The 144179-nt window shown below is 39.1% G+C and overlaps 3 protein-coding genes and 1 pseudogene across 6 annotated transcripts; 2 read left to right on the top strand and 2 right to left on the bottom strand.

Moving 5' to 3' along the window:
• Positions 1–28508: 28508 nt before the first annotated feature.
• Positions 28509–51497, bottom strand: DNAAF10 (dynein axonemal assembly factor 10). The gene is made up of 8 exons (XM_036119288.2): positions 51205–51497; positions 42534–42634; positions 40391–40521; positions 37465–37566; positions 35193–35308; positions 34349–34483; positions 31422–31519; positions 28509–29399 (listed from the first exon to the last, which is right to left on the bottom strand). Exons 1-8 carry the CDS (start codon positions 51385–51387, stop codon positions 29192–29194), a joined length of 1074 nt encoding a protein of 357 aa, XP_035975181.1. The 5' UTR covers positions 51388–51497; the 3' UTR covers positions 28509–29191.
• Positions 51498–51823: 326 nt separating this feature from the next.
• On the top strand, positions 51824–62201 carry PNO1 (partner of NOB1 homolog). Its single transcript, XM_036119289.2, has 7 exons — positions 51824–52110; positions 52350–52499; positions 54758–54841; positions 55086–55146; positions 55383–55500; positions 61103–61173; positions 62033–62201. The coding sequence occupies exons 1-7, from the start codon at positions 51904–51906 to the stop codon at positions 62098–62100; spliced, it is 759 nt and encodes a 252-aa protein (XP_035975182.1). The 5' UTR covers positions 51824–51903; the 3' UTR covers positions 62101–62201.
• PPP3R1 (protein phosphatase 3 regulatory subunit B, alpha) lies at positions 57596–135550 on the bottom strand. Of its 4 annotated transcripts, XM_036119293.2 has the most exons (7): positions 135096–135549; positions 102060–102099; positions 79429–79605; positions 77703–77762; positions 76597–76781; positions 63104–63211; positions 57596–59391 (listed from the first exon to the last, which is right to left on the bottom strand). In XM_036119293.2, the coding sequence occupies exons 1-7, from the start codon at positions 135096–135098 to the stop codon at positions 59266–59268; spliced, it is 699 nt and encodes a 232-aa protein (XP_035975186.1). In that variant the 5' UTR covers positions 135099–135549; the 3' UTR covers positions 57596–59265. The 4 variants fall into 4 exon arrangements, with proteins under 4 accessions (XP_035975186.1, XP_035975184.1, XP_077912587.1 ...); XM_036119291.2 differs by lacking the exon at positions 57596–59391 and having other exon boundaries at positions 62620–63211; positions 135096–135550; XM_036119294.2 differs by lacking the exons at positions 57596–59391; positions 63104–63211 and adding an exon at positions 63459–65572 and having other exon boundaries at positions 135096–135538.
• On the top strand, positions 129725–130129 carry LOC118552691 (small ribosomal subunit protein eS12 pseudogene; annotated as a pseudogene).
• Positions 135551–144179: the final 8629 nt, after the last annotated feature.

The following is a 144179-nucleotide window of genomic DNA, read 5'->3' as shown; positions in this document are numbered from 1 at the left end:
TAAAATTTTGTTATATTGCTCATCATGGATATTTTGCATTGATTTTGTTTTTTTTATATTATTTATCTTGATAATTGAGGTTTTTGGCACTTAAATTTTGCACCTTAAAGCAAATACTTCACTCACCTCACACTAGTCCTGGACCTGTAAACCCATTCCACTATTTATAAATTTCAGAATCAGAAATTTTTTCCTTATGTCTAAACTCAGGGTTTCCCAAGCTTGACACTATTAGACATTTTGGGGCCAGATAATTCTTTGTTGGGAGGGTTGTCCTATAAATTATAAGATGTTTAGCAGCATCCCTGGCTTCTACCTACTAGATGCCAGTAACACCCACCCTCTCCTTTCCACCAAAAATGTCTCCAAATTAATCCTGGTTTAGAACCATTAATCTTCCCAAAGTCTCTTATGCTACAAACCACCCCATTTCTTCCTGTTGTGTCCTTGGTAGAGACAGACAGCAGCTTTTCATCATCTTCTAAAGAACCCCATGAGATTCTTTGCTTTGTAGAGTATGTGTTTACTTTATAATCTGATTAGAGTGATGATAATTATGTTAGTATGTCTAGACTTACCAAGGTCAAAGCCCTGGCCTCTGTAAGGTTTATTCCTGTCTAATATCTGACATCTCAGTAGACCACTTGGCCATCCAAAGCAGTAGCTTCTTCCAGAAGTTCCAAGATGCCTTATAATTATAACCCCTTTGTCAAACTGCAAACTCAACTCCCTCATTGAATTAGGCCAGAGAGATTAGTTACACCCAACCACATTTCATTCTCTTCAAAGTGAATTTCATCTTGGAATTTATCAATAATCTTTATGTAAGCTATCATATCCTCTTCCACCTCAGAAACTAAGACTCTAATGAGTTAGATTATATCAAATAATTCAGCAATTCAACTTCCTCTGTGATCTTAGTTTTGTAAGTACTCCAGTTTTGGGAAGCCATTTTTCCTATAATGATCAGGAAAGATATTTAGTATTTTTTCTTATTATTCAAAAGCAAAATTCATTACAAAATGTTTAAAGCTCACAGTTAGGCCTGGAAATCAAATTACACTTGGAAGGTAAAAATCCATTTCTGGATTCTAATTTAGTAACAACATACTAAAAAGTCTCATATTTATCCATGCAAACTGCAATATGAATCATAAATAGGTAGTCAGATAAATGACCTAGAAATTCTTCCCAATGATACACAATCTGCCACCTTCATCCTCCACTCAGTTGAACTTTCATAAAATTCTGGATCCATATTTGGGTTGTTTTTTTTTTTTTCCAGGTAGGAATGGTGTATGTGGCAGTCAACTTATATTCAAGATAATGGGTTTGGATATTATACCAGCCAGAGGTCTTGGCTACAAGCAACAGAAACTAACTCTGGTTGATTAAGCAGGGGAAAAAAGAAGAAATATATATATATATATATATATATATATATTTTTTTTTTTTTTTTTTTTTTTTTTTTTTTGCCGAGTTATTAAATAGTTCAAGGAATTTCCAACATGACTGGAACCAGGGTAAAAAAGGAGACCAGACAAGGGAGCAAGGCAGCAAGAGGACCCCAGCCAAGAGCACACCACCCTACCCATCTAGGGAGGAAACCACCACTACCGCCCCTACCACTAAACAATGAATGCTGCAGGTTACCAGGCAGCCACAGACAGTGGACTTTGGATGGTGCTCCTTCTGCTACCACCACCTCGGTGCCTCTGAATTCTCCACTGTCTCTGCCTCTTTATGTTACCAGTTCCCAGTTCAAAGTCACTAGTAGGTGCATCTGTTTAGTTAAGCCTGGGTCAGATGCCTACATTCTAGCTACAATTGAAGCTGGGACAATGGTTGGACTTCTCAGCTTCTAAAGTGGAAGGCAGGGAGCCAAGAAAATGAGAGCTGTCCATTACAGGTATGATAAAGAGAGGTAACTAATAATAACAGATTAAATCTTGGGCTCTGGAGTCAGACTATCTGAATTTGAATTTATGCCTATTACTAGCTATGTGATCTTGAGCAAATTACTTAAATCCTTAATCATTTCTATTTCTTCACCTTTACAACAGACCCTTATGAGGATTAAATAAAAACATTCATGTAAGGGCGCCTGGGTGGCTCAGTTGGTTGAGCGACTGCCTTCGGCTCAGGTCATGATCCTAGAGTCCCGGGATCGAGTCCCACATCAGGCTCCCTGCTCAGCAGGGAGTCTGCTTCTCCCTCTGACCCTCCTCCCTCTCATGCTCTCTGTCTCTCATTGTCTCTCTCACAAATAAATAAAATCTTAAAAAAAAATTAAAAAAAAAAATTCATGTAAAATTGCCTAGCCTAGCACAGTATATGGTACATAGTAAGTATTTCTATATATTTATATTTGGGTGTCCGTACACACACACACACACACATACATATACATATATGAATATGTGTGTATGCCAGCATGCGACATTGATAACAGAGATAGAGCTTCTCTACCCCTATTCTCTTCCTCCTTTTATTAACACCTACCAAATACTGAGACAGTACTTGTGTATCTCAGACTTTTCATTTAATTTAATGCAGGACAAGGCAATGAAACTTAACTTTGGTCTCCCCCACCCCTCCACTTAAAGCATACATGATCCAGCAGAGCAAAACCAATAAAGAAATCATCATAATCCAACATATGCTAGAGTAGCATAAAAATGGAAATTCAAAGGATGGGATTAATTTTGTATGGGGATCTAGAAAATAATTATAGAAGGAACTTGACAGGGAACATGAAGAGCAGATAATGAACTTCTTTAGAGAGTAAAGAGAAAACTTCTGCCAGGCAGTGAGAACACTGTCAGCACAGCTTTGTAACTTCAGGGTCTGCCTGGGAATGGGGAAGGACAAGAGCAAGGGACTGATGGGAGGGTGGAAAAAGATGACCTGAGAAAGACAGACTGGAGCCATATTGTCAAAACCACACCAGGCCTGACCAAAGGCCCTGGCAATGTGTCACATCATTGGGGTCAATATTTTAGGGAATTATTTCGTCCTGGTAAGATTTTTGTTCATTATGCAGTTCAACCCCAGGGATTAAGGCTGGCTTAAGCAAAACAATAGAATAGGCAGAGTTTGTCCCAGACCTTCCTTTTGTTGAGTTTCCCTTTCCCTCCCAACCTCTATCCCAGGTCCCCAGGGCCATTTGGAAAGCCTCTGCCTGTACATTACAACCTATTCGATGCTGCCAGAGGTTTCAGGCCTTCATAGTCCTCCCAGCTCCACACCCTGCCATTCTTCTTCCTTCTCCGCACCTGTCAGAGCCCCAATTTCTGTTTAATTGACAAGACTGAGAGTGTGCTAAACAAATAAGGCAGTTTCAACTGCAGTCCTGGTCCACAGCTCTTCCTCATAACACATTGCTCTAATAATTGCAGTGGACTCCCCAGAAATAATGTGAGCAGTTCTCCAACCTCAATTTCTGTTAGCTCCTAGACCTACCTTTTCCCCAATCTCTTCACCCCCAACCCCAGGCACAGGTCGAGCATGTGCTCTAATAAGGACAGAAGAGCTTTTTTTATAGCCCACAAAATAAGAAAGCTCAAAACAGGATTGCTCTAGAAAGTCTGATGTGAGTGATTGATTCCTCATTTCTTCTCAGGAAATAGAAGTGGCTCTGCGCTAAGGACTAAATCTGCTCTCCCCTTCTGGACATAGAGTTTGGTCTCAACTTCTCCAGGGATCTGAGCCCAGTGGCTCCAGCATTCATGTGACTGGAAACAGAAGGGTTTGGCCTCTTGCTGTGGAGGGGTTTAGCATACTGGTTGCAGAGCTTAGTGGATTTCTTTTAGATTTTGTTTCAACTGCCAAGAGCCCAGGGACTCAAGCCTTGTGAGATGCTCAGGGAATGTCAGGGAATTGAGAAGGGACCCAGGGAACTGGTGTTCACCAAGCTATTGCTAGTGTGCGTGGGGTGGAGAGTGGGGAGGCCTAGAGATGCGGCCCTTCCTGAAAAGCTGTGGCTGAGAGGGCTTCATGCTGCAGGGCTAGCTTCTTTAGTAATCTACTCTGGTAAAACACAAGGGATGGATAAAAATGAGCAGTTATACCGGAGACGGATCCATTCCTTCAGTGGCAATATATTTTCCTCACATGCTTTTCTCTTCACAGCAAGCAAATGCATGTGGAGCCAGCGACTATGAAGTCGGTCATATTAAATTTATTCAGTTTTCTTCAAGTCTTAAAGCATGAAGCGTTACAAACCTCCATATGTACACTAGGGAAAGAAAGGAAGAAAAAAAAGGACTCCACGGCAAGGCCTAAGGAAAAGCCTGTGGAAAGAGAACGGCAAGATAAAGCAACACAATTTCAAATCTTAATCTCCTGAAATGGTGCCTTTAAAGCTGCACTTTCCACATTTCTGAGTGGGACCCGTCAAAACTCCGTGTCAAATCATGTTATAACCCTGCTTCTTATCTGTTTGTGATAGCTTTCAAGGCCAGTAATTCCCCCATATGTGGCAGAAAAGTTCATAGTAGAGATTTGCACACTTGAATAAGCTTCCTGCATTGCTTTTTGTGGAGTGCTGGTGAAGGAGAGAGATTTGTTCTCCCTTTCAGAACTAAACCGGGCAACTGCCAGCAACACAGTCTAGAAGCAAACCAGAATCACTCACTTGGTCAGATAATCTACAGAACGATGACTTAATATTATATACTCTCCACTTTTGTCCAATAAAACACATAGCCAGGTAGAATTCCCTGCCTTTTTTCAAGTACAAATTAACAGACAAGACCCCATCTATGAGGGAAGCCTTTTTTGGTGCCCTCTCCCCAGACACCCTCCTTTGGCACCCCTGTCCCATCACCGGAGGTGGCCTGGAGTTCTGGGTGCCGGCTGGCTGCTGGGGTGATGATAGTGCCCAGGGGCTCAGGAATAGAGAGTTGTGAAAACCATACAGCTGTGGAGAGAGGGTGTCATCTGCCTTGGGAAGGGTAGGGGACAACTCACTCTGTCTCCTCCTCTATCCACCTGGTGGCACTGACTGGCCTGAGGCTTAAACAGGAAGAGGCAGGTATGACCAGCTCTGAATGGCATCCTCAGGCCCAGGGGTCACAATCACAGGTATCAGCCAGGGCCAGGCAGGTAGTGCCAGTGAGTGAAATGGGCCAGGTATAGGCAATAAAGATGTTTGGGATCTAAGAAAAGAAAAAAAGACATAATCTATGTTATTTATTTGTTTTTTTTTTGGTTTTTAGTTGTTGTTGTTTTTAATAAAGACAGCTTTTTTTTTTAAAGATTTTATTTATTTATTTGACAGAGAGAGACACAGCGAGAGAAGGAACACAAGCAGGGTGAGTGGGAGAGGGAGAAGCAGGCTTCCCACAGAGCAGGGAGCCCGATGCGGGGCTCGATCCCAGGACCCCAGGATCATTACCTGAGCCAAAGGCAGATGCTTAACGACTGAGCCACCCAGGCGCCCCAACAGCTTTCTTTTTTTAAATAGACAACATTCTGAAACAAAAACAAAATTAGTTCCTCTTGGCAAACTAATATACTTTCTTGTATTAGGCATGACATATATTGTTCCCTTTTTCCCTTGACTGTCAAGAAGCTCAAAGCTATATGTTGTGCTTCCCTTTGATTTTTTTAAGGTTTTTTTTTTTTTAAATAAGCTCTACACCCAACTTGGGGCTTGAATTCACGACCCTGAGATCAAGAGTCGCGTGCTCTACCGAGCCAGCCAGGCGCCTCCCTTTGATTTTTTTTGAGACAGTGATCTCCCTCTCCTTCCCATCCCTTCCCTCTCCACACACACACACACACACACACACACACAGGGAAGCGCACACATACACAAACACACATACCTGGTGACCTATAAAGATATAACATAGATAACATAAGTGTAATACTGATTAAATATTTCAGAGTTCTTAATTTCTTAATATTAAGTATTAATATGTGCCACGGTCCTATTTTTCTTTTTCTTCTAAAACCTTCTATTATGGGGGTACCTGGGTGGCTCAGTTGTTAAGCATCTGCCTTCGGCTCAGGTCATGATCCCAGGGTCCTGGGATCGAGCCCTGCATCTGGCTCCCTGCTCAGCAGGAAGCCTGCTTCTCCCTCTCCCACTCCCCCTGCTTGTATTCCTTCTCTCGCTGTCTCTGTCTGTCAAATAAATATATAAAATCTTTAAAAAAAAATTTAAAAAAACCTTCTATTATGTATTTCATCTAAAGCCTTCTATTGAATGGCTGAACTCAGTAGAAAGAACCATTATATAAATTCTGAATTCTGGCTCTATCAATGAACTCTAAAGGTATCCTAATTCTAAAACATCTTGTTATTCTTATTTTATTTATTTTTATTTTTATTTGTTTTTTATTTTTAAAGATTTTATTTATTTGACAGAGAGAGACACAGCGAGAGAGGGAACACAAGCAGGGGGAGTGGGAGAGGAAGAAGCAGGCTTCCCAACGAGCAGAGAGCCTGATGCGGGGCTCGATCACGGGGTCCTGGGATCATGACCTGAACTGAAGGCAGAGGCTTAACAACTGAGCCACCCAGGCGCCCCTTGTTATTCTCATTTTAAAGACTTAAAGTATTTCCCTTTGGAAGTTTTTTGGTTTTGTTTATGGTTTTGTTTTTCCTTTTCTTTCTCTCTTTTTCTTTTTTCACTTACTACTATCTCTGTCTGCAAGCCAAAGTTATGAAAAGAGATGATATACTTTAGGAAGGGGCCATAGATCCAAAATTAATCTCTACCAAAGTTAATTCCTGCATAAATTAAGCTCAATATGTTTTCCAACACCATAAATCAAGTGTAATAGGTATAAATAAAACATGAACTCAGGTTTCCTTGTTTATAACCTCACATCTATGACACCTCAGTGTGTACAAGGGCAAAGTTGTTTTTGTTTTTTCTTCTCTTTTAGAGATGTTGGGTTAGTAGACATTGTAAAGTCAAATAGATTTCCTCTCTATGGCTGAAAAAGCTAATAATCAGAAGCCCACAGAAAAATTCCTTCTGCATACTTATACAAAACATCATGACTCTCCTCCTGGGACCAGCAAACCAGTAGAATTGCCAGGGAAGATTTGAGAATGGGGTGGAGAGGAACCAACAGCTCTGGGGATTAGGAAGTTTGTTCTGCTGCATGAAGCCATGGCCAGTTGTTAGTGTTAGGTTATTCTATGGCTACAGTTTAGTTCTTGGAAAATCCATGAGGAGTGATGAAAATAAGATGTCAGGATGTCCAGTTGAGAGCTAACCAATAGCAGGCATTGGGGTGTGCCTCATCCCCTTTACTTAGCCAGTACACCTACCCCTCAGCTGTGTGAATGTCCACTGTTAACAGCCTTGGCTAGGAAATTATGCCCCATCGGCCCTCCCACCAAGGCTGGGGCAGCCCACAACCAATGAGAGCACAAGGGGTCAGCCCCCTCCTCCCTGCTCTGTCTTGAGGCTTATACTACAAAACTACATTGTCTGACATGGTAGACATTAGCCATGTAAAACTCTTCAAATTTAAATTAAATTTAAAAATAAGTTTGTCAGTTATGCTAGCCATATTTCGTATACTCAATGGTCATATGTAGCTAGTGGTAATTATACTGGACAATGCCAATTACATAGAACATTTCCAACATTGTAGTAACTTCTCTTGGACAGACAGCTCCAGAGTCTACCCACTATGGATCAGGCTAAGGTTAGATTTCACCTAGGTGAAGTCCATGCTCAGCAATTTCCCCTTCCCTATCCTGCTTCCCTATCTTGCCTCCCTGCCTCCTATCCATCTATCTATCTATCTATCATTTATTTTTTCTGAAGAGTACTCCGTCAATAAATCATGTGTACCCAAGTCCCCGTGTCAAGCTCTGCTTCTAAGGAATTCTGTCCAAGACACCATCTATATTGATTTCAACTTTAGGCTCATTGTAAATCAACTAAACATTTATATATGGAAGGCTTAGATTTCCTTACCCTAAAAGATACTCATCCATGCTTGTTTTCTAAAGCATAAGCTCATAGAGTCCAAGGGCCAGGTTTTCATAAAAGGAAAAGGACTCTGGGAACAAAATGAAGTAGTCTTAAATCCCCCAAGATTGTGACTGAGGAGTGTGAGTCTTTGCAGGAGGCAGGCAATGCCCAGATTGGGGGCGGGGTGGGGCACTAGCTGAAGGGTTCTGGTAGAGCTGAATAGGAAGTGCCATGGGTGTGAAAGGAGAATACCTGTACCTGACTGAAGGTAGAAGACAAGCCATAGTCTCAAGTCAACTTCCTCATCCTTAACAAGAACTAAATGTTACATAGAGAAAATCAGTTCATCCCCTCCCTGTTATTTACGGAGAGCTTGCTCTGTATCACAGGTCATGCACCTTTGCCTCCACTTTCTTTAAGTCTTCCCTTTGAGTCTTCAAAGGAGTAGTTTCCTCTTCCTGAGTATTTCAGCACTGCTCTATATAATAGAAGTACAATGCAAGCCACATATGTAATTTAAATTTTTCTGGTAGTCACATTAAAAAAAACAAAAAACAGGTGAATTTAATTTTAATAATCGATTTTATTTAGCCCAATATATCCAAAATATTGTCATTTTAACATGCAATCAATATAAAAACTTATTAATGAGACATGTTCCATTCTTTTTTTTCCATATTAAGCCTTCAAGATCCAGTGTGTAGTTTACACTTACAATACATCTCATTTTAGACTGGCCATATTTCCATTGCCTTTAGATTTTGTGTATATGTTATTATCTATACAAAATTAAAACTAAATTATTGCTTTTTAAGTGAGATTAAGGACAAAATAATTTAGAACAAAAGTTTCCAAACAACCGAACACAATTGTCTGCCTTGCAGGTCAGTTGTAAGGATTAAATAAGATTATTCATGTTGATGCCCTGCACGGTCTAACACTTAGTAGGTATGAAATAAATCATAGATAGTCTTGAATTGAAATTACAGCTACCTTTAAGCTACTCTTAAGGTTTAAGAGACAATTTTAATAACTAATTGGTGTAAAATCTGTGATTTCCAACTGCAATGATACTTTTCTTTGGAAGGAGCATGATGGTAGGGAATGGGGAGCCGGTGGGAAGAGAAGGCTGGGCTAGAACTCTTGTCACAAACCCAACATCCAGCCTGGGGATTTTTTTCAAAACAGTATATTACATCTGTATGATAAAGGCTACATTTGTTAGTGGGAAGAAGGAAAAAATAGGTAAAGCAAGTTGGGTTAAACAAGCAAGAGGAACAGTATATAACCACCAATTATCTGGACAAAGAAATGAAAGGAGAAATGATATCTGGATAGGACATTAATGAAATCTCCTCCTACAGAAAGAGTAATTGAGAGGCTCTTAATTCTATTTTAACACAGTGAACAACACTTATCTTGTTGAAAATATCCCCACTGGGGTCCTCCCCCATCCATGTTACAATGGCCGGAGGTGTAGAGTACTTCACTCCTGTAGAGTGTGGTTCTTTCTGCCTGTAGACCGGACCATAGGGGCATGGAAATAAATACATTTTTCAAAAGATGTGGTCTGAGACCACATGAAATGCAATGTGTTCAAAAATTGGGAATGATAGGGGCGCCTGGGTGGCTCAGTCGGCTAAGCATCTGATCTCAGCTCAGGTCTTAATCTCATGGCTGTGAGTCCACGGATGGAGCCCAACACAGTGCTGGAATTGGTACATCCATCTCCTGTCCACTGACAATGACACTCCTGGCTCTCAGGCCTTCACGTTGGGACTGGAAGCTTTCATGGGCCTCCAGCTTGCCAACTGCAAATCACAGGACTTCTCATTCCCCATAATCATGTAAGCCAGTACCTCATACTAAATCTCTTTCTATATATCTTTATTATTTCCTATTGGTTCTGTTTCTCTAGAGACCCATACTAATACAGACTTCAACATATCTTAAGTCTGAGAAAGAATTGGAAGCTGGCAGGCATGGACAGAAGAACCACATTAGGCATCACGCCATGGATTGTATTTACTGAGAGTTAGGGGTTTGGAGGAGACTGAAGACAGCTAGATATGAGCTTCTCTTTCCATCTCTGTTTCCAGCCAAGGAAACCAGCTGCAGTTCTGGAGAACACAAAGAGAAGCACTCCAAAACATGTTGCAAAATGCCTAGTTCCTGAGCCAGATGCAAGCAGCCTGTGCTATATACTAGAGCTAAAAAAAGAAGAAAGTCGAGGGAAAGGGTGACTTTGTACTTATTTTTCTCCAGTCCCTGGGGCACAATAAAACAGACCCTTTCAGCTCAAGACTTTTGCTGCCAGGATTTTAGCAGGGTTTGTCAGACTGCGCTAACCAACTATGCATTCATTATTCCTCAGGAATCCCAGTTCTGGAAGCATTTTCCCCAACCCATTCAGACCATCAGCATCCAAATCTCCCTAAGGGGATGTCTTTTTATTTTATTTAGTCAGAGTTGAATGTCCTGGTTGCAACCCTAAGGATGCATCGCTTAGAAATTAGTCATTCAGAGTTGTATAAAGGGCCAAACAGTACCATCCAAACACATTCTAAAGCAAAAGCCACATCTGCTGGGCCTTAACACAAAGAATATTCTGTCCCTTTATGCTCAGGATTCCCTTCTTAGCATCCATATATGTGCTTTTAAATGCTCTGTCAGACAAGCCCTGGATGCTGCTCGTGCTCACATTTGTATGAGGGAGTGGAGAGAAAAGGGTAAGGATTTGGGCATAAAAGAGGAGATGTGTAAATGAGTGGATTATCACAGGCATAGCTTGATTGCACACAGTGACGAAAGGGAGGGTGAATCCCGAAATAAGAGTAATCACAATAATTGCTCCTTACATTTACTGAGCATTTAATAAATGCTCTACAAGTTTTATCTTATATAAGCCTCATAACAACTCTAAGAGGTGGGAACTATTATTGTCCTCATTTTAAGGGTGAGAATCCTGCAATTTAAGGGATTAGGGGATTTACCTAAAGTCATACAACCAGTTTAGTGGCAGCACCAGCACTGAAATCCAGGCAATCTGGCTTTGAGCCAGACCCTCATTATTTTTTTTATTTTATTATGTAATACTTGATGCATAAAACATATAAATAAGGCATATGTGTTATAATGTGTAATAATAACATAAGCCACCATGCAACTTTAAAGCTCCATCACTACCAATGTCTTTGAAGTGACCTGTTCGCTTCTACTCATTCCATCTCCAGCCTAACCACCGCAGAAACCACCATTATGTGGTTATCACCCTCTAGGTGTGTAAAATAGCCTTTACCACATAGGTAAATGTCCTTAAAGCTATAGTTTTAGTGTGGTTTTCGAGCTTTTAAAAAGTAGGGTCGTATTATACACAACCACTTGTTGACTTACATTTTTTATTTTATTTTTTATTTAAACTCTAATTAGCCAACATGTAGTACATCATTCATTTCAGATGTAGAGTTCAGTAATTCATCAGTTGCATAGAACATTCAGTGCTCATCGGGGAAGGGAGGGAAAATGAAATGGGAAGAAATTAGAGCTGGACTTACCTTTTTTTTTAAATTCAGCATTATGTTTCTAAATTTCATCCCTATTGTGTCGGTTGACTGTGCTATCAACATTGTCACTGCTGGGCTCCATGTGTATAAACAGACCACAATTTATCTATGCATTCTCCCATTGAGGGGCATTTGGGTTGTCCCAGTTTCTGCTGTTCCAGACAATGCTATTATGGACATTTTTGAACACGTCATCAAGTCCATATGTGCAAGAATTTCTCTAGGGTATTACAGGGTCAAATTATTTTCCAAAGTACACCAATTTATACTCTTCAGCTATGTGTAGGAGTCCTTGTTCCACATTCTCACCAACATGAGGTATTGTCAGGCTTCTTAGTGTTTGCTAAGATAGTGGGTGTGTAAAATGGTATCTCATTTGATGTCAACTTGTATTTGAATATTATATTATTATATTATATTTTATTATTATTCTTAATCATATCCGGATAATGTTTGTTCACATTTACCTCAGTTAAGCCTTTATGTTTACCAGGTATTTTTGCTCTTCATTCCTCCTTATATTTCTGACCTTCCTACTGGGATAATTTTTCTTCTTCCTGAATGATATCTTTTAGAAGTTCATTTAGTAAGAGCCATTGATTATAAATTCTCTCATTCTTTGCTACTCTGAAGATATCTTTATTTAGCCTTTGTTCTTTTTTTTTTTAAGATTTTATTTATTTATTTATTTGACAGAGAGAGAGAGAGACGGAGCACAAGTAGGAGGAGTGTGAGAGGGAGAAGCAGGCTTCCCGCTGAGCAGGGAGCCCAATGCAGGGCTCGATGCGGGGCTCGATCCCAGGACCCTGGGATCATGACCTGAGCTGAAGGCTTAACAACTGAGCCACCCAGGCACCCCTGTTTAGCTCTTGTTCTTAAAAAAATACCTTTCCTGGAGTACAATCTTATTTGGATATTATGTTAATGAGCTGGAAGATATATTCTTGTCTGTTTTCCCTTGCTGTTATTGAGAAGTCTACTGTCACCCCATTTGCCTTTCCTTTGTAGGTGATCCTTTTTCTCTATTTTTAAGATCTTTGGTATTTTGTGGAATCATACAAAAATGTGTCTAGGTGTAGAATTTTTTTTATTCTGTTTTATATGTGTTGGTCTTCCTATAGCTGTGGATTCATGGCTTTCATCATATTTCATCACTTCAGATACTGTCTCTCTTCTCTTGCTCCTTCTGTTTTCCATACTGTTTAACTCATCCTTCTCATCTCCCCATGTCTCTGTGCATTATTACTGATAATTTCCTCAGTTCTTTTCTACAGTTTGTCAGTTCTTTTCTCGGCCATTTCTAATCTGCTGTTTAACCCGCCTATTTGTTATTCATATCAAGATTATAATTTTTCATTTCTGAAATGGATTCCATTTTTTATTTCTAGGTCATTGTTGATAGTCTCCTCTACGCACATTTTTAAAGTGAATTTTTTAATCTTTAAATTATCTTAAACTTTCTTTAAAGTTTTCACTATCTGATCATTACAATATATGAATTCTTGGAGGAGCACTGTATCTGTTTTTTTTTCTTCTGTCTCTCACTCTTGATTAGTTTCCTATAACTGCTATAACAAATTATCGCAAAATTGAAATTGGTGATTTAAAACAACACAAGTTCATTCTATGACAGTTCTGGAAGCCAGAAGTCCAAAATCACTTGGTTAAAGTCAAAGTGTTGGAAGGGCTGCTCTTTCCAGATGTTGTAGGGCAGAATCGATTTCCTTCCCTTTTCCAGCTTCTCGAGGACACCCTCATTCCTTGGCTTGGGACCCCTTCCTTGCATAACTCTGGCCTCTTGCTTCCATCATGACATACCCTACTTCTGTAGTCTCCTTCTTTCCTCTTATAAGGATACTTGTGATTGCATCTAAGGTCCACTTGGGTTATCCAGGATAATTTCCCCATCTCAGCATCCTTAATCACAGCTGCAAAGTCCCTTTTTTCATGCAAGGTGATGTTCACAGGAGCCAGGGATTGGGACTGGGATATTGTGGGGGCTCATTATTCAGACTACCATACACTCATTGTGTCAGAGACTGCTAGTTGCCAATAAGTATTCATTCTACCATCCCTTCCTAGGAATGAAAATACTAATTTTTAGCCAGGCTTATTGTCAGCCAGTTAAAACTCCCTAGTTTTTTGTTTTTTGGTTTTTTCTTGTTTTGACATCCAGATGTGGTCACTGGAATTAAAATTTTGCCAGTAAATTATAAGTGGAGGAGCTATGTGCAACATCCAGAATATGTTTTTAAAGAGAATAGTCGTGCTCTTCTTGTCCTTCCCTCCATAATGGTCTGGAATGTGGATATCTGGAGCTCCAGCAGCCACCTCGGATCACAAGAACAATGATCATAACCAAGATCTCAGAGGATTTATGAACCATAAGAAAACAGGTCCCTGATGAATTTGTGATAAACCTGCCCTGGATACCTACTTCTTGGTTTGTTTTACATGAAAACAAATAAATGCATATTTCAGGCACCATTATTTGGTGGGTTTTTTGTTTTTGTTTATGTTCTTGTTTTTTGCCATCTGAGGTTAAATTTAGTCCTTAGTGATATAATCATTATGTCTTGTTTCCTTGTGTGTTTGATAATTTTTTATTGTGATCTTTTATTTGGTTTCACATAATCTGTGGAAATCCTGAAAACCTGAATTAATGACACCCTCCTCCAAAATGGAATTTGCATTGACTTATTCCTGGAGTCATGTATACCACCAACAGGAGATGGCTTTAACCTTCTTAATGAGGGAATGGGCTCCAGCAGCAGGCTGAGTTTAGCTTCCAGTCCCGGCGTTTGTGGCTGGCATTGTCATTTATCTTCCAAATTTGCAGTTTTCTTTCCTTTCTCAATCCTGGTTTTAGCTTACTTTGCATGTTTCTATGTTATTCTTTTGTTTTATTATCATTGGAAAGTTCCCTCTGTTTCTGGTATCAAATGTATTAAAAATCATGTCATCACTGGGATGCAATGCCATTGTAGTAGAGTATTACCTCAGGGTATCTTGTTCACCTTCCTGCCAGGAACCACCCCAGCTTCATCATTAAGATGTGCCACAAAGGCCTTACATCTGATTGGCCCACCCAATACTTTGGTGCAAATTTAGTACAAGCGGAACTCTTCTGGAAACCAGACTGGTAGCACTTTCTCCGACCATGGACTCCACTCATCTATTTGTTCTCAGGGGTTCATCGCAGTTATTAACTATGATTCTCTCTTTTAGAATTTCTGGCAGCTCTTTCAAATTACACAGTCTCCTTCATCTGTCCACAAAGAGTTTGATACAGGAATACATATAATAAAACTCTACTAATGGGATATTATACTTATAATATGTATAATATTCTGCAACTTGCTTTTTAATTTAGTAATGCCTCCTATCCATCTCAGTACTTCTAGTCTCCTCATTCTTCTTCCACAGCTGCATAGTATCCCATGGTGCATATAATAGCTTCTTGGACAATTTGACTGTTGATGGACATCTAGTTTGTTTCCAATTTTGTGATATTTAATAGTGCTATGCTGTGCTATAGTAAGCACTTATATACATATTTGTGTGTGCACATATGTGAGAGTAAATACATAGAAAGGATTTCTAAAAATTAGTTTTTTCTTTCAAAGACTGTGAATATTTAACATTTTGATGGATGTTGTCCATTTGTCTCCCTCATGCTAACGTAATGGTATTTTGTGACAAACTACTAATGCAAAATCAATGTTCATTTTCCCTAATTCCTGAGTAGGGATTCCCTGTTTTATTTCAGAGTGGTGGTATGCCTACCTAAAGACTACACTTCATAGCCTCGCTCTCAGTGAAGTGTGACCACATGACTGTCTCTGGCCCCTGAGCTGTGAGTGGCAGTGTTTGGAACATCTTGCAGTATTGCTCACTGAAAGTGATGCCACTTTCTGCCCTTCTGCCTTTACGCCCTCTTCCCACATATGTAGTGCTTTTATGGCTAACACTCCAGCAGCCAAGATCATTAGATGTGATCTTGGGATGGAAACTATCCATCAGGGATTCTAGAGAAGAAAGAAAGGAGGCTGAATCATGGAGAACTACCACACAACCTTAGACTCCCCACATCTTGACTTCCATTATATGAGAAAATAAACCCCTATATTCTGAGTCTTTGTTACATGCAGCTGAATTCCTTAATGACCCAGTTTTCCTTTCAACCATTTAACCAATAAGCCAGTCTTTGCTATGAACCTGCTCATGTGCTATGGATTGTCACCACAGTGTCCTTACCCGTGCCCAAAGTGGGCTGTCCTTGGAGAGGTCAGTATGACCAGATATGTGACCTTTTACACTGACTCCCATCTTTTCTTCCCCAAATGGTAATCTCAGTCCACAGAACTAATAAAGCAAACTTTAAATTCCTGTCTTTAGCTCAGATCACCTAAGGAAATCAGTCAAACACATGCACACACACACACACACACACACCAGTGCATACAAAAGCCAAATAACTTTTCACAGCATCCATAAAACTTTCTTACTTCAGTCTCAGGAATATTCCAGAATAACCCTTTGGCCCTCTTTAAGAGAAGGCCGATCTGATGAAAAATGTAATAGCTCTATGGAATAAAAAATTGCAGAATTAATAATTCAAAGGTACTATTAAATCAATGTACTTCCTGTTGGTTTGTCAATATGGACTTTTTCAATTAGACAATTTTATTACAGTGATGAATACCAATGGCACAATTTAGAGAGCACTGTTCTAAGTTATGGTCGGGTTAGCCTAACAATCCATATTTGCTATTGAATAAATGTGATGGCTGTAGCCTTCCGAAGATTAACGGGCCTTTATTGGCAGCTGAGCCTGCTCCTGTCCCTGGTGAGGATCAGGCAGGAGCGACTTTACTCATGTATCCCCAAAGGATCCTTCCTGACCATTGTAATGGCCCATCACCTGCCTCCCCATGGTCCTCTCCCTCCCCATATCAGGAACACTCACCCTGCAGGTGACAGGTGTCAAAGACAGTGACTGACAAGTGTCTGAGTCCCAAACCAAGTCCCACATTGCCTGGTAAAGACAGCAAATAAAATTACTTTTAGATTACACATTCGTGTAGATTAAAGCTCCTGTAGAACTTGTCAAATGGGAATCAAGTGTGGCAAAGGTTCATAGTCAATGCAGTTGAATCCAGAGAATCTCTGTTGTGAGTAATGTATGATTAGTGCCTGAGTTATTTAGCCTGCTGTCAGAGAAGGGACACCAGATGCAGAGCAGAACAGGGAAATCCTGGCTCTACTATATTCGAACAGTGTCACCTAAGCAATTCGCTCAACTGCTCTGAGCCTTGGCTTCCTCATGGGTAGAATGGGGATAATAATCTCTACTTTCTAGAGTGGGAATAATTACATAATAAAAGAGTGTAATTCCTCTGGCACATAGCAGATGCTCAAAAAAAGGCTGACTGACTCTGAATCTGTTCAATTTATTGACAGGACAGGCCCTGGGCCTCAAGGAAGGGGCAGGAGCTTCTACTTTTCCTTCTACGACAATGTTTAATTATTGCTTTTCCTCTTTATCTGATTGGGAGTACATGCTTTTTGGCCCATGAATGATCTGTGAACAATATTTGTTGCTTCCCCTCTGAATTTCCTGTAGGAACTTCTCTTGGCTTGCAAGTATTCCATATTTGATGGCAAAGATGGTGTCACCTGCCTTGAAGTGAATGGCAAGCCAGGCAGACAATCTTGCTTCTATTCTTGTTTTGAGGCCCCCAAAGCATGGGCAAGCAGAGTCCAAATTAGCTCTGTTGGCTCTTCCTCCCTTCACATAATGTTCATGCTCCTCCTGGTCAGTTCCTTAGAAGTCAGAGAACAATTCAGTCCTTGAAGGTGGGTAGGATGACTAACTCATCCTGGTCTACCTGGGACTTTTCTGGTTTTTGCACTAAAAGCCCAGCAGCATCCCAGCACAGGTGGTCACCCTCAGAGAGGAGCAGCCCTGGCATGTGGATTGGAATGGCTTGGTTAAGAGGCCTTCGCCTATTATATGCAGAGCGGGCCCCGTGGTCGCCTCTGGGTGCTTGACTCGCTGGATTTGCACTGCCTTGCATCTTGCTTCAGAGATTGCTTCTCCTTGGGGACAAGCACCAGGTCACCAGAGTGCTGCTCCTGCCTTGGGCCTCAGTGGGCCAGGTAAATAACAGCCCAGCCTGAGGGACCAGGCCCTCTTGGGTGTCCTTGCCCCATGGCAGGCAGGCACCCGACAGCTACGCTAATTAACAGATCCCATGTTTCTCCTTGCTTTCTGAGGCTGCTCCCAATAGAGTTATGAGGGCAGGAGGCCCTGGGGGCCCAGAACTGTAGCCAGGTCTTCCCCACTGGTTACTGATGAGAATGCCTGTGGGCTGAGGCCTGCAGCTCGCACTGTGTTGACTCTTTTGCAAGTTACTTATCCTTTAGTGATGTATGCTTTTGTATCAAACATCAAACAATTACTCAGCACCCATGCTTGTTCCCCTGCCTCAGGGACTTCTTGGTCTTTGTTTCTATACTCTCTTCGGGGTTCTGCCCACACCCATCCTGGTGACTCTGTTTCCCTTATTTGTGCTCTAGATGTCTTCTCTCTTGTCTGACCGTGCTGGTCTCCTCTTAACTTTTAGATATGTGGGAGGTTGTCTCAGTTTCCAGAGGGCTTGTGCATACCTTATCGCATTTGCTGGTTTTGCAGATACCAGCCTCAGGCTAGACCTGGAGCACGTGAAGAGCAGGACTGGGGCTGTGCCTCCCCAAAGCGTGCTGTTTGGGCCTGCGCAGCTGCCATTCCCCTGCATCTTGTAGCCATGGTAGCCTCACATTGCTGGAGGAAACCACCCAATCTTTTCAGCATTGTCTGGCCTTTTGTGGGCACAAGATTGGGCCTGAATAATGAGAGCACTCATTCTCCCTGACCAACACAAGTTAGCTCAGGGAGGTCTGGGACCAGCCCGGCCAATAAGCCTTGATCCCAAGACCTCCACTGGATCTGGTGAGGGAACATGCCCTCCACCCACAGGGGCTGCTCAGCTGAGCTGACATATACTCGGGCTCTTCGGCCACCATGTGGGGAGAGCCTGCCTGAGAATGCAGTCAGCCCAGAGGAAGGGGGGCCATGACTCCAAGACTCTGCCCTGGCAGCACTGCATGAGCTTTGCATCTTGGTTTAGCCATGCCAGTGGTAATTTATCCCTGGACTTCATAGTTTCACACCTTCCCATTTTTATTAACCCAGTGGGACCTGAGTTCCTATGTCTCGAACCCAGAAAGGCATGACTAACACTGCAGCTTTCTGATTCCGTCATCAGTGTTCTTTCTGTTCTACCATGACAGTCTTTCTCCCCAGTGTGCCACACCCGTGCCCATCATCAGCATCTTCATTCCAGACCACCTTCCCTGGCCTATGCCACCAGCCGTCAAGCCCAGGGCAAGACTTCCATCTCTTCTGCCAAGCCCTTCTGAACCTCAACTTCCTTTACCACTCTGCCCTTCTTCTCAATTCCTACCCAAGGGGGCACCACACAATTTAACAATGCCCAGGTCATTGGCTCTTGTTTCCATAGGATGATCTTATCTCTTCAGTTTTAAGTTCTTCAAGTTCAGAGATTATGCCTCCCGCCTGTACAAATACTGAATCAGTGTTAGGGAAAAATAATGACTAAATTTTATGAGTATATGCTGTGTGCCAGACACAAGTCTAAGCCCTTTACATGTACAAACTCATTAAACCCTCACAACAGACCTATAACTATTATTATTGTTTCTATTCTACAGAGGAGGAAAGCAAGGCACAGAAGGGTTAAGGAACTTGTCAAGGGTCAGCTGGCTAGGAAGTGGTAGAATTAGGATTTTCTCCAAGGCATTCTGGGCTCCAGGGTCCACCGGTTTGATCACTACACTACACGCCACTTTGGGAACCACTTTCTGCCACTTTGTGGTAAGTATCAATTGCTGGAACATAGGGAATTGCAGATTTTTACCAAACGTAAAGCAATAGCTGTTACCTTTTTGGGAGTCATGTACTCCTCTGAAAATCTGAAAGTTTTGTACCCTTCTAGAAAATACACACATCACACACACACGCACACACACACATGCACACCACACCTGAGAAAAAGAAGGGTTGCAACCCTGAGCCCGGATTGTGGAGTCATTCTGACATCTTCACTCTATCCTTCAGTCCTTTGTTATGGCTGGGTATTTGCAAGGGACACGACAGAGGAAGGGGAAGATGTCTCTGCTGTCCAAAATCTCAGCCGAAGCTGGATCTGGTGAGGGAACATGTCCTCTGAATAGAGGCTGACCTGACAGGAGAGAAGTTGGTTTCAGTGCCTCCTGCCTCCTGTTCTGCAGCATTCGGCAGGTGCAAGGGTAGCCACTGTGTCTGCCTTTCCAGCATGCACACCCTTATTTCTTGTAACAGCACTTTGATTTCCCTTTGGGGGACCACCACTCCCCCATTTCATGCACTGTTATTTGGACGGTCAACCGAGGAGTCTGCTCTTCTCTGGCCAAGGCATGAGCACAGGATCCCAGCAGCCGACCGGACTGTGTCCTGGGAATTTGAGCAGTACAAGGAGGGAGTGCACCTGGAGGTGACTCTGAGACTTGGAGAGAATCTGAGTGCCATCTGCCAGTTCCCCTGAGCTGCCTTGCTTTCCTTCCTGTCCATAGTCTGATTCTGCAGCTTTTCCTCTAATTCCCTAAGCTACCTGAGGTGGCTTTATATTATGCCAACCTGGCGAAGCTGAACTACACTTCCCAGAACTCCCCTTTCTATATGTTTTCACGTAGGATGGGCCAGGAGAGAGATTCTAGGGTGAGATTTGGAACGTGGAAGAGAAGCATCCGTTCTGTAGCCCACATTGTTGTCATTCACCTGCTGGCTCACCTCGTTAGCAAGAGGCGGTGGCCTTTCCCAGGATCCTCCTTCAGCTTTTCCAACTTACGGGCCAGGTGTGTGTGTGTGTTTCAAGAACTGTCATGAAGGGTCCCGATGTCTGCAGGATATCCCTGCCCCCGAGGTCAGAGGCATGGGTTGCAGTCCATCCTTGTGGTCCCCAGCTGGTGTGTGTGGGTTCCAGCTGTTCTTGCTCTCCCCTACTTTACATCCAGCTGCCTTTCCAGCTGTCTGCCCTCTGGACCGCATGCCCCAGCTTCAGAACTGAGGACAGTGGTCTTACTGCTTAACCAGCCCCCACCACAGTATGAGGTCAAATGTCTATAAAAAAAAATCCCTAGCGATTTTGCTTCTCTGAGTGAATGCTGACTGATACACCTCTCCAAATCCTCCTAAGAGAGTCCACTTTAGTGTAAGTTATCTAGAGTCTATTGCTGTTGCTTGCAGCCCCCAAATCCCAAACTATACACATTGCATAATGCATGAGGAAATGTTTTCAAATTACAGAGCACTAAATACGTGCATGCTCCTACTACTTTTACTAGTAGAGACTGTGCTGGAAAGGCAAACTCTGGGGTCAGATTTAAATCTAAATTCTGCCGAGTAATACTTGTATGACTTTGGGTAGAGTTATTTACTCTTTACTCTTTCTGACCTTGTTTCCCCCTTTGTAAAAAGAAGAAAAAACAATGTTAGTAGTTAGGACTAGGTATCCATGCATACAAAGAGAAAATCCCAAGTTATGAACTTAAACACAACACAAGTGCATTTGTCTGTCATGTGGAAGCAGTGGAGGTAAACAGCCTCGGGTTCTCCATCATCAGGCCCCCAGGCTCCTCACACCCTGTGTTCTGCTGTCGCTGGAGGGCAAGCCCATGCTCAGGGTCAGTGGTGGCCACACCTAGCTAAAAGGGAGGCTGGCAAATGTAATCTTTATTATGTGTGGCAATAAAAACAGGTTCCTGTCATTGAGGAAGGAGGAAAGAGTAGGCAGGGGAGGCCACTGCTGCTGCACAGTGGGAGACAACAGGGCTGTGCCCAGGGTGGGAAGGAAGCCAGAGCCCGCCATGGCAGAACCCAGCAAGGGTACATTTACCTCCCCCACTCCAGCCCCCCCACAACCACCAACCCTATCAGTGCTCCCTCAGTGCCTCCTGCTCTCATGAGAATCCATGCTATAGGCTCCATTCACCACGGTAACACTTTCTAACAGGACTTGTATCCTTAAAGTAGTGAAATAGATGGGAAAAAAATGTATCAAACAGCTTATGCCAATGTATGAAAAAGAAGAGGTTAAGAGTCTGGGTTCTAGAGATAGATAACTACATCTCTACTGCTGGATCTCCTGCTTCTTGGCTGTGGAATTTAGGGCAAGTCTCTTAATATCCTAAAGTCTTTTTTTAAAGGGGGGTGCGGGGCAGAGGGAGAGAGAGAATCTTGAGCAGGCTCCAGGCAGTTCCATCTCATGACTCTGAGATCACGACCTGAGCTGAAATCAAGAGTCAGACAACCTACTGAGCCACCCAGGTGCCCCTGAAGTCTATGTTTTAACTGCAAATTTCAACAATAATACCGACCTCCAAGTTTTGTAGTGAGGATTGAAGAATATAGTGCAGGAGAAACACTTAGTATAGTGCCAGGCACGTAGTAAGTGCTCTGTAAATATTAACTGTTATTATTGTCATTATTATTATCTTTATATACATTATCTTAGTCAAGTCTCTCTAGAGACACACTAATGGTTTTCTCTCTGGGTTCATTCTTCACTGCTTTCTTCGGCTTCAGTAATCTGAACAGTGAGAGAGAATGAGGCTTCTGACACTTCTGTCTAAGAAGCTTTACTGGACAGATTTGGAAAATCCATGGCATGCCCTAGTGGCCGTTCGTGGATGAGTAGAGATTGGGGCCACCAGGGCTCCCTGGCCGAGACTTTTGGCTCTGTCTTCTTTGGAATCTTTAGCCTGTGATCTCCCAGGAGTTCAGGGACCCCTGAATGGGTGGTAACAGTTTCCCCTAATCCATTGATCAGCTGGTGTGAGGACCAGGCCAGCACTCATAGGATTCCAAATGTTCTTGCTGCAAGCACAGACTCCCTCTGAGTGTGAATGTTGTTTCGCACCAGATAAGGAATGTGTTCAGCCCGGATCAAACACTTGTTTATCTTCAGAGTGCTGAGAGCCAAACCTCTGCTTCTGTTCCTCCCTGGTATTTATTTGCTTACCCTTATCGCCTCTGACCGTGGTGTTGTTTGCGCACCTGATCTCAGTTTCTGGCTTGGATACACTGAAAGGTGCCCTGCTTCTAGGGGGGAATAGCACACGGAGCAGCTTCCAGGTGGTGCAGGGCGAAGAGCATTGGACTAGGGGGTCAAGAGACATAGCCCCTGAGTCTGTCTCCAAATGGAAGGATTGGGCTTAGCAGACTTGAAGCCCTCTTCCAGGGCTGACATTCTGTTTTGCTATGAAAAGCCCAGTGTTGCCTGGGTGGCTCAGTCGTTGTCTGCCTTCGGCTCAGGTCATGATCCCAGGGTCCTGGAATCGAGCCCCACGTCGGGCTCCCTGCTCAGTGGAGAGTCTGCTTCTCCCTCTCCCACTCCCCCTGCTTGTGTTCCCTCTCTGTCTCTCTCTCTCTCTGTCAAAATAAATAAATAAAATCTTTAAAAAGAAAGAAAGAAAAGCCCAGTGTGAGCATTCTTAGGGGTAAAGAAGAAAAGTTGAAGATTTAAAATTAGGAGCAGGAAGTGTGTCTTCAGCCTCCTGTGTGAGGGAGAATTGTGAGTCTCTTTTGACCACATTATTTTGTGTTGCTTGTTTTAGCTGTGTGGTCACAGCGCCAAAAGTGAGCAGAAGGAGGGTTCCTGCTCATTGACTTGTTCGTGCAGAAATAGCTTGCAGAAACAGTGACTATATCCCATGAAAATATGGAGCAAGGGAGGTGGGGGGGAATTCTAGAATCTTTGCTGGAAGATAACATGGTATAAAGAGGTCCTTACTTTGAGAAATACTTCATATTACACTCAGAAGTTACAGAATGAATGGGTGGTGGGAGGTAGGGGCATAGATTATTTACTTTACAAGATAATGCCGCACTTTATAAAAACCCAAATGTTTCCTTTTGAAAGTCAGCTCTCATGGTGCACTAAAAATATGGTTGAATCTATAATAAAGCTAATTATACAACTTTTGGCAAATAAACACATTGTGTACAAGCTTAGCCATGCTATACAGTATTATCACATTCTTTTCATAAATACACTACCATTTTTGGAAGAAATTTCTCAAGATAATGTCTTTTTTGCGGTCCAGTTTGACTTGTGCGCCTACTGTGAACAATGACGATTTTTCCAGTTGCCTCTGAAGGGCAAACAAAATCCATTTTCTTTGGCAATAAATGATCTGCGACGCCCACACTTTCCCACAAGGGGGCAGCACACCACAGGGCCTTTAGGCACAACATCGGCTTGGGATTCAGAAAGCACAGCCAGCCCTAGGAGAGTGGCTCGTACCCAAGGGGAAGACAATTCACTAAAAGCTGTTAAGATGCAGATCCGATAGTGTCTCCGCATAATTGAAAGCCCTAAGTATGTGCCAGAAACTTTTTGGCTGTTCTCATGCAGAAAAAGGATGAAATCATTTTGTGATGGACAAATCAATATTTGTCTTCAATATTAACAGAAATTATTTTTTCTGTATCAGTACAAAATTTATCCACCTATATCACCAACAAAAGTAATTTTAGGCAAGGACTAATATACACTGAATCATAAATATACTGTTTCCCTTCAAGTTTCTTTTGTGAGTTTATGGAAATGCCTGAGGTCAAGTGTTGCATTCATGTTCTACTACTCATGTGTTTGCACTGCCCAGTGGATAGAAGCAGTGCTTAGGATTTGAAACAATTTATTATTAAGTAAACACAAACTTTCAAGGAAAGAAATTTAGGATAGAAGATCAGTTTGAGTTTTAGGGGGAGCTTCCCTTTCATATTTTTATACAGGGCTAGGCTTCCACTAAATGTATGTAAAGAACAGTAAAAGAAATTCAGCAGGTTAGGAAAACAAGTGATTCCTCTATGTCGTGTCTATAGTAGCTAATGGAGAAAATGCAATTGCCAAAAGTGTATTCTGGTTGCCAAGATCCAGATCCAGCCTGAGGAAATATGAATTGATCACTCCCTGGTTTTCGCCTCATGGGAAACCTTAGCCAGGGAGACTTTATGCTAGACTATTCTGTGACACTGTCGTTAAATCCATTATGTCTCCTAATATTCATTTCCCTGTCTTCCTCAGAACTTCTGGATGTGAGTTGAATATATCACTGCATGGAGTAAGTCTGTTTCTCAGCCTTACTATGGTAGGTGTGGCCACATGACCAAACCATGGCTAATGAAATGAAAGCAGACGTGGTGTTCTTTAAAATGGCAGGGTATCCTTTCTCTTACTTTTCCTACTTTTATTTCTTGATGGCTGGAATGTGGATGTGATGGTTGGAGCTGGAGCAGCCCCAATGATGATGAGGTAGAAGATACATAATGAAGATAGTAGAAAAACCTGATGATAGAATCAGGTCTTTTGTTATGAAGCCACCACAGTAGCCTAGACTGCCAACCTAGATTTTTGGAAGGGAGAGAAATAAAAATATTTTGGGTTTTTCTGCAGTGGAATCTAGTCCTAATCAGCAGAGATACCTTGAGAAAACAGGTCAGAAGATGGACTTTTTTTCTAATTATTTGTTTTGCCATGATTTCATAATTTTTACCACCAATCAACATATATTGAACATTGTGTGGAGGGCACTGCCGGATGATCTGGTTTTAAGTTGGCTTAAGGACAGAGTTGGATGAGACCACCATGAACAAAGTTCAGCTGTCAAAAAGTCCTTCATGAAAATTGCTTCAATGCTACTACATAAAGGCAGCTGTATTTGGTCACAGCCATAGCTGTTTCTTTTTTTTTTTTTTAAGATTTTATTTATTTGAGAGAGAGAATGAGAGAGAGAGGGCACATGAGAGGGGGGAGGGTCAGAGGGAGAAGCAGACTCCCCGCTGAGCAGGGAGCCCGATGCGGGACTCGATCCTGGGACTCCAGGATCATGACCTGAGCCGAAGGCAGTCACTTAACCAACTGAGCCACCCAGGCGCCCCGCCATAGCCGTTTCTGACATCTGTGTTTTCCCTGGCAGCAGAGGTTGTGTTTATCCTGAATCTCCCTTTTGACTTAAACACAGCCAGAATCCGTTTCTGCATTCAAACTTAATGTTTGGTGCAAAATATGCAAAACCTGTGGACATTAATGGCCATGGCATTGTGAGGCCAATTTGCATCTGCTCTCTCTGGGTTGTTCTAATTAAGAACCACCCACTTTTGTGGTTCGAGGTTGAGCACAGGCAGGTCTATTTCCCTCTAGATCCCAACACAATGATACCGATTCACGGGACCTGGATAAAACAGTTTTCATGCAGCGACTTGTCCACCCTCACCCTAACCAAAGAACTTCTCACCACTCCAGGCAGCATTCAGTGGTGTGGGTGGAGTGAGGTAGGGGGCAGTGTCCTAGCAGCCCTGAGTCCTCAGCTGACTGGATGAGGGACAGGACTTCCATCAGGTCTGAGAACAGCATGGGCTTAGTACCCCCTGGCTTATAGGGACTGTTGGGTATGGCCCAGCTCTAAGGGAGAGCTCTGTGCAAAATAAGAACCTGGCAGCCTAATCCCACCCAGAGTAATGAGGTGGGGCCGCACCAAACAAGGGTGGACATTTGGGGCTGAGGTCTTCCTGGGCAAAAATAATCAACCAGTCCTTTTTAAGTAACATAGCTAAAAGCCAACTGCCTGCTTATTTTCCAAACTAGCCAGAGCAACTGAATGCAGATTGAGATATTATACTCAGGTTGCACAAACCAGCCTTCTATCCAAAGCCTATTTGCTGCTTCACCTACTTTACAGGACAGTCTGGTGACCAAAGGAAAAACATGTCTTTACAAAGTAGCACTTGCCTGGAAGGGCCGAGATCCCAGAAAGTCATTCCAGGGAACTCTTTACCAAAATATTGGATAATTTACCACCATTCCTAGCCAAGTGCTACATGTTTGTGCTCCAGAAGGATGGAAACAAGTACACAAAAATGGACACAATATCCAAGGGCTTCACTGCCCAGAGTTGGGTTTTTAGGCTTCACCAAGGTCCAGATTAATTATTTCTAAATGTCATCTATGTCTGCTTCTACTTCGACCCTCACAGGAAGCCTTCAGAACAATGCAGCACATCGGGTAAGTTGACCCAGAGGGTATACCGGCTGGCAAACCTAAGCATTGTGGTAGCTAAGAGACTCACTTCTCATGGTATACAAACGAAGTGCCATTTCGTTTTTGCATGTTTGGTTTATATGGTCTAGTGCAGGACATTCTCATCATTGCTTGGCATACTGAAAAACAGCGCCAAGGATTGAGGGAGTCCACAGTGAAGTAATGCCTGGTCCAGGAGACTAGCTGAACTCCATTAGGGTATCGCCAACAGTTGGTAGTAGCTCCTAGTTGTATGATAAAGCTTGTGAGACTCAGACAAAATTAGTACCATGAGCGATTAGTAATGGCTGCAATAAGTTAGGGGCAGGGAGGGGTGTAAGCAGATGAGTGGGACAGGAGAGCTGCATTCCAAGTAACAAATTTCATCAATTCTAACCAGCCCATCACCCTCCTCCCCCATTTTTACATCTTTGAAATTGAGATTCATCCTGTAATCTCACCAAGCCAGATTGTATCTTCCAAAAGTGGACACAGTATTTTAAGTCTCACATACTCTTCCAGAACCTAGCCCAGCCCCCATCAAGAAGTGGAATTTATGTCCCCTCCCCTTGAACTGGGGAGGGACGGGGACTTTGTGACTCCCTCAACTAACAGAGTGTGGCAAAAGTGATGCTAAGTGAGTGATGAAGCTAGGCCATTAAGAAATGATATTGCTTCTACCTGGCCTTCTCTTTTGGGATGCTCATCCTTGGAACCCAGCCACCACTGCTCTGAGGAAGCACATGCCATGTGGAGAGGCCCCTGGTTCTCAGCCTGGCTGAGGTCCCAGCTGACAACTTGAATGCCACCTTGGAGACAGATCCTCAGGCTGCCTGACTGATGCTGCACGGAGCACAGATGCTAAGTTTTGTGATGATCTGTGACCCAGCAACAGACAACTGAAACGGTCCTTTGGTAAGCCAGGCAGCAATCATGACAGTTGTCACTGCCAGCACGTGTATACCAAAACTTGCAGAGTAAGTGTCAATTAACTGAAGACAACAGAGAAGCATGTTTCAAAGAAAGGCCGCGTCACCAACATTTTTTATGGTACAAAGGACAATACTGTAAGAAAAACATGGAAAGGCGATTTAGAAGGATCACACTCTGAATCAGAAATCTGAGGCTACCATACCAAATTTATTTTATATGTTTTCCTTTATAAGGATGCACAAGGAAAAACACGTATCTAAGTTTAAAAGAACATCCAATGAACATTAAAGAAATGCTGAGTCATAAAAAGTGTGTATGAGCTTCAGGGACAGCGTTTTCCTTTCTCAGTGGCTGAAGATCATCTTACAATCGATGACATCTTAGATTTAATGAAATGGAAGTATTTATTGTTCTTGACTTAAACCTCTCTAATTACACCACCAAATACAAGTTTTCTAAGAGAGAATTTCATAATTTTTTTTATTTTTCTTTGAAAATTGAAAAAAACAAACAACCAAATCCCAGCAGGTACAGGCTTTAAGTTCAATTTAATTATTACTTCCATAATTATGTACACAGCAAAAAACATCTTGGGGATTTTTTAAAAGGTTAATTTTCTGAATTTAATATTCCAAACTAGTGACTTTCCAAGAACCCATGAAGTCACTGGATTCTTACATATTACAAATGTTTTAGGTGGCTGACTCCTGAGCTGAGGAGTGAGGGAGGGTAGCTTAATGAAAGTGAATGCCTCTGAGCTGAGCAAAAGATCTGGTGAGCGTTAAAGAAAGTGAATGAAGAGGTACTTATTAAGCATTTATAAAGCAAAGATGTGACGGTGTTGGCTTTATTACTACTGTTAAATTAACAGAATCAAAGCTTCCACAGATTTCAAAAACAAATTTATTCATAAAATATATGAAAAGATTTGACAAAAAATAAGGCTAGAAAACCCCCATAATCTTATACATCTCAACATCACTTACCAGTCAATAACCAAAAGTCTTAATTTGACTCCTATTGTTTAAGTAAAAAGAGGTCATTGTAAATATTCACTTGGTAAGTAATATTTCACTTTTTGAGTTGTACAGCTGAAAACAGTTAAGTGTGACCATGCCATTTTGGGATTTTATAAAATAATATTCTTTACAGAAACTTACCAACACTGAAATCTCTCAAAGTATATTTATGAAGGTTAATTCACAGTACTTTTAGAACTATTTTAAACCAGGTATTATGGTAAGCTATGTAACTCTGGGGATGGAGAACAAATTTAAAATATGTTTTATTATAGACATGTAACAACTTCTTCTTAGAAATGGAGGGGAGATGAGCAGAGCTGGAGAGAGTGGTATTCCGCGCACTGCAGCAAACCAGGTCCGGGTCTGGTCACCGGAACACGCCGCTCGGTGTTTCACACCCAGAGAGAGCTAGTCTGGACGTATGCATCCGGGGCCTGTTTTCATCAGTCATATCCAGCTTTGTTCAGTGAGGGTCAGAGGATCCCAGCGCCTGTTCTAAATACTAGGAGCATTCCTCTGGCAGGTTTCAAGTCCTAAGTCTTCAGATCAAATTTTATGGAGTTTTGTAACAATCAGTACTCTTACCATTTGATCAAATGAACTACAGATGCAGAGACCCCTTTTATCTGGACTCCAGTCCAAACTGGAAATGGGCTGCGTAGACAAGGTGACATTCTGCAGAAGGCTGACCGAGCCTGCAACGCCCATCTCTACTCCCTCAGAATCTTTCTTTGACCGCTGAATAGGGTATTCGCTGCAAATAAGACCAGAGTGGTAAGGAGAGAAATCTTAGCATTCTCCACACTGTGTTTATATACATATAGTCCAGTAACTCTATTTTTACTTCTCTGTTGATTACTGCAACTGACAAATACTTAAATAATCTTTCTAATGTTGTGTTTTATACAAATAAAGAGACAACAATAAAGAGAATGTATGTGTGTGTGTGTTTCAAATACACACACAAAAAGTTAGCACGTTGGGGTCCATTCATTCAAAAAACAGTTTCTGAATTAACTAGATGAGATGTTCTAGGAACTCTCGTGTGCTCCGTAATATTTATAAATTAATTGCATTACTACCAAGGGAGACTGGCAAATGGAAATAAAGCTAAATATCATTTTACTTAAACCAAATCTCTTTTGCTGGTATAATATTCCAGCAGCAAATCTCCAAACCAATTTGAAGATTAGACTAGATATCTGTTCTGGTAAGGATTAAAGTTCATATTGAGATAAGCTTCAAATCTCTAATTACATACAAGACCCCACTTTATACAATCATCAAAAATGCTAGCTGCAAAAGTGTTTGCACATCACATGGAATACAACTCCATATGTGGATTACAAAGAAAACTGAAAGCAGCTCTTCAAGGAAGCAGCCCAAGGAGTTTGGTCACCAGGCAGAATAGTGACGTGCTGCTGCATGGCTTAACTAAGGAGATAGGCGAGCCTAACGGGGAGTGCACACTGGGCTGAAGAATCAGGGAAGGATGATGGGCAAGATACTAGGAAAAGAGAAGTTACCGAATAGTCTGTCTACCGGGCATTCTCCCAGAATTCTTACAACTTTTCCTCTGCTTTTTACTCACAGAAACAATACAGTCTTGATCTAACGCATTCACTCTCAGTTTTTGGTCAGCTGGATGCCTAAATACCTTAACACTTTTCAAATGTAGCCCTGTTTATCAGCCTCCCTGCTAGCTTCTAAAAGGAGCTAATAAATAGACACGTATTTTGCAAATGTGAAAGTCCCAGCCACGCTGAAGATGTTTTTCTTTTTACATCATTAATCAAACTTTATTTTTGAAATACCTTTCATTTGTGGGCTTGTGTTGTTAGACTTTTTTCCTTGAGTTATGAAGAAAGAAACACCATTCACTCTCAACTTTTATCGGGCCTCTTAAATGAGCAGCTGGCCTCGTATGTGCCACCTTAGGGCACGTGGGATTCCGGCACCACTATGGCCGTAGCCCAGCCTGCCCACAGCACACAGAAAGCAAACTCAATGACCAGGCTTTTCCTGGAGACCCATCGGCCTCAGTGCTCTTCAGGCTCTTTCATAACGATGGTATCTGAACTTGGACAAGTAAATTATCAGGATCTAAAATTAAGAATTCCAACCCTTTTCCTATTCTCTAGAGGTAGTGTTCTGTTGACCAGATGGTAATATTTCACAAAAGCCTTGGGTCACATTTTTCATATCAAAAACAAAACAAGGGCGCCTGGGTGGCTCAGTTGGTTGGGCGACTGCCTTCGGCTCAGGTCATGATCCTGGAGTCCCTGGATCGAGTCCCGCATCGGGCTCCCTGCTCTGCGGGGAGTCTGCTTCTCCCTCTGACCCTCCCCCCTCTCATGTGCTCTCTCTCATTCTCTCTCTCTCAAATAAATAAATAAAATCTTTAAAAAAAAAAAAACAAAACAAAACAAAAAAAAAAACAAAAACAAACAACATCAATAAAAAACAAGCAAAAACCATGATTTTCATCTATGAAAAGGACTATTCCTAAGCTACCCTGATAAATGGAAGACACAACTACAATGACAAATATATTTAGTGTGTCAAAAGAAGGTTAATATTTACTAAGTGTAAAATAAGTACATTAATTTTTTAAAAAGCTGACAAAAATAACACTTAGGTAATACCATTTAATTTAAAATCATATCAAAATGAACTGAGTCAAAGGAGGAAGAAAAAAACAACAAAGTTCAATCCAATCCTACTTTCCGCCCACCAGTAACTTAAAAAGGAGCAATGTTCACAGGCAGAGACTTACTACTTCCAGAGGTGCAGGCCGCCGGCGCCTCCCGCCGTCAGAAAGAGCTCTCGGTTCTGTGGCAGGTGTTGGACCTGCCACACAGTCGATTTATGAGCCTACAGAGGCGAGACGCACATAACTAGTTTTTACATTTATATGATAAACAAAGACTGCCCTAGAAGAGAAACTCTGTAAAAAAATTTTTTTACTACTATAATTTCAACTGTTATAGAAGTAATTAAAGTATTTCTGGCACATCTCTTTGTAAGGGCTACAGAGATTTATAGGAGTCCATCACAAATTAAGAAAAGCATCATTTTTCTTTATTGCTTTATGAAACAAAGTTCTAGTGGATTAAAAAAAATGTTATCAGATTAAAAGTCCATGTAAGTTTATAGTACCATATAAATTATGCAAATAGATTTTACACATTTAAGGATCTCTAGCTCACTCTGAGGGAGAAGAAAAACTCAAAATGCAAAAACATATACTTCATCCTAAGGGGAAAAAAGGATACTGAATTAAAAAAAAAAAAAACAGACTTTATTTTTTACAGGAGTTTCAGGTTCCCAGAAAACTGAGTGGGAACTACAAAAAGTTCCCATATACAGAATGAATTTTAACTTAAAGCCTTATCTTTAATTCATACCATTTGACTTGTCTAATCTTCAAAATAAGGACTATAAGGGCTTATAGATGGTGTTTAAGGTCATAATAAGCCAGGGTCTTTATCAGTCACATTAAACTAAAAGACAAAAATGGCAACTGGAGGCGCCTGGGTGGCTCAGTCGTTAAGCGTCTGCCTTCAGCTCAGGTCATGATCCCAGGGTCCTGGGATCGAGCCCCGCATCGGGCTCCCCGCTCTGCAGGAAGCCTGCTTCTCCCTCTCCCACTCCCCCTGCTTGTATTCCCTCTCTCGCTGTGTCTCTCTCTGTCAAATAAATAAAATCTTTAAAAAAAATAAAAAATAAAAATAAAAAATAAAAAGGCAACTGGAAGGTTAACAGCTTGTTAGCACCTCAACAACAGCTAGTAAATCAGTGTTAATGGTGTAATACTCACTGCAAGGAATTTGAGAGAGAGAGATGGAGAGAGGTGGGGAGAGGGAGAGGGGGGAAGGAGGGAGGAGAGAGAGATGGAAGGAAGGAGGAAAGATTCTGCTTTGCAGAAACACTGAGACCAACTAAATCTAAATCATTCTTAGACACTTCACATTTCAGTGAGCGATTAGTCTTGGCATTTGACTTAATAGTATTGTAAAAGGATTACCATTAGCAGATTAAAATCCCCGTATCTCAAAATACACCCTTTAAGTGTGTAAGAGTCCTCAAGTGAATGGGTTCAAGCTGTTAAAACCTATTTCAATTTGTTTCCTAGTTTAAACTTCTCTTTTGCTTCTGAAAGCTGATTAAAAAAAAAACACAAAAAGCAAGAGGGGACATGATCTCTTAAAATAACCTGGATGAGGGGCTCCTGGGTGGCTCAGTTGGTTAAGCGTCTGCCTTCGGCTTGGGTCATGATCCCAGGGTCCTGGGATCGATCCCCACGTTAGCCTCTCTGTTCAGCGGGAGCCTGCTTCTCCCTCTCCCTCTGCCTGCCACTCTGCCTACTTGTGCTCTCTCTCTCTCTGTCAAATACATCCTAAAATCTTAAAATATACATACTGGATGAGAAATGTGTTATAATTACATAAGGGAAAATTTAATAAAGTGCTTTAGGTTGTTGACAGATACTTAACTATATTCTGAGATAATGAAGGCAAACAATATTGCAATTTATAGCTACCTTAAGAATTTAGTTTATCAGGCAGTGACAGCAATTTATATGCAGTAATAAGAATAATTAACAGTAACAACAAAGTAAGACAAAATAGGAAGGTTTGAGAAGTACTACTGAATCCACAATGGAGGGAGAGAGAACAAGAGAGTAAATTTTTATTTCCTGAGCAACTTATATATTTTAATCTATGGAACTACAAATCTGTAACTGATCCTTTTTTTTTTTTTAAAGATTTTATTTATTTATTTGACAGAGAGAGAGAGTTAGCGAGAGCAGGAACACAAGCAGGGGGAGTGGGAGAGGGAGAAGCAGGCTTCCCGCCGAGCAGGGAGCCCGATGTGGGGCTCAATCCCAGGACCCTGGGATCATGACCTGAGCCGAAGGCAGACGCTTAATGACTGAGCCACCCAGGTGCCCCTGTAACTGATCTTTACTTTCACATTCAAGGAAGTCAGAGTCACATTCCCAGCCCATCTCTGGCCAATGACAGGGTGTTTCAGTTTAATCTTATGCAGTCCCCTTACTCCAGGTTTCATCATCTTGTTTTTTTTTTCTTTTTTTAACCAGTATTTTCCCTATGCTCTGCTTTCTTCATCTATTTTTGATGTTGTAACACTGTATGTTTCCTTCTAAGCCACCTCAAATACTTTTGGAACAAGGTAAAGTATGTATATATGTGTAAATGACTGACTAATTTTTTTGAACCTACTATGTGCCCATGATTGACGCTTTAAATAATTTCACTTAATATAGCAAACCAGAATATAAAATAAAATGTGATGAAATGACATAAGGTATATATGTTGATATGTTTTGAAAAGTATATAATTAGATATTAACACAAATATATTTATTAGAAAACACTAGGCTAGGTTTTGTCGATCCAATTCTTAGCATTAGCTAGTTGTCTTGTGATTGTTCCTAAACTACAAAATAAGATTCTTAGCCAACTGAGGCCTTTATTATAATCAATAAATCTAAAACTGATAAACTTTGGAAAAGTACTCTCTGCACAGAAAAACTTGTCAAGTTCCCACAAGAATATACTAAAAATAGCTCCCTTCATATAAAGACCTGGAAGGAACCTTGGTGACTAATTCTATTTATTAGTCTAAAACAAGCTAGGAACATTCCTCTTCATAGAAAGACATTTCCCTCATATTTACCTTTTCTGAAACAGAAGCAAAACCTTTCGTTGGATGCTGTGTTCTCATATCAAAAACATGAAACTTTCCTTCCAGTGATGTAGCTACCAACTTATTCATACTTATGTCTTTTCTGTCAAACTCCAAGCTACATACCTGAAATAGAAAATATTTATTATTGATGGCCTAATGATTACTATTCAGGAGGTTCTTTTAAACTAAGTAAAACAACTTTAAAATTATCAGCTCATGTGAAAGCATTTAATTAATCATTTTATGTTTTGAGAATTAATACATCAAATACTTTTAACTGAAAAAATTTCTTCTTGGTTCATAGGATCAACAAAACCATCTTGAGTTCCCCTGTCTGGCAGATTAATTTGGAAAGCCATATAATTTTTTTACTGTTATTACATAATTATTTTATATAGTACAATCAAAGCTGATTTTAGAAAACAGGAAGGAACCACATTCTTCACTAAAGGTATACAACTCAGGACCCAAAAATCTGAAAGTACTTGGGGAGGCTATTACTATTTCAAGCTTTCTAATATTAGCAGAAAAAAAAGGCCTCTTACTAGCTCATTTTAATATCACACTGCATAGCCCACAGGGGTCCACAGATAGGCCACAAGGGCTGGTGACTCACCAGGGATTGTCATACCACATCTAAGTATGTGTTCACTTTCTGAAGAGAGGATCCATGATTTTCATTAAGTTCTCAAAGGGCTGCACAGCCCCAAGAGTTAAAAACCACTGGCAGAAGAGCTGTACAAGACGAGTTATTAGAGGCACTCTCCTTTTGAAGGAGTTCAGAGGTGGACAAAAACATGCTCAAACTATAAAGAACCCAAATGTACATTACCCCATTTTTTATGTTTGTCTCCCACCGCAATGACATATTTCTGAGATCAAACAGTTTGATATCTCCATTGTCATAGCCAGCACAAACAACACGTTCCTCTTGATTATAAGCATTGCCTGGAAATCAAGATACGTCGCAGATCTTTTAAATGCTCATTTGAAGGCTGCTAAAATAATGTTATAAAACTACACATATAACTTGTACCAAATCACACCCCCCCAAAAAAAAAAAAATCACACTAGGCAGAATCTCGTTTTGCTAATCCTGACAGGACATCAAGATTATTAAGTTGGTTATCTAATATTGTTTTTTAAAGAAAAAGCTCATTTGCTGAGATTCTCTACTGAAGGGGTAAGTGAAAGTGCTCACTGGAGTCTAAGTTCAAAGCAAATGTTCTTTCTCTACCATATCCACAGACTAACAAGTCAATTACAGTTCAAACATAGCAGGTTTGGTAGAATAAATACAGCTATGCTTCAGTTGCTTTCTTTGGCAGTACTATATTTGAATGTGAATAGAAACTACTTTAAAACTCATTATTTTGCAAAATGTTGCCTGGTGTTATCTCATCTTTGCAAGGAAATCTGAAATAAGTTGTAACACACCGTGATATATTTTTAGTTGTATGAATGATCGCACCTGCAGTAAGTTTATAATCTATAGTTCGCCTCATCCTCCTTGGATCCAAGGATGTTTTCTGGAGTACCTCTGGCACTCATCTCTCCCGATTACACAGCACCAATCTGATCTTCTTAAAGCTCTAGTCACATCTCATCCTCACAAAAACCTCCAAAGATTTGCACAGCCTCCACACTATCTAAACACTTCTGACCTCTTTAAGGCTACCCCTACCACTATTTCCTTCAACATACTTTCTTGGGCACATTTCAGGCTACTCCTTATGCTTGACGACATTTCCTCCCAATTTCAGTGGTTCAAATCCTATATATACTTGGTCTGAGGTCAAAATATTCTTCCTCCATAGCCATCTCTCCCTCGAGATTCCTTCTATATTCATCCACACCTCTTATGACCTTTTATCACTCCTACCCTGTACTATAATTAGTGTAGATATCATGCCCTCTTTACTAAACTATAAGCTTCTTGAGGCGAGACTAGGAATCTCTCTCACCTTTGCATGTCCACAGTATTCTGGACATACTTGACATTCATAGAAGAGTCAAATCAATGGATTGGCTTTCAAACTCAATGTCCCAAATTTAAAACTGCACTTACGTCCCTTAGATCAAAGATGAAAGGCATTAATGGACCCACAGGTAATTACTTTTTAATTATTATATCAAATTTTAGATGATGATTCTAAATACAAATCCTGAAGTTTCTCCCCAAAGTGTACGTGTGCTTAGTTTAAATATTATTGCTCATAACATACAAACTCAGTAATTCCCATACAAGAACTTGTTTTTTTAAATTGGAAATCTAAAACTTTCCTCTGATTAAATAATAGTGCAATTTTCAAATAACATATGGAAGTTAAACAGTTCACATGTACTGTTAAATCACACTTTTAATGTCTGTTATCTACACAGGGTTATACTAAGAAAAAGAAGAAAGAACATACAAGTTTCAAACTAAGTATGACCCATATTCTTTAGTAGCAAAAATGATTTTAATTATGGCTTTCAGTAAGAGATACCAGGGCATACATCAATTAGTCCTATAAGGTCAATATTCATTTTAAGTATAGTAACAGAAAAACACAGTTATCAAATTATAACAAATAATTCTGTAATGGCATAACTATGTTCTAGAAAATAAACATCCTCTGTGTAGCATATAATGTAAGATTTGTTAGGTCACATTTGAGCATTTGAAACTCTGCTTAGCTCCATTAATGGCATTTGGCTCTAAACTAGGTCAACATTATCTAGTTAAACAGAGGTATATAATAGTAGCAAATATTTTTGAGCACTTAATAATTTAAGCACAATTCTAAGCACTTTACCTGTATTAATTCATTGAATCCTCATAATGCTATTAGGTAAATTCTATTATTAGTTCCACTTTATAAATGAAGAAACTAAGGAACAGAGAAGCTTGGTAAATTGCCCACTTCACTCAGCCAAGAAATAACAAAGGGAGGATTCATACCTAGGCCCTGGAGACTGACATTAACCACCATCTCTATTTGCCTCAATAAACTATCAGAATAATCCACAAAACAGAGTGTAATGAGACTATCGGGAATTTCTTAAAGCACTGTGCTTTTTACCATCTGATACCTCAAATGCAAGGTTCTTCAATAATTTACCAAATGCCACAGTCCAACAGTCTCTCTTGTTTTCTCCTTGTACAGGTTCCATATTAGCAACAGGATCATCTTTTTGTCTTGGGTCCCACACCTTCACAGTTCCTGTTGTGCATACAAGTGAGTTGGGAAAATTCAATAGTGATTGATGACATTTATTTTCTGCATTCTCTTCCTATGACTTCCTGTGTATATGGCCATATTATAGATAATACAACACTTGAAAAATATTCACATATTTCTGACTTCTACTTGGGCAAGTTGTATTTAATATCAGAGATATAACCCATATGTTACTGTCGGACTTGATTTCCAAGTTAATAGATACACAGAAAAGCCAACAACTGTTCTGAAGTTATCAACAAGGTATGACTGACAAGGGAAACACAAATGTTATTAATTCAGATCATGTCTTTCTTTGAGCCTAAACCTAATGTACTATTTATTTTGAATAATATCAGTGTCATTTTAATTTTTTTCCATACTACCCCTATAATCATTGCCATTTTTCTTCTACAGATGAACAAATTCTAATTTTTACATTTATGATTTCTTATATGGGGTTTTAGAATACTATCTCACATACAATTAAGTTTAATTTCCCTGTGGCAATAGAGATGAGGGAAATATTAAATAAAATTAACACATATTTCTTCTCAATGCTTCTCCTTTTAATGTAAATTGCAGGACTACTAACTAAACTCATCACTGCCTATGAGAAATACAAATGCATTTAATAAAATGGCTAAAAGGTAAGTACTTAAGAGAGAACAGGAAAAGGGCAAAAAATCCTTAAAAGAGATAATAAACTCAGGAAAAGGGGAGATATCCCACTAGATTTATCTCCAAGGATAAAATAAAGTCGGTCATTAAAAAGCCTACTTTAAGGAGAAAAAAAATTCTCACAAATGTGACAAGAGGTTATTATATTACTCTAGAGGGTTCGTACAAATTGATAAGATTCATATGAAATTTGCAATAGTTAAATGAGCAAAGAACATAAACAGACAATTCACAACGCAAAACTAACTGATAAACAAATATAGAAAGAAGTTAACACAAATTGGAATGGACTACTATTTTTATCTATAAAATTAGAGGAGGAAAGGAAAATCAATGCTGGTAGGGTAGACTGGAAATCCACCTCATCTACTGTAGCTCAGGATGTACATGGGTACTTTGGAAAGTCTGAAAATAAATTTTAAAAATCACAAAATATGCTTATTCTAAAAAGTTATATACATGATGATACTCATTCCTTCATTATTTTAAAGTCACTCTCCCAAAACAATAAACAAAAACTTAAAGCAAACTGAATGCTTAACAAAGACATGGTTAAGGACACCTGTGATACATCCATAGGATAGAACATTACATAGTCATTAGAATGGTAATGATGGAAACAGCAACATTTGCATATGACAAAACACAAAATAAAAAAAGACAAAAATCATATCCACACTGACAACTATACAAAATTGTATATAAGACTGGAAAGGAAAACAAATCTAAGGGTTATGCCACTGTGGTAGATTGAATGCTATTTTTCCTCACATTTTTCATAGTGCTTTAATGATTAAAAGGAATAACTGATTTCTAAAACACAGACACTCTTGAATAACTGTTAGAAAAATATATCTCACTTTTCTTTTAAAACAATTTCCTCATGGTCTTGAGCAGCCATTAAAAACTAGCCAAAAAAAAAAAAAGAAGAAGAAGAAGATAGCAGGAGGGGAAGAATGAAGAGGGGGAAATCGGAGGGGGAGATGAACCATGAGAGACGACGGACTCTGAGAAACAAACTGAGGGTTCTAGAGGGGAGGGGGTGGGGGGATGGGTTAGCCTGGTGATGGGTATTGAGGAGGGCACGTTCTGCATGGAGCACTGGGTGTTATACGCAAACAATGAATCATGGAACACTACATCAAAAACTAATGATGTATGGTGATTAACATAACATAAAAAAAAGAAAACTATCCAAACCCAAGAAGGTACCAAATTTTTTATGTACCCATCATGAAGCAACAAATTCTGACTCCTTTTACAGTCATTCAGAACATCTTTGAACACCAATAGACCTGTCCCTTGTTAGTCACCACAGTGTTGGTGCCCTTGGATCTTTCTACAATGCTCAGTGGAAGGATCACGGAACTTCGATGTTCAACCAGCTATCAACATGACAATTTTCACAAGTACTAATTCTGGTTTTTAAAAAAAGAAAGTGAGGGGTGCCTGGGTGGCTCACTCAGTTAAGCATCCGAGTCTTGATTTCGGCTCAGGTCATGATCTCAGAGTCATGAGATTGAGCCCTGTGTTGGGCTCTGCACTGGGCATGGAGCCTGCTTAGGATTCTTCCTCTCTTGGGGCGCCTGGATGGCCCAGTCAGTTAAACGTCTGCCTTTGGCTCAGGTCACGATCCCAGGGTCCTGGGACTGAGCCCCACATCGGGCTCCTTGCTCAGCGGGGAGCCTGCTTCTCCCTCTGCCTGCCGCTCCCCCTGCTTGTGCTCTCTCTCTCTCTGACAAATAAATAAATCTTAAAAAAAAAAAAAAAAAAAAAGATTCTCCCTCTCTTTCCCTCTGTCCCTCCCCCGCCAAAATGTGAAAAGCTGCCACCCACCTTATATTGTCAGCTGCCTCAAAAACCTGTAAAGAAATGTTAAATCTTTCAAAGTTCGTAAGAAACTATGGCTGTTAGTAGTTGAACTAGCTCAAAGCTGAAATAGTAAGTGCTATGCCTCTATCTCAAAACACCCACAAGGCTGAGGCAATTGAGGGATATGCAATTAAACTTGCCTATTAAAAAAGTACAGTCAGATTTAGGGAGTCATGGCTACCGAAGTGGATTTCCGTAAGAGAAGATACACTGTTGCATAAAGATTTATCTAAAGAAAAAAATTTTTTGAAATACATAGAATACTTTAACTTACCATCTCGGCTGCCAGTCACAATTTCCGGTGCGCCTTCCCCGATTCCCAGTCCACCTACACCATCTATGGTGTTTATAATTTCTTTATGGCCCTTTACGGAATATACTGGGATCTCTGGAGATTCCAAATTCCTAGACAAAAGAACACAGCTTCCTACTTACTCCATGGTCCCAAACATTTAGTTCACTACTGAAATTTAAGAATGCATACCATATTTAGAATTTTGTTTAAAAATAAGGGTTTTGCTGTGAAGGTAATTTATACATTTACTTCCAATATTTTCTCTCCACTTTAGCTTCTTTCGAGCCCTCAATGAGAACCGTCATCATTCAACTTGGAACTCTATGTCCTGAGCCCACTTAGTAATTCTCAGAGATAATCTAGGACCTCTGCACATGACTTACCAGGCAAGCTTGATAATAAATGCAGATTCCTGGGCTCCTCCCCAGATGTAATGGATGAGGAGCCCCAAATCTGCTGACCCTTTGGTTCATTGAAATCTAAGAATCACTACTTTAAACACAGAGTAAATTCAAAGTAATTCAGAATGTTTTTCCAAAATAGGCCTTGGTAGTCTGATCTTGAGATCTTTTGGAAGGATAAAATATGAGTAGTGTTTACTTTGTATACATTTCTTCCTTTATAATGTATTATTTTCTCACTAAATTCCATACTAGTTTCCTCTCGTTACATATTTTTCAGTGTATCATCATGCTGGTCACAACAAAGGTAAGTTTGTCTAAATCTAGGTTAGTTAAGAGAAAGGAATGCAGGAAAGTACCCGCTACTATGAGTGTCTGAGTATACCCAATATGGCAGGGGGATGAATGGCTCAAGTAGGTTATGTTAATATACCCCTTCTCCTGCCTCCCTTTTTTCTACTAGAGCTTCTAAACCACATTTCTCTTTAACAGGTCAGTTTTTGATAATCTACACTTTTAAAAAAAAATTAATGCAGCTATTCATGAAATGTAATCCCAACTTATTACTAGGCCAAGATTTATTAGTAAAATCTAAACAGGGCCGAGATTCTACTTAAAAGAACTTTTTCACTGCTTTTACAGACTTTAAAACACTGCTTTTTATAACATGAAACTGTAAGACTTAACAATGATAGTAAGTCAGTGATACCTGTAACTATACTAGGAAACTGTATTAGAAAGACAGTCAACAGTTGTATTTTTTGCATATTCTTATACTGAAATATGTTATTTTTAAAAATAACAATCAGACTGGTCTCTCCCGATTTCTTTTAAAGTATATGACATAGCATGTAAGAACCGATGTATTCTAATAGATGCGAACTTAAGTATTAAGCAGTTAAAGCAAAGGGAAGTTAAAATAGCTTCATTCTGTTTTATATTGTGATTCTAAGATAAATATGTCAGAGAAATTAAATTACAAAGCAGCAGATTCTAAGTGAGAATCAAGAAAGGTCACCTTAGAAAACATGAGACAGAGAAGATAGTTTCTTTCTAGAACATTACTATGTATACTTTAAACAGTTAAGAGATATTCTTGAAAAGTAATTAAGAAGAAATATCAGTCCCTGCAATTTAATTTAAATACGAGGAAATAACTCTAGGTAGAACATGAAAATTACAAACATTTGGCATAATTATGGTTTTGTTCATTAATAACAGGTTTATATTGATTTGCTCAACAGATGTGTTCCTAAAAAGTTGTGCTTAGATGTTAGCTAAAGTATTAAAAAAAAATTTTTTTTAATGAATTGAGTTACACATTAAAAAATTAAAACAAATAAAAATTCAGTATATCATTCTGTAATGCCAGTTGTCTTGTTGATATGTTAACAATACTGAACTTTTCTGTGTTACACATGTGTGGGGAAGAGCCCTTTATGTACACTTATAAAGTATTAAATGCTAGCACCAAACAGCAGGTATGGAAATAAATATTGGTAACATTATTCAAAATATCTAAAGAAAAACAGTATTTTTAAAGGGATTTTGAATATGAAATCTAGAAATGTGTATTAAAAGACAATTCTTGCATTTTTATAAATAGTTAAAATTGAACAAGAAACATTTTAAAATTAGAATTCTCCCTTTCAGAGGAAGAGCAACACGACTATCAAAGAAATGGCCTACCTCATGTCTTAATATTGATTAAATAATCTTACCATATATGAAGGTTTCCAGCAAAATCTCCAGTAGCTAAATATCTCTGCTGTAAAGATGTTGCACCAAATGTTCCACATTTAATGGGTTTGGCCTTTTCAATCTTGACAGAAGGGAGGGAGAGAGGATACATTATTTATGTAAGCAGCTATTTATAATTCATGATATTTATGGCTCTATTATGGGACTTAAATAAGACACATAATAAAAAAGCAATTAAAACATTTTCTGATCAAAATTATCATGCATTTCCTCTAGTCACTTTCCTATAGTTTAAAAGTATGTAACTGTCAAAGAGAATGAGTTTTAATTTTGCCTTTCCTCTCATCTTACTAATGAGACCTTCAAATGCTGACAAGTATACCATCTCCATTGGTTTGCAAATATGAAAATTTCAGCATTTAATGTGCTATTCTTAAGATCCTCAGTAGAAATGAGAACGTAATGAAGATATTATTCTTTCTAGATGGCTACAGGAACAAAAATGTTTATGTGTCTCTTAGAGTTTTCTCTGCAGAACCCTATAAACTGAGAATGTTTATGTCCCTATTCTCTCTGGGACCTTATCAATGCAGAGAGATTTGTATACACGTGAGTACCAATGGCACTGCTATTGGTATGGATTAGCCAACATTTTGACGTTTAAAAAGCAACTGCTCCCCGTATTGCATATAATCACATTAGTAAAACAACCACACACCGATGTACTATTTAAGAAATGCAGCTTATGGGGGTGCCTGGGTGGCTCAGTCATTAAGCATCTGCCTTCGGCTCAGGTCATGATCCCGGGGTCCTGGGATCGAGCCCCACGTCGCTGCTTCTCCCTCTCCCACTCCCCCTGCTTGTGTTCCCTCTCTCGCTGTGTCTCTCTCTGTCAAATAAATAAAATCTTTAAAAAAAAAAAAAAGAAAGAAAGAAATGCGGCTTATGGAAACCACATATAGACCATATCACCAAAAGGGTCCTTAGAAATGGTATCATATAATAACCCTCCTGCCACAGGCAAAGTGTTTGAAGCATACAGCTTTACACATTTGCCCAACTCAGGCATTTAGCATTTTTTTTTAATGAGTTCCTACTAAATGCAAATCAACGAACTAGGCAGAATAGGATACAAACATGAAGGAGACTGGCCATGCCCTCAAGGAGTTTACAATCAAAATATCAGTTCCTCTCTGACTCCTCCCACATATGTCCATGCCTTATGCTACTCTCACCTGCTCCCACACCTCTGTGGGGCCTCCACCAATCTCTTTTTACTTCCTGATGCTTCCCATTTCTCTGCTGCCCCCGCCCACCCTGACCCCACCTGCCCAGGCCACTGAAGTCCCTACTGGAGTCTGCTGCTGCCTTAAACCCTGGGAACTCTGGGCAACATGGAACCAGATGAGGCCACTACCTGAAGCCTGATGACATCATACTCTGGCCCTATATCCTCCCATTTACTGTTGGACTCAACAGGGCAAAACTATTCCTCTTTATTATTTATTTGACAGAGATAGCGAGAGCAGGAACACAAGCAGGGGGAGTGAGAGAGGGAGAAGCAGGCACCCCGCCAATCAGGGAGCCCCATGTGGGACTCGATCCCAGGACCCCGAATCATGACCCGAGCAGAAGGCAGACGCCCAACGACTGAGCCACCCAGGCGCCCGAAACTATTCCTCTTATTTAATCTCTTATAAACTGTAAATTTTGTGTGTACAAAAGTAATACGTGTTCCCTATAAAAATTCAAACAAAAAACTGAACATCAAAAAGTGAGTTTCCCTTTGATGCTCCCCAGTAGTAATCCCCATCCCTCTAGACCTTTTCCTACACATTTACAAGCATACATAGGTTTGCTTTAATATAAGGAGGACCATAATATATTTTCTTTTTTTTTTTTGACATAACAATATTCTGGATATACTTTTTTCTCTTTTTTCTCTCCACAGAGTTCTCCAGTTTCTAGATTTCTTCTTATAACCTTTCAGTTCCTGAGCCAATCTTCATCCCTCCTACTGGGTTTAGCCTGTTTCATATAATTTAAAAAATAATTTCCCTGACACTTCCAATGTTTGACTGGGCACTTACATATAGAGTATACATAGCAATTTTCAAAGGAAAAGAAAATAAAATTCACTTAACACAAACGGTAACTAAACTTTTCTTTCATGACTCAAAAGATATTATATGGTACAGGGCTTTGGAAATTCCCAGCCTGTTGAGCTTTCTCACTGTTTGGGATCTGGAGAAATTAGCAGTTACTATGTAGCCAGGTCTATAAGAAAGCATTCACAGCCTCCTTGGAATTGCCCAGTAATCAAATGCAGTCATCGATAATAACATGGTCATAAAAGACCACATTGATGAGAAGCACAAAATCACAGAATCATTATTTTTCTTTGTAATGCATATTGTGGTCCAAGATAGTTCAGTTATTCAGAAAGCTGATATTCATTTATTTCAAGTATTTTCCAATTTTATAAAAGAGTTATCTTATAACTCAGCAACACCAAGAATCAAAATTTTGTCAATTTAACAAAGTAGTTTCCAACAACAGATCACTTATGTGCTCCCCACCCTCCACTTCCCCCAAATAAAAGTAACTGAAATAATGTATCAATAGTGGTATAGCCCTTAATCACTATAAGGGCACAGTTTCTATGGTTAAAGTAATTCAGAGTTCCAACTTTATGAAACAGACACCAGCTCCTTCCTCCATTGGTCTCACACTGGGCCTGGGTGCGCCAAGCAAGAAGTCACCAGTCATAGCTCTCACAGTCGGAGGCACGGGGTGAAGATGGGCCTCTTGAGTAAGCAGCAGGATGGACAGGAAATGGTTCCAAGGACTCAGGGGATTAGGAGCTGTGGGGAGGTTGGTTGCATCATGTATTGATTTAACTCGCCAGGAAAATTCTTGTCAGAGACCTGGGAAAAGCGGTCTCCCGTTTTCTCCTCTTCTACCACCTAAAGCACTCTGCTTCCCACAATTCCACTATACCCTGGGGTCTCTGATGGGGTATCTCTTCTTCCTAAGCCACCGGAGAGTTTTACCGTAAAAGCTAACCTCTACTTTCAGTCCCTGTAGTACACACATAGTTCTTTGAAGATTTTACTCCTGGTAATAAAAACTTGGGAAGCAAAAACTTTCCCCCCATGTGATTTCTTTATCTGTCACCTTTTAACCCTTTGGAGCAGAGAATCTCAAACTGCTCCTGGAACACACTGATCTTCAGGTACCAACATAAATTTACACACACACACACACACACACAAGCTTAAAACAGCTAATGGATATGTTTTCCTCAAACTTAAGGTTTTTTTGGATATTTTTTTAGCTTGCCTGTTAGAAAATATTAACAAATGTACACCAGTAAGAAAATCTGGAAATGAAGATTTAAAAATTTATGTATGGTTACTTCATGTAATATAAAGACCACACTATGATAATATAGCCAGATTTTTCTACTGGAAAACCGCTTCTTTGTGCAGAATTGGAACTGACTATTCCAATGTTTTATGGAGTTCCAAAAACAGCACCACAATGTTCAGACATTCTGGCACCTGAACACATCTGAGAATCCCTACCTTAAAAGGAAAGAAACCAAACTGAGAACCACTCTATTACAACAGAGCCTATACTAGGTATTTCCACATTTGTCATTGCACAAATTCTGAAAGTCAGTCTTTATTGAAATATAATGGAATGAAATAAAATGCATCTACATTTAGAGGCACAGACTCGCAGGAGTGCCACCAACACCCGTGGTAGACAAAATGTACAAAGCTCTTTGGAATCTTGCCTTGATTCTCTGAACTTATGTCCTGCTTCTCTCCTCTCTACTACACTCCAGCCACATCTGCAGCTTTCTTTTTTGCTCTTCAGACACAACAAAGTCATTTCTACCTCAGGACATTTGCATTTACTATTACCACTGCCTGAACTGCTCTTCCCTCAGATCATCACGTCTTCCTTCTCCTAATCTAGATTTCAGTTTAAATGTCACCTCCTTTAAGAGGTTTTCCCTGCTCCTCCAATCTGAAGTGGAACCCCCAAATCACTATCACTCACCCTGTTTAACCTTCTTTATTGCACTTACCAATAAAATTATTTTATTTATTCAATTCTCTACCGCCATCCTTTCTAGAATGAGTATCATGAGAATGGGGCCTTGTCCCATCTGTTAAAAACCTTGTAGGTGCTCAACATTTGTTAAATCAAAGTATAAATGAATATCTTAATTATTAACCTCTCATTCCTAGTGCTGGGGAGAGAGAAACCATTGCTAGAGTCCATATTCTCATTTCTCCCATGTTTTCACATGACACACCAGTTTCTGGTGTCATTTATATGCGATGAAAACAGCATCCATATATTGAACACATAGATCAGATGTGTTCTAGATGTTCTTCTAGACTAGGACACAACTGCAAGCAAAGTATTTGGAACGCTCCTTTCCAGATGAGGAAACAGGTTCAGAGGACTGGGCTTGCTCATGGTCCCTAGAGCCAGGGAGACTCCAAGCTCTTTATACTAAACTAGGCTGCCCCCAGACCTACATGTAAATCAATTAAATAAAGTTTAGTATGTAGCCCCCATTCTATAAACCTGAGAGTCATTAGAAGTACCAAAGAAATGTTCCAACCTTGAAATGGACTGGTGAGGAAAATGGTATAGTCACAAACTGAACCTACTTTCAGATTTGTGTCGTTTGGTTTTTACCTTCATTCATATCTTTACAAGATGTTAATATGTGGTATTTATGCTTCCCTCATGTTCTTTTTTCTCCTTATACCAAAAAAAATAAATAGAGATTTATAGGTAGTAGTAGTCTGCTGTGCCAAGAGTCAAATTCAACTCAAAATATAAAAACATTAAAAAAATAACTCAAATATAGGGGCACCTGGGTGGCTCAGTCGGTTAAGCGGCTGCCTTCAGCTCAGGTCATGATCCCAGGGTCCTGGGATCGAGCCCTGCAGAGCCCCGCATTGGGCTCCCTGCTCAGTGGGAAGTCTGCTTCTCCCTCTCCCTCTGCTGCTCCCCCTCCTTGTACTCCCTCGCTCGTACTCTCTCTCAAATAAATAAATAAAATCTTAAAAAAAAAAAAAAACCTCAAACGTATAAACATCTTAACATCTGCATGACAGTGAGGATTGCAGTTTGCTGAGAAGCGCTGAGCTCTGCTGGCAAATGGACTTATAGAAGCAGGGGTGTTTTCACTAAGATATTCATGGAAATCATAATACCTTTAAGAAGGGGCACCGGAGTGAAGCCAATTTTTTAGAGTTAATAAAAAGGCTCCCTCCCTGCTTTGGTTAAATATTTTACCTTTGAAAAGAAAGATTTAAAAAATCCAGGGGTTACTTAAAGTTTTCTTGCTAGGAAAAAAAAAAAACTGGCTAAAAAGATTTTACAAAATGTGTTCCACAAAGAAAATTGGTATATATTAATAACTTTTGCTGTATGACACATCATAGATGGTCATTTTTGACCTAGCTGTTAGTTTTCTTTGCTACAATAAGTGAACATGATTAAGGAAGCCCATGATGGAAAATTCCCATGAGAGCTATTCTTGTTCTGTCTGTGGGTGGGTCTAGGACAGCTTGTCAGTATTTCCTCCTCCACATCCTGGCACTACTTTAATTAACATTAAAAGGGTTAGTCAACCAAATGGTAACAAGCAGTGAACTCAGTGGCACAGGAGCTAAAAAAGCAGAACTTTATTAGCTTATTATTAATTTTTACAGTATAAACGTCCACAACTATGATTCCATTTTTCAGGGCCACCCCTAGTCCTTTGTGCCAATTAGAGAAAAGCTGCTCTTTATAGAATGAGGAAGTCTCACACTTGCAGAGTTTGATGAGAAAGAAATAGATTTCAGCTTTCCCTCGAACCCTGCACCCTGTGTGTGATGGAGCAAACTACTCAACTGTACATGAAGGCCCTCACTCCCTGTCTTTAGTAACAAGAGAAGGCAGCCATCAACGAAGACCCATTTGCAACCTTCACACATTTTGACCTTGGATGCATGGGCTTTGGAACACATGACTTGAGGTGGTCCCACAATGAAGAATCAAGGATTTCAATAATTCATCTAGCCCAATGGTAGTCAACACTGGTGCCTGTTAGAATCACCTAATTGAAGTTTTAAAAATACTGATACCCAAGCCTCACTCTAGTGTAGATGCAAGAGTCCCACTGCATCAGAATTCCTTAAGGTGGGACCAAGGCATGAATATTTTAAAACACACATACACACAACAACAACAACAGCAGCAGCAGCAGCAGCAGCAGAACACACTCGGCTGATCCCGATGCACACACAGTAAGGGGGGCGCATCACTGAGCCTATGTCACACCCATAGCCTTTTCCATCGCACCATCTCAGCCACACTTGATCTAAGTTCTTAAAAGTGTTTTTGCATTAGTTTAACCCTCTCTTTAGACAGGAGGCTCCTTAGAAGAAGGGACTCATCTTTCAAGCATCTTTGGTCCTTCTTTCACATAGTTATCTTGAAATAGTAGGTTGCCAATAGACAGAGACAAAGGGCACTATTTCACTTTGTGGAACAAGTGTGTTCCTTAAATGTACACAAATTATATTTTATTTTTAAAAAGTCACAAAGTGGTAAACGCTCTCTGGTGAAATTTGATGGTATTTGGTATTTGTTCCTAATACTTTACCTGTAAGTTTCTGTCTGCTATTCCATTATCTCCCATTTGTTCAAACCCTGAGGCCAGCTGACTAATGATCAATAAATCAATATTTAAATTTCCCAAGTTACATCCTTTTACAGATATACATTCACTCATTCTTTTAACAAGTAATTTACTGAGTGGCTGAACCTTACAAACCACACTAATGATAGACACTATCCTTACTCTCCAAGAGCTTACAATCTAATTAGAGATAAATGGGACACAATTATTTATTTCTGGAGCAGATAATAATTACCAGAGGAATGCAGTGTAAAGAAGTTTGTGTGGGGATCAGGACGGGATTTCCTAAATCAAATAATCTGAACCGGACCCTAAAATAGCAACAGGTGCCTGTGGGCTAACTGGTGAGCAACAGAAGGCAAGATGGAAAAGAACAAGCCAAGTTTAGGAACTCTGAGTACCTGGCTTGAAAAGACAAACTGAACAAGAAAACTGGCACTCACAGAAATTTAAAGTGAGATGGGATCTTATATACCTTCTCATCCAAGCTTGCCTGTCCAAATTGTATTCATCCTTTATCTGCCAGTTTAATGCCTATCTCGTCCACACAGGCTCTCTCCATAGTTTTTAATCCCTGGAGCCTTCCCTGTAGTCTATTACAACCCTAACTACTTGATTATGGCTGATCACCCAAAATCAACGCATTTTAAAAACAAGTGTAAGAATGTTAGTTAACATCATTATTCTCTGGGGCACCTGGGTGGCTCAGTCCGTTAAGCCTCTGCCTTCGGCTCAGGTCGCGATCCCAGGGTTCTGGGGTCAAGCCCCACATCCGGCTCCTTGCTCAGCTGAGAGCCTGCTTCTCCCTCTCCCTCTGCTGCTCCCCCTGCTTGTGCTCTCTGTCTCTCTCCCTGTCAAATAAATAAATAAGATCTTTTAAAAAAATCATTATTCTAAGTCTTTCCCTAATGATCATCACAAAACTTGCAAACTTGATCTTGGCACACCCAGCTAAAAGTCCTTCAGTGATGTACCATTTAAAAAGGGGTACATCTTTTAAATGACCTACAAACCTTGCAAAGTCTGCTCCCCTTCCCAAGCTTCCACTGACGCTGTTTCCTCTGGAAACCTCCTCCTCCTCTACTCCTACTTTAGCCTAGTTAGCTTCTACTCATCCCAAATCTGTTTTTACTCTCACAGAACCGTGTAACTTTATATTAGGGAATTCATCTCGGTTTGTACGTAGGCATCGTCGGTTGATTATTTAACGGATTCTTTCTCCCACTAGAAAATAAACCCCATGAGACCGGAGACATTGTCATTCATATGCCTGGGAATACCAGGCAATCAACTGATAACTTATTGAAAGAATAAATGGTTAAGGGGCGCCTGGATGGCTCAATCCGTTAAGCGCCTGCCGTTGGCTCAGGTCGTGATCCCAGGGTCCTGGGATGGAGCCCCGCATCCGGCTCCCTGCTCCGCTGAGAGCCTGCTTCTTCCTCTGCCTCTACCTCTCCCTCTCTGTTTCTCATGAAAAAATAAAGAAAATATTAAAAAATAATAATGGTTAGGTTGTCTCCTCCAATTACAGTGCAGGCATACATGCAGTGCATGCCTGCCTTGTCTCTGCTTGTACGAAAGAGCATTTTACTAACACAGGCCTAATTAAAGCGACTCTCCACAAACAACTGCCCACTGCCTAGAAGCACCTCGAATTTAGACGAAGTCTTAATGTCACTTCCCAGAGACCTCACGCTGGAATGCAAGGGTGGCTGCAGGAAGGGGCCAGCAGGGAACAGATGAACTGGCCAGCCGAGAATTCAGGACTCGAAGCAAAGCGTTTTACGTCGGCAGTATTCCTCAATCTGCGATCACCTTCGCTGATTCCGCGCAGCTCGAGCTGTGCTTTTGGGGGACGCTGGACGAAGGCTGGGGCAAAAAGAAATGCAAACTCCCCCCACTCCCGAATCCTCACTCGCCCCCTCACCAACGGCAAATCCTGGAACTGGGCAGTCTCGCCCGGCACCCACCTCCCGAAGCAGCTTTAGGTCCCCGTGCTGGATCTCGTACAGTTGAATGACGCCGGTGCCCCGTGCGAAGTTGCCCATGGTCACAAACTTGGCGCTGCAGGGCACCCACTTACAGTCAAATACCGTGTAGTTGAGGCCCTTTTGGATATGGGCGATGATCTGAGGCTTCTCGAAGGCCGACATGGTCCAGCCGATCTCCCTCCACCAACCAGCACACCCAAAGCCTGACAAAACACTAACCGGGAAACCAAACTCCAAACATTAACGACAGTTTCCCCCTCCCACTTGCCGTAGTCGTCCCCTGTCGCCCTGGCGAGTTGGATTTAGTTGTCTCAGATAATGCCCGATGCGCTACTGAAGTCACGCCGGATTTTTCTTCACGGACAGCACAAACTTGCTTATCATCTTTACCTACTGCCTTTCGTACATACACATATTGGAGATGGCGATTGTTTCGGCTGTGAGTGGCGAAGCCAGAGGGGCACCATAGGAATCAGGCATATTTTAGGATGTCCTCCCCTACATCCCCAGCAAACGCACGAAACCCTGCTTCAGGTCCCCTGTGCGGGACTTCTTAGGAAACGGGGCGGAGCCCTGGGGCTGGTTGGCGGACGCTGGACCCCGCGAGGCGCGCCTGCGCCGTGCAGCGGCGAACGCGTTCGAGCCGGAAGCACATGTTGGAGCTGGAGATTCCTGGGGATGGAAACGGAGATGGAAGCGCAGAGCGCCGGGGCCGAAGACGGCTTCACCCAAGTCACCCGCAAGGGTGGGCGGCGGGCGAAGAAACGGCAGGCTGAGCAGCTGTCCGCGGCGGGGGACGGAGGGGAGGCGGGCCGCATGGACACGGAGGAGGCCCGGCCCGCGAAGAGGCCGGTTTTCCCGCCCCTCGCCGGGGATGGATTCCTGGTACTAGCGGGGACCGTGGGACAGGAACGGGGCCGGGGCCAAACGTGGGCCGAGTCGGTGGTCCCTGGGTGATGTTGAAAGGGCGGGGGCCGTTCTTTCGTGACGGCCTTCAAGAAGTGACTCTCCTGAACGAAGTTTAATTCGTTCGGTTAAAGAAAGCTTCTTGTGGAAGAGCTGTCATTTTACAGCTCCACCTCCATCCCAGTACATCTCCCGACTTGTGTGTTCTTCTCTTGTAGGGTGGGAAAGAAGAAACAAGGAAAATTCCAGTCCCAGCTAACAGATACACGCCATTAAAAGAGAACTGGATGAAGATATTTACTCCTATTGTAGAACATTTGGGACTTCAGATACGGTTTAACTTGAAATCGAGGAATGTAGAAATTAGGGTAAGGAGAAAACCATTTCCAAATATATTAGGGTTTCTCTTTCCTGCAGGGGTGAAAAGAAGTGAATAGACTTTCCTTAATGGGACTTGTTTTGTTAAATTGTCGTTATACAGTTTTCTAAAATAGTATAGTGAGTTCGAACTTTTTGAATGTCTTCAAATTCTGCATTCAACACAAATATTAGTTGAATTCATAAGGTGGACCTAAGGTCATACCAAAATACTGGTTATGCCTGTGCATGTATTTTATGATGTTCTGTGTTGAAATGAGACAAGGCTGAGTAAAGAGCTGGTCATAAACAGACATACGTAAATAGGGAATAAAAGTACTTGCTGTGCACACACATATATATTCATTTCATGGTGTCAGTTCAAAAGCTAGACAATGTTAATTGACTTTAGGCTTCCTTTTCTGGATGCCAGTTTTATATTAGAATCAATGACCAAAATTAATTATATCTTACATTTTGAGGGCTCTTATACCATCATCAGGACTGGTATAGACTCATCTCTGTTGAACTAGAATAATGAATAAAGCAGAGGGGCACTGCTTTAAATAGTTGGTAAAGTTTAAAATATAGAACTTGGCAGAACTCCTTTTTGTTCAGGTTCTTGTAGTTTTGTGCCAAAACGTCTTGTTTCCTTAGAGGTTTCCCTTGCTTCGTTGCTTTAAATCTCCTCTCACCAGTCGTTCCTCTGCCAGTGCCAGATTAAGTTTCCTGGACCACACTGCTTTCACTATGGCACTCTGGTATCTTCAAAATCTCTAAAGGGTAAGAGTTAAGTTTTTGACTGAACTTGCCCTTTTTCTTTTTTTTTATTAAAGATTTTTATTTACTTATTTATTTGAGAGAGAGTGAGAGCGAGAGGTCACGGGGAGAAGGAGAAACGGACTCCCTGCTATGGGGCTCGATCCCAGGACCCTGAGATCATGACCTGAGCCGAAGGCAGATGCTTAACCGCTTAACCGACTGAGCCACTCAGGCGCCCCTGAACTTGCCTTTTAAGTAGGAAGCTAAGTCCCAAGTTCATCTCATCAACTCTGACCTTTTTATGTCCATACCTGTGGGGGACTTTGCCATCTGAAGAAAGCCCTCTCCTCCATACTCTTTCTTTTCCGGCCTCAATTCCAGTCATCTCTCGGAGTCTAGCTCAAGTGCTTTCTCCTTTAGGATTGGTCTGTGTTTCAGTCATGTCTTCAGAGTCTACACTCTTACTGTGCTTGGCTGTCTTACTACGTGTTGCAGAGGCATCAGTTTGGATTCCACTCACACCCGTTGCTGCTTCTGGATGCCAGGCAGTGGTGCTTTGGCGTGCACTACATCATTTTAATCTTTAAGACAGGCCTGTGAAGTAGTTGTCATATCACCATCCCTTAGATGTGAGGAAACTGAGTCAAAGGAGTAGGTTAGAGTCATCAAAGTCATTCACTAACAAGTGAATCTTGTTAGTCCTGAAAGGACCCCACCCCCACCCCCGACTTTTTTATTTTACAAATGAGAAAACCTAAGACTTGGAGCATCTATGGGACTTGCCTAAAGTCACATACAGGATTGGAACTGGAATCTAGTTTTATATGTGCATTACACAACCTTGTGAAGTTTGAAATTTGTCAAATATGTGGTCTCCTCAACTAAATTTGAGTTTTTGTGCGAGAATGGAAATGACAATTTTGGAATCAGACCTGTGTCGGAATTCTGCCTTTTTCACTTTTCAGTACTTCAGTTTTCTCAAATATAAAAGTTTTTATATTACTTAATATTCAGGGTCGAGGGGCGCCTGGGTGGCTCAGTTGTTGAGCACCTGCCTTCGGCTCAGGTCGTGATCCCAGGGTCCTGGGATCGAGTGCCGCATCAGGCTCCCTGCTCCGTGGGAAGCTTGCTTCTCCCTCTCCCACTCCCCCTGCTTGTGTTCCCTCTCTCGCTGTCTCTCTGTCAAATAAATAAATAAAATCTTAAAAAAAAAAAATTCAGGGTCGACGTGAAGATTAGGGCGTGAAGATTGTGTGTAAAGCACCTTTGCGATACGTGTCACTTTTAGTGGTTGGGATTTTATGAATAGTAGCTATTTCTGCAATTATCTAGTAGAGCCTTTAAGGACAAGATCCCTGCTTAAACCATTCCTGGTAGTTAGTCCTGGAGTTAGTGCATTGGGAACCATCAGCATGTAATGACGAGTATATGCTGGCCATCAGTCCTCGTGTTGTATTAGAGTATTTTCATCTCCAGTCATAATATGTGCCCTTTTTTTTTTTAACAGACTTGTAAAGAAACCAAGGATGTTAGTGCCTTGACAAAAGCAGCTGATTTTGTGAAAGCCTTTATTCTTGGGTTTCAGGTGGAGGTAAGTGATTTCATGACATCTAAAATAGGTGCTTAAAAACACTTAATATGAGGGGCACCTGGGTGACTCAGTTGGTTAAGTGTTACCTTCGGCTCAGGTCATGATCCCAGGGTCCGTGAATGTTTCTGTGGATTTGGGCTTTTTAAAAAACTTTGAGTTTTCTAGGTCTGGTGAATTTTAACTTAGTAGTTATTCTCAGGTATCTAAACGTAAGGGCTTCACAGCATTTATTTTTATGTTGTAGGATGCACTTGCCCTCATTAGGTTGGATGACCTCTTCCTAGAGTCTTTTGAAATTACAGATGGTGAGTATAGGGTGGTCTTTTCCTATTAACTGTTGTACTTTTGTACTGCCGACTTTGTATTGTAAGTGACTTTTAGCTTTCTAATAGCATCAGTTGACCTGTATTATTAGCAGGTTTTAAAATATATATTTTTTGTATCTTTTAGTAGGGAAATTTAGTTAGTGATTAAACTTCATTATGGAGTAGGTGGTGTGCTGCAATTGCTTGCCTCCTGAGGCCTTGATTCTCTCATTTAGTAAAACCCCTAAAGGGAGACCACCTGTCAAGGGCAATAGGAAGAATCGCTGGCAAAGGAGGAAAAACCAAATTCACCATAGAGAATGTGACACGGACACGGATAGTTTTGGCTGATGTGTAAGTATCCGATCTTGAGAAAATTACTGTCATAATTTATATTTGACTTTTTGCTGGTTTCAAGAAGTCATAAAGATTGTATTTTATGCATAATGTTGCCACTGACTCTTTGTCAGTATATGGTTCTGGATGAAATACATAATTACTTTGAAAGCAGATTAAGTTAGTTGAGAAAATCTGAGGAATTCTAGCTTATTTTTTTTCTCAGTTAGCAATAAAGGACATGTTTAGGGGCGCCTGGGTGGCTCAGTCGGTTAAGCGTCTGCCTTTGGCTCAGGTCGTGGTCCCAGGGTCCTGGGATCGAGTCCCACATCGGGTTCTCTGCTCAGCCAGGAGCCTGCTTCTCCCTCTGCCCCTCCCCCCTTCATGTTCATTCTCTCTCTCTCTCTCAAATAAATAAAATATTAAAAAAAAGAATGTTTAGAATTACTATTAAAAGAAGTTACATGATAGGGGAAGATTTATTTTTTTTTTAAAGATTTTATTTATTTATTTGATAGAGAGATAGCAAGAGCAGGAACACAAGCAGGGGGAGTGAGAGAGGGAGAAGCAAACTCCCCGCTGAGCAGGGAGCCCGATGCGGGGCTCGATCCCAGGACCCTGGGACCATGACCCGAGCCGAAGGCAGGCACTTAACAACTGAGCCACCCAGGCGCCCCGACAGATGAAAATTTAAATAGTATCAGAGGGGACTCCTACTTAAATCAGTAGGAGAGAGCAAGGAGTGGGTGTTTTCAATGCCACTGTGAATTTCCTTTTAAAGAAAGAAATATATGTGTATAACTCTATAAATATTTTAAAATTATATATAAAGGCCTTTCATAAAAGGACGATGAGCATTGCACGTTGGGTGAAAAACTCGAGAGCAGCTCTATGTGAACAGAAAGACAATAAGGGCTTAGAATAAGGGTGCAGGAAGTGGAGCTGGGATTAGCCCTGGCGGGGGTTGAAGATGCTGCGGGGCCAGGTCGGGATTGCTGGCAGATGGCGCCAAGCTTATATAACACCATGTGCTATGAAGTTGGGGAACAAAGCAGTTGACTGACAGGAGGGACCTGCCTGCTGCTAAACCCAGAAATAATTTTATTTAAAATCATGCTATCGGGGCGCCTGGGTGGCTCAGTCGTTAAGCGTCTGCCTTCGGCTCAGGTCATGATCCCAGGGTCCTGGGATTGAGCCCTGCGTCAGGCTCTCTGCTCCGCAGGAAGCCTGCTTCTTCCTCTCCCACTCCCCCTGCTTGTGTTCCCTCTCTGGCTGTCTTTCTCTCTGTCAAATAAATAAAACCTTTAAAAAAATAAAAAATAAATAAAATCATGCTATCTTGGCTCTAAACTTGGGCTAACCATTTTTTAGAACCTAAATTTTAGACTCTTTTACACTCGAGGGATAATGATACTACCATGTTGATGGCCCTCTTACTGGAAGACAGGTTTATTATAATTTTGATCTTTGTGAGGGGAGCCTAGACTTGGGAGTATGGAGCCACGAGGAAAGCTTATTCTGAACTAGACATTTTAAAATATTTTGAAATGCATACCACATTTGAAAGTATCATACGTAGCCCTAAAAACTTTTGTTAATTTAGAAATCTAAAAATGTAACTGATGTGCTAATCAAATTATGGATGTTGTGATGTATTAAATTCTAAGTGTATTGATAAGTGTTAACGTAAAATTTACTAGTTGAACTAGTTTTTTTTAACAGCTTTACTGCAGTATGATTTACATACAAAAAACATTACCTTATTTAGTATCCTTTTCAGTGAGTTTTGGGTAAATCTTTTTTTTTTAAAGATTTTATTTATTCATTTATTTGAGAGAGTGAGAGAGAGAGCACATGAGAGGGGGGAAGGTCAGAGGGAGAAGCAGACTCCCTGCCGAGCAGGGAGCCCGATGCGGGACTCGATCCCAGGACTCCAGGATTATGACCTGAGCCGAAGGCAGTCACTTAACCAACTGAGCCACCCAGGCACCCGAGTTTTGGGTAAATCTATAGTCCTGTGATCCCACCTCAGTCCCAGGCAATCACTGATCTACTTTCTGTCATGGTTTTGCCTTTTCTAGAAATTTATATAAATGGAAATACACAGTATGCATTCTTTGGTGTATGACTTCTTTTAATTAGCATGCTGTTTTCAGTTTCTCCATTTCGTTAGGTGTGTCAGTAATTCCTCTTTATTGCCAAGTACTATTGTAAGGTATTGCATTTTGTTTATCCATTCACATTTGATGGACGTTTGGGCTGTTTTCAGTTTGGGGCTCTTATGAATAATGTTGCTATTATTGAATTTTTATATCTTTTTTTTTCAAAGTGAATTATGTACTACTTGAAATTGAGTATACTATCTTGAGTGTTCAGTATAAATAGGCTAATTGTAAATCCACATGTTCATCCATTTATTATGACGTAACCATAATGTGGACTAGTATGTACCCATAACTGTTGTTTTTGATGAGTTGCTGATAACCTGGTAAAATACAGTATGATGTGAGCAAGATAAAAAGCTAAAAACTATTCCATATATATTCAGTGCATCAGATGGGAAATAATGTTGCCTGTATGTCCTGAGACCTCCATACCCTTGTGGCCACTGCCCCACCACTTTGGTGGTTTCGACAGCAAAACCACTCACACTTCATGTATGCTCACTGTCTGTTTTCTCATCTTTCCTGCGCTATTGTCAAGGATTTTTATCAAAGTTAGACATACACATACTTGAGCAAGCCCCAGATTTCTTCCGCCTACCTCCATTTCCACTTCCTCAGAGGAACTGATTTCAACTCTTTTAGGTAATTTTTAAAAATTATTTATCTCCATATTTTCAAATATCTTGTTTATATACCAGTTTCTTGATTTTTTTTTTTTTTAGTTTCACCATTGACTTTCTACCATGAAAGATGAAAATTTAGCTTTTATTCATCTCTCCCCCCACTTCCACCCCATGTACTCAGCCCTTCTGACATCCAGTTTACTTATCCCTCCCTACGTCCCCTGTACATTTTGGGTTTTCTAAGACCAGTGTTAGCATTACCTGAGTACAGGGTCAGTGCTCAGTGTATTAACACTGGGCCAGGTGATAACTGATTGTTCTATCTGTCCTTTACCACTTTGTTTTCACTTGAAAAAAGAATTCTTACTTATGTTTGTGCTTTCTAATTATCAGTAAAATTCAGTAAAAAGCTGTATGTTGTTGCATCCAGATGCATCAAACATTTGAGCAACCTCCCCTGGAGCCTGCTTTCTCAGAAGCAGTACTCCTCTCTGCCTGGTGCCCATTTGGCGTCCTAGGTTCTCCTTTCACCTTTGCCCTTTTGCTGTTTGAATCTCTTGGTTGTTGGATTCTTTTTCCTGAGTACTCCTTATGGTTCTTTTTTCTTTTTTAATTTGATATTTGTATGTAGTGCAAAATGAGCACCACAGTACGTCTGGTTAACATCCATCACCACAGTTACAAATTTGTTTTTATGTGTGTGGAAACTTTTAAGCTTTACTCTTAGCAATTTTCCATTATGTAGCACAGTATTATTGACTATATTTGACATGCTGTACATTATATCCCTGGACCTTCTTTTCTAACTGAAGTTTACGCTGTTTGACCCCCTTTATTCATTTTTGCACACCCTCCCCCCCAAGTACTCCTTATTTTGGTGCCGTATATAGTCCAGGAGCTAGCTTAGCTAGCTAACATTATTTGAGAATTTCTAGTTCCAAAGGTGTCCTCTCTCCTGGCTTACTATACAGTTCTGTTATATAAATCACGTCCATTCAGAATCTTGAAGACGTTGCTGTATCGTAGCTTTCAGTGTTGCTATTGAGAGGTCCAGCACCATTTTTATACCTGATTCTTGGAGCGTCCCATCTGGCACTTGTAGTATCTTCATCCGGTGTGTTCTGAAATTTCATAATGCTATGTGTTAGTGTGGGTCTGTTTTTACTCATCTTACTGGGCTCTTTCAAACTAGAAACTCATTTTCTACAATTTTCAGATTCTCTTGAATTACTTTGGTCTTCCTTTTCTCCCCCCCTTCTATCTGGAATTCCTTTCTGTAACTCTAATTCTTATATTTGGTTTTCTTAACATCATGCCCTTGATTCATGGGTGCATGAAAATAGCTTTTCTGACCTTACTGATTTGATTTTGTTTTTGCTGTTTTCATTCTTTTCTCCCCGTAGTCTCTGTTTCTCTTTCTTCACCTTGCCGGTTGTAGCCTCTTTTTTTTTGTAGTAGATGCTTTCGTCAGAGTCTGGGGATCTGTGTGTGTGTGTGCCAGATGTACACGAGGGAGGCAGGAAAGAGCAGACCAGAAGCCCTGAGCTCATGGGGTCTGGAGTGTGGCGGGATGCCGGTTGACTGTAGGCTTCACTTAGGGTGATTGCCAGGCTGTTTCTGATGTATTTTTTAGTCTTTTTTTTTTTAAGATTTTATTTATTTGAGGGAGAGAGGGAGAGTATAGAGGGAGAGTGAGAAGCAGACTCCCCGCTGAGCAGAGAGCCCGATCTGGGGCTTGATCCCAGGACCCTGAGATCATGACCTGAGCCAAAGGCAGCCGCTTAACCGACTGAGCCACCCAGGCGCCCCTCCTTTGGTCTTTTTTATTGAGCAGGTCAGGTTCCCTGAGAGAAGCATTCTCTAGGCTCTTTGCTGCCAGACTTTGAAGCCTGGTTATGGAAGATAGTCGGACGTCTCAACGTCCAGTGTGCATATATTTGCTTCCCATTGCCCGTTTTTAACATGGCATTCCTACTTCAGCTGTACCTGGTACCCCTGGTCCAGATACCATGTCTTTTACCTTTCCCAGGGAGCAAAACCTTGCCTCCCCATCCCATAATTTTGCCAGTTACGGGGGGTGGTTGCCTGATTACACAGAGTGGGGAAGAAAATCTAGGGATCTTGAATAGGTTTTGTCATTTTTGTCCCCACTTCCAGAAATGGCTGAGCCTGTCTGGATGAGAGGGTTCTGCTTGATGTTCCCACTGACAATTTAGTTTACTGATATTTTGGAAGATGGGCTCAAAAAGGCAAAATACTGTTGTCCATCTTGTTTGCCAGCCAGGAATTTCTATTTGTAGGGTCTGGATGATCCTCACTGATTAGTGAAGAAATTTAGATGACCTTTAGAAAGCTTTGCAGTTGAAATCCAGATGTTTTAATTAAGTACAGTGTTACTTGCATTTCTGGATACTTAATATCAGCTCTGCCAATATGTAATCTTTGGCAGACTTTTTTACTTCTTGCAAATTTCTTTCCTCATGTATAAAATGGAAATACCATCTACCTTAATAAAGCTCACGTGAGGATTAAATGGGAACACATAAAGCCCTAGCACATAAAAAGCACTCACTTGATGTCAAGTAGCCATTATTAGCCAAGAATCTTAAAAAATTCTTGGTTTCTTAATTTTTTGTCTTTTCTAATTTTTGTTGGGATATAATTTAAATACCATAGAATTCCCCTTCAAAGTGATTTTTAGTGTCCTTAGAGTTGTGCAACCATCTTTATTTAGAAATCTGTATCTATCATGATTTTCCAGAGTTTCTGGATTATGGGATTCAGTTAAGGAAATGCTTTTGTTGCTAACTCGTCCCATATTCTCTCTTGCAGGAAAGTTCACATCCTTGGCTCTTTCCAAAACATCAAGATGGCAAGAACTGCCATTTGCAACCTCATCCTGGGTAATAATAATTTACTCATTGGGTGTTTTCTCTGGAAAGAAAATAGGGAATTTAGAACTCAAACCACATTTGCACATCAGTTCAAGTTAAGCATAATGTTAAAGATTGCAAGTAGAAGCTCTTAATGGTTGGCAAATGTGGGCCTAAAGAAAAAAGAAAATATTTTTGCTTAGATTTCATCAATTTGCTAGAGAAAAGAAGGGGATTACTGGGTTATATTGCTTATATCTTTGCTGCTTTCCCCAGAGGTGCAGTGAAGCCATTCCAGAATAGCAGGCAGTGTGGTTTAGGTTTCAACGAAAAGAGAGCTGCTGATCACCATCAGTCAACTTAATTGATGCACTTAGTCCTATTTTTATTTATTTGAAAGTGAGCGAGCAAGCAGGAGCGAGTGGGAGGAGGGACAGAGGGAAAGAATCTTAAGCAGACTCTGCACTGAGTGCAGAGCCCAGTGTAGGGCTCAATCTGACGACCCTGGGATCGCGACCTGAGCCAAAACCAGGAGTCAGACATTTAACCGACTGAGCCACCCAGGCGCCCCAGTCCTATTTTCAAACTGTACAGCAAAGTCAGTAACTTCTGGTACGAGTTACAGGATTGTAGCAGCTTGCTGTAAATGGGATTTTCCATCAGTGCCCAGATCTGACCAGCTTCTTTTTAAAATATTTAGACAATTTGGTGTCTTTGACTCTTAGGATTTAAAGTATTTTTGGAGAATGTTTGGGTATGGTTTATGATTCTTTTGTTGATTTAAGAGAGACCCACTGGAAAATGTGCTCTTTAGAGTTGTAGACTGCTTTCCATGTGTCTTCTATATATGTGAGTACATTTGTATAGATATGTTTATTTTCCTCTGCAGGAAATCCTCCATCAAAGGTTTATGGCAATATCCGAGCTGTGGCTAGCAGAGCAGCAGATCGATTCTGATTTCAAATCAGAGACTTTTTATCTTGTCTTTGGACTCTAGAGAAAAAGCCCTTGTCCTGTGCATGTGGTCATAAGAAACCAAGAGAAGAACTTTTCAGTCACTTTAAGCCTCCATCGCTTCTTCTGTTCTCAGCCAGAAGCTTCAACAGAAAGGTTTGCTAATACTCACATGCAGCAACTTGAGGATAATTCCCATATCTGAATTTAGTACCATAATTATACTTACACATTAATTATAATTTATCACTTCACTTTAAATAAAAGATTTGCATAGTTTATAATTCTCTTACTGGGAACTTGTTTAAACAGTCCTATATGAATTTATAAATTTGTAACTTATAAATTTATAAACATTTCTTGTCTATGGAGTGTATTTAAAAGAATCAGCTTACAAAATCGGTCTGAATCCTGACCCTTAATACTGGGTGGTATGTGGGCTTTTTAGAAGCAGCAGTTTCGAGATACTGTTGTGAACAAAGGCTAATTTTTGTAGCTTATAAAACTAAAGACATCACAAGGTTGATGTGAGGAAAATTTTATTTTTCAAATAAGCATTCAGTGAAAGTAGTCAGACCTTACCAATGTTTGGGTGAAGGCGAAATATGGTAAAAGAACGTTTTTACCAAGAAAACCACAATGTTCTGCAAATGCAAGAGCTTGTTTTAACTAGTGTCTGCCTATTTAAATACTCATTTGGTAAGTATTTAAGTATTAGTCTTTAAAGTAAGTGTTTAATCTTAGCAAACACTAAGAGCTAGGTAGAATCCTAGACAGTTGAGGCTGTTGGTGGACAAGGGACAGAAAAAGAAATCACTGCCCTTGTGGAGTTTTCGTTTTATTTCAATAACCAGGGAAGGCAAATCTACAAAATACCTAAGTAAATTCTGTCAGCAGAGGGAAAATGCTCTGGAAGAAGAAAAGAGTGGAGTAAGGGAGACGCAGGTGTAGGAGTCTGTTTACGTGGGGTGGCCAGGAGCGTCGTCCCTGTGGAGCCAGGACATACCTGAACAGACCTGGTGGCATCAGCTGTGGGGTCTCTGGTGGGGGATGGTACAAAGGCCCACAGCAGAAGCAGGTCCAAAGCTCCAGGAAGCACAGGAGGCGAAGGCAGCTGGAAGCAGAGGAAGGGTGAGTAGTAAAGCGATGAGGTAGGGCTTTGTAGGTTGTTGTAATGACTTGTGTTTTTAACCAGTGATAAAACAGATTTATCTTTACTTATGGCTTATAGTCAAATATTAAATATCAATTTATCAGGTTATTTTTTAAATCCAAAAGAATGGAGAAAAGACTACCTCATGGGAAAAAAAGTATCTAATGGCTGTGGAAGCTCACCAAAGACGATTGTGAACACACTCCAGCAAGTTTCAAATATTTTATTTTCTTATTCATACAGTAGGAAGTTTTCTAAAGATCCCACAACATGACATTTCATGCAGAAGAAAAACTAAACATTCAACATAAACCCCCCCCCACCCACACTAAGAAAAAAAAAAAAAAGGGAAAAAAAAAAAAAAAAACCCTCATTCCCCAGTAAGGAAATAATGTTTGCACTATTTTTCTGTAACGCCAGCCAAGATAATGCACAAGCAAGAGAAATAGAAAGCATTTGCTAAAATATTTGTAACAAATACTTATGTACAAAAAATTCACAAAAGACTAGTTCCCCCTTGAAGCAGAGCACATGGCAGTTGACACTGGAACAGATCAAACCACTGGCTGGGATTATAAGCCACGTACTGATCCAGAGGAAGAAAGTTACATGTAGTGGAGATTTTCAGTTTGAACATTAACATTTCCAAAGTTTGGCAACATTATCTTTTAAAATTATGCAAATTATGTAAACAAGAGGTACATTTTAAATTGATCTACATGCAAAACTCCATGTCATGCAAGGACACCAAGCACCGGGATTTTTCTCTCACAGACAGAGCCCATGATGTGCAGCACTCAGTTGAAGGAACAGCGATGGCAGGCAGGTGTGCCCAATTTAAGATTCATTTACCTTGATTCAACCTGCCCTTTTCCACTTAAGATTATAAAACCGCTTTTCTAGAAAAACTATACCGGGGAAGACTACTGTCCTAGAAAGCTAACCAAAATGTTTTCTTCCAGCCAATAGTACCTTTGCAGAAAAGGGAAGGGATAATATCAAGTGGTGGAACATGATACGCTACTTTTATATCACACATTTAGTAAGTTAGCATCCATTACAAATATGGGTAAATCAAGAAAGAAAACCATCATGCACTCTCTATGCCTTGTGGTAAAGAAATTCAAGGGGTATAAATTTGGATAAAATGTTGCTCTTCCATGGCATAGTACGACTTCTTCCATTTACATCACAAATATATGTGGGCGTTCAGATACATACATGCACATTAAGTATCACCAGTGTTTTAGATGAGCTGCAAGCCTTCTGAAACAGAAGGGAAATTTATGGTTCAAAGGTAAGTTTAATGACAAACTGATTACCTACATACTGAAACGAATGGATATCCTAAGTAGTTACGTGATTTCCTTCAGGTATTACTAAGAAATGTCTAAGGAAAATTGTGATTGCCTCAGATGGCTTCTGGCCTTTCCACAACTGATAACTTACATTGACTCAGGGACATTTACTAAATGTAATGGCTCCTAGTTAAGAAATAACGAAGCAGCCACAAGCTCTGTGCAGTTACTATATGAACACAAGAATGAGCTCTTGGCAGAAGCACTGCACTATACTTTCTCAAGCAGAGATGTAGTAAAAGCTGCTCAGCAATGAGACACAGTCCCTGGAAATATATTCATAGGTAGAAAGAAAATTACACACTCCTTTGTTACAAAAAATGTAATTAAGGTAAATAATAGGACGTTAACAAATGCTTTGTCAATCTCTCAAAGGAGAAAGCGCAGGAAAAGGAAAACAGCTGGCCTAACACCCGGCTCAAATCGTACAATTTTCTATCTATATATAAAACTGTGTGAAATAAAAGTAAGGATGTTTTATGTTCTGCTTGGCACTTTTGTACTCTATCATTTTGTTTCTGAATCAAGTAGATTAAATTAAAGCCAACCTACTACACATATAGAAAGCTACATATATCTATATATAAATATTTACATATGTATATATAGATACTTTCTTGTTATAAAAGATGAAGAAAAATAAATTAAAAAGCCAACCCCTTCCCTTTCTTCACCACATTGATATGCTCTTTTCATGTTGCTGTCCTTCAGACTTTAAAGTGCTACACTGAGTTATTGAGAGAATTAGAGTTCAATAACACTTAGTTGGCTTCATGAGGCTCGTGTTGGAAAATGTGGCTTCACAGAGAAAAATACTTCCATTTAAATACACAGAGAGCATTGCTGGACGTCTTGAGCAGATCTTCAGAGATGGAGAAGAAAGCAAAAGTGTTGGGTGGTACTCTTTAAAAAAGAGTCACACATCTACCACCATCTTTTTGTGGATATCTAGGCCACCTACAACCTGCAACAGATAGGAACAAATCAAGCTTAACCACAACTGAAAACTCCTTTTTACTGGTCTAACCACCTTAACCAAAATTACAATTTAAAAAATACTTTAACTATTTCAGAAGTTGGCTTTTTTGAGTTTTTTTGTTTTTGTTTTTAAACCTGTACTGCATCTAGTTAGAATTTTCATGGCTTCTTTCTCCCAGGATAACAGGCATTTTCTTGTGTTCTAGGACAACTGTTGGCAAACTTAAAAAGCCAGAGAGTATTTTAGGCTTTGTAGGCTACATGTAATTTCTCTTGCATTTCCTTCTCCCAATTTTTTTTCCTAAGATTTTTATTTATTTATTTATTTAATTGACAGAGAGAGACAGCGTGAGAGGGAACACAAGCAGGGGGAGTGGGAGAGGGAGAAGCAAGCTTCCCGCGGAGCAGGGAGCCCTATGCGGGGCTCGATCCCAGGACCCTGGGATCATGACCTGAACTGAAGGCAGTCGCTTAACCAACTGAGCCACCCAGGCGCCCCAACTTTTTTTTAAGACTTTTTTTTTTTAAAGATTTTACTTACTTTACTTTAGATTTTACTTATTTTTTTAAGATTTTTTTTTTTTTAAAGATTTTACTTATTTATTACAGAGAGAACAGGAACAGGAGGAGGGGCAGAGGGAGAGGAGAGGCAGACTCCCCACTGATCCCAGGACTCTGAGATCATGACCTGAGCCAAAGGCAGATGCTTAACTGACTAAGCCACCCAGGTGCCCTTCTCCCACTTTTTCTTAACACTTTAAAAATGTAAAAAACTGGTCTAAGCTCAAAGACACACAAAACAGGAGATGGGAAGGATCTAACCCACTCTGTAGTTTGCCAACCCCTACTTTTATAGTAATAACCGGAGGTTATCATAAAAATTTATCCTCAAAATCCAAATATGGGCTTAACTGTCAGTCTATTCTAGAAAGTATTAAAAAGTAACAAATGAATAAAATTTTCTGCACATTATTTTCCCATAGGCTTGAAGACATGGAGAGTTGTTACAGACATCTCTGTGAATAATGACATGGTAATCTGCAAGTTTAATTACCTGTATTATTATTTGGAGGATAGATTCTATTAAGTACAACCTACCTAAAGAAAGTACGTAAGTCACAAATGTTCACAGCTTGATGAATTTTCCCAGAGTAAACACCCAAGTAACTAGCACCCAGACCATTACCAGGACTCTTCTGTGGCCCCCTTCCAGCCATCTCCCTCCTCCTGCCCTACCACACACACACAGGGAGCCACTACTGTGACTTTTAACAACCTGGATTAGTTGGAGATCTTTTTCGTGTCTGACTTGTTTCACCTATTTTTGACAATCCATGTTGTTGTGTATAACTGCATCTGTATTATTTTTCAATTTAAACTTATTTTAAAAGTTTATTTGAAAAATAAAGCTTAAACAGCCAATTAGTGCTACAGCTTCTGCTATGAAAACATCAGTTTGCTACCCTGCCCTCATTCTCTATTTCCTTTTACATAGAGATGATCATTTAGACTTCTCAGCTAATATTCAGTATTTCCCTATAGGTCTCCAAATAACATTCCTACGTTGCCTTCTCTTGGATTCAAAGTTGCAGGCATTATCCACTGACTTCCCACCACACAAGAGGAAGATTTATTTCTTAAACACATACACACCCCTCCCATCTATCTCCTACCCCGTATACTTCCCACCCCACCCTTCCAACAGTTAAATCTTCACTTTGATTAGACAGAAATTCAGCATTTTAATTGTGACTATATAAAATACTATTTACAGCAAAACAATTGCATACTGCACATTTGTGTTGCTACAGGTTTATAATTATCTTTTCCTTTGCTGGGTATCTATGTATTTAATTCAGTCTCAAACTTCTGTTCTAAATCTGTTCAAATATATGATGTAATTCTATCAATTTTATTATCTTGAAATCATTCCCAGAGCTTTCCCACCTGCTACAATCTAGGCCTGTCATCTCTGGACTTTGCTTCATCATCCCGGAAATTTCCTTCTCTCATGTTGGACCCTCTGCTTCCTAGACCCCACATTATCTTTTTTGATTTACAACCTTATTACTGTGGGAGCACATCTTCCAGTAGTTTCCCAAAAAGGGAAGCCTTGCATTACCAGAAAATGTCTTCATTCATCCATCTAGTTTGAGTTTGTAGAGAATTCTGGTTTGGAAATAAATAACTGTCCCTCAGAATTGCAAAGGCAATGCTCCATTGTCTTCGAGCTTCCTACTTTGCTATATAGCAGAGAAGTCGGCTGCCCTGATGTTTTTTGAGTCTTTGTATAAAGCCCCTCCCTACTACCCCTCTACCCCTGGTCTTTGGAGTTTGTAGGACCATCTCTTTGTTTCCCATTTTAAAATTTCAGGACATTGTGCCTAGGCCCAGAGTAATTTTATATACTATGCTAGGTACTCAGTAATCCTTTCAGACAGAAAACAGTACTTTTGGTTCATTACTTTTGATTCATTTTTAATGACTTCATTCCCTCCATTTTCTCTCTGGAAATACTAGCATTCAGGTGTATATAAAACAGGTGTATATGCATCTCTAAATTTAAATTTCTAAGAGTTCTCATATATTATTCAAGTTTTGTTTGAAGCATTCAGTATATTATATCCCTGAGAATGACAGATTTTTGTTTTACTTTTAGAGGTAGAAAAATGGAAATATGCTTATCTTTACTTAGTCTCCCTCCCCCTACCCCCACCCCCCAATCTATGCCTCCTGTTTCCCAGCTTAGAGACTCTACACTTCACCCTCTCAATCTCCCACTATAGGGCAGGAAAGTCTGAAGAGTAGGAAAGGAGATCAATCTAGTGTGCTAAATACTTTTTAAACAGACTAAGCAATTCTGTTTTTAGCCTCGCCTTCATCCCCACTTTTACTTGTGCCCCCAATTTCTGAGCCTTTCAGGGATACTGCATTATAAACCAAGTTGCTTCTCAGCTTTCCAAGTTGATAGAATTCATTTTTTTCTCTTGTTAAGTCAGCTTACTTATAAAGCTGTTGAATCTAGTTGTTATCCTCCCTACTATCTCTTTGTCCTGTGGGTTCATAAACCTTTACTTTTTAATTTCACTGGAGTTTGGAGAGCAAGCAAAAATAAATACAGTTCACCCTTGAACAGCACAGGGCTTAGGGATACCAACCCCACCCCCACGCAGTCAAAAATCCACGTGTAGGGGCGCCTGGGTGGCTCAGTCGTTAAGCGTCTGCCTTCAGCTCAGGTCATGATCCCAGGGTTCTGGGATCGAGCCCCACATCGGGCTCCCTGCTCCGCGGGAAGCCTGCTTCTCCCTCTCCCACTCCCCCTGCTTGTGTTCCCCCTCTCACTGTGTCTCTGTCAAATAAATAAATAAAATCTTTAAAAAAAAAAAAAAATCCATGTGTAACTTCTCACTCTCCCAAAACTTGTAACTACCAATAGGACACTGTTAACCGAAAGCCTCGCCATTAACATAAACAAAACATTTTGTATGTTATATGTATTACATACTGTATTACAATAAAGTAAGCTAGAGAAAACATTAAAATCGTAAGACAAAAACATGTACAATACTTTATTGAAAAAAACCTACACATAAGTAGGCAAGTGAAGATCAAACCGGTGTTGTTCAAGGGTCAACTAACTGTACATGTGTTCAGGTCCCAACTTTAATCCTGTCACTAATCATTTCTATTTTCTCTGTGTATGTGAACTATTCTGAAAATTTTAAAGGAGGCAAACAAGCATGTCATCTCTTAAAGTAACTTCCCATCTCTTTCACTGCTATAGCTTGAGAAATCAGAATAAAAAGGACTCAATGAAGCCGAAGTTATGGGCTTGATCGATGTGAAAAGTTGGTTTAGACACAAAAATTTTGCTACACTCCTGAACTATGCTCCTCAAAAACACAAAAGTAATTTATCACAAATACTGGAAATGAACTCAAATCATAAGCTTATGTCTTCAATGTACATAGTATCATTTCTATACCTAAAGAAATACCTAAAAAAAAATCAAGATTTTATCTGACAGAGAGATGTATTTTAATTTCCTTCCACTGACAAGTATTTATATGCAATTTTAATTTATATTTTATATTTACTAAATATAAATGGGGTCTTCATCTCTATACATCTCTTCCACATCACTCTGGGCAAGTTTTCCATTTTTATTTTGTTCCCTCAAGGCTTAGGATTTCTTCTTTCCTTCTTTTAAAAACTGGCTACTATCCGTGCTGCCACTACCAGCCTGGTCTCATGTCACACTCAATCTGACGCCAGTCCACCAGAGTATTTCTGTGATCTTTGGCAATGAAGAGACGGACAGATGACAGACCCTTATAGCAAGTACCACCATGCAACAGTTCAAAGTCTCAAAATCTCAAGCTTAACTCTCTTCCTTTTTTTATTCTAATTAAATTAAATTAACATATATTATTGGTTTCAGAGGTACAGGTCAGTGATTCATCCCAATATAACACCCAAGGCTCATTACATCACGTGCCCTCCTTAATGTCCATCATCCAGTTACCCCAGCCCCCCACCTCATCCCCTCCTGTTTGTTTCCTATGATTAAGAGTTTCTTACGGTTTATCTCCCTCTCTGATCTTTTTTTTCCCCCTCCCTTCCCCTATCTATGCTACTATTTCTTTTTTTTTTTTTTTTTAAAGATTTTATTTATTTGACAGAGAGACAGCTAGAGAGGGAACACAAGCTGGGGGAGTGGGAGAGGGAGAGGCAGGCTTCCCGCTGAGCAGGGAGCCCGATGCAGGGCTCGATCCCAGGACCCTGGGATCATTACCCGAGCCGAAGGCAGACGCTTAACGACTGAGCCACCCAGGCGCCCCGCTACTATTTCTTAAATTCCACATCTGAGTGAGATCATATGATAATTGTCTTTCTCTGACTTATCTGGCTTAGCGTAATACCCTCTAGTTCCATCCACGTCATTGCAAATACCAAGATTTATATTTTTTTGATGGCTGAGTAGTATTGCATTGTGTATATATGTAACACATCTTTATCTGTTCATCTGTCGATGGACATCTAGGCTCTTTTCATAGTTTGGCTATTGTGGACATTGCTGCTATAAACACTGGGGTACAGGTGTCCCTTCGGATCACTACATTTGTATCTTTGGGGTAAATACCCAGTAGTGCAATTGCTGGGTCGTAGGGTAGTTCTATTTTCAGCTTTTTCAGGAACCTCCATACTGTTTCTGGAGTGGTTGCACCAGCCTGCCTTCCCACCAACAGTTTAAGAGGGTTCTCTTTTCTCAGCATCCTCACCAATATCTATCGATTTCTGACTTAATTTTAGCCATTCTGACCAGTGTGAGGTGGTATCTCATTGTGGTTTTGATTTGTATTTCCCTGACGCCCAGTGATGTTGAGCATTTTTTCATGTGTCTGTTGGCCATTTCTGTATCTTCTTTGGAGAAATGTCTGTTCATGTCTTCTGCCCATTTCTTGTTCTTTGGGTGTTGAGTTTGGTAAGTTCTTCATAGATTTTTGATACTAGCCCTTTATCTGATAAGACATTTGCAAATATCTTCTCCCATTCTGTCGGCTGTCTTTTGGTTTTGTTGACTGTTTCCTTTGCTGTGCAAAAGCTTTTTATCTTGATGAAGTCCCAATAGTTCATTTTTGCCTTTGGAGATGTGTCTAGCAAGAAGATGGTGCGGCCGAGGTCAAAGAGGTCACTGCCTGTGTTCTCAAGGATTTTGTTGCATTCCTGTCTCACATTTAGGTCTTTCATCCATTTTGAGTCTATTTTTGTGTATGGTGTAAGGAAATGGTCCAGTTTCATTCTTCTGCATGTGGCTGTCCCATTTTCCCAACACCATTTGTTGATGAGACTGTCTTTCTTCCATTGATTATTCTTTCCTGGTTTGTCAAAGATTAGTTGACCATAGAGTTGAGGGACCATTTCTGAGTTCTCTACTGATGTGTGTGTCTGTTTTTGTGCCAGCACCGTACTGTCTTTATGATTACAGCTTTGTAATAGAGCTTGAAGTCCAGAATTGTGATGCCACCAGCTTTGGTTTTCTTTTTCAACTTTCCTTTGGCTATTTGGGGCCTTTTCTGGTTCCATACAAATTTTAGGATTATTTGTTCCAGCTCTGTGAAAAAAGTTGATGGTATTTTGATAGGGATTGCATTGAATGTATAGATTCCTTTAGGGAGCATAGACATTTTAACAATTTGTCCTTCCAATCCATGAGCATGGAACATTTTTCCAGTGCTTTGTGTCTTCCTCACTTTCTTTCATGAGTGTTCTATAGTTAGTCCTGACTACAAATCCTTTGCCTCTTTGGTTAGATTTATTCCTACATATCTTACGGTTTTGGTGTAATTGTAAATGGAATCAACTCCCTAATTTCTCTAATTGTCTCACTATTAGTGTATAGAAATGCACCTGATTTCTGTGCATTGATTTTATATCCTGCCACTTTGCTGAATTTCTACATGAGTTATAGCATTTGGAGGTGGAGTCTTTTGGGTTTTACACATAGAGTATCACGTCATCTGTGAAGAGTGAGAGTGTTCTTCTTTGCCAATTCGGATGCCTTTTATTTCTTTTTGTTGTCTGATTGCTAAGGCTAGGACTTCTAGTACTGTGTTGAACAACAGTGGTGAGAGTGGGCATCCCTGTTGTGTTCCTGACCTTAGGGGAAAAGCTCTGTTTTTCCACCCTGAGAATGATACTTGCAGTGGGCTTTTCATATATGGCTTTTATGATACTGAGGTATGTTCCCTCTATCCCTACACTGTGAAGAGTTTTAATCGAGAAAGGATACTGGGGTTGCCTGGGTGGCTCAGTTCTTAAACATCTGCCTTCAGCTCAGGTCATGATCCCAGGGTCCTGGGATTGAGCCCCACATCGGGCTCCCTGCTCAGCAGGGAGCTTGCTTCTCCCTCTCCCACTCCCCCTGCTTGTGTTCCCTCTCTCACTGTGTCTGTCAAATAAAATCTTAAAAAAAAAAAAGGATACTGTACTTTGTCAAGTGCTTTTTCTGCACCTATTGAGAGAATCATATGGTTCTTGTCCTTTCTTTTATTAATGTAGTGTATCATGATTGATCTGCAGATGTTGGACCACCCTTGCAGCCCAGGAATAAATCCCACTTGATTGTGAACAGTCTTTTTAACGTACTGTTGGATCCTATTGGCTAGTATCGTGGTGAGAATTTTTGCATCCAATTTCATCAGGGATATTGGTCTGTAATTCTCCTTTTTGATGGGGTCTTTGGTTTTGGGATCAAGGTAATGCTGACCTCATGGAGTCTGGAAGTTTTCCTTCCATTTCTATTTTTTGAAACAACTTCAGAAGAATAGGTATTAATTCTTCTTTAAATGTTTGGCAGAATTCCCCTGGGAAGCTGTCTGGCCCTGGACTCTTGTTTTTTTGGGAGATTTTTGATGACTGCTTCAATTTCCTTGCTGGTTATGGGTCTGCTCAGGTTTTCTATTTCTTCCTGTTTCAGTTTTGGTAGTTTATACATCTCTAGGAATGCATCCATTTCTTCCAGATTGCCTAATTTGTTGGCATATAATTGCTCTTAATATGTTCTTATAATTGTATTTTTGGTGTTGGTTGTGCTCTCTCCTCTTTCATTTATGATTTTATTTGGGTCCTTTCTCTTTTCTTTTTGGTCAGTCTGGCCAGGGGTTTATCAATCTTACTAACTCTTTCAAAAAACCAGCTCCTAGTTTTGCTGATCTATTCTGTTCTTCTGGTTTCTATTTCATTGATTTCTGCTCTAATCTTTATTAATTCTCTTCTCTCGCTGGGTTTAGGCTTTATTTGCTGTTCTTTCTCCAGCCCTTTAGGTGTAAGGTTAGCTTTTGTATTTGAGACCTTTCTTGTTTCTTGAGGCTTTTATTGCTATATACTTCCCTGTTAGGACCACCTTTGCTGCATCACAAAGGTTTTGAACAGTTGTGTTTTTGTTTTCATTTGTTTCCATGAATTTTTAAAATTCTTCTTTAATTTCCTGGTTGACCCATTCATTTTTTAGTAGGATGCTCTTTATCCTCCATGTATTTGAGTTCTTTCCAAATGTCCTCTTGTGACTGAGTTCAAGTTTCAAAGCACTGTGCTCTGAAAACATGTAGGGAATGATCCCAGTCTTTTGGTACTGGTTGAGACCTGATTTGTGACTCAGCATGTGATCTATTCTGGAGAATGTTCCATGGGCACCAGAGAAGAATGTGTATTCTGTTGCTTTAGGATGGAATGCTCTGAATATATCTGTGAAGTCCATCTGGTCCTGTGTGTCATTCAAAGCCCTTGTTCCCTTCTTGATCTTCTGCTTAGATGATCTGTCCATTGCAGTGCATGGGGTGTTAAAGTCCCCTACTATTATTGTGTTATTAATCAATGTACTTCTTTAATTGTTATTAATTGGCTTATGTAATTGACTGCTCCCATGTTAGGGCCATAAATATTTACAATTGTTAGATCTTCTTGTTGGATAGACCCTTTAATTATGATACAGTGTCGTTCTTCATCTATTACAGTCTTTGGTTTGAAATCAAATGTGTGATACAAGGATTGCCACCCCAAGCTTTCTTTTGGTGTCCATTAGCATGATAAATGGTTTTCCACCCCTCACTTTCAATCTGGAGGTGTCTCTGGGTCTAAAATGAGTCTCTTGCAGACAGCATATCGATGGGTCTTGCGTTTTTATCCAATCTGATACCCTGTGTCTTTTGATAGCAGCATTTAGCTGCTATTCAGAGTAACTATTGAAAGATGTGAATTTAGTGCCATTGTATTATCTGTAAAGTCACTGTTTCTGTACATTGTCTCTGTTCCTTTCTGGTCTTTGTTACTTTTGGGCTTTCTCTTTGCTTAAAGGATCCCCTTTAATATTTCTTGCAGGGCTGGTTTAGTGATCACAAATTCTTCTAGTTTCTGTTTGTCCTGGATGCTTTTTCTTTCTCCTTCTATCCTGAATGACATCCTAGCTGGATAAAGTATTCTTTGCTGCATATTTTTCTCATTAAGTACCCTGAATATATCATGCCAGTCCTTTCTGGCCTGCCAGGTCTCTGTGGATAGGTGTGCTGCCAATCTAATATAAGTTACCTTACCAAAACCTTGTAGGTTATGGACCTCTTATCCTGAGCAAGTCCTTTCAGGGTTTTTATCTTTGTCTCTGAGATTTGCAAGTTTCACTATTATATGTCTGGCTGATGACCTATTTTTATTGATTTTGAGGAGGGTTCTCTGTGCCTCCTGGACTTGAATGCCTGTGTCTTTCCCCAGATTGGAGAAGTTCTCAGCTATAATTTGCATCAGTATACCTTCGGTCCGCACCCCACCTCTCTCTTTTTCCTCTTCTTCTGGGATCCCAAATACTCTATTTTTTCACTTTATGGTATCACTTATCTCTCGAATTCTCCTCTCATGATCCAGTAGTTATTTATCTCCCTTTTTCTCAGCTTCATTATTCTCCGTTTTGTCTTCTATATCACTAATTCTCTCTTCTGCCTCATTTATCTTAGCAGTTAGAGCCTCCATTTTTTATTACATCTCATTAATAGCCTTTTTTATTTCAACTTGATTAGATTTTAGTTCTTTTATTTCAGAAAGTGATTCTCTAATGTCTTCTGTGCTTTTCTCAAGCCCAGCTAGTATCTATATTTATAATCATTATTCTGCACTCTAGTTCCGATATCTTTCTTATATCCATTAGGTCCCTGGCAGTCAGTACAGCCTCCTGTTCTCTTTTTTGAGGTGAGTTTTTCCGTCTTGTCATTCTTGCAGAAAGTGGTCACTTTTCTATCTGTAGAATTGCAGGAATTCTTTTCTTAGATCTCCAGCTGACTTTGCAGGTGTTCTGAATGATTTGATAGTATCTAGCTGAATTCCTGGGGCCAGACAAAACTAAGGTTTCCTACTTCTCCACCATCTAGACTCCTCCCCCTCCTATTCAAGCTTAACTCTCTTCCAAAAAGACCCAGTCTTTTCTTTAGAGTACCACCCTACTTTTTCAAACAACATGCAGACAGCATTCCCTTGAGATGAAGAAAGATACTTAAAGGATAATATGAACTTCTACTTAAATGCCAAAGTAGCAACTTTAGTCCTTCCATGACACATAACCACAGTCATTTGTTTTTCCTTCTGTGGTCTAAATAAAAAAAGAAAAGAAAGGGAGGAGGGAAACCTTCCTATAGAAGCATCCAATCATAACTGAAAAATTTCAAAACCTTTTTCTTTGTTATTTTTGCCTCTCCTTCTGGATTCTCTAGCATCTCTAGCTTGCAGTTAAAACTTATAATACATCAAAATGCTAGTATCTTTGCTTTAGGGGCAAAGTAGTGAAAGAAGGTGAGTGGTTGTGTTGCTGTTTTGTTTGGAAGCAGTGAGTGGTGGCAAAACTCTGGATGTACTGAAGAAAGGCAATAAACTAGAAGGTAAACTGTGGCCCCAGTTTCCACCTCGAGTTAGTTTTCTTAGGGCTCCCCAAAACCGCAGTCCTTGCACCTGTGGGGCCCTTACCCTATCACACAAAGAACCAACCATCAACTGATTGGGAGGGGGGAGGGGAGGAATCACCGTTTACACTGCCTCACTAATGAGTTTAAGATGCATGCAGACTCCATTTCTGTTGTCCTCATGAAGCCAACCTTCTGGATGCCTGGCTGAAACTTGTGAACACATACCTTCCACAGGGTTTTCAAACATATTTATTTTTAAATAAACCTTAAGAATACACCCTGTTTGTAATTTGGGGGACTATCAACAGTAAGTAAAAGTTATTAATACCATTCCTGTGGTGTATTATCAGATAATCATCGAGAATAGGAATTCCTGAGAATAATAATTGTTAGTTATTAACAATCACAAGGAAAATAATTTAAAAACTCTGAATGAAGGCCATAAGGCAAAATCAAATATATAAATTTCTAGTGCAAAAAATGTATATGGAATTCTCTAGTAAAAATGTATATGTAAATGTTTTTAAAACCTAACTGTTGGAAGAACCAGCTCTTTTGTACTTACAGCACAGAATTCTTCAAAGGATATTCTTCCATCTCCATCCTTATCTGCATTTATTATGGTTTTGTCTACAATTTGCTGTAACTGTGTATCTTTCAGATTGTTCCCTACCATCATCTTCAGCACCTGGAAGAGTTCCCCATTGGAAATATAGCCATCTTTATCCATGTCATAGATACGGAAAGCAACTAAAAAAGAGAGTAAATAAAATCAATGACAATTATAAGGCAACCACAAGTAAATACTTGAAATGAGGAAGAAAAAAAGTAAGCTATCAAATATCTAAAGTTAGAACTATGATCATCATCGTAGTTCCCACATTTGATCTTGCCTCTAGGAGCAGGTAAACACAGTTGGGTAAGAGTATGGGCTTTGGAATCAAGAGTGCTTGGCCAATTAATGTACCTAAGGGTTAAGTTATTTAACCTTGCTAAGCTTCAGTTTCTACACATAAAATTGGGACTAATAACAGTTCCACCCGCCCAAGTTCTTTAGAGTACTATTTATGATGACAAATAATACATGTGAATTGCTTAGAATAGTGTCTGAAACATGGCAAAAGCTCAATAAATGATAGCAATTGCTATTACTATTATTCTCATTTATATTAAGTGTTCATTTACAAAGAATGTCTGCATATATCCTGTGCCTCAGAGAACTGTTACTGAATAAAATGTCTCTCTAGTTAAGAGCTGAATACCTTAAAAAGGTATCAGATGTTCACTGTAATAGAGGCTGTCTACATAAACCAAAATAGTGGACATCTGGCTAAATAGGCATATAAACTAAGTTTACCTAATCACAGAACATTTCTTCACACTTTCATGAAAAAAATCTCTTACCCAAGACACGTAGTTTTTACATAGCTGTTTTCAGTACAAGGAAATTGTTTTGTTTCTATCCAACTAAAAAGCAACCATGACACATTGTTTTTAAAAACTACTAGTTGTAAATGTCCTAAAAGGACTTTCTCCAGAATATAAAATTGCTGTTATATATATTAAGGATCTAGACTATTCTTTTCGAATATCTTAAAAGGAGGTTATAATGTAGTATAGGGTAGTAGTGGCGGAAGAGGGAGAATGAACTCATTGAAGAAAAATACTTACACCTCAACTTCTGTTCCTTATCTCCTTTGACACTGAACTGAGAGACTCCCTCAATGAATTCTGAATAAGAACAGAAAGTGTTTACAAATCAGAAGTTTCTATTTTTTAGGTAGAAAAATACATAACCCCCCACACACAAACTCACATATCCACAAAAGGATGTTTCCTTGCTGCAAAGGAAAATAACACTAAGCAGTGTTTTAAACTGGAAATGCCATATTTGAAACTTCAACAAGGATCTATATATATTTTTTTTAAATCTGAACTTGGAGTTCTCTAAGGTCAAATCAATTTGAACAAAATTTACTATGTAATACTGAGCTTACCACTAAGAGACACACTTCTTTAAGCTATTTCTTTCTTTTTGGAATGTAACTCTAAAAGGGGGGGCTCTTAAAAAAAAAAAATCAAGCCTCATGTCAGGCTCTCTGCTCAGTGGGGAGTCTGCTTCTCCCTCTCCTCTGTGCTCTCTCTCAAGCAAATAAATAAAATCTTTAAAAAAATAAATAAAAACATCATGGCTCACCTGGCTGGCTCAGTAGGTAGCACATGTGACTTACGGTCTTGAGGTTGTTAAGTTTGAGCCCCCACACTGGGTGTAGAGATTACTTAAAAACAAAATTCTTAAAAAAGAAAAGTATTGGGGTAACTGGGTGGCTCAGTTGTTAAGTGTCTGCCTTGGGCTCAGGTCATGTTCCCAGGGTCCTGGGATGGAGCCCCGCATCAGGCTCCTTGCTCAGCGGGAGGCCTGCTTCTCCCTCTCCCACTTCTCCTGCTTGTATTCCCTCTCTCGCTGTCTCTCTGTCAAATAAATAAACAAAACTCTTCTAAAAAAATTAAGTATTATAAAAAGATTATGTGTTGTTTGGGTTTTTTAATTTTTATTTATTTTAAGTAATCTCTACACCCAACATGGGGCTTGAACTCATGACACCAAGACCAAGAGTCTCATGCTCTTCCGACTGAGCCAGCCAAGTGCCCTGATTATACACTTTTTTTTGCCAGAACAAAAATAATTTTGAATTTTTGGTTCTAAAATTCAGACCCATTTAAATAAAGTCTTGTGAAAATGATCATTTTTCTTCACTGCCTGCTAAACACTAAGTCATAAAATCAGCTTTAGGTCCCCCTTAGTTTAAAATTCAATTCCTGGAACAAAAATAACAAAATCTGATGATGACAAATCACAGAATCAAATATAAAATTTTGTACCATGGTAATATTAGCAAAAGCACTATCATTTTACATAAAAACCTAGATTAAAATAATCCTTTGTACAATGCTCACATCCTTATTATTACACCTTAATTTATACTGGTTAGTCTAAGTCTCATTCTTTAAAAAAAGTTTCTAAAAATGCAGTTCTGGGGTGCCTAGGTGGCTCAGTCAGTTAAGCGTCTGCCTTCGGCTCAGGTCATGATCTCCGAGTCCTGGGATGGAGCCCCATGTCGGACTCCCAGCTCAGTGGTGAGCCTGCTTCTCCCTCTCCCTCAGCCACTCCCCCTGTTTGTGCTCTCTCACTCTGTCAAATAAAATCTTTAAAAAATGAAACAGTAAAAGATCTCTTAGTTCATTAAGGTTCATATACCACAGATTTTGAGAATTTAACAATCTATTATATGATCAATAAACATTTTTAAAAAACTAAATTTGTCATTTTAATACAGAAAACTAAGATTAGTCATAGATTACATAATTTGTTAAATTAAAAAAACTACTTTCTTACCTTTAAAGTCTACTTCTCCATTTCCATCTGTGTCAAATATATCTATTACTCGCTGTACTAAAGGATTCTGTTGTAACTCAGGCAGAGACATGAACTCTTCCACACTCAAAGAACCCGAATTGTCCAAGTCGAGCTTCTTAAATCTCTTTCCTAGCCTTTTAATTTCATCAGCATCAACTAAAAGCAAACCAAAAGAGGTAGCAAGATTTACAAATGATTTTATGAAAATAATAGGGAAAAAAATCCAGCAGTTAATCAACAGTTTAATTTCTAGTTTAATGAAAAGTTACATAATACTATTGGTTAATTCCTTATAACAGAGAAAGTCATATTTTCATTTGGTTACCTTTTTGTTTGCCTGCCCCTGCCATAACATAAAACTGACTGTATACTGCACCAAGATATTACAGGATTACAATGGTAAGCCGATCATGGAAGTCAGGTGATTCCTACTAGGCAGGCTAAATCTCTATTCCGTACACCAAAGCATCTTTCACTTATCTTTTTAAAGTTTATTTCTAATAGTTCATGGTTTGAACATGGTTCAAAATTCAAGGCCTCCCTCCTATCCCACCCTGTAGACATCCAATTCCCCTCCCAAGGGACAATGTTGCCAGTTTCTTGAATACTTCTTAGCAAGGATGAACGAATCAAACACAAGCCTTCACATTTTTTAACCAAAAGAACCACAGCTAACAAAATTCACTTTTCAGTGCTTTAAAGAAAAACAAGAAGTGTTTGCATTAGTTTATAATTACTCTATAAAAGTTCAGTATCAGGTCTCTTAGCATATACATTCTTGAAAAAGATAATTTTCTTCTAAATTACATTACTGTTTTCATTCCTTTAAGAAATCAGACTAATTCATACAAATAATTTTAATCATTGATAGCAGAAATACAAATATATTAAAAACCATAACTTCCTAGAAGAAAATCTTTTTAAAAAAAGTAAATCAAATGTTATGCAGCCCAAGAGTATACATGTATTATAGCCCACAATATTAGAGACTGAGACTGCAAACTGTTGTTGAAAATTCAAATATATGGCATTCTCATTAAAAGAACTTAAAAGTTAAAGAATAGATTTTTTAAATATAGAATTATCTTAAAATGGAATAAAAACTATACAAGTACAGACTGTACAACTACCATCTGCTGCTCTGATATGAAGTAGTTCATATGCAATTGGTAAAGGGAGTCGTGTCAATCAGTAGAGCACAGAAATGTCGCTGGTGCAGACGGACTTTTCCTAGTATGTTATGAAGGAAGGGAAAAGGACCAAGTTTTCTCAAAATAAAGACCAAGTCTTGATAAAATAAGAAAATCTTAACAAAAAAAGATGAAAACAAACAAATGCCTTTAGAGAAAACAACAGCAAGTTTAGTGGCTTCAAAAACTTCAAGGCTTTCCAACATTGTTATCTGGTGAAAAGTACTGGTAACATGAACAGCTGCAAAAGTACTTCCTCATCTCTCCACCTCCGCCTCTCCCCACCACGGAGCCTCAAAACACAATTAACAAAGGTGACTATACCCTGGCTCATTATTTAATTTTTACAAAATTAGTTTCTGCTGAAGCAGATATCCTCAAGGACCTTGAGGAAAATCCAAAATAGGAAGCACGAGTCCTAGTTTAAGGCTAATAAATGAATTGCTATGGTGCTTAATACAAATGCCAGAGGTTATTTGTGCTAAAATTTTTTTAAGATTTTATTTATTCATTTGAGACACAGAGATAGAGAGAGAGAGCACGAGCAGGGGGAGAGGCAGAGGGAGAAGGAGGAGAGGGAGAAGCAGGCTCCCAGCTGAGTCAGGAGCCCGATGCGGGGCTCTATCCCAGGACCCTGGGATCATGACCTGAGCCGAAGGCAGACACTTCACCATCTGAGCCACCCAGGCACCCCCGTGCTAAAATAAGATCCTAATAGTTTTTCTAAGCACCCTGTTAACAAAGCTGCAAAGTGGTCTATCCAATCCATACTTTCCCCAGACATGCGATTTTTGCAACATCTGAGGTTTGCAAGAATACATACATTTTACTATAACAGAAATGCCTTTCTTAATGATTCATCTAAAACACTGCTTCCAACAGCAAAATACACACCTCATAAACACATCAACTGCAAAGAGCCTTTTAATCCCTCTATTAAAGAGTATTCCTTCTTTAATGAACAGATGTTAAAAGCAAACTGTTCAAATAAACCTTATTTTCTAATTTTCTGTGATGAAACTGGATACCCTTACTCTTGGAGAAAAAAAAACTTAATTGTAAGTCCCTAAAATGTTTTTATTTATTTACATGTCTCCTGTGCCACCTCAGACCAGAGACCACAACTCTTCATTGTTCTTCTGTACACTGCATATAAAAGGTGCTCAATAAATGTTTTAAATGAGTATTCTAAGAATTTCAGCTTTAAAACTTACTGATCAAAATGCCATCAGAATTTAGAGTAAAATTACTAATCTAATCAGACACCAATTAGCAAACCTTTCAGAACAGTTTCTCCAAGTTCATAAATTTTGCTGAAAACTACTCTCCCCTCTCTACATACCAAGGATGAGTTAACTACTTTTTTCTGGTAATCTTCAGTTTTGCCTTAGTTTACAACCACAAACCAGAAAAGGTGATGAGGAAATTGAACATAATAGATCACTAAAGTACATCACAAGTGGAAAAGGAAAGGCATGTGTCCACCAGCTCTAGAGTGTATCATTAATTGGAAAGAACAAAGGCCAAAATGTAGCATACTTAACGGACACTTACGATTCCATTTACTAAGGCTGGGACATAAAGTAACAGTTTATCAAGTCACATTATTAAACTGAAACTGAGGTGAAGGATTATTTAAATTGCCTAGAAAACCCCACTAATCCAGAAGACAGCATTCCAGTCTTGACAAATGAATAACAAATATTAAGAATAATAAAGATAAATCATAAGCCATCAAATAAATAGACTTAACACTGCCAACAGTAATCTTTCTAAAAGGCACATTCAGCCAAATTGCTAGCGCTTGTGCTTACAAATTTGTAGTGGCTTCCTAATACAATCAGGATAAAAAATCTAGAGCCCTTGACAATATTTAGCCTCAATTTAAATTTCCATCCTTCTCTTCCCCTATTATCTTTACCTTAGCTACAACGCTCTCGGCACAGTTGTTCAGATAGCATAAAATTCATGCCTCCATTTCCTTATATACCCTCTACTGGAATGTCCTTCCCTGAACTCTCCATTTAGGAGACCCGTATCAGTTTTTCTCTGATTTAAAAAGGGGGGGGGGCGGATACTAACTGTAATCCTGTAGTTATTAAGTATCACTAATTCATTCTCTGGCAAAAGCCCTTAAAGCAACCTTTAAAACCATTTTCTGTCTTTTGCTTTAAATATCTTATGAAATACTATAAAACAGTTGATATCTATTCTGGATGAGTAGTTACAACTTTCCTCAAAGCCAAAGCAATGTGCCAGCGATCCCCCTTTAACAATAATTGGCTTTTTTAAAAGCCCCTGAGGTAAGACCTGGAGGGAGTGAGCTCTATCTAAATCTTCTATTCACCACCATTCTCACACATCCCTTGCAGCCGACACTCACCCTGAGATTCTTTAAGAAACCAGTTTAATTTGAAAGAAGGCATTATCTATTCTCCAGCCACCCATTTATTTCCTCCTTTCTGTCCCTTCCTTCCTGCTTACCCCACAGTGGTAAGACACAAACTACTCAGTATTTACTATCTAGCTGAGGCTAGCTGAACTGGAGGACTCTACCTAATTAATTACAGTATTTTTAAATGGTTAGCCTAGAAGGCAAAGCCATAAATATTTTTTAAAGCCAAGATCGAAGAAAGCTGGTTTTCAAAAACAAATGGCAAAAATAGCTATTTTAGGTGTGGAACAGAGTGATCTGTGTGGTCTTTCCTGTCACCAGAGAAGCAGTTACTCAGCATGTTCACTTGCCAGCATTGCAGAGCAGATGTGCTGCAGGATTAAACGTATGCTCAAGTATGAAATGGCATCGCAGTTCTTGAAATACGGGCATTTACCAGTCTCCTACAAATTAGGCACAGATCTCTGAAAGAGATTAAACCCCTTGTGGTAATACCTCTAAATGTTTCAGATCTGCACTTAGTACAAGTTAAATATTAAAGAACAAATTCCAATTTTGGGTACCAACTTTCATCAAAGATTTTTTCTACTGCTTGGGATCATACTCCCTTAAAACAGATGGACAAGGGGAAAAAAACAAACCTCACCCTCTTGACTCATCTTGTGACTCAGAGATACTCGTTTTCATGTTTTGCCAAGTTAAAACATGTTATTTTTCTACTTTTTGTAAGGATACCTTTGGAAAGACTATCACTTTTAATAGTTGAAAATGCCCACCTATTCAATTTATGTTATACAAAGTACTAAAATAAAGAATCTTATTAAGTGATACATCATTCTCTAAAATTTAAACAGGACATTAAAAAGTTGGATCTTTTCGTCAGAGTTTATGAAATATGAAGTTATTAATAAGGAACTGATGGACTGCTAACACTGAAAACACCAAATTAAACTGCTGAGACCTTACCCAGATCAATGCACCCTGACTATATTCAGGATAAAAGGTAAAATTGATGAGGGAACAGTAGGCAAGCTGAGGACAAAGCAGAAGCTGATACCCACCCCACCATGGGATATATATATATATGACATTCCTCAGGCACTCCTGGCTGCCCTAAAGGAAAAACAAATAGTTAACTTGTAGAGACCACAATCCTGCAAGACCTTGGTCTCCCTCAGTTTACTTACAAAAGCCTTAGCAATAGGTTCCAGAAGGGAATATAAATACAATTAAATGTCTTTATAACCTGCAGCCCACTGACAGATACTTGAAGTGGTCAGAGTGTAATGTTCCTCCAGGAAGTTCCCAACTATCTTAATGTTAATGCCTTATTAGAGGGGTAAACAACCTTAACTTGACAATAGCAAGGCCTCCGGTACTGTGAGTATTCTTTAGCATATGAAAGTTCTTTCAGAAACCTCCCTTTTTCCTTATCTCCCCCAACCCCATAGCATATAATCAGCCACCCCACACAACCCCGGTGCAGCAGCTCTTAACTGCCCACGGGTCCTGTCCCCGTGCGTTAATAAACCACCATTTTAGGGGCACCTGGGTGGCTCAGTCGTTAAGCATCTGCCTTCAGCTCCGGTCATGATCCCAGGATCCTGGGATCGAGCCCCGCATCAGGTTCCCTGCTCAGCAGGAAGCCTGCTTCTCCCTCTCCCATTCCCCCTGCTTGTGTTCCCTCTCTCGCTGTCTCTGTCAAATAAATAAATAAAATCTTAAAAAAAATAAAAATAAACCACCATTTTACACCAAAGATGTCTCAAGAATTCTTTCTTGGTCATCGGCTCTGGACTCCACCCCACTGAACCTCACCTATATTCCAAAACCACATCAAAATCTAGATGGTTACTCATTTTAACAAGTGATTTCAGGAATCTTATTAACACATAAAATAAGAATTTCTTTTAGGGGCGCCTGGGTGGCTCAGTCGTTAAGCGTCTGCCTTCGGCTCAGGTCATGATCCCAGGGTCCTGGGATCGAGCCCCGCATCGGGCTCCCTGCTCAGTGGAAAGCCTGCTTCTCCCTCTCCCACTCCCCCTGCTTGTGTTCTCTCTCTCGCTGTGTCTCTCTCTGTCAGATAAATAAATAAAATCTTTAAAAAAAAAAAAAAAAAAAAAAAAAGAATTTCTTTTAGAGAGCTCATTTGGCTACAGTTTATTTTTTGCATTGCTTTGTGGCAGGTTTTTTAGTTTTTAATTCCAGTATAGTTAACATAAAGTGTTGTATTAGTTTCAGTTGTACTATATAGTGACTCAACAATCCCATACATCACCCAGTGCCCATCACAAGTGCCCTCCTTAATCCCCATCACCTATTTCCCCCATCCCCCTACCCACCCACCTCACCTCTGGTAACCATCAGTTCTCTAGAGTTAAGTGCCTGTTTCTTGGTTCGGGTCTTTTTTTCCCTTTGCTCGTTCTTAAATTCCACATATGAGTGAAATTGTATGGTATTTGTCTTTCTCTGACTTACTTCTTTTAGCATTATACTCTCTGGTTCCATCCATGTTGCTGAAAATGGCAGTTTCATTCTTTTTATAGCAGAACAGTATTCCGCTGTGTGTGTGTGTATATATATATATATATACACACACACACACACACAATCTCTTTATCCATTCATCTATCAATGGACACTTGGACTCCTTTCATAATTTAGCTATAGCAAATAATGCTGCTATAAACACAGGGGTGCACATATCCCTTTGCTGTTTTTGTATTTTGGGGGTAGGTACCCAGTAGTGCGATTACTGGATTGTAGGGTTATTTTTAACCTTTTGAGGAACGAATCTCCATGTTTTCCCACAGTGCCTGCACCAGTTTGCGTTTCCCCCCAATAGTGCAAGAGGGTTCCTTTTTCTCCACATCCTCATTAAGACTTGTTTCTTGGGTTTTTTATCTTAGCCACTCTGACAGGTGTGGAGTGGTATCTCATTGTAGTTTTGATTTGCATTTCCCTGATGATGAGTGATGTTGAGCATCCTTTCATGTGTCTGTTAGCCATTTGTATGTCTTCTTTGGAGAAATGTCTGTTCATGTGTTCTGCCCATTTTTAATTGGATTATTTGTTTTGGGGGCGTTGAGTTGTATCAGTTCTTTATGTATTCTGGATACTAACCCTTTATCAGATATGTCATTTGTAAGTATCTTCTCCCATTCTGTAGATTGCCTTTTAGTTTTGATTATTTCCTTTGGTATGCAGAAGATTTTTATTTTGATGAAGTCCCAAGAGTTTATTTTTGCTTTTGTTTCCCTTGCCTCAGAAGACTTATCTAGAAAAATGTTGCTACAGCTAATGTCAGAGAAATTACTGCCTGTGCATTCTCTTCTAGAACATTTATGGTTTCAGGTCTCACATTTAGGTCTTTAATCCATTTTGAATTTATTTTTATATGTATGGTTTAAGAAAGTGGTCTAGTTTCATTCTTGCACATGTGGCTGTCAAATTTTCCCAACAACATATATTGAAGACAGCTACAGTAAATTTTAATAAATACTGTCAACTGGACATATTAGTACTAGAGTAATATAATACTAAGAGATAGAAAGTTGCATATTCATTCATCACTCTCTCAGATAAAGAAACACAACCATGTCCCTTCATATTTTTTCTCATTTAGAAAAAATGAATAAAAGAGATTCCAAAATAGTATTATATAATAGAGACATCTCGGTCTCTAGCTGCTAAAGCATTATTATTATTACTACATACACCCTAAGCTGCTACTCCACTGTCAGGGTTAAAAGAAAAACTTTGAAGTCTAAGCTCTTTTAGGTGATTCTGAGATTTCTCAAAATGAAAAGAAATAAGCAGAATGGTAGAAAATTAACTTTCCATGAACTTTAGCCAATTCCCAATAATTGTGTAATAGCCAATTTATAAATAACTTACTACTAGTCTACTAATCATGTAAGAACAAAAACAAAGTCTTTTCAAATCCTTCTAGCAGTAATAATATTTTGAAAGAAACCTAAATGTAATGTGGGATCCTGTTTAGAATCCTGGAAAAGAAAACTTTTCAGATGTCACCAGTTTTTTCACTAAAATATGCAGTTTAATAGTATTGTACCAATGTTAATTTCTTGATTTTGGTAACTGTACTATGGTTTAGTGAGACATTAACATTAGAGGAAGCTAGATGAGAGATACCTGGGAACTCTAGTATTTGAGACCTTTTTATAACTTTTTTAAAATAATTTCTCCTTAAGTCTCCTCTAATTTGTGACAACTCTTACCTCTTCCCTTGTCTTCCACGATATTGAAACTTTTAATCCAGTATTTTGTAAAATGTCCCTCAGCTTGAGCTTGTTGATATTTTCTCATGATTAGGATGAATTTGGGCATCTGGGGCAAGAATACCATAGAAATGATGATGTGTCCCTACCAGCACATTGTTATCAAAGGATTCACAAGGTCAATGTGTTTTTGCTAGTGATGTTAACTTTGATCACTTGGCCAGCGTGGTGTCTGTCAGATTTCTCCACTATAAATCTACTACCTTTCCCTCTGTATTAAAAAATATCAGGGAATCGGGGAAAGGGGGCGCCCCCCACCGCAATACTTTGAGACTATGCATATATCCTATTTCTCCTAAAACTGTGACCTAATTTTAGCATCCATAGGTGAATCTTGTGTGCAAGATTTTATTACTATGGTATCTGCTTAATAATGATTTTCTTTTCCCCTCTTTCTTCCTACATTAATTGAAATGTTCCTATTTAAGAAAAAATTTAAAACTGTCCCTTCTCCCCATTTCTTTCTTTATTCAATTATTCATATCACAGCATGGATTCACAGATATTTATTTTATTCTACAGGTTAAAATCCAATAATATTCATTACTTGTTAATCAAAGTTTTCCAGCTTTGTTTAGGTACTTACTACCTCAGGTTGGCTCCTGTATGACCTATCAACAATCCCTATTTTGAGCACCTCCTTAATTTCTGGCACCATAAAATATTCCAGCCTCATCCTGACTATACATGATGTTTCCAAGAAGAGATTCCTCAATCTATTTTGTATGGCAGAATATTTAGAACTATATTATAGAATGAAAACTATTAGGAAAGATTACTGTAATAAGGAATCTCTCTCTCAGAAATATTCTGGAAAGAGCCATCGGGCATGACAAAACTACTTATGAAGAAACATGTACTGAATTACTCTCATAAAGACTATCACAAGAATAAAGCACTATAGTTTTATCAATACAAGGTATTGGGTAGTTTCTCAACATAAAGTTTGATTTTAAAGTCTCTTGTAAAATGTATCTCCTACAAAGGTAATGAGTAATGTATTTTCATGTTACCCCAAATAAGATGCAAAAACCACCAGAGGGCGTAGTAGAGATGGTCACAGATAAAACCTTCATAAGCAGTTCCCCAAAAAACCCCCAAATTCTGTACTGACCTTGTGTATAGACAAGAAGTTTAATATTTATATTCTGCAAGGAACTGTTTGACAACAAAAAAAGAACCCTACCAATATCATTAGAGAAATGAAAAAGTATTTTATGAAGTATGAACACAAGTCACACTAATTTGTGCTGTTTTTTCTTACAAAGAAAAACTGTCATCCACTTAAAAGGTCTAGATTTTAGGGTTATATCATAATTTTCTAATGCAAGAGGCAACATGCACTTTTGGTGTTTCTAGATTATAATTTTTATATAATTTAAAAATGAAGTAGGGGCACATGGGTGGCTCAGTTGGTTAGGCATCTGCCTTTGGCTCAGGTCATGATCCTGGGGTCCTGGGATCAAGTCCCACATTGGGCACCCTGCTCAGCAGGGAGTCTGCTTCTCCTTCTCCCTCTGACCCTCCCCCCTGCTTATGCTCTCGCTCACTCTCTCTCTAATGAATAAAAAATCTTTTTAAAAAAACGAATTGTCAAATATGTGAAAGCTAGACATCAGTACCAAGAATTACCGAGTTGTAAAATGCTATTAAGAAATTTTAAGCCAATTTTGAGAAATAACTGACATTCCAAAAGTATATTATTAAATACATAGTTCTATAGGTTTTGACAAATGTATACACCTATGTAAGTAAGCATCACTACAATCAAGATAAAAGCACATTTCCATCATCCCAAAATGTTCCCCTGAGCCCTTCTGCAGTCAAATCACATCCCCTACCACCAATTGCAGGTAACCACTGTTCTGCTTTCTGTAACTAATTATGTCTAGAATTTCATATAAATGGGATTATACAGGATGTACTCTTGTATCTGTCTTCTTTTTCTCATCTAGTTCTTTTACATTAATTCAAACTGTCTCATATGTCACTAGTTTGTTCCTTTTTATTGCAGAATAGTATAGTCCACTGTATGGATATACACTTTTTTTTTAAGGCATTCATGGGTTACTAGACATACCTGCTATTTCCTGTTTGGGCCTATTAGGAATAAAGCTGCTAAGAATATTCACAAATTCTTTTTGTAAACAAATGTTTTCCTGGACTTGCTAAGTCACACGGGGTAAGCATATATTCAACTTTCAGAAACCATCAAAAAGTTTTCCAGAGCGGTGTACCATTTTACACTCTCATCATCAATGTAGGAGAACTCCAGGAGCTCCACATCCTTGTCAACATGTGGTACTGTCAGTCTTTTTAAGTTTAGTCATTCTAGTGGGTAGTACCGCTATGTAGTTTTAATCTGCACTTCTCTGAGGACTAGTGATCTTGAGCATCTTTTTCATGTGATTATTGTCAATTCATCTATCTTCGTTTGTGAAGTGACTGTTCAAATCTTTTACCCTTTTAAAAACTGGGTTGTCTGAAAGAGTTGTGAAATTCTGTCTGTATACTGACTGATGCAAGTCCTCTGTCAGGCATAGGTATTTCAAGTATTTTCTCCCAGTCTGTAAGCTGCCTTTCCATAGGTGTCTTTTAAAGACCAAAAATGTGGGGCGCCTGAGTGGTTCAGTTGGTTGAGCATCTGTCTCTTGATTTTGGCTCAGGTCATGATTGGGGTCATCAGATTGGGCCCTGCGTCGGGCTCCACACTCAGTGCAGAGTCTGCTTTGAGACTTTCTCTCTCTCCCCCTCTCATGCTGCCCCTCCCCAGCCCCATACTCAATAAATAAAATCTTAAACAGCAAAAATGTTTTATTTTGATGAAATCCATTTTTTCTTTTACGATTCATGTTTTATGTGTACTAAAAATCTTTGTCTATCCTGGTTGTGAAGATTTTCTCCTATAAGTTTTCTTCTAGAAGTTCCATAGTTCTAGCTTTTATGTTTAAATCTATGACCCATGTAATTTTTTGTATATGGTATAAGTAAGGGTAGAGGCAAATTTTTATTCCATATAGAAATATAATTATATTTTGTTGAGAAGTATCCCTTACAATGGTATCTTTGACGCATTTGTGAAAAATCAACTCTACAGGGGGACCTGGGTAGCTCAGTCAGTTGAGCATCCAACTCTTGATTTTGGCTCAGGTCATAATCTCAGGGTTGTGAGATAAAGCCCTGTGTCAGGTTCTATACTCAGCACAGTCTGCTTGAGATTCTCTCTCCCTCTACCCCTCCCGCTCATGCTCTCTTAAATAAATAACTCAATCTTTTTAAAAAATCAACTATACAAATCAGTATGTTGTACACCTTAAATTTATACAATGTTACATTGTTATATTGACACAATGTCAACTATATTTCAATTAAATAAAAATTAGAAACCAATCAAATTATATATTTACCAGTGAAGCTACACGTATGTATGTATGTATGTATGTACGTATTTATATGGATCTATACCCTCTACTCTGTTCCACTGATTTGTCTATCTGACACCAATACCAGTCTTATGTTTTATAGTAAATCTTTAAATCAGGGAGCATTGTCCTCATACTTTGTTGTTCTTTTTCAAAATTGTTCTGGCTCTTCTAAGACCTGTACATTCCATATGGAATTAACAATTAGTTTGGTAATTTTTACAAAAAGCCTGCTGAGAATTTGCTAAGGATTGACTTGCATCTGTAAAATCAGTCTGAGTAGAACTGATGCCTTAACAGTATCAAGTCTTCCAATCCATGAATGTGGTTATTTCTCTTCATTTATTGAGGTCTTTTTAAGTTTCTCTTAGTAATGTTTTATAGTTATGCATACAAATCTTACATATATTAGGTTAAATTTTTACATGAATAGCTCATGTTTTTTATTTTTTGTAAATGGTATTTCTGTCAATTTCATTTTAATTATTATGACTATATAAAACTTCCACTGATTTTTGCATTTGCATACTGTCCTTGTATCCTGCAATATTGCCAAAATCACTTATTTCTAGTAACTCAAGATTTGCTATATACACAATGACATCATCTGAAAATAAAGACTATTTTTTACTCCTTCCTTCCTAATCTGCACGTATTTTATTTCTTTTTCTGGACTTAATGTATTGACCAGGACTTCTAGTACAATTTTGAGTACATTTGGTCAAAGTGAAAAACTATGCCTTTTTCCCAGTCTTAGGTGGGAAGCATTCAGGCTTTCATCATTAAGTATGATGTTAACTATAGGTTTTTTTTATAGATGCTTTATCAAAGCTAGAAAGTTCCTTTCTATTCCTGATTTGCTAAGAGTATTTACCACTGAACCCTGTCAAAGATCTGGCTACATCTATTGATAAAATCATGGTTTTTTTCTTATTCTGTCCACATAGTGAATTATATTGTTTTTTATTTAAAAATCATACTCTGAGGATAAATTCCACTTGGTCATGTTTTATTGTCCTTTTTACATATTGCTGGATTTGATTTACAAATATTTAAAGACTTTTGCATTACATTCATGGCGAATGTTGGTCTATAGTTTTCTATAATGTCTCTGATACTGCCAATGGTGTAATGCTAGCTTCTATTTTCTGAAGGAATCTAGATTATGATTTTTTTTTCATTAAATGTTTGCTAGAATTTACCAGTAAAGCCATGTGGCTTGGGTTTCTTTGTGGAAAGATTTTTTTTTTTTTAAGATTTTATTTATTTATTTATTTAACAGAGAGAGAGAGATCGCAAGAGCAGGAACACAAGCAAGGGGAGTGGGAGAGGGAGAAGCATGCTTCCTGCCAAGCAGGGAGCCCAATGTGGGACTTGATCCCAGGACCTGGGTATCATGACCTGAGCTGAAAGCAGACACCTTACAACTGAGCCACCAAGGCTCCCTGCGGAAAGATTTTTAAATAAGAATTCAGGTTCATTAACAGATACAATTCTATTAAGATTTTCTACTACTTTTGTGTCAGTTTTAAGGTTTTTGTTTTTGCAGAAATTTTTCCATTTATTCTAAGGTGTAGAATTTATTGGCATAAAATTCTTCATAATATTCCCTTATTATCTTTTAACATCTGTAGGGTCTGTAATGATTTCAGTTCTTTTGTTACTGATATTGGTAATTGTGTTTTCTTTCTTCTAGAATGTTCCTTCAAAATGTGAATGCTGTGGGGCGCCTGGGTGGCTCAGTCGTTAAGCGTCTGCCTTCGGCTCAGGTCATGATCCCAGGGTCCTGGGATCGAGCCCCGCATCGGGCTCCCTGCTCGGCGGGAAGCCTGCTTCTCCCTCTCCCACTCCCCCTGCTTGTGTTCCCCTCTCTCACTGTGTCTCTCTCTAATAAATAAATAAAATCTTTAAAAAAAAAAAACACAAAACAAAAACAAAATGTGAATGCTGTATGTTCCACTGACTTCTTCCTACCTTATATAAAAGGCATAGCCAAAAATGATCCATCACACCAGAACTCACTCAGGAAAATGAATGTTGTCCAAAAACGTCAAAATAAGCTGCACAGTTGCAGTAATCTTAAAATTCTTTCTTAAAATTGTTTTCAGAGCTAATGAGCTTCAGAAGAAAATTTGTCATAGAAAAGCTGTGTAATGCAATTTGTTCAAAGAAACCTTGGAGATGAAAAACTCAAGATGAGGAAGCAGACCCAGAGAGTTAAGTAACTTGCTCAATGCTATAAAGCTTGATGGCAAAGCTGAGTGACAGGATTTCTTAAAATACTTTCTGATCTAATTTCTCTTCCTATGTTAGTTCCATGTGAACAGTTAGTACAGAAGCTTAGGCTAAGAGATATTAGACACTGCTGTTCCTCAACCTGCATTTTCGGCCTAAGTGTGGAGGAAAGGGAATATAAGAATGTTCTCACTCCAGACAGATAAAAATCAAACCATATAATTCTGAGAGGCTCTCCAACTTATACATTACTGGTTTTCCTACTGAAGGTGTTTGTATTGATGTTGTTTTTCTCCTTTTGGTTTATCTACATTGTGGTTCTAATCAAAATAGGCAATAAGCTACTGAAAAAGCACATATTTATAAGATATATTTATAAGATCATAAAAACACGAGTTTTCTGTTATTAATAACCATGGCTTAAAAGTCACACCTTTTTTTTTTTAAACCTAAGCATACACTGTGTAGGTCAGTAGTATATCTTACTCAAAAGATACAGCTCTTAAAGATTTCCATTGTTTTGTAAGTCAAATCCAACCCCAACCCATTACACATCATATTCTCCAGGTTTTCCTCTTATTTTTATCTGTTCCTATGTTCTGTTGCATTTAAACACTTAGTTGCACTTTAGTTTTGTACAACTCCCCATCCCAAACTCCCCCCAAAATATGGTATTTTCACAAAAGAATGCATATTTAAGAGTCTTCTTTTACTTTACAACACCAATTATTCAAGACTTATTTATGGCTGCTCCAGAGTTCAATCTGGTTTATCAATAATGTGACACTATATACTCAGGGTTGTTTTTTTTTCTTATTGACCTGCCTTTTACATTAAGAAATTCTGGAAGGGAAGAAGGAAGGGAAGGAAGGTAGGTTCCAGCACACAATTTATATAATGGCTTCTCTTTCTTCTTGAAGACATTTTTCACAGACAATTCTAGCTTCTTGCTTTAATTTGTACCAGTTGTTTTCTAGCTCACTGGCATAGCAGTTATCCTTTTCTCTAAGACACCTTTTCACTGGTGTCTTAGAGATCTGGTTTCTTGGATCTCATTTCATCTTCTTTAACTTCTATTTCATTTTTCTGGGTACATATTCAAGAACTTATGAAAGGTAAATTTCCCAAGTCTTTAAATTTCTGAAAATGTCTTTAATTTGATCTCATACCTGAATAATCATTGCAACTGGTACCAAATTCTGGATTTAGGAATTCAGAACTTTGAATAAATTGCTCCACAGCTTTCTAATATCTACTGCTGCTGCTAAGAAATCCAATGCCAACAGACTCCTATTCTTTTTAGGCAATTTTTTTCCCTGTCTAGCAGCTTTCAGGGTTTTCTTTCTACTTTTAGAATTTTAAAATTACAAAAGAAGTTGAGACTAAATGTTGATCCTTTTTCACCAAAACTTCTTGGTTATCACAATGCTCTTTCAATCAGAAGATTTGATTTTACTTATCTCCTACTATTTCACTGATTAGTTTTGCTTCTATTTTATCTATTACATCTCTTGAAATTTACTCTGGGCAGATGCTATTACTCGCTGTATTTGTGCCCCAAATCTTTCCTTTTTTGTATATTTTTCCTTACCCTTTACTATAACATTCTGAAGGAGATCCAAGAATTCATTATACTTTTGCTAACTGGTTGGCTAGGCTTTTTCACCAGTTAAAGTAACTAACTTCTACATACCACTATAAAATTCTTGAAAAAAAAAACCTTTTTTAAAAGATTTTATTTTTATTTATTTGACAGAGAGAGAGACAGCCAGAGAGGGAACACAAGCAGGGGGAGCAGGAGAGGGAGAAGCAGGCTTCCCGCTCTGTGGGAAGCCTGATGCGGGGCTCGATCCCAGAACCCTGGGATCATGACCTGAGCCAAAGGCAGACGCTTAACGACTGAGCCACCCAGGCACCCCAAAATTATTGAAATTATGGTGGACTATCACATTATATGTCATGCACTTCATTGTTAAAACCTCAAATTTGTAAGTGCTACCACACCAAAATTGGATAGTCTAGCACCTCAGTTTTTCTTAACACTACCTGCCTAAAAACTTAAAATATTTAGAACCTAGCAGACAATCCAGGATTTTTTTTTAAGTTATCTATAACAAAAAACAAGGTGAACAACTCAAAACCCAGATGTTCAAGTCATACACTATGCTTTAGAAAACTTTTCATCTTTCTCTCCGTTATTCAGCTCTAAAGTTTTACTCAAAGAAAGCAGAATGTAAGTAATTCTCAGTGGACAGGCAAAATAAAGAGTTCAGGATCACTAAATTACTAAGTAAATGGTAAATCATGGCTGGTAGATTAACAAACATGAACTATGTGATACATTTATGAATATTTTAATCAAAATAACAAATGTAAAAGTCAATTTCAAAGTTAATGACAAAAAAGTTTTCTAATATTAAATAGTACAGTAGGAATAAAATGGTTTTTTAAAAAGATTTTACTTATTTGAGAGAGTGCATGTAAGAAAGGGGGAGCACAAGCATGAGGAGGGGGAGAGGGAGGTGGGGCAGAGGAGAAGCAGACTACCCGCTGAGTGGGGAGCACGACGCAGGGCTTGATTCCAGGAGCCTGGAATCATGAGCTGAGCCAAAGGCAGATGCTTACCTGAATGAGCCACCCAGGCACCCCTATAGGAATAAAATGTTGTTTGTTTGTTTGTTTGTTTTTAAGATTTTATTTATTTGACAGAGAGAGACACAGTGAGAGAGGGAACACAAGCAGGGGGAGTGGGAGAGGGAGAAGCAGGCCTCTTGTGGAGCAGAGAGCCCGATGTGGGGCTCGATCCCAGGACCCTGGGATCATGACCTGAGCCGAAGGCAGACGCTTAACAAGTGAGCCACCCAGGAGCCCCAGGAATAAAATGTTTTGAAACATTTTGACCTGTGCACATTCAAACTGAATTTTTATTGATATTCAAAAGGTTTCCTCCAAAGATTTCTGAGATGATGAATAAAGGTTTGAGAGTCAACCAGAACTCACTCTTTAGAACACACATTATTTAAAAATCGAATGGGGAGCGCCTGGGTGACTCAGTCAGTTAAGCACCTGACTCTTGATTTCAGCTCAGGTCATGATCTCAGGGTCATGAGATCGAACCCTGCATGGGGCTCTGTGTTTAGCAGGCAGTCTGCTTGAGATTCTCTCTCTCTCCCTCTGCCCCTCCCCCAACTCGTGGGTGCACTCTAAAGTAAATAAAATCTTTAAAAAAATGAATACTGAGGGGTGCCTGGGTGGCTCAGTCATTAAGCATCTGCCTTTGGCTCAGGTCATGATCCCAGGGTCCTGGGATCGAGCCCCACATTGGGCTCCCTGCTCTGCGGGAGGCCTGCTTCTCCCTCTCCCACTCCCCCTGCTTGTGTTCCCTCTCTCGCTGTGTCTTTCTCTGTCAAATAAATAAAATCTTTTAAAAAAAAATACTGAATGGAATTAAGCTAGTCCATATAAGGAAGGGAAAAGAGGAATGCAGAAATAAAAGAAATTAAATTCACCTTAGATTAACTTTTTCTCTGAAAAAGTCTGTTTTCATAACAAAAACTAGATTCTAAAGAATATGAATACATAAACTTCCCTGCAACAATCTGATTAAAAGCAGAAATTAATAGCACAAAGTAGTCTCTACACTTTCAAGTCACCTGTAAATACTCAAACCAAAAGCAAAATTGCCTGAATATGAGACTGTTTACTCACAATGAGAGCAGTGTCCTAAAGGCTAATTAGGTCTTCAAGGTTTCTACAGATAGTTCTTTATGCAAAAGGACATGCCTTCAGAGTCGGCCAAGAAGTCACCTTCTAATGAAAGAAAATTGAGAAATGTTTTTAGATAAAAGATTTCTTGAGGCGCCTGGGTGGTTCAGTCGGTTGGGCGTTTGACTCTTGATTTCAGCTCAGGTCATGATCTTTGGGTCATGGAATAGAGCCCCGCATTAGACTCCACTCAGTGCAGAGTCTGTTTGGGATTCTCTCTCTCCCTCTCCCTTTGCCCCTCCCCCTGCTCATGCTCTATCTCTAAAATAAATAAAATCTAAAAAAAAAAAAAATTTGTCTTTCATCTAAAAAATAAGCCAGACCTAAGTTTACCAATTTTATCAGAAACATTCAGAATTATACTGGTTTTATCATCAGTAAAAATTAGCTGAATCTGAGTTTCTACTCAAACTTCCAACTATTCCCCCATTTAGTCTCTGCTTCACCTATCTGAAGTAGTAACTTGTACTCAGCCACTTTTCCAAGTTATCATGCCAACTTACAACTAAGGTCTCAACTTTGAGCAAATCACCCCAGTAGAGTGTACATTTCCTAGTCCAGCCAGGTTAGACAGACAACAGACAACAAAGTCACAATGGCCTAGAATAATTTAACTCAATAAGAAGTGAACACTGAATTGAGAAACAAAAATATAAGAAGAAGGAGGAGGAGGAGGAGAGGAGGACGAGAATACCTATCTATGTATTGGACAAGTCCAGTTCTACCTAAAATCATTCTATAAACACAAATATAACATTTATCTTGTAAAACCTACTATAAGGAAGGTGATTAAAAACAAGACTCTGGAGCGTGACTACTTGAGATCAACTCATGGTTTTGTTACTTTACCTGCTGCTGTGTGGCCTGAAGCCTGTTACTGAAGTCCCTCTACCTCCTGTTTTCTCATCTATACAACAGGGAAAATAAACCTCTCTCAGGAGGCTATAGTGAGGATTAAAAAGATTAATGTATGTGAATTGCTTAGAACAATGCCTGGCACATGTCAAATGCCATATAAGTATTTGTTGTGATTATTTATGAAAATAAATACCAATCACCATTGGTAACTACTGAGTTTTCCTAAAGGTACAGCCTTTTAAATTATCCAAATAGTTGTCTATTACTCCAGCTGTGAGCTCTTACCAGCTTATTCAGTCAACAGCTATTTATTCAGCATCTGCTTTATGCCAGGCATTGCACTTACGCTTCTACTGTCAATGCCTCAATTCCTTTACTGGTGAAAACTGCTTAAACAGCCTCTTATTATTTTTAAAGCTTGCTGTGTTGCATGCCATACTTAACTATAAATCAATTATTTCTCTTGATATTACTCTTTAGTTACTTCCCTCTCCCTTTTTCCATTCATTAAAAAAAAAATCTTTTAATAATGGAAAATTTCACATACAATAGTTTAATGAATCAAATAGTTTAATGAATCCCATATACCTATCATCCAGCTTCAACCAGCTTCAATTAACACATGAGAAATCTTATTTTACTTATACACCCATTTCAATTATCTTACAACAAATTCCAGACATACCATTTCCTTGTAATTGATCAGTATTTATCTCTAAAACGTTCTTTTTAAAAACATCACAATAACATTACTTGAAAAAATATTTAATAAAGTAATAATTAACTCCTTGGTATTAAATAATCATGCTCCAATTTCCCCAACCATCACAAATGACTTTACAGATTTCTTGAATCCATCAAATTTGGCAAACAGGCAATGTGTCAATAAAATGAAGGTGACCTTAATAGTAACAGTTTAATGACAGTAGTATGAGATGAAAGCCAGAATGCAGCAGGCCAAGAAATGAGCAGAAATAAGGAAATAGAGAAAACTGCATATGCTTTTTTTTTGAGAAGCTCAAGTAGAAGAAAAAGTAAAAGGTACACACAAGATCAGAATCACAGCATAGTTGGTTAGATGTATAAACTGAAGAGAGATGAAGAGGCTGAAGACATCGAAGACATAGGAAATAAACAAGAGAAACAAAATAAGGTCCTAGAGATGAGACTGGATGAAGTTAAAAGTACAAGAGGCTGACCCTAAATAAGGGAGCTATAACACAAACTCTGACACTGACAGAAGCAGTTAGTAAAGTATGAATGGGACTGGAAAAATTAGCAGGCAGGGGTGGAAGGTGGAGGTGGGGACATGTGAAGGCTAACACTTAAAATGTTTCCAATTTTCTTAAGAATCAGGAGACAAAGCACTGATTAAAAGCAGAGTACTGGAAAGGATTATGTAGGGGATTTGGAAAGAATGTTGAAGACCTGGATGGAATTTAAGGAGATTGAAAAAGTATATAAGCAAATGGGCCCAGCTGTATTCCAAGTTAATCAGCATTCAATTCTTATACAGCTTCCAAAACCATTTTCAAGCATCATCCCTTCCACAAAGCTTTTTTTTTTTTTTTTTTTGGAGAGAGAGAGGGAGAGAGAGAGAATCTTAAAGTGGAGCCAGGCAAGGGACTTGATCTCACTCTCAGGACCCTGAGATCATGACCTGAGCAGAGTCAGACGCTTAACTGACTGAGTCATCCAGGTGCCCTTCCATGAAGTTTTTCTTAATGTCCTTAACCAAAAGTAATTTTCCCTCCTTAGAACTTTTTTTACTTCTCATAATGGTTTACTTGTACTGTAATAATTTCACCCAACAGCCAGACTGTAAGCACTTTGTGGGTGCTTACTTATCTGTGTATCACAGGGCCAAAGGCAGTACCTTACAGGATATAATTTAGATTCTTCTTACCTTTTTAAAAAGCACAATTTAAATACTAGAAGAACAAAACAGACAGTAACTACATGAAGAGTTAAGAAGACCACTCAAGGCAGGGACAATTATATAAAGCCTCATTAAGAACATAGAATTGAGGTGGGTCTTGGAGGGATGAGAAGGCATGACATCATTTTACCTGAACAAGGAAGTATAAATAGTGAAGTGCCTCAAGGATTAGTTTTAACATTCTTATCTATAATGGTAGCTATTCACAGATAACAATAAGCTCTTTCAATAATGAAGAGTTTTCTTAAATGAGCAAAAAAGTTTACTGCAACATGTGGGTGGGGGAAAAGTAGCGGTTTTAATGTGGACAGGTTCTTTGGGGAAATTCATCCAAATCATGTATAAAATTGGTAAAAGCACATTTTATTCTAGTGAACCAAATAGGGAACAGAGAAAAATCCAGATAAGATGCATAGCTGGTTGAACAATCACTGGCAAGTATAGATCTTTAGTAACAAGGCTCAACAGTTTCATAAAAGCATAAATGAAGTCGTAAGAAAGAAGACATAGTTCTAATGATAAAACTGAAAGGAGCAGCTTTAATAGTGTATGAAATTTTAAATACCACACATTTAAAAAAAAATTGGTCTTTGCCATCCTGGATGTGTGTCCCCTTAGGGACCTCTTTGCTTGGCAAAGAAACAAAAACTAACTTCCTAAAACCTCTTTCCTGTTGTAATCCCAATAGCCACACCCAACTCTATTTGCAGTCTGAAGCCCAGCTAATTACAGATTTCCAGACCTTCTTTTTGCCCACCAGCAACTGGAGAAATAATTATGTCACATGCTCAAACCAAACACTAAGTGGCAAGGCACAATTTTAAACAGAATCCTTTCAATTCTAAAGAAACTATAAAACTGACACAGTAAACTTTGCCAGAGACAAGAATTATAGATCTAGATAACACCCGGGACACCAGTATGTAACCACTCTAATCTTGATCCTATTTCAGAGGCAGGTTAGACACTGTCAGAAGTGACAGTTCTCCAATCCAGAGGACCACGACAGTCTGTAACAGGATTTGGCAAACTTCTTCTGTAACAGGCTGGGTAGTAAATATTTTAGGCTTTGCATACTACATGGTCTTTGTTACAACTATTCAATTCTGCCACTGTCACATGAAAACAGCCACAGGCAGTATATAAGCAAATGGGCCCAAGCTGTATTCCAACAAAACTTTATTAACAAAAACTGCCGGTAGGCAGTAGTTTACCAACCCCTGGTCTACAGTGTCATATTTAGGTTTGATTTTTAGTCAATTCTAGCAATATGCTGATGTAACAATTTATCCTCACGTTTAAAATAGAAACATACACCTACATATGATCATAATTACACAAGAAACTCATTTTAAAAAGCCTGGGAGGAAACAGTAAAATAAAATGTAAACAGGAGATGGGATGGCAGAATTACAGGTAACTGGTCTTAAGAGTATGACCATTTAAAAAAATTTTTTTAAATTGTAGGAAGTCACAAAATGTAAGATAAAATGATTAATAAATAATTTTAGATTATAACTATTTTAAAGAAAATAAACCGGGTACTATTCATGATAAGAGAGAATCTAAGCAGAGTAGAGAGAGAGAACACATCTCCAAACAGGTGACATTTATGCTGACAGAATGACAACACAGTCAGTCAAATAAAGAGCTGACAGAACAGCATTCTGCCCAGGGCTCACAAGCAAACAAAGGTGTAGAAGAGAATGAAATTGACATGTGTTTTGGGAAAAGGAGACCAATGAAACATAAAGAGCAACTGGGAAAATGGTTTTAGGAAGACACTAAGGAAGTGACACTTCATCACAAGGTAAGAAGTCTCCGAACAAGGAAGAGCCAGCTACATCAAACAGGGACAGAAAGGGCAAGAAGATTCAGAATGGTTTAGGGATTCTGGGACCTCATGATGGCAACTAAATTTACCAAACGTCCCTATCCAATTCTAAAGATCTCTCCTTTACCCAATTATTGCCCTTCCACACAAGAGACTTTATGGTTTTTATTTAATCTCCCTCGTCCTCTGACTGATCCTTAAATCAAGAATGTCTAAAACTGTCATTTTCTTCCTTCACGTTCTCCAGTAGGTCAGAAATGACCAGACCACCCACACTTTTTATACTCCTCATTCCCCTGAGAAACATCTTTTGCAATAGCTACTTGGTCTATGGAAGTTTTGCCGTCAACAAACATTTTGTTACCAAAGGATAAATAAACTAGCTGTTTACCTGAAACTTTATTAATCTGAAAAGCTTCTGTTGGGTTGCTCCACTGAGATTTGAGGGTTGATTTGTAACTACAGCATAGTGTAGATAATAAAGAACAGTTCTATTTAAAAAAATTTCCCTACTCTGATAACTTAAAAAGACTATAAGTCAAATTCATTACCCACTTTAAATAGTTAAGGGCTAACTTTGCTATAAAGATATATAGAGGGGTATGATATATATACATACATAGGGATGTGTAAATAAAAGAAATTCTTGATAACAAGAATATCTGACTTACAGTGTGAGCACATTTCCAAAGGATAACTTGCCTCATTTCCCTGGAGAAAAGAAATAAATAATAATTAGTCACAAAATTGACACAAATTTCTTTAAAAGGTTAAATATTTTGAGTCACAAAACATAGGGAAATAAGCCAAAAACCAAAGTAGCTAGATCTATAAATTAGTTTTTTGATATGAAAAATATTACACAACATGACAGTGCTCTTGAATCAAACAGGCCTGAGCTGTGTGACTTACACAAACATTTGAGTTAAAATTTATTTTAAATATTTTTAATGCCCTAAATATGTTGTCTACCAAACTACCACACACTGGAGACTATCAAGGCTCTAACTGAATTCAATTTGGGACAGAGCTCAGAAAAAAAGCTTCTCCTGCCACCTCTATTTAAATGAAGTTTCCTGAGACTGTAAAGCTCTTTTTTTTTTTTTTTTTAAATTTATTTATTTATTTATTTATTTGAGAGAGAGAATGAGAGAGAGAGAGAGAGCACATGAGAGGGGGGAGGGTCAGAGGGAGAAACAGACTCCCTGCTGAGCAGGGAGCCCGATGTGGGACTCGATCCTGGGACTCCAGGATCATGACCTGAGTCGAAGGCAGTCGCTTAACCAACTGAGCCACCCAGGCGCCCGAGACTGTAAAGCTCTTAAAAAGAAAAAACCAAAAACATTTATAACTGCACTAAAACAATTTTCTATATGCTGTGCAACTAAAATAAGACAAATATTCATTGGAAGGTGGGTCTAACGTAAGATAGCCAATTCAAATTTTTTTCTTAAGTCTTATTTCATGGATAAACTCCACGTTGATATAATTTATCTGAATTCCTATATTTATAAAATATATAAAACCAACCATCTGTTTTCTGTACAGGATTCCATTTGAATCTATTTAAGGAAAAAAAGAGCTTGAGAAAAACTACAGACCTCGCCCAAAGCTTACATTTAATAATTCTTAATGAACTGAGCCCAGGGAGGTCAAGTACCTGGTGGATAATCACACCATTTTGATTAGTTATAAAACCAGGAGTAGTTCTAAATCTAAAACAGTAAAAACTCCAAATACAACAGACTCACATGAGGTAAAAATCATGAAGATCTTTTAAAAAGTCTACAGAATTTAGGGGCACATGGATGGTTCAATCGGTTAAGCATCCTACTCTGGATTTTGGCTCAGGTCATGATCTCAGGGTCAGGGGATCAAGCCCCATCCAGCTCTGGGCTCAGCATAGAGTCTGCTTGTCCCTCTCCCTCTGCTTCTCCCCCTCCCTCTGCTTCTTCCCGCCCCCATCTCTAAAATAAAGTCTTTAAAAAAAGCCTACAGAATATAAAATAACATAAATTGAGCTTTTAAAGTTCAGTGATAAAATCAGAGTAGCATGCATCCTATATTCATTCCATTTACCTAATCTTGACCTTGTCTAGCAATGTGTATAATAGGATTAACATACAAATATAGAGATTAAGAAATTATTGAATACAGCCTGAAAAAAACATTTTAGTTTGGCTCATTCGCTTTTAAACTCCTAAAAGTATCTTATACTATGTAAATTTGAGGTCTAAGAAAGGTTACCAGTAAATTAGCATCCTCAATTCTTATGTCACCAATAACCAGTCTTTCCCTTGAAAATTATAGCAGATAATGGCAATTTTCCAGAACTGGTTAATTTTAGGTTACTTTATCAATTAAAAATAGAAGAAATAGCAAAAATTAATAAAACGTGATAGTAATGAGCAGAGACAGAGTTCTTGCTTATTCCACCTCTTACTGGATTTAAGATTCTTACCATGATTCCTATCTTTTACTGCCTCACATATTTCATGCCTAAATTTTTAAAATACACTTTTTAAAATTTATTATTTATGTATTTATTATTTATTTTTTAAAATTTTGTCTATTTAGGGACGCCTGGGTCACTCAGTCGTTAAGCGTCTGCCTTTGGCTCAGGTCATGATCCCGGGGTCCTGGGATCAAGTCCCACATCGGGCTCCTTGCTCAGTGAGGAGCCTCCTTCTCCCTCTCCCGCTGCTGCTCCCCCTGCTTGTGCTCTCTCTCTCTCTGACAAATAAAAAAATATATGTATTTTGTCTATTTATTTGACAGAGAGAGCAAGCACAAGCAGGGCGAGTGGCAGGTAGAGGGAGGAGGAGAAGCAGGCTCCCTGCCAAGCAGAGACACCAATGCGGGGCTGATCCCAGGACCCCAGGATCATGACCTGAGCAGAAGGTAGACGCTTAACCAACTAAGCCACCCAGGAGCCCCTTAAAATACACTTAAAAAAAAAATCTCATTCTACTCTACCTTAAGAGTAAGTATGTTTCTTGAGAGGCTCTCAAAAAAACAATACAATTAATACTTTGGATTGTCATTCTGAATTGGGTTGTTGTTTTTTTTTGGTTTGGTTGGTTTTGGTTTGGGTTTCTTTGATGATAATGATTAATATTTTAATTGTCTTAAAAGTGAGGGCATGGGGCGCCTGGCTGGCTCAGTCAGTAGAACATGAGACTTTTGATCTCAGGCTCATGAGGTCAAGCCCCACACTGGGTGTAGAGATTACTTAAATAAATAAATAAAACTTAAAAAAAAAAAAAGTGAGGGCAAAAAGATTATATAGTAGCTTCATGGAGAACTCTGAAACCAGGTCCTTGTTTCTTCAACCCACTGACCTTTATAATGTTATCGATTCTTTATAAATGATACCTAATCCATCCTCTTTATCATTCCCAGCTAGCCAGCATCCACAACACCCAAGGACCAGCCCAGCTGGAGCCCTTCAGTGCTTATCCACTAACACTGAATGCCTCATCTGTCTCCCAAACTTAGAACCCATATATCCAAAAGATTACTTCAACCTCAACCTGTCTAATCTGTGCCCAGCAAAAATATCTTTCAAATAGTAAGGCAAATACTTTCCCCAGATAACCAAAAACTAAAAGAATTAAGCTCCAATACACATGCACTACAAAAAAAGTCGTAAGAAAATTCTTCAGGCAGAAGAAAAATTATACTAAATGGAAATTTGGATCTAGACCAAGAAATGAAGATCACCAGAAATGGTAAACATGTTACGTAAATATAAAAGACTTTTTTCTCATTTTTAAGTGTCTTTAAAATATAACTGACTGTTTAACACAAACATAATAAAAATATATTCTGGGGCGTAAAATGTATACTGTAGAAGTAAACTGTATTATAAGAGCAGCTCAAATGTGAGACACAAGAATGATGTATGTTGTCAAGATCATACACTATGAGGGAAACATTACAATGTTATTTGAAAGTAGAGCATAATGTTAAAGATGGATATTATAAACCCTAGAGCAACCACTTTCTAATAAAAAGATAAATAAAATGGTATCATAAAGAATACTCAATCCAAAGGGAGGCAGATAAATAGGAAAAAAGAAACAAAAATCAAATGTGGAAAAAACAGAAAGTAAAATAGCAGGATGGCAGATTTAAATCCAAACATTTTGAGAATGATATGATGTTAAGTGTATCACCCTTAACAACTACAATTAAGGGAAGCCTGGGTGGCTCAGTCGGTTAAGCGGCTGCCTTCAGCTCAGGTCATGATCCCAGCCAGGGTCCTGGGATCGAGTCATGCATCAGGGTCCTGGGATCGAGTTCCACAGCTTCTCCCTCTGCCTGCAGCTCCCCCTGCTTGTACTTTTGCTCACTCTCTCTCTAGCAAATAAATAAATAAAATCTTAAAAAAAAAAAAAAACTACAATTAAAGAAGATGCAACTGTAGGGCGCCTGGGTGGCTCAGCTGGTTAAACATCCAACTCTTGATTTTTGACCCAGGGTCCTGGGATTGAGCTCCACAGATCCCTGCTCAGCGGGAAGTCTGCCTCTCTCTTACTCCCTCTCTCCCTCTGTCCCCTGCTCACACACGCACACAGGAGGTCTCTCCCTCTCTAAAATAAATCTTAAAAAAAAAAAAAAAGATGCAACTGTATGCTTTCTACAAGAAGCCTACTTTAAATCAGAGCTAGGTGAGCCCTTCACCTGTGGAATCTGATGCTATCTCTAGGTAGATGATGTCAGAATTGAGTTGAATTATAGGATATCCAGCTGATGTCCAGAAATTGTGTGCATATGTGAGGAACTCCCACCACCACACTATAATTAGGTCTACAAAACACACACACAGGAACAGAGTTTCCACATAAATGAAATTAAACACTAAAAGAACATAAGGGCAAACAGTCAATCATTTTGGGGATTTTAATATTTCTCTCACAGTAACTGACAGAAAACCAGTAGAACAACAACAAAAAATCAACAACACACTATCAACCAACATGTCCTAAACCAGCAGAACATTTTTTTCCAATGCACATGGAACAATCACAAAGACATTATTCTGAGCCTAAAAAAGTCTCAATAAACTTGAAAGGTCTAAAATCATGCAGAATATATTCTCCCATTAGGATGTAATTAAACTAGAAAGGTATTTGGGAATATTCAAATTTGGAAACAAAACACAATTCTAATAATAACCCATGAGTCACAGAGAAAATGACAAGAGAAATCAGAAAATATTTTGAATAGAATGAAAACAGAACCTATCAGAATTTATGGGATACAGGTTAAGCAATGTTTTGAGGAAAATGCTGTTACAAGAGAAGGTCCAAAACACAATGACCTGTTCCAAAGTAAAAAGCTACAAAAAGAATAAGTTAACCTAAACCAAGAGAAAACTAGAAAGAAAAAAATGAGAAATTAATAAAATAGAAGTAGACAAACAGAAGAAAAATCAATAAAGACAAAAATCCATTTTTTGGAAAAGATCAATAAGTAAACCCCCAAGACAAATCAACACAAATCCTGTAGACATTACAAGAAAAATAAAGGAATTTTCTAAACAACATTATGAAAACAAATTTTATAATTCAGATGAACGGACAAGTTTCTTGAAAGACAGTATATGACAAAACTGACTCAAGATAAAAGAGAAAAGCTGAACAGCTCTACAACTATTAAAATACACTGAATTTGAGTTAAAAACTTCCCTAGAAAGAAAACTACAGACCTGGATGGCTTCACTGGTCAATTTGACCGTATACTCGAAGAAAAAACATGCCAACCCTACACAAATTCTTTCAGAAAGCAGAAGGGGAAAGGAATATTTTTTAACTCATTTAATGAGGCCAATATTACCCTCATACCAAAATCAGACAGTAACATTACAAAAAAAGAAAACTATACTCCCATACTTCTTCATGACAACAGATGCAAAAATCCTTAACAATATTTGAGCAAATCCAGAAAAAAATTTTAAAAGTAAAATTCCATGACCAACTGAGGAATATCCCAGCAATGTAAGGTTGGTTTAATATTCCAAATCAATGTGATTCACTACACTGACTAAAAAAGAAAAAACACCGTATGATCATCTCAACAAATAAGACAAATTTCAACACCTATTCATGAAAAAATAAGAACCACAATCCAGCAAGCAAAGGATCTTCCTCAATCTATAAAGGCTATCTACAAAAAGCCTACAATTAACATCATACTTAATATGGGGAAGACTAAATGCTTTCTCCCTCAGATCAGGAACAAGGTAAGACATCTGCACCAGTGCAATCAGGTGAGAGAGAAGAAATAAAAGGCATACAGATTGAAAATAGGAAGTTAAACTGCCTTTACTTGCAGATAACATGATTAACATTAATGTATGTACATAAATACTAAACAAACTGCAAAAGACTATCAGAACTAATAAATGAAGCAAAGTCACCCAATACAAGGTGTATACAAAAATCAAATGCATTTCCATATAGACCTAAGTAGCCAAACATAGGAACAATGTTGAAGGAGTTACACTATCTGACTTAAAGAATTATTATAAAGCTAGAGTTGTTAATAGAGTGATATTGGTGTAAGACTAGACATAAAGATCAATGCAAAAGAATAAAATGTAAAATACACATACACAAAGTTATGTGTTTTTGACAAAGGTGTCCAGGTAATTCAATGGGGAAAAAAAAAACCTTTGCAACAAATGATGCTAAAACAAATGAATATCAATATTAAAAAAAAGGAAAAGACAAAACACTTGAGTAGATATTGTATAACAAAAGATATAGACACAGCAAATAAGCAAGATGAAAAGATGTTTCACATCGTAAGACATCAGCCAAATGCAAATTAAAACTACAATTAGATACCACAATACTTGCAACTAGTATATATATGCCTAGAATTTAAAAACTAACATACCAAATGTTGCTGAAAATGTAGAACAAATGGTTATGTGCAAGGCAGAATTCTAAGATGGCCCTCTCTGAAATTCCCAGCCCTAGGTATACAAACATCTTTTCCCAGTTATTCAAATACTAACCTAGGTACTGGCTCAAAGGGATTTTGTACATGTAATTAAGTTTCCACATCAGTTGACCTTAAGATAACATTATTAGGGTGGGTCTGTTCTAATCATAAGAGCCTTTTAGGAGCAAAGAGGGGAAGTCAGAGATTCAAACCATGAGGAGAATTCAAGACTAGGGAGTGCACCACATGTCACTGAGGGCATGCAGCTTCTAAGGGCTGAGTGTAGCCTCCAGCTGACAGTGAACAAGGAAACAGAGATCTCAATCCTACAACAGCAAGAAACTGAATCCTGCCAACAACCTAAATGAGCCCGGAAACATTCTTCCCCAAAACCTCCAGACAAGAGAGCTCACTCTGGCCAACACCTGGATTTCAGCCTTTTGAGTCCCTGAAGAGACACCCCATTTGAACTTTGACTTACAGAACTATGAAATAATAACTAGGTGCTGTTTTAAGCCACTAAGTTAATGGTAATGTGTAACACAGCAACAGCAATTAACACCCAGACATATAGTATATGTGGGTAAAAGTAAAAATGTTGACATATGTTGAAGATATGGAACAAATGAAATTTTTATACATTGCTGGTGGGAACCCCAAATGACACAGCCATTTTGGGAGAGTTTGATGGATTCTTAATATTAAGTTTAATGTAACATTCAGAAATGAAAACATGTCCATGCAAAGATTTGTACACATATGGCCACAGAAGCTTTGTTAACAGCCCAAATAAGAAACAATCTAAATGTGCATCAGCTGTCAAATGGATAAACTGTGGTATATCCAGACAATGGAGTACTACTCAGGAAAAGGAACAGACAACTCATAAACACAACATAAATGAATCTCAAAAGCAGTAAGTGAAAGAAGCCAGGTACAAAAGGTTACATGCTGCATGATTCCATTTATAAGTACTAGAAAAGGCAAACTATAGTTACCAAAAGATCAGGGGTTAAGAGGGTCAGTGAAAAAGGGTACCAGGTAACATTTTAGGGTGACAGAAATGTTCTACACATCTTGATTGTGGTGGTGCTTACAAAACTATACATTTGTCAAGACACATTAAATAGGGGCGCCTGGGTGGCTCAGTCGTTAAGCGTCTGCCTTCGGCTCAGGTCATGATCCCAGGGTCCTGGGATCGAGCCCCGCATCGGGCTCCCTGCTCAGTGGGAAGCCTGCTTCTCCCTCTCCCGCTCCCCCTGCTTGTGTTCCCTCTCTCGCTGTCTCTCTCGTCAAATAAATAAATAATATCTTAAAAAAAAAAAAAAGACACATTAAATATACACTTAAAATTGGTTAATTTTATTATATGTAAGTTATACCTCAATAAAACTGGGGGGGTTATTTATTTATTTGAGAGAGGGCATGCATATGTGTGTGCACAATCAGGTGGAGGGGGGGGAGAGAGAGAGAGAGAGAGAGAATCTCAAGCAAATACCCCGCTGAGTGTGCAGCCCCACGCAGGGCTTGATCTCACGGCCCATGAGATCACAACCTGAGCCGAAAGCAAGAGTTGGACACTCAACTGAGCCACCCAGGTGCCCCTAAAGCTTATTTTTTTAAAACTCAGTAGGAGTCTCAAGTATAATGGAATTGCTTCGTAACTCACAGATTTAAATCCCTACTTTTTAAAAATTTCTCATCACTTTCTTTAAAATAGTAAGTTTCCTATCAACTATTATTCACAATTAAAGTATATCGAATTTTGTTTTTATAACCTACATACTCATTTCAAGGTAGCAAATTATGTATTTTTTAGATTAATTTTACAGTATCATGAGAAACCAGAAACTTACAGTAATCTTGATTCTTATAATTCTTTCATCCTTTACTTAGTCCCCCTCTCAGAGCTTAAATTCCATGAAGGCAGTTGTTTTATTATCTTTCGATATCCCTTGCCAGATTTAACACTGTCCTAAATTTATGCAAGGAAGTATTTTATAGGTGCATGTAAAAATCCAGATAGCCTTAAGGAACTTGGTTTAAGTGGCATGTTAAGCATCAATGTATTACACAACATGGTTAGATTAAGGACATACTAAGAGATTCAATAAATTCTTAAAAGTTCAGTTATTAAAGAACTTTAGATTTCTGCTTTCCTTAATGCTCACTTTTCATAATGAGTATCTATTAAGATCTGGATCTCCATACACTTTAAATAAGCAAGCAGTACTGTAATACGTAAGTAATATTTATATAGTTCCCAAGAAGAGCCTATAACCAAATAAGACAATGCTGTCACCTCTTAAAGTCTCCTAAAGATAAATGTCTACATATTCTGACAGCAGGCCCTTTGAAAATAGTCTAAACTTTACAGTATGCATCTATAAAATTTATTTTTATTCTCTCACATCTAGACATTTCAAGATCAAAGTAACTCTAAACAAAATGAGATAAGAGATCCAAAAATACTTTCTTCATTTCTTTGCCAGAAAATTTCTTTAGAAATTAAATTCCTATTCCTCCTGATTTAATGTGTATCAAAATTGATAATCATAAGATGGTAAATTCTAAAAATACTAAATAATATGGACTTGAAGAAAAAGTTAGAATCCAAATGTCTTCATCTGCTGAAAGACAAAAGTTTGCCAACTTCCCACAGTTAATGTAATTTTTATAAGGAAATCAATTTCTAGGGTAAAATCACTGACCATCTTAATGCCTATTCCAGGACAGATATTCCTTATCAGAAGTATAAAACAAGGTGTGAACTGTGGATGGGTAAATTTGGGTGAAAGGAAGTAAAAAGATCAAAGGACAGAACCAAGAAACAAAAATCTAGTATCAGTAGACTTCCAAGGACAAGTCTCTGTATCAAGCTGAGTTCACAAGTACCCCTCCCTCTAGACACTGACTTCTCCATACAGGAAATAAGAAAGTTTGACTAGATGATTTCAAGGGGTCCTTCCAGCTGTATCGTTTTTTGTTTTTTTTTTTACTACTAATGAAGATGCTAGACATATTTAAATATAGGAGAAGGGGAGAGAGGGAGAAAGGGAGAGAGAACACAGACATGGAACGTCAAGAAACTTCTTAAGGCATCCTGGTGGTCCAGGAGACAAGGGTTTCCCAAACAGGGTATGCTTAACTTTGTATTATGCTCTTTTGTAGGCCAGTACAACAATCAGCATAAGAAAAGAAGAGGCAGGGGCACCTGGGTGGCTCAGTTGGTTAAGCATCTGCTTCGGGCTCAGGTCATGATCCCAGGGTTCTGGGATCAAACCCCACACTGGGCTCCCTGCTCAGAGGGGAGTCTGCTTCTCCCTCTCCCTCTGCACCACCTCCCCCAACCCCCCCCATGCTCTTCTCTCGCGTCACGTGTGCGCACACTCTCTCAAATAAACAAAACCTTAAAAAAAAAAAAGGCAATAAATCTCAGAAACAGAAGTTCTTAGCAATACAAATCAAACATGACCTTGGTTATGGCAACAAATCTGGCACCAGCGATCTTGTGTATACTCTATAAAAATTAGTTATGATGCTATCATATGGCAGAAATGTTCGCTAACGTGGTATACCATTGTTAAACAGTGACTAGTTTTCCAACAGAAGTCAAGAACATCTATACTTGTCAAATTATTTTAGGAGGAAAACAAAACCCTATAATTTCCTAGTCTGATAAATGCTGCCAAAATTATACTCTGTAACTACACCTAGCAAATGTTTGAGGGTACATAATGTTAACTATTTTAAAGATCCTACTGCATAAAAATATAAAGATCCTACCACATGATGGGGCCTGAAATAGTGATACCTGTTATTCAATCTCACAGTTTAAAATTTATCCATTAAATAATATCTAACCTTACCAATCCTATTTTTCTTTTCTACCCAAAATTAACCATGATTTTTGTATGTTTATCTTGTATCCTACAATCTTGTTGAACTCATTTATTAGTTCTAGTTTTTTGTTGTAGATTTCCCAGAATTTTCTATGTAGACAATCATGTCATCTGCAAATAGGGAGTTTTTTTTTCTTTCCAATCTGTATGCCTTTATTTTTTTTCTTGCCTATTCCAGTGGGTAGAACTTTCATTACTATGTTGAAAGAGTGGTGAGAGCAGGTATTTACCTTGTTAATGATCTTACAGGAAAAGCATTCAGTCTTTGCCATTAAGTATAATGTTACCTATATGTTTGTATAGCTATTCCTTATCCAACTGAGGTAGTTCCCCCCTCTATATCTATTTTTATTTTTTTAAAGAAACTATGAACGGGTCCTGAATTTTATTAAATGCGTTTTTCCATCAAACTATGTGATCATGTGATTGTTCTTTAGCTGTTAATACAGTGGATTATTTATATTGAGTTTCAAACAGTGAACCTTAGCTGTGCATCCCTGCAGTGAGACAGACTTGGTAACGGCATTCAATTTTTTTCCCATACTGCTTAGTTTTATTTCTTTACCATTCTCTTAAAATTTTTGCATTACACTGATATGGGAAAATTGATAGTTTTTGAAATGTTTCCTTTGGGGGGGTATCAAGGTAATGCGGACTATTCAAATTATCTATTTCATATTCGGTGAAGGGTGGTAGTATGTACTTTTCAAGGAACTGGTCCATTACATCAAAGTTGTCAAAATTATGTATGAGCTGTTCATCTTATCTCCATATTATCTTTTCCATGTCTGAAGGGTCTATGGTGATACCCTACACATCATTCCTGATACTGATAATTTGTTTCTTCTTTTAATCCTCCCAGTCTTGCTAGAGGTTTGTCAATTTATTGATCTTTCTGAAGAACCAGCTCTTTATTTCATTGATTTTTCTGGTTTTTGTCTTCAATTCCACTAATTTCTGTTTTTATCTTTATTCCCTTGTTTTTTGCTTTAGGTAGATTTTTTTTTTTTTTTTTTTTTTTAAGATTTATTTACTTGGGAGAGAGAGAGTGAGTGAGAGAAATTGAGAGCACAAGCCAGTGAGGAAAGGCAGAGACAGAGGGAGAAGGAGACTCCCCGCTGAGCCGGGAGCCCGATGTGGGGCCTGATCCCAGGAACCTAGGATCATGACCTGAGCCAAAAACAGAAGCTTAACCAACTGAGCCACCCAGGCGCTGCTTGATTTTGCTTCTTTTTTTTTCTTCTTCAGGTTCTTGGGAGCTCAAGATTATTGACACTTTTTTTCTTTTCTAAAATGTGCATTTAGTGCTGTAAGTTTCCTTCTCAGCACTGCTTTACCTACATCCCACAAATTTCAATGGGTTGTATTTTTTTTTAAAGATTTATTTATTTAAGAGAGAGAGAGAGAGAAAGAGAGCACAAGCAGGGGCAGAGGCAGAGGGAGAAGCAGGCTCCCTGCTGAGCAAGGAGCCTGATGTGGGACTCAATCCCAAGACCCCAGGATCGTGACCTGAGCTGAAGGCACATGCTTAACTGACTGAGCCACCCAGGCGCCCTCAATGGGTTGTATTCTTATGGCTTTTTTTTCACTACAGTTATTCTCCAGTGCATGGAAACACAGGAAATACTTATTAATATATATTTTTGAATTATCACTGAAATATGCTTTTATAATTTATAAAGTAAATCCTTTTGTAATTTCTTTGAAAAAATGTATAAAGTTCCAAACAACTGTTATATGAACTTTAAACACAGTCCATTTGCCAATTAATCTTCCTCTTTATGCCAACCCAAAGTTTTTCCAGGACTGAAACTGAGTGTATGTCCAAAAAGTTAAGAATGGTATCTTAAGTGTTTGATACACTGTAAGCAATTAATGAAAAGGATTTAAGAATAAGATTTCATTCCCAAAGGTGTAAAACACCTCTCAAGTAGCAACAGACACGTGACAAAAGCTTTACTAAAGCAGAGATCTTGGAGTGCCTGGGTGGCTCAGTCATTAAGCATCTGCCTTTGCCTCAAGTCATGATCCCAGGGTCCTGGGATCGAGCCCCACATCGGGCTCCCTGCTCCGCTGGAAGCCTGTTTCTCCCTCTACCAGTCCCCCTGCTTGTGTTCCCTCTCTCGCTATGTCTCTCTCTGTCAAATAAATAAAATCTTTAAAAAATTTTAAAAATTAAAAAAAAATAAAGCAGAGATCTTTCTCAAAGTCTAGGTTTGCAAAAACAAACAAAAACCTGCTGGCTCTTTTCATCTGGTTTTACTTCTAACAATGACATTTTCATCAAATTAAGACAATTCTTTACATAACCGCCTAATATCCTTCAGACACTTCAGATGCACTAACTTAAATTTCAATTAACTACCTTAGTTCAAACTAAACATGCAATACAATAAATGTTACTTTGTCTAGTTCTCATGGATGACTTTTTTAAAGGTAAAAGCTGAGAGGGGCGCCTGGGTGGCTCAGTCGTTAAGCATCTGCCTTCGGCTCAGGTCATGATCCCAGGGTCCTGGGATCGAGCCCCGCGTCGGGCTCCCTGCTCGCCGGGAAGCCTGCTTCTCCCTCTCCCACTCCCCCTGCTTGTGTTCCTACTCTCGCTCTCTGTCAAATAAATAAAATCTTTAAAAAAAAAAAAAAAAAAAAAAAGGTAAAAGCTGAGAAAGAAATCTTTAATAGTTTTGTAAATATAGACAAGTATGGAAAAATGGAAAGTTTACCGAATACAAAAAAAAAAATGAAATCACATTTATGTGCTGGGCACTCTTTTAGAGACTTTACATACATTATCTCATTTATCTTCCAAACAATTTTCTGGTTAAATAGGGGTGTCAAGGGGGCACCTGGGTGGCTCAGTCGCTAGGCATCTGCCTTCGGCTCAGGTCATGATCCCAGGGTCCTGGGATCGAGCCCCGCATCGGGCTCCCTGCTCTGCGGGAGGCCTGCTTCTCCCTCTCCCACTCCCCCTGCTTATGATGTTCCCTCTCTCGCTGTGTCTCTGTCAAATAAATAAAATCTTAAAAATAAATAAATAAATAAATAAATAGGGGTGTCAAGGTTAAGCAACTTGCACAAGGTCACACAGCTGGTAGTGGCAGAGAACAAATTTGAACTCACGCTAATATAATTCCCATAATATTCTCACCAATGTATGACAAGGCTATATCCTTTCTGTATAAGAGAAGCAGTAAATTACCGAAACCATTTTCCTCTCATCTTAAGTTTAAGTGACTTGTCACTTCCAACTTACACTGGCACAGTGTTGTTCATATATCTAACATTGTAGTCTCAATCACAAAAACATGACAACAACAGGGTGTGAGATAGGTGGGGACAACTGAGAAGAGGAGTAAAGGGATGGAAAATATAAAACACTATTACATGGAAACTATCCAGAAACCTGGAAGGAACAACATTAATTTGGTACTGTATTTTAATTTAAAAACATCTATTATCCCCAAACAAAATAGAAAACTCTATAAGCATAGCATTTTCAGTAATTATAATTAAGAAAATAATCTCAGAACAGAGGAAATAAAATCCTAGTAGTGGCACAGTTCTGGATGATACTAAGAGACCACCCTGACTACGGCCAAAGTAAATAGATGAAATATAAAGTACAGGTTAGTCAAATGAAAGGTCAAGAAACACTAAAGCAAAGATGTACATAAACACCTGAAGTGAAGGAGGATCCTAGAGGGAAAATGTGTCAGAGGTACTATATTTTGAATGAAAAACTGGAGTATCCAGAAAGATGTTAGTTGATAACAATTCAAAGATATAAAAGGAAGATAGAGGAAAATGACTTTGCATGAGAATTAAGAATGATAATCTGGGTGCCTGGGTGGCTTAGTCGGTTAAGCATCTGCCCTTGGCTTAGGTCATGATCCCAGGGTCCTGGGAATGAGTCCCGCATCAGGCTCCCTGCTCAGTAGGGAGTCTGCTTCTCCCTCTCCTCCCTGCTCATACTCTCTCTCGCTATCTCTGTCACTATCTCTCTCTCAAATAAATAAAAATCTTTAAAAAAAAAAGAATGGTAATCTATCAGGTCAGCAAACTATGGCCCCAGGTCATATCAGGCCTACCATCTCTTGGGGTTCGGTTTTGTTTTTTTAGTGACATCTTTAATTGAGACATCATTGACCTATATTAGTTTCAGGTATACAAGAAGATCCAAATTTGTATATATTGTGAAGTGGTCACCACAGTAAGTCTAGTTAACATCAGTAACCATAAAACAATCACAAAATTTTGTGTGTGTGATGACAACTTTTAACATCTACTCTTAACTACTTTCAAATATGCAATACAGTATTAACTATAGTCACCATGCTGTATTATCTCATGACTTACTTCATATCTGAAGTTTGTACCTTTTGACCGCCTTCACCCATTTCACCTACCCACTATCTCCTGCCTCTGGCAACTACCAATCTGTTCTCTGTTATCTATGAATTCAGTTTTTGGTTTTGTTTTTAAGATTCCAGAAGTGAGGGGCGCCTGGGTGGCTCAGTCGTTAAGGATCTGCCTTCAGCTCAGGTCATGATCCCAGGATTCTGGGATCGAGCCCCACATCGGGCTCCCTGCTCGGCGGGAAGCCTGCTTCTCCCTCTCCCGCTCCCCCTGCTTGTGTTCCTGCTCTTGCTATCTCTGTCTCTGTCAAATAAATAAATAAAATCTTTAAAAAAAAAAAAAAAGATTCCAGAAGTGAGAACATACAGTATGTCTTTCTCTTATTTCACTTAGCATAATGCTATCAAGATCTCACCCTGTTGTTGCAGATGGCAAGATTTCCTTCTTTTTTGATTGAGTAATACTCCACTGTATATATACACACACCCTACTTTCTTTATTCATTCACTCATCCATCCATTGATGGACACTTAGGTTGTTTCCATGTCTTGGCTATTGTAAATAAGGCTACAATGAACATGAGAGTGCATACAACTTTTAGTGTTTTAATTCCCTTCAGATAAATACCCAGAAGTGGAAACTGCTGGATCATAGTTCTATTTCTAATTTCTTGAAGAACCTTCATGCTATTTTCTACAATGGCTGCACCAATTTATATTCCCACCAACAATGTACAAGGATTCCCTTTTCTCCACATCCTTGCCAACACTTGTTATTTGACTTTTTGATAACAGCCATTCTAACAGGTGTGAGGTGGTATCTATGGTTTTAATTTGCATTTCCCTGATGATTAGTGATGCTAAGGATCTTTTCATGTACCTGTTGGCTACCTGTATGTTTTCTTTGGAAAATGTTTATACAGATCCTCTATTTTTTTTAAACTGGATTGTCATTTTGCTATTGAGCTGCAGGCTCTTTATATATTGTGGATAATAACCCCTTATCAGATATATGATCTATAAATATTTTTCCCATTCAGTTAAGTTTCCTTTTCATTTTGTTGATGGTTTCCTTAGCTTTGCAGACGCTTTTTAATTTGACGTAGTCCTACTTGTCTATTTTTGCTTTTGTTGCCTTTGCTTTTGGTGTTAAATCCAAAAAATCATCACCAAGACAGATGTCAAGAAGCTTACTGCCTAAATTTTCTGCTAGTTTTATGTTTTTAGGTCTTATGTTCAAGTCTTTAATCCATTTTAAGTTGATTTTGTGTATGGTGTAAGACAGTGGTCCAGTTTCCCAAACATCATTTATTGAAGAGACCATCCTCACCCCACTATATCTTCTTTGTTCCTTTGTCATAAATTAATTGACCACATATATGTGTGGGTTTATTTCTGGTTTCTCTATTCTATTCCACTGATCTATGTGTTTGCGGTTATGCCAATACCATACTGTTTTGATTACTATAGCTTTGTAAGGGTTTGGTTTTTTAAAATAATAGCTTTATATTGAAATATAATTCACATCCCATGTAATTCATCCATCTGAAGTGGACGGTTTTTAGTACATTCAAAGTTGTGCAGCTATTACCACAAATTCCTCACATAGTCACTCCCCATCTCCCTGACTCACCCCACCACTCTACTTTCTGTTTCTACCTATTTGTCTATTCTGGATATCACATATAAATGCAATCATACAGTATGTGTTCCTCTGTAACCAGCTTCTTTTACTTAAAATATTTTCAAGGTTCATCCATGTAGTATAGCAAGAATCAATACTTTTTTTATTGCCAAATGATATTTTGTTGTATGGATATACCACATTTTATTTAATCTGTGCACGTTTGGGCTGTTTCCCCTTTTTTGGCTATTATAAATAATGCCATATAAACATTCATGTACAAGTTTTTCATTTCATTTCTTATGGGTATATACTTAGGAATGGTTATATAGGTTAGATTATATAACTTAGGTTATATAGTAACTCTATGTTTAACATGCTGAAAAACTGTTTCCTAAAGCAGCTACAACATTTACAAACCCACCAAAAATGTTATAAGGATTCTGATTTCTCCATATTCTCACCAACACTTATCTGGTCTTTTTGGTTATAGCCATGCTAGTAGGTATGTAGTAGCTCTTTGTGGTTTTGATTTGCATTTCCCTAATTGAGCCTCTTTTCATATGCTTATTGGATATTTGTTTATCTTCTCTGGAGAAATGTTTGCTCAGATCTTTTGCTCATTTTTCATTGGGTTTTTTATTGCTGAATTGTAAGAATTCTTTATATACTCCAGAAAGAAGTCTCTAATCTATGATTTGTAAAAATTTTTATCCCATTCTGTGGCTTGTCTTTTCATTTTCTTGGTATCCTCTGAAGCATAAAAGTTAATGTGTATGATGTTTATCTTTTTCTTTTGATGTTTGTGCTTTTAGAAATTCATCACCTGCGTTTGTACACTAAAGTTTTTTTGCAACACAGCTATGCTCATTTGTGTATTATCTATAGCTGCTTCAAGCTACAATGGCAGACTTTAGTAGTTGCAAAAGACTGTATGGCCCACAAAGCCTAAAATATTTACTGTCTGGCCTTTTACAGAAATAGTTTTCCAACTCCTTCCTTCACCTGAAGGGACTGCAAGGCAAATGATATGCTTTGGAAGGAAGCAGACTTTTGGTTATGGTAAACTAGGTATAGAAACTATTTTTGTAAAGAGGCTGACAACACAGGGCTATAGCTACATACTGGTGAGGGAAGAAATACAGTATAACATCAAAAACCAGATATAATTTTCACTGCCTACAATCCCACCAGTAATCACTGACTTCTGTTCAGAATACCAAATAAAATACTGAAGTGGTTTTTACTACGTAAGGCCTAGCCTCTGGTGATAGAAGGTAAGCTAGGGACAGTTTATAAGAACTGCCTTGAAGGAAGGTGGTCAAAAGGTACAAACTTTCAGTAATAAGAGAAATAAGTATTAGGGCCGTAATGTACAACACAATGACTAGAGCTAGCACAGCTATTTGATATGTAGGAAAATTATTAAGAGTTCTAATCACAAGGAGAAAAAAATTTTTTTTCTCCTCTTTTTACTGTATTTATGTGAGATGAGGGATGTTAAATGAACCTATCGTGTCCATCATTTCACAATATACGTGAATCAAACAATCATGCTGTATGCTTTGAATTTATACTGATGTATGTCAACTATTTCTCAATAAAAAGGGGAGTTTGTACAGGGGGGGAGGATGCACTTAACTGCCTGAGTAAGAAGTTTGGTCTTTTTCTGGTATGCAAGAAACATGGAAAAGACAATGGACCTTAAGAAAAAACCTATAATGAGGCTTGCAATCTAATAAAAAGAGACACTTGAGGAAGTGCTCTCTGCTTTTCTTCAGGCAGGTGTTAGTGTCTGAAATTGAGGTGGCCCTCTTTGGATAAGTGGAGCTTTAATGTAAACTGGACCTATGTCCCTGATGAAACTGGATGAACTCTGAACCACCCTGTAACTCTCTGATTCTAGGCTTCTCATTTTGTGAGATAATACATTCCTTATTATTCAGGCCACATTTAGTTGGGTGGGTAGTCTGTTACTTAGAGCCCAACACTCAGATACACTTTCTACTTTGTTAAGGAGTATATTACTGGACAGAGAGCCACACAGAAATCAGAATGAAATGATTATGAAACCCAGATCTGCCAAAAAGTACGACATACTAGTTTTTAGTAATTGATTTTTAAAAATTTAAACAGGGGGTGCCTGGGTGGCTCAGTCGGTTAAGCATCCAACTCTTGGTTTCAGCTCAGGTCATGATCTCAGGGTCATGAAATCCAGCCTGCACTGGGTTCTGCACTGGGCGTGGAGCCTGCTTACAATTCTCTTGCCCCCTCTCCCCCTCCACCACTCCCCTGCACTCTGTCTAAAAAATAAAATAAAATAAAAATAAAAATTTAAACAGCGTTTTGCATTTTATCAAGCATCTTAGATAATTACCTTACTCAATACCCACAAGAACTCTGAATCAGTCAGGCTGTGGACATTTTACGAGCATATATTTATTTGTGTGTGTCTGTGTGTGTGTCTGTGTGTGTATGTGTGTGTGTATAAATTCAGCAAACTCCATTATAGGTCTTCCAATTCTCTAACCCATGCATGTTCCACCACATTGTATTATATCTCACAGCATCAAACAAAATTCACTGAAAGCAACGTAACAACAAAATGATGATTCTCTCAGCACTTAACTGTTTGACGTTATCTATAAATAATGTGACCCAAGAGAATAATAAAAATGTCCAAATAGCTGCTACATGCCAAGTTCAAGCAGAGTGATCAGAAGAAATCTACAGCACCTTATAATAGCTCTACTAAAACATATATTAGCGTGTATGTATGTATGTACATGTATACATATATATTATACTTTATTGTATTTTAATTTTATATATATATATACATACGCATACACATACACTATAATTTTTTCTTCCACATGCCTGACTCAGTCTATGCTGTGAAGTCTCCGGGAGTCTTTTTTTTCTTTCATCTTAGTACCTAGCACTAAGTTTAATATGTGTAGTAGGCAAACATAAATGTTTGCTAAATTAAGAAATAAAAGATTTAGAATAACAGTCTCACTTTATCAGCTGTTCTAGAATATATCCAGTACAAAAATGTTATGATAAATCAACTTACGTAAATAAAAATGTTATTTACAAATTTTGAGTTTCCTTTATTTATGAAAAAGTCCACTTACCACTTAACAAATGAAATGACATTCTCACATGCAACTGACAATTTACTCAGATACGTAAAGAAAATCTTGAAGCATAAAAGAAGTCCTATAACTTTTAGAATCAATAGTTTCCTTTCCAGTAGCTTTCCCATTGTGCTAATGCACTTAAACTTTTTTTTTTTTGTATGTTTTATTTATTTATTCAGAGAGAGAGAGAGAGAGGCAGAGGCAGAGGAAGAAGCAGGCTCCCCGCCTAGCAGGGAGCCCGATGCGGGACTCGATCCCAGGACCCCGGGATCACGACCTGAGCCGAAGGCAGACGCCCAACCATCTGAGCCACCCAGGCGCCCCTGCACTTAAACTTTCTAATTGTTTATTCATAGGACTTTCAGAGACCTCCATAGCCCTAGACGAAAATATAACTAACCCAGCTGCACCTTTGCTGACTTCCCAAGCCAGCAGGAAAAGTGTCTACTTATACCTATCCATCATTTACCTTTACAGTCCAGGAGAATGGAATGGGAACTGGCTTTCCAAACATGAATAAAAATGCATCCCCTGCTTCAGAGGAGCCCACAGGTTAGGGGAGGCAATTAAACACATTTCCAAATAGCCATTAATTGCTCGAGGGAATTGGGAAAGTTTTCACAGAATGCCACGGGAATGGGATCTTGATCTTTGCCAGACAAAGGAGAAGCACAGTGCAGATGGAAGAAAAAGTAAAAACAAAAGCACCAATAAGTTTAAAAAAAAAAAAAAAGATGAGGCACTTGAGAACCATTAGTATGACTTGGTTATAGCATAAAGATAGCTAGAAATAAGGATCAGAACATGAGTGTCATGCAAAGGAATTTACATTTTTTAAAGGTTTTATTTTTTTAAGATTTTATTTATTTATTTGACAGAGAGCACAAGCGGGGGGAGCGGCAGGGAGAGGGAGAAGCAGGTTCCCCACTGAGCAGGGAGCCTGATGTGGGGCTCAATCCCAGGACCCCGAGATCATGACCTGAGCCGACGGCAGATGCTTAACTGACTGACCACCCAGATGCCCCAGGAATTTAAATTTTTAATATAAGATGTAGCACTGACTTTCAAATGAGGCAGTGACGTGGATTTCCTTTTCAGAAGAAAAACTGGCAATATGAAAGAAGGAATGAAGAAGGAAGAAACTGGAGGCAAAAAGAACAAAGCATTAAGTACGCTATGGAAATGGTCCACATGAGATCTAAATGAAACTCTAACAATGCCAGTGGCAATAGGAATAAAGAAGCTGATTCAAGAGGCATTGGGGGATCTAAAAGGGAAGACCGTTTGCTATAATATGATACTTATGTTCCTGAAAAAACTTCATGCTCTTAAAACTACACATTAAAATAACATGGCTTGGGGCGCCTGGCTGGCTCGGTGGGTTGAGCATGCAACTCTTGATCTTGGAGTCGTGAGTTCAAGCACCACGCTGGGCATAAAGCTTACTTAAAAAATAAATAAACACCACACTAGCAGCTAGTGTGTTTTGGATTCAGCTGCCACTACTTAACAGCATGAAGCATTAATACACTGGGAATATTATAAATACATTTTCCTCTTTATCAATAGTACATGAACCAAAATGGAATTCCTCAAAAACCCCCTCTCGTAAGTGATTGAGCCTCCTACCCCCACACCAGGTCAGGCCAGTATTCCTATGTTATACTCTTTCAGTATTATACTCTTTCAGTACAGGATGCAACTGATGACTGCTTAAGACTTAACTAGTAGTAAAGGAGAGAAAAAGGCATACCAGGTTTCCAGATAGGAGTGAATGAATAGATACTGTTTCTAGGAAGAAAAATTAGAGAATAATGGAAGCATGAATAGGAAGACAATAATGAATGTGGTTTTGGTTATGATGAGTTGAGGTGACTGACAGACACCCTCATTTAGATAAATATCCTATAAGCAGTCAGATCCATGGACTGGAGCAGAAAAGAATGAAAGTATGAATCATCAGTACACAGGAGATGATGAAACTTTGAGAATAAACAAAGAATTTATGCATTCACTCAATTCACTTATTCAACAAATGTTCCTGTAATATGGAGGGGTCTATGCTGGCAGCTGGCATAACATAGGAACACGGTCTGACCCGGCACGGTGGTGGGAGGCTCAGTTACTTCCTTGAGGGACTTTTGAACCATTCCAAACATAGCCTATGCAAAAGGCTCTGATGGTAGAATAAACAGATGGCAGAATAAATCTAGCATACAATACTGAATAAAACGTTCACAAAGACCAAGTTGCTAGAGTATAGAGAAAAAGGAGGAACATGGTAAAAGAAGCTGAAGTAAACAACAAGTAGAACCTACTGAGTCCATGCACTATGTTAAGGTGATGTTAATCCTATAATATATAGGATTTTAATTGGGAAAGTGATACAATCAATATTTAAGAGGGCCTTGGACCAAACCCAGATGAGAAGCTAGCAACAAAGATTAAAAATGGTCAGAGATACAGAACAGCAACCAGCAGAAAATGCCACAGAAGCCAAAAAAGGAAAGAACTCCAAGAGTTTCCAACAAATTCCAACATTACAAAGAAGTCAAGTAAGAAGAATGAAGAACCGAATACATTTAATGAGTAGCAACTGGATTTCCGGGCACTCTACTGTCACCACAATCTGAGGTGCTCTTATTCCCATTTTACACTACTAAATAAGGTCAAGAGTTTATGGTATTTGTTCAAGGTCACACAGCTAATGAATGGCAGAACGAGAATCTAAATTCAAATTTTTCCAACTCCAAAGCTCGTGCTGGTATTAGAAGATTACTGCCAACACAATAACTTTCAGTTAACTGCAGATACATAATCATTCTAGACCAGTGCTATGTAATCAAAATTTCTGCTCTGTACTGACAGAAATGTTCTATATCTGCACGAATGCAGGAACCACTAGACACAAGGAGCCACTAAGGGCTTGTGATGTAGCTATTGTGGCTAAGGAACTGAATTTACAATTTTATTTAATTTTAATTCATTTTAATTAAAATTTCAACAATTACATGTGGCTACTAAATTGCACATCACAGATCTAGACTGTAGTAGATTGAAAACAAGAAAATGAGCAAATAAAAGAGTCAAGAAGTATGATGGTAAAGACAGAGTGACAGCCAACAAGAAGGCAGAGTTTAAGTAATCTGATTTTTCATAAATTCATTATTTACCTGAAAAAGATTATTACTATGAGTTAGTTTATAATTCATAAAATTCTCTTTGTTAGGAAAACAGCTGCAACATAAGTAGATATAAAATCACGACTTCCCTTATTACAGTACTTGTTTTTCCTGATATTCCAATTTTTATTAAAGATTGCCTTACAAGTAAATAATACTATAGGATGTCAGCTTACTGCATGCCAGTAACAGGAGATTCCTTGTGGCATCACACTCAGGCAGATATGATAAAAAAAAAAATCAGCCCTGAAATTAGACAGATTAAGGATTAATAAAACTGCTAACAGCTCCATTAAGACCAATGGTAAAGATTTGATCTTTTCTGTAGGTTGCTATGCTTCACTGTCTTGTACTTAGGTTTTAAAATGCTTATCTAGGGGCGCCTGGGTGGCTCAGTCTTGTTAAGCGTCTGCCTTCAGCTCGGTCATGATCCCAGGGTCCTGGGATCGAGCCCCGCACTGGGCTCCCTGCTCAGCTTCTCCCTCTCCCACTCCCCCTGCTTGTGTTTCTGCTCTCGCTATCTCTGTCAAATAAATAAATAAAATCCTTAAAAAAAAAAAAACGGAATAATTTTTAAAAATGCTTATCTAATTCTCACACACAAATAAAAATGAATACTCTGTATTTACAAAGGACAAAAGAGAACTGGTTAGAGTACACATAAGTTTAATAATGCTACCAAAACAAGTCAAAGTGTCATCTCACGGAAATGTTTTTGGGATAGCAACAGATTATCGCATGGCCCTCCTTGTGATACTCCTAATAAAGGGCTTTAACTGACAAAACAAAACTCTAAGGAAGGAACCTATAAGAACCTATGGACTGTTGAATTTTCAGTGCTAAATTTTAAAAGATTTCCTATAGAAATCTTCAAATGTGTAAAAAATTTTTATAGTACAAGGTTACAAAAACCAAAGACAAACCCAGAAACATATATTAGTCATAGCTCATTTCAAAATTTTATTCCTGTGCCAGATCTATGCATTAGCTGTCAACTCATACCACAAAAAGGGTATGGGAGTTCAAGGAGAAAATTCAGAAAAGGAGAGTAGATGTGAGCTGTTGAATAAAAGGTTTATTTGGAAGTATAAAAGTGAGGAAGTAATTTTAACTGGCAAGCTTGAAATAGAATAGATGCTTTATAGACTACACTTTGGAGATCATTTTCTCTTTTTAAGAAATTGTTATCCATTTAGTTAACGCTTACTAAGGTAATAAATGGAAAAAATAAGTACAAAAAATTTTGTAATAAAATATTTTCTTGGGGGCCTGGCTGGCTTAGTCGGTAGAGCATGCGGCTTTTGATCTCAGGGTTATGAACTCAAGCCCCACATTCGGTGGAGAAATTACTTAAAAAAAATTTTTTTTTCTCTTAAGAGTAATTTCGTAAAATACTGTCACAGTTAGAACCTTGTTAAAATACCAACCTCAATCATTACAAAATCACTACCCGATCAAAAAATTATGCTGAATTGTTGAGTCATGCTTACAATGAAATACAGTTAAAAACCTTGGAATAAAACTAACTGTAATGAGTCAACTAGAGCATGGTACTGTTAAAATCTCTTTAAATTTAATCTTTCAAATAAGAACTAAATTATAAAAAAATAAATCCATACACTGCCACAAGTTCAAAAAAAAGGAAGAAAAAAATACAAAAAACAAAACAAAACCCTCCCTTTTGTTGAAGTACACAAGAAACTCAACAGTGATCAATATAAGAATATCAGTGATCAGCCCTGAAAAGGCTCACTTGCCATTTTATACTTTTGGTACAATCTGAATTTTAAGCAAATGAATTAATAGTGTCTTTAGAACTTTAAAAAAAAAATTAAGAATATCAATCTACAACTAGATGTTCCCCTTACATAAAACCTGAACTCAGAAAATGGTTTTTTTAGACCTATGTAACTTCGTCAGAAGTTATTAAAACAAAGACTGACAAAGTATTAACCTCTTCTCTTGTTAATACTCCTGTTTCTTAGATTCATTCCCTAGGTCACTGACCCACTGGTACTCTCTCTTGGGTCCACTTACTATTTAATAACATTTACTTAATACCCTATTAACTGCATATCAAGTCCCCCCAAATCAGTATTATAATCCTTTTCCATACTCCTCACCCTCAATCTCACCCCATTTGCCTCAGCCTTTAATCTCAACTTCAGATGATCTTGCCTCAAACTATCTTGAATTACTGAGAGAATTTAGGCCACCTCCCATGAACTACATTAAAATGTATCTGTTGCCATGGCCTACTCGCCTCACTCTTTTTTTATTTTTCCCTCCTCTCTTTTGATGTCCCTTCTTTCCCTTTATCCCTCTTCTTTCTGCCACTTCTAGGACTCATTCCATTAACTATCCTTTCTTACAGCTCCCTCGCCTGGCTTCTCTTCTAATTCTAAAGAATACCAACATCTGGGCATCTGGGTCGCTCAGTTGGTTAGGTGTCTGCCTTTGGCTCAGGTCGTGGTCCCGGGGTCCTGGGATCAAGCCCCGCATCGGGCTCCCTGCTCAGCGGGGAGTCTGTTTCTCCCTCTGCCTCTCCTCTCCAGCTTGTGCTTGCTCTCTCTCTCAAATAAATAAATGAAATCTTCAAAAGTAAATAAGGAATACCAACATCTGCTATCCTAAACAGAACTCACCCCCAACTGTAAACCACTTAACTTTTCTTTGTCCTTTTTTTCATAAATGTCTCAGAAAAGGAACTGACACTCATTGCCTCCACTGTCTCATCAGCACTCACTCCTTTATTCCACTTACTCATTCACATATTCCTTCTTCAAACACTACTTAATATCTGGTATATATCAGTATTTGTAATAAAACAATGAAAAGACAAAGACAAGGCCTCTGCATTCTGAGTTTACATTCCCTTGCAATCTTATTTTCATTACTTAGGATTTAAGTTACTGTCTTAAAGATTATGACCTCTATAACAGTTTTCATTTTTATCTCCTTCCCTCTCATGTTAACAGATGAAAAAAAAATCTCTTATTGCCTAAGGAGAGTCATATTTCATCCTACCTCCTTGGGGAACCTCAAACTATTAATAATTCTATCTTTTCCCTTTGAATCCTCAACTACACTCCCTCTTTCCAGGCTATTCCTTTTACCCCAAAATAAATTCTTCCTCAAACCTTCCTCCATAGCTCTTATCTTGTCTCATTCTAGTCAAAATTTTAAAGAACAGTCTATACTCAATGTTTGTCCACCCGTTTATCCCTCAACTCACAGCATCCTGGCTTTCCTTGTTATCAGTACAAAATGGTGTTTTCTTGTACTGTTGCTAGGGTCACCAGAACTCTCCTGATGCCTCTAAGATACTTTTAAAGTTCTTCTCTTTCCTCATCTCTGCAATATCTAGGCACTGCTGACTCCTTCAAATCTGACATCGCTCTACTAATTTTCCCACTCAATTTATTCTCAGACAACCTTCACAGATTCCTCATCTTCTATCTACCTCTTAAATGCAGTGTTTATGGTTTACCCTCTTCTCATTTTATATTCTTTCTCCATAGGATTTCATCCAGTTTCATGGCTTCAACTACTACCTAAGAGACCTGCACAGACAATGCTCAAATCTTTAATCCCAGCCCAGATTTCTCTTCTGAGCTCCAGATATAGTCAATTACCTGTTGGCCATTCCTACCTAGATGACCCACGATTACTTTTTTTTTAAGATTTTATTTATTTATTTGAGAGAGAGAGAAAGAGAGAGCAGAGGAGAAGGGCAGAGAGAGAGGAAAAAGGAGAAGCAGGCTCCCAGCTGAGCAGGGAGCTGCACGTGGGGCTTCATCCCAGGACCCTAGGATCATGACCTGAACAGAAGGCAGATGCTTAACCAACTGAGCCACCCAGGCACTCCGACCCACAACTACCTTAAATTCAACATGTCCAAAATAGAAATCAACATTACTCCCTCATATCTCCTTTTCCTATACCTCCTAGGCAGAGAATGTGCACTTCTGAAAAGATCCCAGATGAGGCTGATACAGCCAGTTCAGGATTCACATATTGAGAATCACTGCTCTAATACATATTACCTCTTCCTACCTTCAGGCTATCAAGTCTCTTCTATCCTAGGCCATGATATCTACGGAGCAAGCAGCAGTAATATTTCACAGGACTCTATCCTACTGAACTTACAGAATCTTGCAACATAGCATTCCAAGTATTAATTACCATATGATAAGAGAATGCTAGAGATAATACAACAGTCATCCCAGCAAACTGGAAGTTTCCTGAGGAAAGGACATTTCTTATATCCCTAGAACTGAATCTTAGCCAAGCAGGTGCTCAATAAACATTTGCTGAATGGATGGCACAATCATCTGTCCAGTCACCCAAGCCAGAAGCCACACAGGGTACACCCCTTTTCTTCCTACAACCCAACAGTCACCAAGTCCTATCTTCTACCTCTCAAAATGTGTCTCATACCTGGTCTCTCCTCCTCATCTGCATTGTCCCTACAGTCTTTTAAGTCCTCACATGAATTACTATAACAATTTCTTAACTGGCCCCCATTCCTACATTAATTTACTCTATTTTATTATCCACACGGCCACCATACTGATCTCTTTAAAAAAGCAAATGAGACAACGTAATTCTCCTGCTTAAAAATAATAGTTTCCCACTGGTTTAGGGAAAAAAAAGTTAACTTCTTCATATGATATGCAAACTCCTCTATGATCTTGCCTCAATCTAACTGACCACCCTCTTTCTCCTTTCCACCCTAACCCTCTACCCTCCAGCCATGATGAACTGGCTTGTATATATTATGCCTCTATGGCTTTAAACATAAAGCTCTCTTTCTAGACCACCTCTCTCATTGGCTAAATACTCATCCTTTTAAGACTCAGCTCAGGGGCGCCTGGGTGGCTCAGTTGGTATGTGACTGCCTTCGGCTCAGGTCATGATCCCAGGGTCCTGGGATGGAGCCCCACATCGGGCTCCCTGCTCTGCGGGGAGCCTGCTTCTCCCTTTCCCACTCCCCCTGTTTGTGTTCCCTCTCTCACTGTCCCTCTCTCTGCCAAATAAATAAATAAAATCTTTAAAAAAAAAAAAAAAAAAAGACTCAGCTCAGCTCTTTCCCTGCCACCACCAAGTGGCGCAGAAGCAGAGGCTCAGGTGCAGTCAAGATTCGGCTACACTTGTAATCCACAGCCATGCCGCCATGGCCGAGGAAGGCACTGATGCTGAAGGTGTAATGGACATTAATACTGCTTTACAAGAGGTACTGAAGACTGCCCTCAGCCACGATGGCCTGGCATGTGGAATTTGCGTAGATGCCAAAACCTTAGACAAGCACCAAGCCCATCTTTGTGTGCTTTGCGCCCAACTGTGATGAGCCCATGTATGTCAAGTTGGTGGAAGCCCTTTGTGCTGAACACCAAATCAACCTAATCAAGGCTGATGACACAAGAAACTAGGTGAATGGGTAGGCCTCTGTAAAACTGACAGAGATGGAAAGCGCCACAAAGTGGCTGGTTGCAGTTGTGTGGTAGTTAAGGGATATGGCAAAGAATCTCAGGAGAAGGATGTCATCAAGGAATACTTCAAAAATGCAAGAAAAGAATAAGAAATTTGGTTCTTGTTCAAAAAAAAAAAGGGGGGGGGGACTCAGCTCAGACACCTCATCTCTCTCTTCAGGAAGCTTTCTCTGAGTGACATTTGTCTACCTGCCCCATCCTCACCCCAGTTTGGATTAAGCCTCTCCCCTGCCATGTACTTTTTTATTTTTTTTAAAGATTTTAAAGTAATCTCTACACCCAACGTGGGGCTTGAACCCACAACCCCAAGTCCAAGAGTCACATGCTCCACTCACTGAACCAGCCAGGCACCCATCTCCTGCTAAGTATTCTTAAACACCCCACATTTAGTTTGTTAATAGCACACATCACAATGCATAGTTGTTTTGTTTACTCCACTTGATTAAGTTCCTTGGAAATTACAAATGTGTCTTATGTTTGTACAGTGTGAGGTATGTTAACAGATACTTAACTAAAATTTAAATAAATACATTCCTTGCTATTCTCTAAAGAAATAGAAAAATTACCTGGAAAAGCTATAAAATCTAGACTGCTTGCCCCCATCCCTAGAGTTCTGGATTCAGCTGGTCCAGGATAGGACCTGACGAGTTCCCAGATGATGCTGACACTGCTATTTCAAGTTATCAGTGCTCCAAATATGTTTTCTCTTCCTATCTCCAGGATTTAAAGTCTTTTCCTAGATGCCTCCAACTCTTCCTTCTGCAATCCTAATAACCTTTTCAGACCCAAGTCAATTTTCACCTCCTTCACAAAACTTTCCCTAATGCCAAAGGAAATTGATCTTGCTCTTTCCTCAATTTCTATCAGGGTTTGTGTGCATTATTCATACGATAACTCGGACTAACTTTTTTCATACCTACTGGCATTTGTCTAATGTTCTAGATTTAAATGAAGATAGGAAACCTGCCTTGATCATTTTAATATTTTCAACAACCAAGCACAGTAACCAGTGAACAGCAGACAAAAACTACAAGTATTTGTGATATGAATGAATCCCTGTTGCTTGCCCAGACTCTGGGCCCACGGTCTGACTTGCTTAATCCTCCCGGCCCAAGCTGACTTCCTTATACTGCCATGTACTTTTGCTTGCTTTACCACCCATAACAGAGGCCTGATCTACCCAGAGTTATCTGTCCCTCGCGTTGCTTTGCTGACTAACCCTCAGTCAGCTTCTTTACCTTGCAATCTATGCCTTTTTAATTTTCTCATCCACTATGGGACATAATGAGCAGAGAAATTTTCTCATGAGTAATGTGAATTTTAATTCTGCTGGCCATAAGACAGGTTGCTTACTTTGTTGTTGCTATACAGCCTTTGTCACAAAATCTGAACTAAAATATGCTGTGCGCAACTCCAGTGCAGGTATCATGGACAGTAATAAATGTTTTGACTTCTATTTACAGATTAGGGAAATTATTTTATTTTATTTTAAAGATTTTATTATTTATTTGAGAGAGAGAGAGCACAAGCAGGGGGAGCAGGAGAAGGGGAAGCAGGCTCCCCGCTGAACAGGGAGCCCAATGCGGGGCTCGATCCCAGGACCCCAGGATCAGGAACCGAGCCAAAGGCAGACGCCTAACCAACTGAGCCACCCAGGTGCCCCAGACTGTGGAAATAATTTTAATAAAAAGTTTAAAAACACAAAGCCATAGAAAGGTCATTTATAAAATTAAAGGTTTTCCTAAAAAAACAAATTTAAAAGAAAAGCCAATTACTTACACTCCGTATTCATATACGCATCCAAAATAAAATCCTATTTTTTTTAAAAGATTTTATTTATTTATTTGACAGAGAGAGAGAGAGCACAAGCAGGGGGAGCGGCAGGCAGAGGGAGAAGCAGGCTCCTCGCTGAGCAAGGAGCCCGATGCGGGGCTAGATCCCAGAACCCCGGGATCATGACCTGAGCCGAAGGCAGTGGCTTAACCAACTGAGCCACCCGGGCGCCCCAAAATCCTAGTTTTAAATTATCCTAAGTACATGGTAAAAACTATTTCTGATGCAAGAAAAGTTAACTAAGTTTCTAAAAATGCTCCTACAGGGGCGCCTGGGTGGCTCAGTCAGTTAAGCGTCTGCCTTTGGCTCAGGTCATGATCTCGGGGTCCTGGGATCGAGCCCCACATAGGTCTCCCTGCTCAGCAGGAGTCTGCTTCTTCCTCTCACTCTCCCTCTTTGCTATCTCTCTGTCTCAAAGTCTTTAAAAATAAATAAATTAAAATAAATTTAAAAAATAAAATAATAATGCCCCTACAAAATTTACTTCTCCAAAAATTACTCAGAGACTTTTCAATCACACAGACCTAAACAAACACTCTTCTGTGTGATCATTTTATTCTTTTTCTGCATGTCAGGAACACTGAAGTACTCTATCTAAAATACAGATGCCTACCTAGAGAAAAAAATTGTGAAGACATCTATTTTATTTACTTCAGTAAACATACACTATTTTATCAAACAACTGACCATTAGTTGGGGGGGGGGGGGGATTCCTAGAAGCTCAGTACTCAGGTGTGTGTGTGTGTAAAATCTTCATCCCACCTGGATGTTCAGCAGTTTAAAATTCAAAAAGAGGTGAAGAAGAGGGAAAGACTTTACTCTCAGGAAATAAAGAAACTACTTTTAATATAGCAACTAAAATAACTGTCAGAAAAGATTGCTGATAAGTTCAATCCAATCTTTTTACTTTCCTCTTACTTGAATTAATCAGTGATATTCATAAGTTAATTCATAAATTAAAACCCACTGACAAAATTGTCAATATGGTCATGATACTCCGTAAGTTATAATCAAGTTTTCCAAAGGGAGTGAAAATTTTCAGAATTCCATGCTCAATTAACTAGAAAAATGAACCAGATCACTCCAAAGCCCAAATTATTTGAGTTAATTAATACCCCATATAGCAGAGTTGACCTATAGGTATGGTCTGGATACTTTCAAACCAGTGCTGCATTCAACAGACCAAAATAATTCTAAACTTGGGAAGCCACTGTCACAACAAACTAATTAGGTCCTGAAACGGTATTGACAGAATGGTAGAAGAAAGAACCAAGAATAAATCAGAAAATACTGAAAAGAAAACTGGAAAGAGGGAAATAATGAACTAGAAGGAAACAGTATCAAAAGGTAAATCTTAAAATATTTTTTTAAGATAAGAAAACACTGAGTACCAGGAAGGTAAATTTAACAACTAAAAAAGGAATTTCCCAAATTCAATCTGTTGGTCAAAGGGGGGTGGGGGGGGGACACACTACAGGGAAAACAAAACAAAACAAAACTTGGAAACCAGCTCATTCCGATCTATAACACATAAGCAACAAAAGGTTGGATCATTATTCCTCACCATGTACTGTTTACAAATGCTGGTAAAAACACCCACTGCAATGGTCAAAGATCTTCAAGTAAAATACATGTATAAGGAAGTGGCATTAAAGCACTAGAGTGCAATTCGTAACTCCAAAAAACTATGCCAACAAAAAGACTGCACTATGAATGGTCTTGATCTAAGCTGTGTTCTGTAGCAGTCTGGAAAAACCTAAGTTTTGTAACTTTGGGGGCCAAAGCTGTCTCTGAGCTGCCTCCCAAGTTGGCAGGAAAAAACTACCTCTATATATCAAACTCACTAATCATTTATTAAGTCTGTTCCTAATTTGGATTTTAAGTACAATGATAAGTGCACTTGATTTGTCCTGTATTTTAAATAAAAGCTGACTTACTTGAATTTTCTAGTTTCACTTTGTTCCCTCACAATCACATCGAACTGATTTTAAGTTGCAGTCAACAGAATTTCTCTCTCCGATAATCCACCGCTCTATTTTGAAACACTTAAATTCTACACACAGGGTGAAATACAATCCAAGAAATTACCCAACGTCAAACAATCGGTCTAAAAATCTTCTGACAACTGTTGGAAGACTTTTAGAAAAAGCCTAACAACCAAATCACATGTCTGAATATCTGACACATATGGAAAAGCACTGCGAACTTTTTCTACTACGTATACAATTCGTGATTGCAAAGAGGAAACTGCAGCGGCTACCCGGAGCGAGAGAACCGGTAAGGTAACAGGCTACAAGGGCGTCGTTGATTTCTTGGCTACAGTGACAGAGGCGGGAGACACACCCCTAGCGTCGGTTTGAAACACTACAGCAATGAATTCTACCTAGGGATTAATGCGAGGGTTAAGGAAAGACAAATTTAAATCGCCATGATTCAAAAACAACCACGAGAGAGAGACTTACGAAGGTAACAAAGAAAACGAAAAACCCTTGACAGTAAAGAAGCACTGAAAACATATCCCCATTTATCAAAGACCGAGTTAGACTACGTTTTCAGGAACATATACCTTGGACCTTTCCGGTTCGCCAGTGCAGAGAGAAAAGCAGCAGCGAAAGGAACCCCATAAGGCTGCAAACAGCAGCAAAATACTAACAGGAGAAGGGAGAAGTGGCAGGATTCCTGCGAAAGCTCGCTGATTGAAAATGGAGTGGGAGAAAGAACAGGTCTGGAGAGAAAGTGGGTCTTATATAAAAAGCCATTTACCACGTATTAGTTCCCCCAGGATTCTGGAATATACCCGAACTTGAAGGAGTGAGTCTGGGGGTGAAAGGGGGGCTCCACGTGGAGGAGGATCCGGAAAAAAGTAATGCAGGGCGACGAGTGGCCAGGACCAGGCCAATGGCCGGGGAGAAGGGGGTCGAGGCCCGGGCGGACTCCCGGGGGCGCGGGGGGGAGGGGGCGGAGGGGCGCCCCGCGGAGGCCCGGGGGCGGGCGCGGGGGCCCCGCGGTCCTGTCAAGCAGACGGCCCACCGCCTCCGCCGGCCGCCAACACACCCGGGCCGCTGAGGGCTCTCTCGGACCCGCCGCGGCCCCAGAGGGGCCGGGTCTCTCGAATTTTCCACTGGGGGAAGCTGGCCGGAGGCATCGGGGCTCGCCCCCGCCCCCGGCCCTGGAAGCGGCGGGCGGAGGAGGGATGGTGCATTGGGGAAGCAAAGGTCTCACCATTTTGCTCGGCGGTCGGCGGCTCGCGCGGGAGGAGGAGAGTGTCGGCGCTCAGAAGGGCTCCCGCAGGAAGCGGCGGCGGCGGCGGCCCAGCTGTGCTGGGCTGAGGCGGCTGCGGCCCTCGGGACGCCCGCGGGGGAGGGGGTGCAGGCTGGGGGAGGGGAGGCGGTGCCTCGGGGCCCGCGCCGGCCGGGTGACTGGGCACACGGGAGCGGGCAGGGAAGAAGAGAAATTAAGGTCGAGATTCGGAGACAGAGAGAGCGGGAGGAGAGACGGCGAGAAAGGGGAGAGACAGAGAAGCAGAGAGAAAGAGGGGGAGAGGGGGCCAGACGGCTCGGGGTCTGCAGCCTAGCGCTCGCGCCAGAGCCGTGACGGACTCACTGCAGTGGTTCGCGCTGACCCGCAACCTCAAGGCACGAAAAAGGGGGAGGGCGGGAGAGGGAGGGGAAAGCGGAGCGCAGCGAGGCGGAGGGCGGGGGCGCGCGCGGAGCCGGCGGGGGGGCGGGGCTTCCGCGAGAGGCGCACATCCGGGAACCCGCGCGCCGGCTCCGCCGTGGCCGCCGGGGTGCTCTGGCGAGCTCTGGTTGGGGATCGCGGAGCGCGCGACCACGTTCCCTCCACCGTGGGCCGCCCTTTGCGTGCGGTGCGGGGGGAGGACAGGGACGGGGGCGCGGACGTCGGTGACGTCGCGTGGCGGAGCCCTTCCTGTCATGTGGCTGGAGGCGGGCAGGTGGGGGGAAGGCTGGGTCGGGAGGAGGAGGAGGAAATGCGAGGGTGCTGTGAGAGGGAGGAAATTTGAGGGGTGTCCGAGCTCCGGGGGAAGGCGTACTTGGTTCCAGGAGTAGGAACCTCGTGGGGGAGGAGCAGCAGATGAGCGGCCTTAAGGTGTCAGAGCCACCCAGGCACTGCACCAAAAAACAAAAACAAAAAAAGAGGAAAATCCAAGCCCTGGAGCTAGAAGGGAATCCGTTTACTCAGGAGGATTGGTATCTTTGCATCAGTGTACCGACTTGGACCCACTACAAAATTGCTCGGCGCATCTAGACTGTTGTCACCCCGGTGCAGCACCCGCAGGCCCACACCCCAGTATGAGCTGGCAGGGTCAGGAGCCAGGTTGGAAAGACAGGGAAGAAGAGCCAAAGCTGCCTACAGCTTGAGGCTGAGGAGCCACAAAACAGCTGAGTGGAAGAGCTGCTTCCCACTCCCGCAAAGACTTGCTCACCCAGTTCTGTATTTTCCTTAAACCCTCCAAGCTGCCGTTTGACGGGGTGCCCAGTGTTTGTTTTTGAAACACATTCGAAGATGGATTGCCCACTTATCCCTTTAGTAGGGCTATATCTACTTTGGTGGCAATTACCATTCCCAGAAAATTCAGACTGTAATGGGAAATGGAAGAGCATAAGGAGGAAAGTTATTGGGGGCGGCGGGGGGGGGGGGCGGGGAGCCGATGGGAAAGGTGTGATAAGGATAGGGAAGAAAACATTTTGCAATTATTTTAACCATTTATTCCCTTTCAAATTCTTGATAATCTTGAGGTTTATGTGTATGAAAGAGAGGGAGATAATGTTTTCTAGTCAGAAACTCCTTATTGACAAATCCTTTGAATAGTTTTATAAAAAGCCGTAGTGTTTTTAAAGGCAGTCTGTTGACGCTTGTCACATAAGAGTGTTACTCTTTGTGGTAATTATTTTTCCATGATAAGCGCGCATCTTTTCTAAGAGGCTCAGTGGCATGCCTTAGGTCTCTCTGTCTCTCCCCCTCTCTCTCTTTTTCTAAGAACTACTTTCTGTGTCCAGATGAATAAAGAAAAGTAACTAAAACATAAAATTGTCTCATACAGTGAATGCATCAAGCAAAGGCCAAGAAGTAACACTGCTTCTTATACTAAGTTTCTTGTATATGTTTCTATTTATATACTAATATGTTACGTTCTAAAACAGGGAAAAGTCCCTAAGCTAAAATGTGTGTCATTTATGTTTTTAGGTATATTATTTTAATTAGTTTATCATAAAATTAAGATGTGCTCATTTTGTTAAAAGTAGTATATAAAAAAATTCCGCCCCCTTAACTCCACTTCTTAGAGGTAATCACTGTAACTGCATTCGTGTATATGTCCCTTGGACAGACTCAATGAAAATCAAATTATCATTCTGACTGAGGATTAAATACCAAGAAAGAATTTGATTTACATGGGATGCAGGAGATTTAGAGTAACCCATAATTTTGTGAAGATTTGAGCCAATTTAGACTACCATCATTCAACAAGTATGTACTGTGAACCTAAATCAGAAATTCAAAAGCTAGGCACTGTGAAAGATTGGTTAGCCTCTGTTACTGACCAAAGCAAGAGACAGAAGGGCCAAGTCTACTTGGTCCTTCTCATCCTACAAATCTCCCAGATACACCATTTACATTCTCTCAGCCTTGTGTATACTGCATAAAATACAGGCATGTAGCAGGTTGCATCTCTGACACTGAAACTAATTAGTCTATTTTGAATCCATTGAGAGAGGTAAACCTAAAATGCACCTTTAATACACAGGGTTTTTGCCCTAAGGTTCAAAATGATTAAAACTTAATGATTCCATTAAGTTTTTGTGTAAAGCTTAGTATGGGAGGGGGCAAGTACCAAATAGTCCTGCAGCAAGTATGCATGTTTTTAGATAACTAGGTAAGTGAAAGACAAAGGACATAGCTAACAAATGGATCTTTTTCCTGGAAAACTTAGCAACCAAAAGATGACTGTTGGGGAGTTTTATGTCAGGTAAGTTGGAGGGAGACACACTTAAGACATCCCAGTTACAAGAATAGTAACAGCTATGGATGAGGTAATAAGTACTAATGGCAGAGGAAAAGAAGGGGTAAATATGAAAGACATGAAGCAAAAATGCACTGACAATGCAACTTAGTAGATGTAGGGAACAAGGAGAGGAAGAAATAAAAGATGACCAATTTGGGGCGCCTGGGTGGCTCAGTTGGTTAGGCCACTGCCTTTGGCTCAGGTCATGATCCTGGACTCCCAGAATCGAGTCCTGCGTTGGGCTCCCAGCTCAGTAGGGAGTCTCCTTCTCTCTCTGACCTTCTCCCCTCTCATGCTCTCTCTTAAATAAATAAATAAAATCATTAAAAAAAAAAAAAAAAGATGACCAATTTTAGTTTGGATGACAGAAAATAAGGATGGCATTAAAAGAAACAAATCAGGAAAAGTTTGGATGCTGAGTGGAGAAAGATGAGTTTGGATTTAAGAATGCTGAGCTGCTGATGAGAGATCCCAGTGGAAGCATTCAAGTAGGAGCTGGAAGTGCAGGTTAGGAGGGAGTAGAGAAGGGAATCGACTTCAAAACAGGTTGAAAGCGAAATCTTCAAGTTTTCTCTTATTTAGAGATAGAAAAAAAAGATGTAAAGATAGTAATTAAGCTGTTAAGCAGAAAGCAAATTAAAGAGAAAGAAAGTTTTAAGAAAGAGTAATGTTTATAGTCCTATTCGACCACAGACAGCCTCAGGCTTCAGTGTCTCCACAATTATCTTTAAGAAGTTAGAAATGTCACAGGAAATCTTATGTGTAGACTCTCCAGATCATTGTGATATCCAGAAATCTGCCTTATTCTTAAAGGACTGGTCACTGTCATTTATTCATATATAAGATTTAAGGGTGGTAGAAGAAAGAAATTACCACTCCTGTAGTTGTTTCAGATAATTCCAGTGCAGTATTACCCCAAAGTGTCCACACTTTTATTCATGATTATACTGACTAATGTCAACTAGAAACCATGTTTAATTTTATACTCTTACACATAGGAAGAAAATGCCAATTAAAAAGGAGAGTTGATTAAAATGACTTGAAAGTAATGTCTGTTCCTTTGTAGTTCCTTTGTTTTTTGTTAATGCAGATTTAAAGGAAATGTCTACCTCTCCTCCTAGCTAAAACACATATGTCCCAGTTCAAGAATCCCAGACTTAAGAATATTTTGTACCTTTTTGCCACCTAGTTTCACACCACAAAAGTCTCTTTCAGTGGACATGAGGTTGCATGGGGAATAGATTGCCTTCCTTCCCAGAATCCTCTTTTGTACCAAGGAAAGAGCAGGGATGCCAGCTCACCCCTTACCCAAGGGTGTGGTTGAGGAAAGGTTCCTCAGCACCTGAGATGGCAGGGAAGTGGTTCCTTCCCTTCTTGCTAAGCAGTAGAGGTTTGAGCCAAGGATTCTAAATTCCATCTTGGAAACTCATTTCTCCATAGAAACCATTTTACAAAGAGTTTTATAAACAATGACCTTTCTGCAAAAGCCTATTTAAATTATAATGTAGCTGAAGCTCTGTATTTGCTATTAAAAACATAATGGTAGAAAAACAATGCTCTTAAAAAGATATAGCCTTATGAATTAATGAGTTTGGGGAAAATGTATACCAATTACTAGATGGAATTTTAAAATTTTTAAGCATAAGTACTTTAAATTATGGATATTGTGTGCAACTTTTCTAATTCTCCTAAGAATTAATAACATTGAATTTGTTCAAAATAAAATCCTCAGTCATTTAGTTTTCAGATGAAACACAAATCAGAAATATTTTTAAATTTGGACAAGTTTCCCAAAATTATGTGATTAATTGGTTGTATAAGTTATTTTCATATTATATACTGGGCCAAAAAGAAAAGGAGGAAAAAGTCTTCGTGAAATGTATTCCTAAAGCTCTTGAATCCACATCTAAATCTGTGTGTTGGAGGAATATTCCACAGTGCTTTTAGAGGCAGTCTGTTAACACTCTTTACATAATGAGCAATTCTTTTTCTGTGCTGATAATTGTTCCATATGATACGTACATTACAATTGGGTAGTTATCTGCATAAAGATGAATGTTGAAACATGAGGTAAAGGACAGAAATCAGAGAGCACAGAAGCAATAGAGCAGGACCAAATGCAGAACCAAAGGTAGCATCGGCTTTTAAGTGATGCAAGGAGAAAGAAGTGAAAGAAAAGATGATGGACTCGGCTCTGGGGGCTCTGGGCGGGAGACCCAGCAAGAATGCCCAGGAAGCTGAAGAAGAGGAGTTCAAGATGAAAAGGATGGTCCAGCAGCGTGTCAAAGAGGACCAAGACAGATGGGAAAGTTCAGGCAGTTGGTATACACCTGGACATTTCCATTGAGATGTCCTAGATTATGTCTTGAAATAGTTTTTCTGAATTAGAACTCTCATTTGTTTCTTTGGTGTCTTGCTCTTAAAAGTGAGTACCAAGAAAAAGCTGTGTATTTCAATTTTGATAGTATTTCCACTTTAGGCATTTACTAAGAGTATTTACCGTGTAGCATTAATCTGAAAAGTATTTACCTAAGCATAACAAAAAATAGGATTTAAATAGAAAATGGACATATTGGGGTGCCTGGGTGGCTCAGATGGTTAAGCGTCTGCCTTTGGCTCAAGTCATGATCTCAGGGTCCTGGGATCAAGCCCTGCAGGGTCCTGGGATCAGGCTTCTCCCTCCCCCTCTTCCTCTCCCTGCCGCTCCCCCTGCTTGTGCTCAATCTCTCTCTCTGTCAAATGAATAAATAAAATCTTTTTTAAAAAATAAATAAAAATAAATAAATGAAATGGACATATTATGACACTAGAGAAGATCTGTTTTTCATACTTGTTAACACATTTATATACTTACACACTCCCAAATACCTACATGTGCTCCACACATGAGATAGCATGTAAGTCCAGAGTGAGACCCTAGTTCTAATCCCACCTCTGGCTCCAGTCCATTTCTGTGTAAATTTTGGATAGTCCGTTTAAGTCTAAGTCTGCACTGTCTAATATGGTGGCCACTAGCCTCTTGTGGCTATTCAAATTTAAATTATTTAAAACTGAATAAAATTTGAATTCAGTTCTTCTGTCTTATTTTTTTTAAAGATTTTATTTACTTATTTGTCAGAGAGAGAGAGAGAGCACAAACAAGGGGAGCAGCAGGCAGAGGGAGAAGCAGTCTCCCTGCTGAGCAAGGAGCCGGATGCAGGACTCCATCCCAGGACCTGGGATCATGACCTGAGCCAAACGCAAACGCTTAACCGGCTGAGCTACCCAGGTGTCCCCAGTTCTTCTGTCCTATTAGCTACATTTCAAATGCTTGATAACTGCCTACCTAGTGGCTACCATATTGGACATCACAAAAAGTTCTCTTGGACAGCACTCATCTAAGTCCTTTACCTGAAATTATTCATCACTGACCACAAATATAATATTTGTTTATTATGAGGGTAAGAAAAATTTAAATATAACAAACTAATTGAAACTATATTATGTGCCCTTAACATTTGACATATAATTGACACTAAAAATAAACCAGAAAAGTATATTTGAACAAATAAAAATGTGCTGATGTCAGAAAAAAAATTGTGTATGCGTGTATGTTAAAGAGACTGAAAAATGAAAAATTCAAAGTACTGTCAATACTTTTACTGACAAAAACGTATATATTCTTTTTTTTTTTTAAAGATTTTTATTTATTTATTTGACAGAGAGACACAGCGAGAGAGGGAACACAAGCAGGGGGAGTGGGAGAGGGAGAAGCAGGCTTCCCGCGGAGCAGGGAGCCCGATGTGGGGCTCGATCCCAGGACCCCGGGACCATGACCTGAGCCGAAGGCAGACGCTTAATGACTGAGCCACCCAGGCGCCCCAAAAATGTATATATTCTATATTAAAATGTTTAATCTAGTTTTTTCAGCATCAAACAATATATTACAACAAAAAATTTTAATTTATAAAAATATTATTAGCAAATACATAGAATTAATAATTTATTTAGTTTTCATTAATGATTTTTTCTTACTATAATTCAAATTCCATATTTTATCCAAGCCATTAATATAAATTTCAAGTACCAATAAGTACACTGTAGAGAAATTCTAAGATGCAAAGAGAATGTAGTAGGGGATAAAGTATTAATCCTGCCATCTTACAAAGATGCTTAAGAGATCTTTAATAAATAAAGGATCAAGATTTCAGTTTTATAGTCCATCTAAAAATAACATCCTTACTGCTGATCAGCACCTTCAATATGCAACATATTGAATCTAGTTCTTTCAATTGTCAGGGTTTTTCTCAGGGAATTTTCATGGTAGACTGTGACTTCCAAAGGAAAGGAAATGAATAAACTAGCAAAAGAAGATTGGTTTGGCATACAATAGCCATTCATTAATTTAACTCATCTGATATTTGAAAAGATATACACTCAGAATCCAGCTAACCCCTAGAAAAGGAAACAATGTTTTACAGATTATAACCTACAGGTACTAGGAATTAGTTGCCTTTAGATGACAGACCTCAGAGGTCCCCACTGACTTCTCTTGTAAGTGAGGAGGCAGTGTAATGCCATCACATTGCCATTATATTGGGTTAAACCATAACTAGGGTATAACTTAGAATGGCATTTTCTAGATGGGGTTGTGGAGAGAGTGGAGAACACTGAGGCTAAATATTAGGCATTAGTAACTGGTCCTTTACATCCATTGTTTCCATTAGAGGGAACTACTCTGAAAGTTCCACTTTTGAACAAGCCTTTCCTCTCTTTTGCCTGGCTCTGAGCACTGGGTAATTTTTAGTGACATAAATGGAATAGCTTAATTCTAAGGGGCTCTTGGGGGAAAACCACTGGATCATTAACATGGTTATTATAGAAAATGTTTTAAGTACAGAAAAGTACAAAGAAAGGAAAATCATCTGTAAATCATACCACCAAGAGATAATCATTGCTTACATTTGGATGTATATCTAATCTTTTTTATGTATATATACAGAAAAATTTTTTTATATATATCTATTTATATATATTATTTACATAATTGGGACCTACTGTTTTATAACATACTTTTTCACTTAATATTTGATAATGTTTCCCACATCTGTAAATATTCTTCAAGAATATGATTTTTAGTTTTTACATATTCAATAATATTAATGTATCCCATAATTTATTTAACAAATGTCCTATGACTTAATTTTGAATTTGGTTGTTTTCAGTTTTTTCCTATTATAGACAGTAGCATATTAAACATCTTTGTAAATCTTTGTGCAAATCTCTGATTTTTTTTTTTTAAAGATTTTATTTATTTGACAGAGAGAGACACAGCCAGAGAGGGAACACAAGCAAGGGGAGTGGGAGAGGGAGAGTGAGAAGCAGGCTTCCCGCCGAGCAGGGAGCCCGACGCGGGGCTCGATCCCAGGACCCTGGGATCATGACCCGAGCTGAAGGTAGACGCTTAACGACTGAGCCACCCAGGCGCCCCAAATCTCTGATTTTTTTAAAGATACATTCATTGTAGTGAAATTATAGAACCAAAGAATATAAAAATGTCCAAGATTTTTTAAATATATATATATAGTCAGATTACCCTCAAGAAAGTTTGTACCATTGTAGACTTCCACCAGCATTGCACATTTCCCAACAGCTGTACCAACTATGTATTGACATTTCTTTTCATTTATTTATTTATTTATTTATTTATTTATTTATTTATTTTTAAAGATTTTATTTATTTGTCAGAGAGAGAGAGAGGACACAAGCAGGGGGAACGGCAGGCAGAGGAGAAGCAGGTTCCCTGCCGAGCAGGGAGCCCAACTTGGGACTTGATCCCAGGAACCCAGGATCACGACCCTAGCCAAAGGCAGATGCCTGACTGAGCCACCCAGGGGCCCCAACATTTCTTTTAAATGTAGGTTTTTTAAAAAAATTGGCACCTCGTTGTAATTTGCATTTTTTGGTTTACTGGTAATATTGAACATTTTTCTTAAGTTTTGACCTTTCAACTCAAATAATAAGAATATGTCCCCATAACTTACCTGTTCATTGCCCACTTTTGAGGGGAGGATTTATCATTTTTAGTGATTTATAACAACTCTTTGTATATGAAGGATATGATCCCCTTATCATGTGTTAATGATGATACCCCCAAGCTTGTAGTTTGACTTTTGATTCCACTTATATTTTCAAAGTTTATTTTCCTGTTCTGTATATGGAAGAAAATATAAAGATGTCAACAAAAGAGTTCAATCCTTACTATATAAATATCCTTCTAGGTAATTATGAACTATTTTTTCATA

Source organism: Halichoerus grypus, chromosome 10 (assembly GCF_964656455.1).
Source record: "Halichoerus grypus chromosome 10, mHalGry1.hap1.1, whole genome shotgun sequence".
Taxonomy (NCBI): Eukaryota; Metazoa; Chordata; class Mammalia; order Carnivora; family Phocidae; genus Halichoerus; species Halichoerus grypus.
Note: the sequence above shows the minus strand (reverse complement) of the source record. Positions and strands in the feature narration are given on the sequence as shown.

Bases quoted from the DNA above. Each gene is read 5' to 3' on its own strand.
- PPP3R1 (XM_036119291.2), bottom strand. The intron at 76,782-77,702 runs GTAAGTATTTTT...TCTCTTTTTTAG, and splicing joins TAAGGAACAGAAGTTGAGGT to TTGCTTTCCGTATCTATGAC. The intron at 63,212-76,596 runs GTAAGTACAAAA...CTCTGCTTCCAG, and splicing joins CCTTTGAAGAATTCTGTGCT to CTGCCTTCGCCTCCTGTGCT.
- PNO1 (XM_036119289.2), top strand. From the start codon at position 51,904: ATGGAAACGGAGATGGAAGCGCAGAGCGCCGGGGCCGAAGACGGCTTC. The intron at 52,500-54,757 runs GTAAGGAGAAAA...TTTTTTTAACAG, and splicing joins CGAGGAATGTAGAAATTAGG to ACTTGTAAAGAAACCAAGGA. The intron at 55,501-61,102 runs GTAAGTATCCGA...TCTCTCTTGCAG, and splicing joins CGGATAGTTTTGGCTGATGT to GAAAGTTCACATCCTTGGCT.
- DNAAF10 (XM_036119288.2), bottom strand. From the start codon at position 51,387: ATGTCGGCCTTCGAGAAGCCTCAGATCATCGCCCATATCCAAAAGGGC. The intron at 42,635-51,204 runs GTGGGTGCCGGG...CCTTCTGTCAAG, and splicing joins ACCTAAAGCTGCTTCGGGAG to ATTGAAAAGGCCAAACCCAT. The intron at 29,400-31,421 runs GTAAGTCTCTGC...TCTTATTTGCAG, and splicing joins GGCCTGCACCTCTGGAAGTA to CGAATACCCTATTCAGCGGT.